The sequence below is a fragment of the Dipteris shenzhenensis genome, chromosome 25 (genome assembly GCF_047967505.1).
Source record: "Dipteris shenzhenensis isolate YYH24624 ecotype China chromosome 25, Dip_SZ_1.0, whole genome shotgun sequence".
Taxonomy (NCBI): domain Eukaryota; kingdom Viridiplantae; phylum Streptophyta; class Polypodiopsida; order Gleicheniales; family Dipteridaceae; genus Dipteris; species Dipteris shenzhenensis.
This window is the reverse complement of record NC_141620.1, coordinates 14,922,788-15,066,966: the sequence shown is the minus strand read 5'-3', so window position 1 is coordinate 15,066,966 and position 144,179 is coordinate 14,922,788. Positions and strand designations below refer to the sequence as shown.

Sequence of the window (144,179 nt, the reverse complement as noted above, 5' to 3'; positions counted from 1 at the left end):
TTCCAAGAGATAGATAGACAAGGAGATTGATGTAACACCTTTTATTTATTTATTTTGCCTCCCTCTCTTCCTTTTTTTAAGAGAGAGAGAGAGATACTACCATATGAGAAAGATATACTACCATAGGATCACATATATTTGCATATGACTGCATGAAGATGCTACAATTAGTTGGCCAAATCATGATGTTACGGTGCACTCTTTTGAAAAGAATTACAAAAGATAGATAGACAAGGAGATTGATGTAACACCTTTTATTTATTTATTTTGCCTCCCTCTCTTCCTTTTTTTAAGAGAGAGAGAGAGATACTACCATATGAGAAAGATATACTACCATAGGATCACATATATTTGCATATGACCGCATGAAGATGCTATAATTAGTTAGCCAATTCATGATGTTGCACTCTTGTCTTCCTTTGGTAGTCCCTAACTCTTGAATCTACCTTACACCACCATATTATCCCATGTTTATCATGGAGGTTTGCATAAATTTTTTGGATGATTGGTAACCAACCCCCCTCCCCCTCTCCCCAATACCCCTCCTTTTCTGCATTGAGATACTCGAGCTCACACACACAAGCAAAAAGGTGGCATAGTCGTATACTAGGCAAAGCCATAACATCCGGGGGAGGCCAGTTAGCAACTTAATGGGAGTAAGGTCGGCAACTTAACTACGTGATGATTTGTGGGGTCATTCTTGTCAAAAAGTAGTGTTTGGGAAGCAAGAAAAAGCTGGCTGTACACCGAACCACGATAATGCAACGAGCTAATGTTGTGGACAGTGAGAGTAGTGAGTAACAATCTAATTTGAAATGCGACACTGATATTTTGTAATGGGCTAATGGAAGGAGCTAATTTTTGTAATTTGAAATACGACACTGATATGTTTACAATAGGCAGCCTAGAAGGAAGTTTTCCTTTTCTAAGCCCTCGTTAAGCAATGTGACGTGATTATAGGCATTGATCTTTATGAAGATCCAAGGGTTTGAAAAGTGCTTTCTAGAAAAGCAACCTTTTGTGATTGATCTAAAGGACTAAAATACTCCTTCCAAATTTGACACAAAAGCATACTTTTTAATTCATTCTTTCCGCAAATCTATTATATAAGGAGGGAGATAATTGCATTTTTTCTTTCTTGCCATAACTTGATTGCGTAATTGTTGGACAAAGCTCACGACCTTGCTACTCAAACTCAAATTGGATAATAGTGAGTATTCAGGTTCAATTTGGAGTTAGAGCCATGACGGAAAGCCTGCCTAAGGCAATCTAGTTTAACGGGCTAAGTGGGGGGGCTAATGGAACGAGCTAATTTCGAAAATTGTACGTGGGTAGATGAGGCACGCTCCGTTGTGAGCCAATCTTTTGGTGAAAAAGTGGCCAAAGTGCATGAAAAAGAAGCTATGGTCAAAGTGCATGAAAAAGCAGCTGTGGCCAAAGTGCATGAAAAAGAAGCTATATTAAAGTAGACCCATTTTCTGCTTCACCACCTTCGTCTTCATCGCCATAGCCGCCACCTTCATTTCTTCATCGCCATAGCCGCCACCTTCGTTTCTTCATCGCCATAGCCGCCACCTCCCTTCCTTCATCGCCATAGCTACCACCTCCCTCCCAAGCTTCCATAGCCAGGCCGCCAGTTCTTCCTGGCGACCTCCCCCCCCCCTCCCACCACGGGTAACTCTCCTCTTAACCATGATCACCCTCCCTCCTTCGCAGCCTGTCGCCGTCTCCTTGGCTTCCTTGCCGGTATCCGATTCCTCCGTAGCTTGGTCTCCAACCGCCGTCGCCGCCTCGTCTTGGCTGGCTACGACCTCGACCTCTCTTACATCACCCCTCGTTTAGTCGCCATGTCGTTTCCTGCTCAGGACGTGCGCGCTGTGTACCGCAACCCCTTGTGGCAGGTTCGACGCGGCCTGGACGCTCGGCATGGATCTCATTACAAGGTGAGCAGCTGTGGCTTTCTGTTTCTCCTGCTTCACGCTTTTCTTCATGAAAGAGCGTATTTTGCGCGTCGAGTAGTCACGGATGTTGCTTGCACATCTTCATCAACGGGAGACGCCTTGCGGCTTGCGCAGATTTCGAGAGCGCGACTCAGTGTTCTGAATGCTCCCACCTAGTCTTTTTGAACTGTGTACTAGATATTAGCTCCATCTTCGTGAGCTTTGTCGTACCTCCCCTTTCGAACATGCCAGACACAGTCGAATTAAGGAAGACGGAGGTCTTAAACGTCTGTCCGGACTATGCATACGTCTCTTTAGGCGTGGCGTGGCGAGCAATTGCGCGATAACTGCAGCGTACTTCTATTGTGTACGAAGAGGCTGCCATTAAATACAGCTTGATTTGCAAACTATCGTAGCCGTACGTCTTCAAGAGCGCAGAGGGCTATCTACGCCTCAGTGGAACGAAAGCACAGACTCTACACTCAGCACTGAGACTTCTCTCCCTGAAGAAAAGAACACTAACTCACGCATGGTCGGGGATCTTGCGCGGTTGATGAAACATCTCCCGCGCCCAACTCGGCATCCTAGCTAAGCCGGATTGTTTTCTATTAATCCCTCCCGCAATCGGGTGAGGGGAGCCGGTTGGACAACTCCTATACAGGTTCGCAATTCACTGTGCCTATCACGGTGCAATTCCTTCGTGAAGAAATGGCCTAGCATGCAGCTCACTCTTGGGCAACATTGCAGCGAAAAAACATTGCAGCCCATTACGTTTGTGGAATCCTGCATTATGCACCTATGGTTGAAGCAACATTGAGTATCCTTAACTGTTTCACCAGATAGTTGAGCCAGATGTTTGCTGTGCTAAAGCGCCATGGAGCGTTGCTTTTCACAGCCCCAGTTGACCGCTTCTCCACCTAAAGTGAAAACATACCCTCATGAGGACTTCCGATCGTTCTCGTCTTCCCCCCTCCTCAATCCGTGTACCCTTACAGAAAATCGGGACTTGATAGATACTACATCTTGAAGTGGACTGTTCCTGTTAGGTAATGTAAGACACGCTTCGCAGCCTTCCAATGCGCTGCTCCAGGATTAGCTCAGTATTGACTGAGCGTGATCAGTGTCTCGTCGATGCAATACTAAGACGTAAGCATCACTGTTTCACTAACTGTGCCCGTATTAACTCCTGGGTGTGGAAGCGTGAATGCTAACTGATGAGAGAGAGAGAGAGAGAGAGAGAGAGAGATTACTATGGACAGGCATCAGATACATTACTACTATGTTATTCATGGCTGGGCCTGGTTGAGCTGGTTCATCTTGTTCGCAGAAGGAAGAAAGCAGATTAGAAGAGGAAGAGGGAAATGCATCAGATACATCTGGTTGAGCTGCTTCATCATGTTCGCAGAAGAAGAAAGCAGATTACAAGAGGAAGAGGGAAGGCAAGCCCAAGGAAGAGACCGAGTCCGAACCAGCCGATGTGACAACGGCGGGGTGTACTGACTAAAAATAAAGAAGGCTTGTATGTTGACAAAGGGGCGTCATGACACATGTCGAACAGGAAAAGCTGGTTCAAAGCAATGGAACTGGCATATCCGAAGTCAAAGGTTGACCATGGGAGATAACAGCACGTCATAACCGACTCGGGAATTGAGAAGGTAATCTAAATGTACTCTGTAAGGACTTGCTTTCTGTGAGTCGGATGACTAGGACAGGATTTAAGTGAAGTTCGACGAGTAGGAGGTCCTCGTCGAATCAAAGGAGTCTCTAGAGATCTTGGCATGAGTAGTCAAAGAAGATGGGTTGTACCGGATTAATTACGGTTCATGGGAGCACAAACAGCTCCAAACTATGGCATGAAAGATTTGAGCATGTCAACTATGATGCCTTGTCACAGATGCAAAAGATACGTATGGTGGATGGATTTCCACCAATAGAGTGCGGAAGGCTTTCATGGAGGGTAAGCAACACCAGGAATGATTCCCAAAGAAGGCCACATCCAAGGCCAAGGTTTTACTAGACATTTATCCCGACATTTGCGGACCGATATCTCTTTAATCATTCGCAGATCACAATACTTCCTTCCCTTCATCAACCACCTGATTTGAATTTATTGCCTGGCTAAGAAATCCCAAGCCTTTGACAAGTTCAAGGAATGGAGGGCCAAGGAAAGAGTTGACTTCGGAAGCTTTTGATGCTTTCGGTAGGAAGAATGGAATCAAGAGATAGTTGCAGCAAAGGTCGCAAATCCCAGCAAAATAGGGTTCCAAAAAGGAAGAACCGTGTGATAGTGGAGATGGAGCTAACTATGCTGAGGGGCAAGAACCTTCCCAAGGCCTATTGGGGTGAGGTGGTTCATGCAGCTGCACGCATCCTAAACAGGATGAAGACCACAGCAGTCAAAGATAAGACCTTGCATGAAGCCTATTATAGTAAGAAGCCTATCATTTCCCATTTGAAAGTTTTAGTTGTACCCCTATTTTCACCCAAAAAGGAAAGTAAAGGATTTGGAGTCAAGGAGTCAAAGCACTGGAATCACCATAGAAGACACCAACAAAGAAGCAAAGCTTTTAAGCTGACACTTGAAGACTCCGCAAGATTCTTGGCGGACTTGACATTCCAGACAAGTTCGAGGTGAGAAAATCTCATTAAATGTCGTAGAATCCCACCATGAACTACACTTTAGTGGCTCCGATTGTGACCACTAGCCTAGCTTTGTATTTGTTCACACTACCATCAGAATTTGCCTTATACACCCACTTAGTGCCAATCACTTTCCACTTGAGAAATCTATTACCAAGTCCCCAATGTGATTTTTCAAAATGGCATTCATCTCAACCTCCATGGGAGCTCGCCTTAGGTACATCTTTAAGACCTTGGCTCCTGACACCAGAGACAGCGACCATACAAACAATCATAGCCTGGGCTACCCATTTTGGATGGTCCATTTTCTAGATGGATGTCAAGGCTGCGTTTTCAAAATGGTAACCTAGAGGAAGAAGTTTATGTGAAGCGGCCGGAGAGATTTCACGTTCCAAGTACAGGGACACAGGTTTGCAGACTGAAGAAAGTTTTATACAATCTGAGACAGACCCCAAGGACGTGATACCAGTGCATTGATGAGTTCTTTAGTGAGATTGGATTATCTCGAAGTCCTTTAGATGTAAACATGTATCTATTTTTAGAAGGGAATAGGCAGATGAGCATGACTTGTAATCTTTATATTGATGATCTAATTCTTACAGGTGATCACAAGAAGAAGATTTTGTAGGTCAAGGGATTCTTGATAAAAGAGTTAGAGATGACTAGTTTAGGACTTCTCCACTATTTCCTTGGAATAGAAGTCCTGTAGAGAAAGCACATCATTTTTATTTCCCAAGAGAAGTATTGTGTGCTGAGGGAAGTCCAAAAGGAGGGTTGCAAAAAGGCGGCGACACTGATGGAGGTCAGGCTGAATCTGAGTAATGAAGATACTTCTCCGTTGATTGACGCCAGCAGGTATTAACAGTTGGTGGGCAGTTTGGTTTATCTGGCTAATACTCAATTGGATATTTATTTTACTGTTGGTTACTGGTGGTGTAATTTGGCATTTCTCTTCAAAACCCAGGGAGGATCATTGAAAAGAAGGATTATTGTGGGTGCTTAGATATTTGAGGGGTACGACCAGATATGGAATCACTTACAACACAGGTGTGGAGCCGGGTGGGTCTGGTGATTGGGACACCAAACACTCGACATCAGGGTATTGTTTCATCCTTGCATCAGGTGTCATTTCATGGCTTAGTAAGAAACATTCAACAGCTGCCCTTTCTTCAACGGCAGTGGAATACAAGGCAGCTTGTGTTGCAGCTTGCGACTAGTTGCGGCTCATTTGAATTTGGGAGGACATGGATGTTCTTCAGGAGGGTGCAAAACGGTGATTTTGTGCAACAATCAAAGTTGCATAGCTGTTGCCAAGAATCCTTTTATTTTGTGCACGGACAAAGCACATTGAGTTCCATTACCATTTTGTCTGGGAGCTCATCGATGAGATCGTGAAGCTGATGTATTTCCAACTTTGGACATCTAAGATGTGTTTGCAAAGTCTCTTCCCAGAGAGCAGATGGAGCACCTCATACAACACAAGGGTATAGCCCTATAGTGAGTTATTGAAGGGTGTTCGAGTAGTGCACTAACCCATCTGTGAGCGCCATGAGGAGGGCAGTCTTCACTGGACCTAGGAAGGGTAGGTACATACCTGGACTGTATGGGCTGCTTCCTGGTGTGCAGTATGGGCTGGAGCACTATGTGCAACATTGTACAGGTCTGGAAGAGTGAGGAGGTCAGCAGATTCTGTAACAGGTCTATTTATAGTCCTGCCAAGTACAAGCAGGTCTTGTGGAAGTGATGTGACAGACCCAAATCGACCTTGATCTGGTTGGGTCAGTTTACTGACCAGGTTGCCCTGGTCAGCATGTTGAGTGCCTATAAATGGAGCTATAGGGGACTTTCTATCCCACTGACCAAGGCATGCAGGAGCAGAACCTAGCCACCTTCCTTGTCTGCATACCTCAGATTTGTGCAGCCTTCTCTGGCTGTGCTTTTGCCCAGAAGTTTGCTGGACATTTGTAGCTACTACGTGGAGCGATTTGCCGCTCACTGGGGGTTGGTATAATCTGAGTATTCTTGGAGGCGTCTGTGATGTTCTATCTATCTCTTCTTTACAGTTTGTGGGTTCAGAATTCTTTGTGTATCTGTAAGTGTTTGGAAAGTGTCACCTAGATCAATCCGCTACATTGGAAGTTCAAGCATCAGGCCTTTCTAACAGCTTCTGCTGCAACTGCTGAGGTGGCTGGTGCTGGTGCTACTGGGATTCCTGGTACTGTGGATGATCCTGGAATGAGGGACTAGTGCCCCTTGATATGGGGTGAGCGGGGGATGCCCATGATAGGCAAGGGCATCATAAAGGTAGAATCTTAGGCCATGAAGACAGCTGTTGAGGTCTCTGAGGACAATGAGATTTGCATGAGATGATAGAAGTAGGTATACGAAATAAGAAAGGAATTTCCATAGATGATTCTGAGAATAAATGAGATTGCATGCGATGACAGACTTAGGTACATGAAATAAGAAAGGAATTCCATATACATCCTTTTGTTCATAATCTTCCCTCTCTCTCACGTGGTCAAGGGCATTGTTAGATGGTCTAGCATCCTGTTATCCACAAAAGGAGAGATAATAAGGTTGTGTTTTGATTTGAGAAGCACAACCTTACTATCTCTCCTTTGGTGGTTATGAATTGGGCATTTTCTTCATGCATTAAGATGCATTAAAAAGTGTGGAGAAGAACAAAGAGCAAAAGAGTTATGCAAGGAGCTACATCAATATTGATATGCTTGTGCTCTTGGAAACTATGAAGAAAAGGATGACTTTACCAACATTGAAGAAATACAAAGGTGCTGCAAAGACCTCTATCACGGAGGATTTCATTCAGGGGGGCATTGACTGTACCACCTAGTTTTATATTGTGTGTTTGAGTCAATAAGGTGCTCTGCCATGGATAGTCCATCCTAAAATAACATGGTATCAGAGCCAGGTTGACTGAGCCTTGACTTTTTGCCACGTGGTCATCCCTACCAAGCTTCTTTCTCTCTTCCATGGAGTTTTCCCCTTTGCCCACGTTTTTGTAAATGCGATTTCTCTTCATCCAACCAATGGATTCGAAAATCCTTTCAGCTGGAGACTCCCCATGCTAGGGCGATCCTTTGGACCGGAGGGATCCTCCAGATTTGTTGCCATATCGCCCTGCCACACCTATTTCTTCCCCACAAAGTTTCTGCAATGCTGAACACTGTGGTGCACCATTCCAAAATTGCTTCTAGCATACCTTGGGCGATGCTATGGGCTACTTGCTCATATGATCAGTATTTGGGCCACATTTGACATTTTTACAGTCAGACTTTGCCTCATAATGCCGCGTGATTCTTGACAACTTGGCGCAATTCCTCTTCGTGGCCACTTGCCCTGGGTATGAGCTTCAATTCAGTACCAAATGCCCTCTTTGATTCGCTCCTGATCGACTGAATTTTGGCCTGCAAGTTCACTGTTTCATGGTTGACTAATTTCGGGATGTTTGACTGTGTTTGACTGAGCTGACCAAGTCAAACTGTGAAATTTGTTGACGGTTTTTGTTCCCAGCATGCTCTTTGCCTTTGGAGAGCACTGGTTTGACTTCTTTGACTTAGTTTATCTTGAATGATTAAGACATTTACATTTGTTGGTCTACAAGGAAAGATAGTCAAAGTTTGAGAATATGTGTTGACTGAATCTCAGTCAAACTGATCTTTGACTGCCAGCATTGGATAAATTGATGTTTAGGGGACACACTTATGGACATGGTCATGTGGTGTGTGTGTGCCAGTGTGCTAGTGCTTGTGTAGGACATGGTGTGAGTGCTAGTGAGCACCATGGTAGGTGTGTCAGGTGACTCATCAGTTAGGTGTCACCCATCTAGGTGTGATTGATATAAGTTATGGACTTGGTGGCCAGTTTGATGGAGGACTTGGGGATGTTACTGATGGAGACAATCAGGGAGATAATCATGGATCTAGAGCCACCTACTCAGGGGCATTCCACTATATGTAACTCTACTCATGAATGAAATCACGACTTGTCATTGCTCTCATTTGCTCACTTGCTCTTGCTCATGTTCCATTTCTAACAGCCTTAGAGAAAAATATTGAATGTGTTTGAGGGACTTCAGTGTATCTGATGATGGTATGTTCCACATATTATTATCAACGAGTTAACATTTGGGCACATATAATTATAATCTTGAAAAATGTTTGGTCAAAGCTTGTGCAGTCATCTTTCTGATGTGGTATGGCTTAAGACCATAGAATGCCCCATCCTTTGGAAATTCCCGACAAATAAGGGAGCTGCAGAGGTAGTATTTGACGACCTTTCTGCAACATCTCAGAGGTCAATAAACATTGGACTTGGTCCTACTCTGATTTCTATGTGCCGGAGGATGGCTCTTGGGATGGTCCTGTTGTGGTATTTATTGCATTACATGTAGGATGATTTCGTCTGATTGTTTCCCATTTTTAATGTTACCTTTCTCTTGAATTATTTTTAACCAGTGCACAACACTGAAAGGAATCACATTTGATGAATTTCCACAAATAGTGGAGCCGTATATAAGTTATGGTGATGTAAGATTGCATGTCAATGTGGCTATATATTATTCCAGATATTTGATCTTTATTTAAAGTAAACAATAAGATGTTGATGAGGAAATTTGAAATGAAAGTTTCTTTTTATATGTTATGTCTGTTACGCCATGATTAAAGTAGCTAATTAAGGAAGGGGACGTTTTTAATCAAATTGTGAGACCTTGGAGTACGTCATCAGGTTGTCAATTACACTTTAAGAAAGTGGACAGCTCTTAAAAGTTGCAATTAGCAGTTTGCTTGCCAGCACACCATTTTGGCTGGTATAACATGAATATTGGGGGGAGGACGGTGTATTCTTATATCTTCTTGTTTTTTTCAAATCTCTTCTTCCCCTCTTCTGAGATCAAAGCTGATCAACATACAGGGGATTCCAGAATTTTCCCTCCTACTGGTAGGGACTGATTTGACCGTGTAATGAGATAGTCTATCACGTTTTCCTCTTGTTAATTTTACATGTGGTTGGTTCTACTGGTTTCTGGGAAGATAGTTGCCCCCTTACATACAGGTGAGCAAATGTTTTTCCATTGCTGTTAGTTCTCATTCATCCTCTGAGACCCTTATCCAAACTCCATGGATCTTCTTCATTTCTGTCCGTTTCCTTCATCCATAAAGGATTTTTACCTCCATTGTTATTGAACCTGGTCTACATCTCATGCAGGAATTAAGCTCACCAACTATTACAATGTTTCTCTTTTTATAAGTTCCTGAATGTCTTTTCCCAATTGCTAGAAGGGATCTGTTGTGAAAACATAAATTACTTGTCAATTTGGGATTTAAGAGGAGCAAAGTAGCATGCTGGTACGGAGCAACTTTGTCGCCATTGTGTGGTTTCCGATAATATAAAATTGGTGGTTCTGATCTATCTGTCTTCAGCACTTTAGCACTTCTTTTTGGAAGCTCTACTTATTTCTCTTTGGTAAATCTGTTGTATGGAATATGGATTTTCCAATTGGTATATTTTCAGTTATACTTGAGTCAAATGCTCTATGAGCTCGAGTCTTAGAATTTTGTGTACAAGTTGTAAAGTTTGTATCTCATATTTTTGGAATAAAGATGGGACGTCACACCCATCGGTCTCAGGTGTTCCTTGTTGTGGAGATTTCTATTTCATGCTTTTCATGGAATTATGAATATGTGGTCATGTCTATGATGGAAACCTGGTAAAGTTGATATTTTTTAAGTAAAATTTAATTGAGAATTGATTGGGCCTGCACGACTCTATCCAAACATTGTGTCCTGTCACCCTTTCTCCCAACCCAAATCCCACTGTGTCTCTTGCTCTTTTAAGCCCACTATTCACAGATTGAGAACTCGGTGTGCTTTATTTGGTCTTCTTTCCGTTTAGAGCTGGCATTTTCATCTTCTTATCTACCATCTCATTGAGTGATGACATTATATTAGAGGGCAAAGTGTTTGCACACTTGTGTATTGATGGCTTTTTCCGCTTTATCTTTTCCATCCTGCCTTTTATTCCTGCATGGTGTCCTAGTTCAACTTTCTCATGTGTATGACGTCTTCTTTCTTTGCACATCAGAGGGGGGGGGGATCCTCCCAGTTCGTATTTAAGGCATTCACTGCCTTTTTCGCTAAAGCATTGCTTTGGCAGAGCTCCCTCTTGTTATACACGTCTTATAGAGATAGCTGACTTCTTGTGTGCACAAGGCTTCCTTCAGAGAAATGCTATAAACTTAACATGTAGAGTCTAACTGTACGTGTATGAAATACTACAGTGGAAATTTATTTTATCCTGTATTTCAAGCTTAGTTATATTTCATACTTACAAAGAGGTGTGTATATGCATTCGTGCACATATAAGCGGCCTCCATGTGCACATTTTTGTGCTTGTGGTGTGTACCTACCTTTAGTATGTATGGCATAATCTGAGATGCCTAGGCATGCAAATTCCATGATTGGTTTCTGATTGGACTGTCATGCATAGAGTTCCTACAAGCTTAGCTCTGGGGTTAAAACTTCATTGAGGTATCACAAAGAGAAACCAATTCCCCCTCTCTTGCTCGTTGGATTTATGAAGGGCATAGCACAGCCAAAGTTTAACGAATTCACATGTAATTAAATATAGAAAATGCTTGGCAAGTTTGCATTGTACTGAATTCTTGTGGTATTGTCAAGCTTTGCAGTGAATCAGCATCCTTGTTTACAGTCCTTTCTGTTCTGCTGTCGTTGAAAATTTTCAGTTCATGAGAAAATCATCATTTGAGCAGATGTGTTTGGACTTGATTAATTGGGTTCTTTGCCAAATGTGTTCCAGGTATATAATTTATGTGCTGAAGCTTATTATGATCCGATGGTTTTTTATGGCCGCGTGGTGGCTTTTCCTTCTGATGATATGCAAGCCCCACCTTTTTCATTAATTAGACAGTTCTGTGAGAGTGTTCATGAATGGCTTGGCAAGGACCCAGACAATGTGGCAGTTGTCCATTGTATGGTAAGGCTTTTTTTCCCTTGGTTAACTAACAAAATCTTGTGGTATAATTTAGAGGTTCTTGCATGCTTTCTATACCATACAAGGGAAGTTTACTGTTTTCTTGACTCTTGGTTTAGACTCTCTTTTAGAGAGAGAGACTCGGGATATGATGCTTTATGTATGTCATGGGAGCAGGCAGGTAAAGGAAGGACCGGTTGTATGGTGTGCGCGTATCTCGTCTACCTGGGGATGCATGTCGATGATGCCTTGCAACTTTATGCAGACAGACGAACCTCTAATAATCGAGGAGTAGGTGCAAAACGATTTGTCGTCATTTTTTGTGAAAGTGCCTTCATCTCAATGTTTAGATACCTTATGCTTACTGGGTTTCAGGTGACAATACCAAGTCAAAAGCGTTATGTCAGGTATTGGAGTAAAGTGCTTGATTTTTCAAATGTGCACCAAAATGGGCGTCCTGAAGTGCATTTACCTCTTCCAAGAAGGAGAGAGCTCCGAAGAATACGCTTGTATGATACGCTTTTTGTAGATGGAGTGAAGTTTGTAATCTTTGAGCTGAAGGAGGTATTTCCAATGGGTCAGCTTTCCTGACGTGCTATTAGCTCATGCAACCATTACTGGTAGATTGTGTTTATTTTTTCTGAACCAGATATGGCTCTACAGATACCAGGGAAGCTGTATCAGCCACCTGTCCCAGTTGCAAATGGATGGTGCAAAAAAATGGAAAGGGGCTGTCAACGGGTTGTTAGTCCTCGATACTACCGCTCTGTTCTCACCACAGAGAGCAGCAATGATGAGATGCCACAGGCAGAAGAAGCACCACATTTTGTTGTGCAGATGGATACAGAAAGACCGGTCATTGACAACAAGACATGCCTTGATCATTATTTCAGCAAACCATTGATTGTATACCTGCTTTACTATCAGGCCTGAATTTGAATCTGTATTTTGTTCTGGGCATCACTGCAAGCTTAAAGTATGTTACTATATCAAAATCTTTGCTATGATGGGCAGGTTTCTGGTGATGCAAGGTTGGTTTTCTTTGACAAGAATGGTGGTCAGCTATTTTATACATGCTTCAATACGGCTTTCATTGCAAAAAGCATGTTGCAGGTGCATACACACAACAAACATGTATTCAGCTTTTGCATTGAGCAGGTTGAAAGTATTTTAACTCGTCGTGAAGTTAAATGAAAGCTTCTTTTCTGTATGAAATTGTTTTCTTGTTACTGTTATGTGCTACTATTTCTGTGCTCTATTTGATGATGTGTATGTGGTCTTGCAGTGTAGTCTACGTGATCTAGACAGAGTGACAGTCAGAGCAAAATCTATATGTGGTACAAGCTTTCTCCTGGAGCTTTTCTTCGGACCTGCTGACCCTTGCCTCATTGGGTAACACTGGCAATTCTTTCTGGTTGGGATTACCAGAAACAGGATTAAACAAACAAGACCACTATAGGCATAGGCAAGTTTGAGATTTATGGGGAAAGATATCAAACTAGCATGTAGAATAAACCTTGCACGCATAGGCTACTTAATACACCTAGTTAAAGGGTTTTCAAGGGGTCATCAGCGTTAGTACGAGAAGTCTATGGTCTATCTGCACCCTTCCGATATGTTATAATTTGAGCAAGTCTCAAAATAAAAACGAAATTTCATATGCATGCATCCTTTCAAACCTTCAGCATTAGTACAAAAAAGTCAAAGGTCTCGTATCAATTATTTGGTGCATATTTATATAATGAAGCGTCAAAATGAAAACTAATTTTTTATACGCATGCATTCTTGTCAAAATTATCCTGGCATATGCCTTCTATGAATTCCATGTTATACACGCTATATGTACATGTATAAAATGATACGATTTAAAATTAACTCGGGTGCTTGATATTTTGGATGTTTTAGGTTAACACAACTTGACGATGGATCAGGCGTCCCATGAATATTCTTTGCGCTGCATTTGAAGATTGGCATCAAGCTTTGCACTTGTTTGTGATCAATCTCGCTTTTGGTGTCCTTGAAACTGCTGTTTCAGGAGATGAGTTTTTTGTATACTTCTGACCCGTAAGTTTATGGAGGACCATAAGATTGTTTATTCTAGCAACAATTTCGATTATAAGCCGTTATCTCACCTCATAACAAACCTTTGCATGGGTAATCCCATAGGGATCACACATTACTGTTTCTCATCATACAGTCCTTGATAATATATCATCATCATCATCATTCTCTCTCTCTCTCTCTCTCTCTCTCTCTCTCTATCTATATGTGTACTTTCTAGGCCAAGGAATGGGGGAAGAAAGAAAGGAAGAAAGTCTATTAATGTCCAAGGGAGACTAACAGGTCTCTGCCAGGGCATGCACTTACGAGGATGGGTAAGCTCAGATCCGAGAAGCTAGTGTTCAATGAGTAGCAAGAGCAGGAGGATGGCAATCACCATCCAAAATCAAACCAAAAATTCCAAGGGGCTAAGGATAAAGACCCCCTTTAGATCTCCCTCCGCTTGTGCACCATGCATGGGTGCAACACAATACGAAGTCATTTCCATGCACCCTAAGCAAGACAGCTCAGTGATAGTCGAACCAATTCTCAACAAAATACATTCAGTACTGAGAACACATGAAAGAAGCCTTCCTCCTGCATTTTCACTAAGAATTGAATGAAGAGGATGCTCGGACCAATCTAAATAGCTTGAAGTAAAAGAGGAATGAGTCCATCCAAGACTTCGTCTTGACCCATCTCGATAGCCTCATGAGGGCCTTGCTACTAAGTGGGACAGAGGATCTTTGGTCAATGCAAATTTTGATGCTCGAGAGAGCAATTGCCCTACAAAAGAGCAACATGGCCAGGCCAAAGGCCAAGAAAAAGACACAGAAGAGCGACGAGAAGAGGAAGCCATCCCAGCTCCAAAAGCAAGAAAGGCCTTGACGGACTTAGCTTAAAGAAAGCTCTATATGAGCTTGGCATTTGAGGTAGACTTGGAGCCAACGAGAAGTGCCCTCGAGGAGTTGGGACTGTTGCACGAGCATGGACACAATAACTCCCAAGCGTTGGTACCAAAACAAGCACACTGCCAATGCAATGTCATATGGGGAGCAAGGCTGACCAAGTGCCGAGGAGCAGCACCAACCCAGAGACTGACTTGATCGAGCAAACTTCCAGAAAATCCAAATTAAAGTATATCTTCTACAAGCACTTGCTAACAAGAACTGATACTCAAATAATCAAAGGCACAACCTCGAGCTAAGGACATCAATTGGAAGGAGCAGATCATATCGAATTAGCTACACAAATAGCTAAAGAATTGAAGGGGAAGGCTCTAGTCCGCCGTCTCAAGAGAAGGGTGCAGCTCAAAGAGGTTCCACGAGCACAAAAGAAATAACCCATGACCCAAAAACTGAGTAGAGCTCACAAAACAGCTTGGCCCTAGGATCAAGCAAGCTACTAAGGAGTCGAGGAGAGATGATGAGCTGAGCAAAGATGATGCCACCAAAGTGTGGAAAGTCTTCCATGACTTCAACATTGAGCAATTGTTGTAGTTTAGCTCCATACTATTGTGGGTACTTTGCAAATCCATTTGCAGAGGCAGCCATACCAAGTATAAGCTCGATGAAGTCATTTGGCCACCATTCCAATCACCCCTCGGGGAATGCTCTCATATGTAATTATGGCTAACATTGTTGCCATCATACCAATTTCCAAGTCCTCAATGCCACCACTCTACATTTGAGCAATCCATTCCTAAGCTTTCTTGGATCCCCTTGCTCCAAGGTACATTTCTCTCCTCCCCAAGGTAGTTCTATGTGACCAAATGAGTACTTAAAGAAACATTTACAAGTTTATCTACAACAACTTATTTCAATGCATTGTGGCCACTAAAATCCTAATGTTTAGCCCACTACAAAATCGAATAGAAATCATAAGCATGCCATGTGCGTAGGTTTAGCAAAGTTTGACTTCCAGAGTGATGAAAGCGGTTGAAAAATGATATCATTAACCCAGTGTTTGCTCAATCAATGATATCAATAGTCAAGCCCTCCATAATGTTTAATAGTTAGACAATGGCTAGTATTTGCATGAACAAGCAAATGCTATATCATCAACCAACAAGTGCTTACTCAATATCATCAACCAAGCTTATATTCAATTCTTATTGATTGTCAAAGTACAAACACTGAATTTATCCTAAAAACTAGGGGTTAAGGCCAGGTACAACAAACTATGTCCGACCATATCATTGAATGTTGCCCATGATGGACATGTGTTCTCGAGTTTTGAGGTACTTATCTTGGTCCTAAACTTGGTGACTAGCTCCTAGCCTTTCATACAATGTTCATCCTACTTTGAGGATTGTGATATCAATTGCTTATGATATCCAAATGGACTTGTAGGCTTGGACAAATAAAAAAGAAGAAAGAAAGCGTTGCAATACCCTTAAGCTGGAGGGGAGGCTGGAAGGGTAGTGATTAGAAGAATGAGGGAGAAGAAATTGTTACATGAGGATGGAGGTGATGAGGAGTTGGTAGGCTCAAGAGAGTGGGCAATGGATGTTGAGGAGCCTGAGGAGGCTCTCATTGGACCATTGGATGTCACTAATTATAACCTAACATTATCTCAGTTCACACAAAAAAGCCCCTTGAAGCATAGAGCTCAGGGAAATGGTATGTCATTGAAGTGTAATGAACTTCCATGACATTGAATACATTGTATGTGAGTAGTTATTTGCAAGTTAGTTAGTTGAGCATCCCAACAATGTAGCTTGCAAGAGTTTTTTGCAATATAATGAAGATGTGCCATGCTTGTGATTCGTGAATCATGATCCACCATGTGTTCCATCCTCTCCATGTTTGTCTTGTTTGACGTGTTTCAATTATATTTAAGGCAAGTTATGTGTTGCTCGAAAATGCAATGTGCATGCAATTACTGTGCACAATGCAAATGATTTGAATGATGATTCACATGTAGTAAAAGATCATGCTGCAGAAAGATAAAAGCAAGGAAGGAAGCATACTATTAAACATGCTGGGGACACATACAATGATGTAGGGTATCCTAATGAGAAAAGGTCCTTGCAGGTTGAGAAGGAACAAGAAGGGTCTTTTGATTATGTGGAAACTTTAGGGCAGGTTAATGAGGTTGAAGAAGCACAGAATGAGAAGGACGAATCAATGATTGGTGCGGATTTGGATACATTAGCAAAGATATTATGTGATATAAAAGCATTCACTGTTGATGTTCAGAAGGATGCACAGGCTGATGCAAAAGCATACAGTTCTATTGTTGATATGGATGCACGGGCTGATGCATCGCCACACAATGCTCATGTTAAAGAGGATGCAAAGGCTGATGTAGAAGCTAAGGTTGATGTTCAAAAGGATGCACATACACAAAAGGTGGAGATCGTGTGAGAACAAGTCCTATGTTCAAGCTTGGGCATCGGGCATTCTTTCTCCAACTAATGAGGTATCAAGTGAAGAAAATATAGTTGAAGAACCTATTTATGAGGCCTGTGAGGACTTGCTAAGTGATCTACTTGTAGAGGGAGACAATTTTGCAATGAATGCTGAGGAGGGAAACGATGAGGGTGTGTACTTCTTCATTCTGAAATGTAGCCATGCAAAGCAAACAGCTGGGAAAGTTCTTATACACAAGTGGGGCACTAAGTGTGGTAGGGGCTCACACACTGTTACTGGATGGTACTATGAACAACGCAGTGACCATCAATATTATTTGCTCAAAAACAAGCCAATCGCCATTATCTTTTCTTGACATCTTGTTAGAGCCATGAAATTCGACATGGAATTGGTGGATCCCAAAAGTAACATATACTACCTATCCTTGTAAGTGCATGAATCGATCTACAATGCATTACCCTATGAGGCCTGATTCTGAGGCAAATGTGACCTGTGAACTCTAAAACATTTCATCACTTTTTTCAGTAACAACCAATCCAAATCTTTTTGTTGTGCATGGTTCATAGGGTTATGAAAAATACTATCAAAAGATGATCTATTGTGTTTTATTTTAGACCTATTTTGTTCTATTGTTATGTTCCATCTCTTCTACTCAATGCACAAATAGCCAAAAAAAATAACAGAGTCAATGTAAAAAAAACCAACAATATTGTCATCCTCCAATTCGATTGCTCTTCTTTTCTAAAGACAACCATCCACACAATAGTTGTGAACTTATCTTAGTCTACGTGATCATAAGGTCAATCAACATGAACATGAGCACTACTCCCAACATCTCTCATGAACAACTAGTAAAATAGCAGAGTCTACATCTTAGCACATGGATATTCTTAAATAAAAAATACCAACCAATCCCACTATTACAACCAAAATTTTTGGGCTTCTTATATTTGATTATGGATTCAACATGTTTGGACACAAAGGAAGAAAGTGTTTTAGTTGTGGTGCAACATAATCATTATATCAAATAGTCAAACAAGGCACAACCAATTTAGTGCTATATAGCACATATACTAACTGATTTCTTACTATATAGTTGATCTATTGACAAATAGTATCCAATTTTGTGCTATATGGCAGTGACAATAACCGATTCAATGTTATCTAGAAGATATACTAACTATTTTGGTGCCATATAGATGATCTATTGATAGACAGTAACCGATTTAGTGTTATATAGCACACAGAGTAACTTTTATCCATGTGAAAGAGAACTCATACAACTGCATCACATTAAGATAGAACTTGTGGATGTGTAACCTGCTTTACAGCATAGACAAACATCATAAGATAACAATTGAATATATGTTTAATTAAAAAAAATTATTTGGTAAGTACATTGGTCTTACAAAATCTCTAGCTCCTTCACAATATAGTTTTTTACATCATGTGAACCATAATATATTTACAAGACTAATGACGAGAGTGCCCCTCACATTGTGTACTCACAAAATGGTGGTAATATTGCTCTGTGGGCATGGATACCTCATCCTTTGGATTACTTAACTTGTTCATTTTACACAAGTTTCTGTAGTCATGTGCACTGTTCCACATAGCTAGCCAGTATATCAACATTTTTGTGAGATAAAAGGGATCCTGTTGATTGTCCTTGGGATCAAAACTCTCAGGACAAATGCATACATCAAGGTCATTTAGGATGGACTTGTACCACATGTCGTCAACAAGCAGTGTGTTTTCAAGGTTGAATTCAATATAGAACCTCCAAATGTATTCAAGATTCTTGAAGAAAATGGGTTTTTGCCAGTAACTTGTAGGAACCCTAGACACATCCACAAACTGAAATGGTGCCTCTATGCATTCATCTTAGCCCAGCTCTGCCAACCAAAAATTCCTTCTCCTACATAGGTTAGGAAACGCCTGTCGCATTGTATTTTCCATATTGCACTTACGAATGTGACTTATGGACCTTTGCATCTAAGGTTGTGACTGGCTTGAAAACCTTAAAGGTGCTTGGAACCCTAGGTCCTTGCAGATGCATATTTCATCTGTCAGTTGTATATTGATGAATGGGATCCGGAAGCACGATTCTACTCGTAATGGTTGCCTTTTCCATTTAATCCCTATGAATTTAGGTTCAGCAAATTATTTTCCAACATCTTGGGCTTGGGCTTGAACACGTGACTTGCAAGGGTTGGTGGGCCTAGAGCATAAGATCATGGGTCCCAACTACTCATGTGGTCTTAAATCCCATTTTGAAAGGTGTATGTCAACTCTCAAGATGCATGGCAATAGCAAGACAATTCCCTTCTCTTGAACTGTGTTGCATCATGTTTGCAAAATCCTTGAATGCTATGCAATCCTCGAGACCCCTCCACCCTTGCACAAACCCACGTCTTGGTTTTATCCACTTACACCCAACTGGATCTCCCAAAACACTCTTTTGGATGGTCCTTCCTTATGCTTGGAACTAGTAGATACAGTAGTACTCAATGAATTTGTTAAAAATTACACTATATCAGCTGCCTGCTTCAATACCACACCATCATTCTTGAGCTGCTCATGTGTAAGGGCCCTTTTAATCACTGCACCTACACCATCGTGTTCTCGTTTGCCATGGTCTGATCCAAAGAAGTTCCAAGTCATCTCAACATTGGTCAATGCAAAGAATCTAACTCTGAAGACGATCCCGAAGCTGATCCTTCCCGAGTGCCTTGGTGAAGATATCTGCTGCATTTTGCTCTATTGGACAGTAGACCAATTCCACTATCTCGCCCTCAATCAAATCACACACATAGTGATACTGAATCTCTATATGTTTTGTATGTGCATGAAACATTGGATTTTTAGCAATGTCCATGCAACTTTGATTGTTGCACCTCAGCACGGTTGCCTCATCCTCTTGCACTCCCATGTGCCATAAGATCCTCCTCAGCCACACTGCTTCACAAGCAGCAAAACATGCTGCCTTGTACTCAACCTCGGTAGAAGACAATGCCATTATTGGTTGTTTCTTACTGATCCAAGAGAAGATAGCTAAACCTAAAGAGAAACAATATCCAGAAACTGATTTCCTGGAATCAACATCTCTAGCCCACCAATCCTAGTCACAATGACTAGCCAAGGAAGTGCCCGTACCATAAGTGATGCCATAATCAAGAGTGCCCTTCACATACCTGAGCCATTAGGAAAAAAGGGAGCTCATTTTGGGGCCTTTTACGGTTTGGAAAAATAAGCTCTCAACCAATCAATAGAGGGCCAACGTAACGTTGGAAATTCACAAAAATAAGAGAAAATAGAAAAAAGAAACAATACTTTATGTAGGTACAAGCGTGCTACATTAATGTGGAGATTGGTTTTTTATTCTCACAAGATCTTTGGACAAGAAATAGAATCTAAACTGACATTTTATCTGACAAGGGCCTTCCCGCTTCCACCTTCCTTTGAACTTTGAAATGTTGTGCCGCCTTTCCTTCGAAAGGTCTACCATTCTACACCACTGCCTCATTGTGTAGCAACCTCTTCTTTTCCAAAACTGCTCCCTTGATCCTGTTTGGCGTAGAGTAAGATGTTTCTTGTCAACTGTCTGTCTGCCCACTTTCTCTTTCTTGAAACTTCAATTTGTTATCTTATTTACATTACTTTGCTATTGTTACAGATTTAGAAAATCTCCATGGTGAATAAAAACCATGGCCGTTCTTGTGGAAGATGCTCTGTGGATGATAATGCTATGAAGGCAGAATTATACCACACATCCTTACCCCGTCGACCTGCTTCTTCTATTTCTTCGGTAGAGAATTCAAGTACAGTCAAAACGGAAGGAACTTGGGAAAGGTTTAGTGTTTCAAAAGGAGCATGGGTGCTCATGCAACCTAGCAAAGGAAAAAGACCCCAGACGAAAAACATTTTCTTGGGGTCATGGAAGGGAAGAGTACGAGATTTTAAAATCACCAGAGGGAAGATATCGGTGAAAGAAGTTTTGATTCAGCATGTGTAGATGCATAAAGAATTTGTCTTGTGAGACTATCCAAAAGATCTTCCACAACACAGGCCTAATTGTATATTTTTCTATTGTGGTTTTTTTCTTTACGAGGTGTATGGATTTTTAAGATGAAGCTTTCTTTCTTTGCGTATTGACATTCTTGTGTTGTTTTATTTCAGATTTATATCCTTCATCGTATGAGACATGGCAAAACATCGATTGTATTCTGGGATTTATAGATGTTCTGCATGGATCGATAGGAGAACAACAATACCAAGGTCGATGTGCAACAGAGCTAGCTCAATCGGGTATATTTTTTACTGATCATTTTTATCAGTTGCTGGACAATGCTAACACACATGGTGTGTTAATAAAACAAGACCTTCTGGCATGGAATTCAGTGGATTGGCCTCACCCACATTCTAGTGTTACAGAGGCATATAGGGCCAAGCTTTTCAAAGAAGTACAGAAAGCTCTGAGGCCCAATATTGCCACAAGGATAATAAAAATTTCTTTATGCATGCCTCTCACAGTTTTTGTGGACTTGTTTAGTACCTTTCCAGTGAAGGTTTCAAAAACAATGTTCACAGTTAAAGCAACAAGTTTGGCATGCATGCCACAATTTTTGGATAAAGGTTGGGATAAGAAGACATGTAGTTCAGTGTTTTGTAAGGTTGTCCAACCTTCTATGCAACTGAAGTACATGGTTGCATCACAAAATTTTATTTTTTCTTTTTATTATAAGCGTAGTCGAATGCTAGGCACAAAACTAGTCCTAATGGATCAAGATGAAGATTCTTTTGGTGCAGAAAATAAACTTCTTGATATTGATGTTGTTGAGAATGGTGATGTGCTAGTCAATATCTCATTAAGAGAATGTTGCTCCCTAGCTCAATTACGTAATGACATTCTATTTGAGACAAAAGGTTCTATTTCAAACGACTTTTTATTTATCTACAACAATAAAAAGGTACACCATCTGATTTATCCTAGTCTCATTAAGCATTGCTATTAGTTTACTTTACCGCTCTGATTCATATTGCTTTTTTGCAGTTGCTCAAAAGAAGAGAGAGCTTAATAAAATGCAAAGACATTGAAAATTTGAAAATTGAGATAACACAGACTCCATAAACAAAGGTTTTGTATTCAATCAAGTAAAATTTTGTACAGAAGTGTTTAGTTGTACATGTAGAACATATTTCTGGCATCCATTTTCTATTTATGTACAGCTTGATCCAGAGGCTGCTCTACATGGTCCAAGATCTCCCTATCATCATTGTTTGGAGAATCTGTTTTCTGTTGCTCCATCCCGTCCTGTACACAGTATGTTGGTGCTACTCCATTGTCTCCTCTACTGCCCCATGAGCATCTGTTTGCCATCTTCTCCTCAACAACATCAGCAGCAGGTCCTTGCTCCTGTGGCTTCTCCTCCTCAGCACTAGGTGCTTGTTCCTGTGGCACCACATCAGCTTCATCTGTGGCATCAAGGTGTATGACACCTTCTTGTACTTTAGAGCTCTCACCCAACTCAACAGTAGCTGGTACAATAAGTTTGGGGGAGGCATAGCTCAAAAACCTCCAAATTGTATGAGCTCTAAAATTATATACATAGTTTGAGCTGAAGCTATCTTCTTTCATCTGCAATGGCATATGATGATTTAGAACACTTTGTATCATTATGAATTATCTTCAAGCTAAATGAAAATTATTTTTTTTTACAAGGTCTGGCTGTTCTTTCTCAAAATAGCTTGAAAGTAGATATTTGGCACTGATCACCACTCTCCATCTGCAGCTACTTAAATCATCTTGTTGTGGTGTCTGTACAGTTGGAAAGATATGTTAGAAACTGTTAACATCTGAACAAAACAAAATTATTCAATAAGTTCAAAGGCATAGCATGAAATAGACATCAGTAGAGGGAACGACTTTTTACCTCTAGATTTATTGGCTCTATTGAATCCAAAAGAGAAACATTAGGAGGACAGTGATCCAATGCATCTAGAAGCCTTCTAATACAACTGCAATATATATAATTTAGTTAGTATGATATCAAAATAATGAAGTTTTAAGTTCAAAAAGCACACACAGCACTTACAATTTCAGCTCTCTGTGTGTTTTTAAGAGAGTTGAATATAAAGCATTGCTTCTGCTGGATGTCAATAGAAACAAAACTCAAGTGGTCACTGCATAAGGAAAAAAGCATTAGGAAATCAAAGGCTACAAGAGTTCTAAATCTTAAAGAAGAATCTTAAAAGAAGTAGTCACCCTTATACCTGTTATGGTATGGAAGTAGCAAAACATCAATTACTTCAAAATTGCAGTGTCTGAACCAGTTGGAAATACTGATGGGAGTTTCCTTTGCATCTTTTAACTTAGAAGAAATGGCAGGATCAATAATATGGACTATATGCTGTACAGAGGGGTGAAGCCAGCTTCTCATCATGCTGCATAGGACCAAAAAATAATTAGGGTAGGGTTTAAAGGGGGTACAAGGAGGATTGTTTTGCAAAAAATGTAAAATAATAGACACTTACTAGAGCATTGCAAGAATGATAGTATCTGAGCAATACTCATTCTTATGAGCCAATGCTGCCAAGCATGGTTTTGTCAAGTCAAAATCATTCACTGAAAATTCATCCTCAATATGGACAACTATATTAGGGCCCAGCTCCTGCAACCTTCTATGTATCTGCAGCTCACTCTTTCCAGTCTCCACATCTATAACAGATTTTGTTTCTTTTATTTGCAGCTTCAGTGACTCCTCATAAGCAGTCTTCCCTCTGGTGTTCTTTGAGTGGGTTACTTCAACAACCTTAACCTTATCTACCTTCAACTTCCTTGTAGGTGGAATTAATAATATGTCTCTCATCTTTATGTCCTGCCATTCCACAGGATGAACAAGCTTGTCATACCTCCATCTCACTCTGGACAAAGTGTTGAAGTCTTTGGACATCAAAGTCACCCTGTGAGCATGGGCTGCTACCAGCATTGCATATTCAAAATATTTTTCCAAGTAATCCTCTACCATTTCCTGTAAGGAAAGAATGGCAGTTCTGTTCCACCTGAACCCAAGGTGCCAACTATCACATATTTCTCTCACCAGTCTTTGAAAAGGTGCCTTGGGGATTGCAAAGCCTATAACTTTCTGTTGCTTCCTGATCTCCCTTAGCACACCTACACCATGATTCAATCTCTTGGCCTTTTTCTTGAGCAGGCTCATTGGCTTACCCTTCCTGCCATGTGCAGCTCTTCCCTTTGGAGGCACACTAAATTTCTTGGTACCTGCCCTAGCTACTGTTGCTGCAAGCCCTGGCCCTTTGCCAGCTTTCCTTGCAGTTGACTTGGTTCTTGCCATCACTCTGACAAATTGCATACAAAGCAATGGAAAGAGATTATAGCCATGGAGAACATGTTTTGACACAAAAAGGCAATCACAAGGGTGGATCCTACAGAGGCCCTTACTTTTTGTGTCAAAGAGGCTGAAAAGTTCCAAGAGCCAGATGAAGCTACCTTCCAGCTCACACAGGAAGCTATGAATCTCTCAGCACTATACACAGAAAAGCTTAAAGAAGAGGCTGGACAAGAGGGGAGAGGAATAAATCTTTGGAAAGATGAACTGCTTGTTGCTAATGAAAATGAGAAGGTACTTCAAATCAAATACTTTGTCTTCTGCTTAGCTTTGTTTTGTAGGTTGTGTATTGTCTCACTCCAATCTTTTGATATGTGGCAGCTACAAATTGAGGATGACACATTCCTCCAGAGATCAAGTGGAAGTAGGCTGGTTGGGTTTCACAAAATGTCAGGCCTAGCTCATTATATTCATGATCTAGGCAGTGCTAAGATCTTGATTTACCATAGGCAATTGAGCCACAATGGAGAAGCCATTGTTTGTTTACTTCTTAAAATGTTTGTCCAGGGTTTTAGGTGGACATGCTCTTTCATGGCAAAAGGAAAAGATCATTTTGATAGAGAGGTTGTCTGCCATAGATATATTTGGAGATTATGAGAATAAGCAGGCCTCTAGGGCCGCTTACTTTTTGTCTTACACTTCTTATGCATTAGCATGTGGTGTTAAGGAGCCCAAATGTCTGGAGGGCTATGGAAAACACAAGATCATAAGGTTTCGAGAGCCACCCATGATTGCATCAAGCCACACAATCCAAGAAGAAGAACAGGTGGAGACAACTAAAGAAAAGGATACCCCTCCCAGACAAGCAACAGAGGCAAGCATTGATAAATAGACAGTCGACATCAAGCCAATAAAGAAGAAAAAGACTCCAATCAAGATCAAAAAGAGAGTTCTGATTGGCAGGCCCTGGGAGAAATAGGATTTAGTCATCAAATATAGCACAAACATTATATTGAAGTTGAACTGATTTGTACAAAGTCTTTGATGTCTGGTATGATCTTGTATAAATGAATTATAAGTTGAAGATGAAATGATTTGTACATTTAGATAGAGTGGTGTCGTTAAATATTAAACAAACAATATATTGAAATTGTGAACAAATTGTATTACGTTTAGATCATATGTTTCACAAAAGAAATACTATTGATGCATAACACCAAGAGTCACTTGTTCCACAAAAAAAAATTCTATTGATTGAGTTTGAAAACATGTGGACATAACACCAATAAGTTACAAATGAGTCCTATTCATGTTTACTTGTCCATTTATGGTTTCTAAATATCTTCGATTCCCTCCATTGTCTATGTCTCTCTGCTGCCATTGAATTGTCTAGAGTTTGTCTTCGTCTTTGCTTTTGAACTAGAAGAAAAGCAAGCTTGATTTTGGAGCTAGCAACTTTTCTTTTAGCATGCAGCCTCTGTAGTATGCCTCGGTAAAACCATTGGAAGACTTCCTTCAGACTATTTGCCTTCTCACCCTCCATAGTGTTGTGTGTGTCTGAAAAATGCATTACGTGCCATGTAGTGAGACTTCTCCATGCCTTGGGTAGACCAAATTGCTGGGCATCCATTCTTTTTGACAAAATAGGGAAGGTGGTTGTAGATGATATGCTGTAAGACATAAGAATGCATAGTAAGTAATAAAAAAAAGAGGATCACACTTAAGTAAAAGAAGAAGACAAAACCTTACCATGTAGTGAGTTATATTATAGGCTATCCACGCGTCTTTCATTGACTTCCCAAAATGTTTAATTGCCTCCTCAAAGTTCTTGTAATCACTCTTTGTCCATGTTACTTTGTCACAGAACATGAAGAGTTGATCAAGAGACCTCCACACCTCTACCTTCCTATTTCGTGCTTCCCCATCTGCCTCATGATCTTTCATAGCATTATGGACTTGCTTCCACAATCCATAATTAATCTTTGAAACTGTTCTACCTTGCCTTACTTGCTTACTGTGTTTGGGTCGAGACAAGAATCTTCTTGCCTTAACACCACCAATAGAGGGCTTGATTGGTACCTCCTTGCCATTGGTAGATTTTTAAAATCCTCTGTGATTTGAACATCTCCTCTATGCAGACCTATATCGGATAACACTTTTTCCAATGCCTAAAGAGCATCCTTTCTATTTTTTTCGGGACGGAGTTTCCAAGCAAATCCAATATATAAAAATACCAATTTCTCAATAATTCGACATAGACCATGCAATGTGTAGATGTGAACATTACATAGTGGAATGTCCAGAATGGCCTTGAAGTCAGGGTCAACTTTATCTCTATTAGGTGCTCTCTTCCACCATTTTGAATCCATTACTTGAGCTGATTCTTTGCAGTAAAGACAAGGAGACTTTGAGTTGCCTCCTTTACTAACGTTATACATGCACTTAAGTGTTTTAAGATCCCCGGCCATGTGCCACTCTACTTGAAAATCACCTTTTCCTGCAACATGGAGATTCTCGCCTTGCACTTGTCTTTTGATTATTCTTGGTATTTCCGTGTGGTGAAACACCCAATCTAGTGTTTCATGGTCTTCTGTCTTCACCTGCAGATTATAGAAAACAAAAGCCTTACTATAACACATTTGAAAACAATGACCAAAATCAAGTAAAAAACAAAAAATGATCATACCTGGAACGAGCCTAACCACCATATGTGTTTCTCGGATTGCACACTAAAATACTTCGAACTCGCTTCAGTCAATGATGTATCAATTGCTCCATTCATCAATGTAATAGTAACTCTTTCCATTTTCTTTTCCTTTACGACCTCACACTCATCCAGTTTGATAACAAATTTCAAAATGCCTTTGCACTCCTCAAATGTTATTCCATAAAACTTGACCATTCTTCTTTGAAGTTGTTGTAGATCTACAAATATATTGTTCCAAGGATCATACACAGTGGTTCCTTTACCAGCATGAAATATTTCTTCAATATGGATATATTGCCCAATAAATTCATCTATACTTTCATTCAAATGACCTCTTATCCTCCACATGGTTGCTGGGTTTGGCAGCAAAACTCGTTTAATCCTTTGATCTTTCAAAGTTGAGGATATCGCATGGAAAATCGAACTATATCCCTTCCTGCTAACTCCACTAACATCAAGAGCCTCTTGGATTATAGTGCCATCAACTTGATTATTGGATACAAAGTCCTCTACAACATTGCGTTTGACTGTTTTGTATTTTTTTTCCTCAATCAAACCTTTTGCTAACCACAAGAAAGCAATCCTTTAATTTGTTTAACAGGAAGAAGGTTCGGATCCATATTTTCTTTTGCAGGCTCCAATAATTTCCTATAGTAACAACACAATATGCCTATATCATTCAGCACCTCCATTCTTGTTTTGCAGTAAGGGACAAAATAGATATAGTCATTTGAGAGCCTTTTTGAGTATACAAAATGATAAATTTCAATCTAACCTTGCTTCCTAAATTCGTCGCTTGCATCCACCAGTCCCAGCCTTCAAATTTGCAATGTTTTTAATCTTCCTGCTACGTAGTCTATCTCCAAGCATGGTTCTCTTCTTTCTTGCTCTTGTCAATTCTTTTTTACTCTTTGAATGCTCCTCAATTTCATTCTGCAACTGCTGCTCCAATTTTGCACGAATGGCTATCTCTTGCATCTTGGCCCCCTTTTCTTGTAGGTACATCATTTTATACATTTCCGCAAATGCGGACTGCACTGAAATATAACCAAGAAGTCCATTTTGTCCATCGCCGGCAAACCTCAGTAATGTGGTGGGATTGACAAATGGAGGTGTAGAGTTTTTTACTTGAAATTTTGGATATATGCTTCCATCGCACCATAAGTCAATATGTTGAAGCCCTTCTCTTCTCATATTTTCCCGCTGTTGAGCATTCAGCACCGTATCCTTTTGTCTTTTTTGTGCTAGAGCATATTGTTGTTCTAAGTCGATGTGAAGATGGTGTAATCGCTTCTTCTGAGCTAGTGACTCACTAGTATCGGCCATTTTTTGTGCTTCTGAGGTTGCGAAGTTTGTTTGTCAATCTCATAGTCATTTTGTAACATGAATCGTGGAAGTGTGGCGGTATCCATGTGAATATTTTGAAAACGTGCAATCACCAAGTTCAGTGATGGATTCCTTATGAAAGGCCTGCACGTGTTGGCAAAAGAGATGCGGAATCTTTGGTAAACAAAAAAAAATCTAAGGAGATATTTAATGCAAAATCGTGTTAGTCAAACAAAAGATTATCTTATTTCTTTTTTAATTGAAAGTTCTGTAGTCCTTACTGACAGTTTTGAGCCACGTTTCCATATTTTACTATTTTTGAGGTCTTTTAGGAGAGAAATAAATCAAAAAATAGTGAATTTCTTACAGGGCCCCAAAATGAGTTCCCTTTTTCCCTAATGACCCGCATCCCTGCATTCCAATGATTCTCTTGGGGCTTATTGGAGAATCTGCTCAAAGTGCCAACAGCAAAACTGATGTTCGTCGGTCTGGTGTTGCACAGATAGATGAGACTGCCGACCAACTTCTTGTACCTCTCGATGTCTGCTGGTGGTGAGGCATCCTCCATAGAGAACCTTGCATTTAATACCATAGGTGTAGCTATCTCCTTGCACTTAGACATACCAAATGCCTTCAAGATCTCCCTTGCATATTTCTACTGAGAGATGAAGATCTTGCCTAGCTCTTGCTAGACTTTAATCCCCAAACAATAGCGCATCAAGCCTAAGTCTGTCATCTCAAACTCAGTGCTCAACGCCTTTCTTGTTTGCTGGATCATGGGTGTAACAATAGGTTGGTGACTTATACCTTCATCATCTAATATTTCCTCCTCCTTTATGGCTCCTGGGACAAGTCCATAGTGAATTACCTCTTCGCTTGATGATAAAGTGGAAGAGCTCTTCTCTACCTCCACTACATGTGGCTGCTCCTTGAATACCACATTGCGGCTCGCTATGATTTTCTTTGCCTCTTGGTCATACAACTTATAGGTTTTCTTCTCACCACAATAGGCTAAAAAGATACATTTGGTGCTTTTTGGTTGTAGCTTCTTTCTCTCTTTGTCTGGTACATGCACATAGCATTCACACCCAAACGTTCTGAAATGGGAGACAGATGGCTTCTTACCGTTGTAAGCCTCATGTGGTGTTTTACCTTTGAGTGCCTTTGTATAGCTACGATTAAGGATGTAAACTGCAGTATTGACAGCCTCAGCCTAAAAGTGGTTTGGCAGTCCAATACCTTTCAACATACACCTCCCCATCTCCACGGTGGTCTGCATTCGGTGTTCAACAACCGAATTTTGCTAAGGCATATGTGGTGTCATCATTTGTCGCTTGATCCCTTTGCTCTTGCAAAATCTCCAAACTCTGTAGAAACAAACTCACCACCACCATTCGATCTGATTCTTCACTTTTCTACTAAGACTTTTTGTGAAGAAAGTACACCCACATCTTCCTACTATAGTTGTCGACAATCAATAAAAAATAAGAAGATTCCCCCAAGGCCTGTGTAGGCAGCTTACTGTACAAGTCAACATGCACCAACTCTAGAGGAGCGTTTGCTCTATTCTTGCTTTCTTGTGGTAATGCCTTTCTCTGTTGCTTGCCCATCATGTAAGCTTCACACGGTTCTTTGATTTCTGTTACTGCAGGTAAGTGAGCAACCATACCTTGCTTCTGCATCTCCTTCAACACTACAAATCCGATGTGGCCAAATCTTTTGTGCCAAAGTCTGCTTGTGCCCACTCCAACGGTGGCTGTAAGAGCACTTAGCTCATACAGGTTGTTCCTCCTTACTCCTGTGCTAACAAGATTGCCAACAAATCTTTTTTTTCAAAGATGATTTTAAAAAATAGAATTTTAACATTTTCACATTTTGAATAAAAAATGTCATAATTCAAAAATTTTTTAAAAACTTTAAAATGCATTTCAAATTTAGAAATATTTTATAATTATTCCTGTGAACTAAAATTTAAACGTTTTTTTATTTAAATAAAAATAACTTTAATCTCTTTTTCTTCAAAGATGATTTTAAAAAACAAAATTTTTACATTTCACATTTTAAATAAAAAATGTCGTAATTTAAAATTTAAAAAAAAATTAAAATGCATTTGAAATTTAGAAATATTTTATAATTATTCCTATGACACGTTTTTTTATTTAATAAAAATAGCTCTAATTTAAAAAATAACTTTAATCTCTTTTTTTTCAAATATGATTTTAAAAAACAAAATTTTTACATTTTCACATTTTAAATAAAAAATGTCGTAATTCAAAAATTCCAAAAAAACTTTAAAATGCATTTGAAATTTAGAAATTTTTTATAATTATTCCTATAAACTAAAATTTAAATAAATTTTAGCAAAAGAAAAAAAGCTACATTAAAAAAACCCTACCTGGACTCTCCCGCTCCGTCCATCTCCGTCGCTATCCGTCGGTCGCTCTCCGTCGCTGGCGCAATTCCGTCAACGTCCCGCAAATCCGAAATCGGTCAATGAGGAGGAGCTCGATCGAGGTATGAAGAATGAGGGGGGTCGCTCTCCTTTTATAAGAAAATTTAGGGTTTCCCTACCTCAATCGAGGTATTTCACATGCACCATACATATCGCTCCATCATACCTCGATCGAGGTATAGACATGCCACGATACCTCGATCGAGGTATTTTGACATGCCCATACATCTCGGTACATCTACCTCGATCGAGGTATAGACATGCCACGATACCTCGATCGAGGTATGCAGCAGCTGGATGCCACATGTCTCGATTGACGTATTCGACATGCGGCCAAGTCATCGGTTCAGCATACCTCGATCGAGGTATGTCAGCTGCCCTGTCCGATGGCACATACCTCGATCGAGGTATAGCTGGACATGCCACACTACCTCGATCGAGGTGTAGCTGGATTGCCACCATACCTCGAATGAGGTATATGTGGCATGTATAGGTGGCATGCCAGCAAACCTCGATCGAGGTATAGGCTCGGTCCGGTGAAAAAAGCCTAGCACCTCAATCGAGGTATTGGCTTGGCTCGGTTGTCCTCGTGTGTAATTTTCATTGGAACATATACCTCGATCGAGGTATTGCAGAGACTGAAGCAAAACCTTGGTATTTTCACTTGAGCGGGTGCCACACTCACCCGAAAGTGGTCCGGAAGTGGACACCCTTAGCTTGCTACCACCCATCAACGATTGCGTTTTGTTTCGTGGACTACATAAGGATGCAAGAGAGTGCCCTACTTGTGGAGAGGCAAGATATAGAGCTCTAGCTCAAAACTTTGGATGTGGCTCGTAAGGTTTAAATTTGTGACATTTTCCCATAATCCCTCGCATCCAACATATGTTCAAGTGCAAATCCATTGCAAAGCTCATGTCATGGCATTCCTCCCATCGATCAACCGATGGCAAGTGGAGAACTCCTGCAGACTCTCCTGCGTGGAAGCATATTGAAAACACATGACCAAGCTTTAAGGAAGAACCTAGGAGCTTGAGACTTGGATTGGGTATGGACGGTGTGAACCCATTTGGTCTCAAAAGCACCTCTTACAGTGCATGGCCAGTGATATTGGTGAATTATAATCTTCCACCCTCTATGGCTATTAAGAAAGGACATGTTATGCTGTCCCTTCTAATTCCAGGGAAACATAAAGTCAAAAATCCTGATGTTTATTTGGAGCCTTTGATTGACGAGCTAGAGATACTTTGGAGAGGTATCGAGGTGCATGATGTGAGCAAGCCTCCCTCGTCATGAGACTTCAACTGCAAAGCAGCCTTGATGTGGATGATGCATGACTTCCCAGGCTATGGCGAGTGTTCAGGTAAGCATTCCACATCTAATTATGAATAGGCAAAGGATGTGGCACCCTAAACCCACCTTCAACTTTTAATTGCGTCCATTGGCACACATATGTCCCCTCTTCCTGTCTTCCAATCTAATAATAATCACAAATGCAAGAATGAAATCAAAAGTCTAAACACTAACACAAGACAATTTATTATTGTATAAAAATGATCCTAATACATCAATCATTTTTGTAAATAAATGCCTTGGAGTTGTCCTATATACCACTTTGTTGCAGCACCATTAATGAAAGGTTTGTCATATCCCAATTGCTGAGCAATATGCATGGCCTCCATGTCTTTTAAAGTAGACACACAAGTAATTCCTCTCAATTTTGACACTTCTAATGAACTTAAGAGAATAGGTGGATTTCGAAAAATACCTACAAATGTTGTTTATGTATTGGATGGGGCTTCAAAATTGTAAGTCACACCCTTTTCATGCTCATCACCTCTGAGAAATGTCCTACTCTCCCTCAGTATTGATTGTATTCCATTCAATAAATACATTCATACAATGGAGATACAAAGGGTGTCCAAATTCTACTGGTGATTGACCATATCTGTGAAAGTTTATCACTTCATGCACATCCTCCCATTGCTACAGATGAAACAAGAAGGGCAGTAGCTCATTAATCAAAATTGAATCCTTATGATCACAATTGAATGTTTTTGGAAAAATGTTGTCCCCTACGGGGCTAAGACACCCTTTGTATGGACTATCATCTATGAGTACGGTTCTATCGTGTTTGCAAAATATCAACCCATTGGTTCCAAACAAGTGTTAAAGGCTTGAACATTACTTCCACTCCCATCTTATTTGGTCTATATACTTTTTCCCCTAGATGTTCATAGCATTGTTCCTAGCTCCACACCATAGAAAAAGGTAATTTCTTCCCTACATGGCATTGTAGACACTCAAAGATTGCCATTATGTTCTTGTGCATAGCTGCTTACCAAATACCAACTTGAAAGTTCTCAAATAAAGCATCAAGAAACTGCATGCATCCTGGCCAAAGTACCAACCATTGTTTGCCCCATGCATACACTCTCACAATTTGTTGACTTCGAGAAGCAGTGTTGTAAAAGAAGCCCATTGAGATCCAATACAATATAAAATTTGGTCAAGTTTCTAATCAGTGATGTATTGGGTGCATGTACTTCTTCTATTTGATCTGTTACACACCCACATGTAGACATCTTTCAGTATGGATGTGTGTAAATCAAAAGAGAACCATTATTTTTCTTAAGCATAATCTAGATTTGAGTTGGAGAAGAGAGAGAGAGAGAGAGAGAGAGAGAGTTATATTCATGAAAACCTCTAAGGTTGAAATTTTCCATATAAAACATTGCAGAAAGATTAGGCCATGCGGTCAAATTATTTACTCCTACAACTTTATTTAGGAACACTGAATTTTAGAGGATATGCACCAGTCTTCTATTCTTGACTATCGGCTCAAGATAGCTAAGAAAACATGACAGTTCTATAAAATATTAAAGATAGAAAATACTAGACATCACTATAAAAGAATGTCATTTTGTATAGAAATCTTCATTTTGTATAGAAATCTTTCAACATCTTAGGGTACCTACCCAAAGCATGTCCTCACTTCTTTCCCATCTAAAAGATTTTGCCAAATGGTCAAACTTTATCTAGTCTTTGTGATTTTTTTAGATGTCATCATGCGAGGGATTGGGATAGAGAGAGAGAATGGAGGGAAAGAGAGAGAGGTAGGAAGAGAGAGAGGGGGGAGGGAAGGAAGGAGAGAGAGAGAGAGAAAGAGAGAGAGAGAAAGAAAGAAAGAAAGAAAGTTTATTAAAGTCTTCGGAAGACCGATTTGTCTATGAGACTGTGAAAATCCTGATACAACGAGCTATGGTAGTGGAGCTACTAAAAGAGCGTCCATACCAATGCAAAATGCAAAATGCCAAAAATGCAGAATGGTAGTACTAAGTCCTAAGTATAACATAGTGATGTCAGTGGTCGACTATATATCAATCTCAGCATCATCATCAATATCATCATCATCCCCAGCAACAGCAAGATATCAGGATGGATGAGGTAGTGGAGGCATGAAGTTGGCAATAGAGTGTTGTCGGCCACTCAGAGGTGCGGTCCTGGCACGTCTCTTGGTCGTAGCTCAACGTCTAACCAGGGCTATTGTGACCCTCGTCCGTTGGGCTCCAACTCTAAACAAGGAGGGGATGTCTCCAAGTGTGATCTCTGTGTCGACCCTCTGTCTAAGCTATCGGGTCACTGGTTCCTGGTCACGGTCATGTCAAGGCCTCGTCTCGTTGGGGTCCATGTGATCTAGCTGAAAGAACTCTGTGATAGAGCTCTGAGAGGGATCAACCAAGGAAGAAGTCCGCTCCTATCTCCATGCTCCGAGTATCCTCTCGCGGTGTCTAAGTGCCTCATGAATGAAACCTGCCAAACACCGCTGGTCTGGGTAGGAGAGAAAATGGGCTAAAATCCCATAACTATCTCTGAAGAGGCAGTGGAAACGTCCTCGGATCTCATAGTACATAGGATACCTGAAGATGAAATGCTCCTCTGTCTCAACCTCCTATATGTCACATAGTGTGCATATGCGCCGCTCCCTGGGTAGTCGCTCTGCTCTGCCGCTCTCGATGCGAAGTCTGTGTGAAGAGACCCGGAACTGCCCAAGAGAGATCCTCATCGAGTGGGGTAGGTAAATCTGTGTGTATCCTGGTGGGTCAATGAAACCCTCCGTTGTGATATGTAAGAAGTGATCTCTGTAGAAGCTAAGCTTCACTAGGAGTTCACTCGGTTCTAACCAAGTCCGAAAAGTGTGTAGCTGTAGTAGATCCTCACGGATAACCTAGTTGACCTCGTGTGATAAGAAGGGAGAGAACGGAGCATCCATGCTATACTGGAAGGGAGGTAGTCTATCCATGTGGAGCCCCAATTGCTCAAACCATCTCTCTATATGTGCATACCAGCACCTCTGATCTCCTCCTGCTGCAAGTGCCATAGAAGAGGATAAAGCTATCCATGGTAGCCTGCTACGCCCCGAGGTATAATCCCCATATTCCCTTACTCGGTACAGATATGTGATGACCTGAAATGCGGCATCTAGCTGTAAAGGGGGTGACCCAAACTCAGCCTGAATGATCTGGTGAGGAACGGATGACTACCACGAATCATCCGTGATAGCATGAGAACCTGTAGCCACTCCACATGGGCCCACTCTGTATCCAACAAGTCTGGCTCCCAACAAGGACTGCCGTACATCCCCGCTGGGCGAGCCAAGGAGTCAAAAATCAACCCCTTGGTGTGTGGATCCTAAAAGTGTGAGCGGAAGCACTGCCTCTCTAGCCTGGCCAATGAGGCATACCCTCTACTCAAGCATGCCTGCATTCGCGGGTCTCATCGAGAGAGAGAGAGAGAGAGAGTCAAATGTTGTTTCATGAAAACCTCTATAAAAAACATTGTAGAAAGTTTTGGCCATGTGGTCAAATTTCCATGCTATTACCATAAAAGATAAGTCATCTAAGGACACAAGAAAACACCAATATGTCATTTGTTGTATAGATAGTACAGATCTTCAAACGCCTTTATCTGTCTCTTTCATAATAAGCTCAGAGAAATTGTCTTCTGCTTCATTTTCATATATCGGTGCAGAACTTGGGCTTTGAGGAATATCAACAAGACCATGAACAGGCTCAGGCTTTGGGTGTGCAATTTCATGTGACCTCCAACAATGAGTTTCGACGCTCCTCTGGTCTCTTTGATTACATACAACTACAATAGTTTTTCTATTATTCTCTCTCCTTGTGGATGTCCTTGATCCACATCCTCACATCATGTAGTCCACATCCTAGTTTTATACATTCCTATACCATACCTTAGCCTCTAATTATGTGCACATGGCACCATATCTCAACACCTCCCCTTGGTGCCATGATCCTTTGGCTACTGCAAGGTGGTCAAATGTGAGTTACAAGATCAAATCCTCCCCTAGGTGCTTTCATAGCTACTCTCAGGTGGTCAGGTTTGATTTACAAATGTGTGGGCTAAAGGTGGCAAGGTTTTGATTCTCATTGCATGATGCTTTGTTCTTCCATGTGGCTTAATGCCATATGTGTGGATGCCATGTTCTGTGATATGGTCATCTCACGCATTTTGGCTTTCGGTATGCTTTTTGCATTCATGCGTTGCTTTACCGTTTGTTGTAAACATCTTACCATGAGTTTTGTATTGCTTCAATGGTAGACTCTAATTGCTAACAATGATTCTAACTTGACAGGCACTAGAGCTCAAAAAGATGATCACTTTTTCTTTTTTGAGCGTGTGCAAATTCTTCTTGGATTGCAAGTTATGGCTTGTCGAAGTAAGTAATGAAGAAGTGGGCCAATTGATGATGTGGCACAGGACAGGAATTCATATGCAACATTCCAAACTATGCTTAGTAAGGGCCTATGTGCTTATGTGGCACTATGCATTTAACTAACCCCTAACCATTGTTAATGTGGTTGACTTCACTAGACCTGGGTCCTGTCTACCACATGGCAAACTCTTAACTAACCACAGTTAACTTTACCACACCCAGCCTTATCTGCCACATGGTCCTTGAAGAATTCTGCAAAAAAACAAAGCTGAGAGGTGTTGGATCTTGTCGGTGCTCGCTATTGATGCAGGCATTCATCGCTACTGTCGGGGCGTCGCATAATATACATTACACGCTCCTCTCGCTTCTCTTCACTTGAATGTAGATTTTGCATGTGGAGCTCTCAGTCAACGCATCTTCATCTTCATCCTCCACAATTTCTTTCTTTCATCCCATCTATCTCCAACTTCCTCTCATCCTTCCTACCAGGCTTCTCTACGCTTTTGTCTCCCTACTGCAGCCGGATTTCAGAAGATGCAAATTACCACCGCATCGTTGCTGTCCAAACGCCACCGTCAAATTGTTGGATTTAAGTCCGCCGAACTTAGAGCTTAGAAGAAAATTTGTTTCAGACCCTCCCTCGTTGTAGCCTTTGTATCATTCATCCCATCCAGCAACGCCTCTCTATCTCATGCTAGGTACTCGAAGGCAGTAGCTCCGTGCTGCTGTCTGCAATAGCTTGTGCTCTATGCCCTGCTGCCGTAGAGCAACACCAGATTGAAAACACAGGCAAACTTTGAGATGGAACTGGATCACACAACATTGGAGAGGTTGGTCATTGTGGCGACTGAGCAGGAGACAGATGATGGAGCGCGTGCTAGAGAGGCATAGACGGGGGGTTGGAGCACTGGTAATAGGAGATGTGAGTGAGGCTCAAGAACCAAAGCCGCGTCGTTGGTGTGGAGTAGTAGGTGGTGCTGGCTATGTGTCGAGGGTGCCCGTGAGCTCCATGTATTCTGTAGGGTCTCTTGTTGAGGCCGAGTCTCTAGTCTGTTGAGGAAGGAGCTCGCTAAGTTGACACTGAGAGGGTCCTTGACGCGGTTGATGGCGGGAGGCAGCTGTTGTCATGGCTGAAAGCTTCAATTTCATCTTTTACAAATAGATCTCCTCTCTCTTGAAGAAGTCACTCAAATATCTATCTTTCCCTTACAAGAAGAACTCTCATACACAAGTATATAACAACGAAAATCTCTCTAGTCTCTTAAGGGAAAGTGAATGGCAAAGAGTGGATGAAATTTTCAAGAATATCACTCGAGAGAAAGCATGAGAAAACATGCCCATAACTAATCAAGGAGAGAGCCTAGACCTAAGCTCTGATACCATGTCAAAGAAGGTAAGATTGTGATGAGCCTAGTGCAACTAGATGAGCATAAGCTCTATGGAAGCTCAAAGCATAGAAGAAACTCCATGAAAGAGATGATGAGCAACTATGAATTAATCTATTTCAACTCTATGCTTTTGCAATACAAGAGATAGGCTTCTTATAGAGAGAGCCTTTTGAATAGTCAACACTTGTGGGATCCTCTAATCCACATCTGTCCTTATGGATGTCCTTGATCCACATCCTCACGTCATGTAGGCCACATCCTAGGGTGCTTCCTATAATACATTCTTATAAAATACCTCAACCTCTAATTATGTGCACATAGCACCATATCTCAATAGAGGTCACAACTCGAGCAAGCTTGGCATTACCAAAGAACAAGTATTATTTTGTTTAAGTGCTTGGGTAGAATGTGATTGTCAAGCCATGCCTTCCTTCTTTGTTGTATAACCTGTTGGGACCACGCTAATCAGATGTGATATCCAAGAAAGCAAGATGATGCAAGCTCCCCTTGAATGCCTTGATCTGCCCAAGTTGATCCTTGGTTGCTACTCAAAACTTAGGACTTGAAATTATAAGGGGACCACTATTCTAGACCAAAAGCCATGCAAAAAGGAGTGGGGTTTATAGAGTTACTTTATAGGTAGTACGATAAGCCCATAGTATCGCATGTAGTCTAGTGCCCCAATCTCAGCAATGAGCACTCACTATTTTGGTGAGGATGATTTGGCCATTACACCAAGGATAGTATGTTGTGGCTACCTAGTGTAAAATCATGTGATAATTTCAAAAACATCATTCATGAAATGTGTGCCTTGATCACTCACAATTTCTATTGGACACCCATATCTACAAATAATATTTTCACTTGTCTCTAAATGCCTTAGCTTTGGCCCATTTCAGTTGTCTCTAAGTGCCTTGGCAACAATATATTGTTGTGAGTATATTGTGCAAAAACCCAAGCCCCATCATTAAATGCTTCTCATGTTTGGCTTAGTTGAAGTGATATATGATGTTGAGGAAGTGCTTGTCTAGCATGTCCCTTGGTTGATATGATGGCTTGCTCATGTGGCAAGACCCATTTTTTTAAAATACATTAGCACCTGGGTGATATAATTGACCACCAATTAATGTGTATTTCCAAGCCTTCAAAGCCAACTTTTGGTGTTTATCCTTGGGAGTTTGTGCAAGGAATGTGCCTTGTGAGATGAATATATATTAAAGCATTTCATCATACTCGGTCTCATAAAAATCCACTACAAAAATATGTGCATTGAGCATCTTAGTTTTCACACCCAGGATTTTATATGAAATAGGTAACCAAGACAAAGAATCCACATCGCTATGGGCTTTTCTTGTTTCATGGATAATCTTGAACTTAAATTTTTGTAATAAAAACATCCATCTTACCAAGCTCCCTTGATTGACCATTTTATATACCAAATAAATAAGTAATTTGTAAACTTGCATAGTAAACGGGTCTCATATACCTTGAATTCTTTCCCTATTGCAAGAGTATAGCTCCAATAGAGAATCCATCTTTTCTCCAAGGCGTTGGTGATGTTAGAAAACTGTGTCAACTCAAAAAGAACGACACCTCTCCTATAAATGGTGATCTCTTAGAGTTTGGTCAGCCTAGCATGCCTAGATCCCATTCCAAACCTAGCTCCTCATGGTCATGAGACCTACAATCTAGTACATCAATGTTTTGTTCTACAAAGACTACAATTTGCACATGCTACTTGTTCTCCAAGGAGAGGGAAATCCAAGTGGACGTGGAAATTGATGAAGCCACCACAAGAACCCCTCTCACTAGACCAAGATGCCACCATTATCTATCTCACCACAAAAGATGGATTTCTACCATTCTCTACAACTTTCAAAAGAGAAATAGGAAGGAAACAAAAAAGGAAGATTCCACATCACTTCAAGGATTGTGGACCTTCTCCTTCAAAGACCTCAAAGCGAGATGCTCTACTTCATTGCTAGTTAACACATGAAGTTGCCCCATCGACTCTATGCAAAAGAGATGCATGGAATGTTCCAATTGGATTCACCTTATACCTTCTAAAAATCTAACTGTTAATGCCAAAAAAGGTGACATTAACATAAAAGACAAAGTGCCAAAGATTAGGAGAAAAGATGAAGAACAAAGGACAAAGATTTATTAACAAACAATTTAGTCAAATGTGAATAGGGCCAAGAAGACAAATGCATATTTTTTTATAATCCTATATGAGGGGTGGCGGAAAACAAGAAAATATGTATGCCCAACAATGCGAATGATATCCGATGGGCATGATACTTTACATGGGACTTATATGAAATAAGATTAAGGCATGTGCAAAGTATCCTATCTATCCAACAAAGGCACATGCGATAGGAGCACTGATGCGTCTTTTTTTATACTCAGGCATGATACAAGGTGTAAAATAATAAAATAGGCATGCCCAACAATTGTAAACAATATCGGATGGGCATGATACTTTGAACAATGCTTAAAGAGAATAATATAAATCCGTGCACAAAGTACCGTACCCATCTGACAAAGTCACTTGCGATAGGAGCACGCCAATGCATATTTTTTGATGCTCAGGTACGAGACATGGTGGAAACAAGAAAATATGCATGCCCAACCATGAAAATGGCATCGTATGGGCATGATACTTTGCATAGGACTTAAAGTAAATAATATAAAGGTGTGTACAAATTATCGTACCCATTTGAGAAAGATACATACAATGGGAGCACGCTACTATATATGTTTTGATACTCATGTATAAGATGTGGTGAAAAACAAGAAAATATGCATGCCCAATGATGCAAATGATGTTTGATGGGTATGATACTTTGTACGGGCCTTATAGTGAATATGATTAATGCATTTGCAAAGTATTGTACCCATCATACAAAGGCACATACGATAGGAGCAAGCAGATGCATATTTTTTTATACTCTTGTATGAGACGCAGTGGAAAATAAGAAAATATACATGCCCAACCATGCGAACAATATCGACTAGGAATGATACTTACACAATCATTAAAGTAATAAGGTTAAGGTGTGTGCAAGGTATCCTATCCATTTGACAAAGGCACATGCAATAGGAGCACGCCAGTGCATATTTTTTAATACTCAGGTATGAGATGGCATGGAAAACAAGAAATATGCATGTCCAACAATGCAAACACCATTAGATGGACATGATACTTTGCATGGGACTTGCATGTGCAAAGTATCATACCATTTGACAAAGTCACATGCAAGGGGGGTACACTAATGCCTATTTTTTGATACTCATGTATGAGACATCATGAAAAACAATAAAATATGCATGCCCAACTATGCAAACTCTATAAGATGGGAATGATACTTTGCACGGAGGCACATGCAATAGGAGCATGCCGATGCATATTTTTTTATACTCATGTATGAGATGGGGTGAAAAATAAGAAAACATGCATACCCAACCATGCAAATGGTAACAGATGGGCATGACACTTTGCATGGCACTTAAACTAAATAATATTGAGTCATGAACAATGTATTATAACCGTCAAACAAAGGAACATATGATGGGAGCATGACAATGTGCATGTTCTCATATTGATGTGTGAGACGCAGTGGAAAACAATAAAATATGCACGTCCAATGATGCAAACGGTATCAAATAGGCATGATACTTTGCGCATGTCTTCAAGTAGATAAGATTAAGTTGTGTGCAAAGTATTGTACCCATCCAACAAAGGTACATACAATGGGAGCATGTCCAATGATACCCATGAATGAGAAGTGTTGGAAAACAAGAAAATATGCATGCCCAATGATTCAAACGGTGTCCGATGGGTATGACTTTTCACGGGCCTTAATATGATCAAGATTAAGGTGTGTACGAAGGAATATAGCCATCAAACAAAGGCACATATGATAGGAGCAAGCAGATGCATATTTTTTTATACTCATGTATGAGATGTGCTAGAAAACAAGACTAATGTGCATCCCCAACCATGCGCACGATATCCACTAGGCATGATACTTTGCATGGGACTTAAAGTAAATAAGATGGTATGATACTTTGTACAGGCCGTAATGCAAATGATATCCACTGGGCATGATACTTTGCACGGTGTCCTATGGGTATGATACTTTGCACAGGCCTTAATGTGAATAAGATAAAGGCGTGTGCAAAGTATCCTATCCATTCGACAAAGGCACACACGATAGGATCACACTGATGTGTATTTCTCTATACTCAAGCATGGGATGGGATGGAAAACAAGAAAATGTGCATGCCCAATGATGCAAATAGTATCAAATGGGCATGAACCTTGGACAGGACTTAAATTGAATAAGATTGAGGCATGTATAACTTAAAAAATATAGATCACCATTCTATAACTTTAATCTCATGCACGCGCGTGTGTGTGTGTGATTAAAAATCTATAAAAAGACATCTATAGCTAGCCCTTCACAAAGAAAGATTAAGAAAACTTAAAATGCCACCCAATAAAATATCAAAACTAAGACAAAACTCAAGATTTCCCTAAAGCCTAACCCACTCTAACTCAGATGAGTCAAAACTTTAAATTTCATTACAAGCTTAACCCTTAGAACCAATTATGAATATAACCCTTAGTGTAGACCATCCAAACACAAGATCAAGGACCATAAAGGAGAAGAAATCAGACTAATAAGAAGGGCGAGTTTGAGCTATCAAGAGCCATTTATAAGACTGTATGAAGGGAGAGGAAAGTCTAAATATTGAAAGTACATCGTACACATTGCAACTAGTTTCCTAAATCTCTATGGGGAAATTCAACCTAGGCAGTCTATCAACAATGCCATAAGGTAGGCATTGACCATTGAAAGAATATTAGCCAGTCAATAAAATTATAGGGTTGTGAGCCATGGGATTATACTCATTCAAAGTATCCATGCACATGATGGTCTTTCAATCATTATCTAAGCACCATCATCTTATTTTTCTTCTCAGAGTTATGTGACCATTGCATTTGCACGTGTCTTAAAGGTCGCAATCAATCTCATGCACCTAGAATTAGGAATGGCCCTTGAAAAGCACAAAAGGAGAGGCTTTAAATGCGGCTCATTTTACCTCAACAATGTATTCCAGGTTGGAAAGAAACCTGTCAATATCTTGAAGTTTCTTTTAATTGATCATCCACTTGGATGGAGGAGCTTGAGTGATCATGCTACTCTTTGACACTATTTTGGGCCAATCCAAACATAACGAATGAGAGAGCCTTTTCTACAGAGTTGTTACAACCATGGTAAAGATCTTAGATTGAAAGAACTCTTAGGATTGATCTTGTATTATTGGGGATATCTCTAAACTTTGATATATCAAGAATTACCCATGAGCTTTTATATCTTCCTTCCAATTTCTTGGATATAATCTTCATAAAGGTCTTGGATTAAAAGCCATGGCTGAAGCGATTTCCCTAACACAGGCATTAAATCACAAGCTAATTAGGAAGTGAAGGATTAAAAAATTTGTGAATGGATTGATTAATTAGATAGATGGATGCTCGACCCTAGATCTAGGTTTGATCATGAGGACAATAATGGGCCATGAGCCATCATACCTTTCAATCAAATCAATTCAAACTTTTCCAATTATTGATATGTAGATTGCCCTCATTGTCGTGAGATCATCCTTGCTAGCTAAGATGGCTCTTTGACTCAAATCATGCCTGTTTTTATTGAAACTTGGTGGCTACATCAAGGCATTTTAGTAGCCTCTAGTATACTCTGCTGCTGTACTCTCTCATGTCAATGTGATGCACAATGCTCAACCAAGCAAGCAATCACTCTCTTGTCCGATTTGCACAAAACTCTCTCTCTCTCTCTCTCTCTCTCTCTCTCTCTCTCTCTCTCTCAACAAAGCAAGTAGCACTTGGTCAGTTTTGTCATTCTCCATCCATCAATCACAATTGCTTGCCCTTCTTTCCTCTTGATATTATGTCTTATTTTTATTGAAATCAAAGTTGCAAATCGAGATGATAGTCATATCTATGTGCAATTTGTACGACCTAGATTAATATCTAGAATGGATGGTTGTCATTAAGGGAAAAGGGAGCTCATTTTGGAGCCTTTTAGGGATTAGAAAAATAGGCTCTCGACCAATTAGAAGAGGGCCAACATAACATTGGAAAAATACCAAAAACCATGTAAAAAGATAAAATCAGTCATATTCAAAATCTTTTTCTTTTATTATGTCTGATATATGTGATCTTCAAAAGATGATTTTTTGTGCAGAATTTGACAATTTTGAGATCGCCAGCGCGTCCAAAGCGGGCCAAAACTCCCAAATCGACCCTAAAGACCAAAAACCGACGCCCAGAGCCCAAAAAAGGACAAAAATGCCGGAATGGGGGATTTGCACTAAAATGCGATTTGACCAGCTGGCCAACTGGCATTTTTGGCCAAATCGCATTTTAGTGCAAATCCCCCATTCCGAGCATTTTTGTCCTTTTTCAAGCGTCCCAGCGTCGATTTTCGATGTCTTTAGGGTCGATTTGGGAGCGTTGGCCCGCTCCGAACGCGCTGGCGATGTTAAAATCATCAAATTCTACACAAAAAATCAAGGATCTTATATATGCATTTAATGTGAAGCCTGAGTACTAAATTGACATTTTTGCAATAAGTATCCGTATTTTATGGCATTTTTCATATTTTGAGTGCAACAAAAATAAGTAAATAGTGAATTTCTTAGAGGGCCCCAAAATGAGTTCACTTCTTTCCTAATGTGTAACTCCTATGGTCAAGAAATAAATTAATCATCACACTAGATTGTTATAGAGCACCTTGTCAATGCTACCATCATGGGCGATCATGAAAAGCAGAGAGGAGAGAAAATTGGGATATGCAATGGGGGTTGCCAACCTAAACACAACACCCTAACTACCTCCCCCTCTTATGTCTTTCCAAGCATCCTTATATTAACATAACGGCTCTAGATCATAATGCTTGACAGAGTGTTGTGTGCATGCACACAAGGGGCTTTTGACCAATCTCTATATAGCAAAAAAGAAAAAGGATTTACTAGATTATTTCCTAGATAGAAATTCACATATCTAGTAAAAGTCCAAACTAGAGAAAATGAGAGTATCTCCATATAGTTTATCTAGAGAAAATTCCACTATATTGGGAAAAAAAATCGCTATATAAGGATCCCTTAAGAGAATGTTACTATATAGAGAAAATTACACTATATGAAAAAAATATCACTACATAGAGAGTAGTTAAGAGAATTTTACTATATAGATAGATATTTACTATAGAGAGAAATTTTTTCGTCATAGAATTTCACCATATAGGGGAAACTTTGACTGTATCATGAAAACATAGAATGAAATTTTCTTATAAGGATACTTAATAGCCAAAACATTTGAGTATACAGCAAATAAGATTCAATATGTAGTGAAATCATTCACTATCAAAAAATACAATTTCACGATACACACTAACGCAAAAAATACAATTTCAATATGTTTTTTTATTTTTTTTATTTTTAACTAAATTTCACCATATACTAACTCCAACAAGGAACCCAGTAAGAAAAGAATGGTTTATATTCCATTGTTATATTGGAAAGGTATATCAGAACAAAAATGAGGAATTCTATTCAACTCCTAAAATCCTTGTTGTCAAATCTTATTTACAACTACTTTTTGATTCTCCAAAAATCGAGAAAGTACATCTCTCATAAATATACTAAAAATTTTTCAAAAGACTTGCATTCTTTATGGCTTTCCTTGATTATTTTGAGCCTCAATGATTCTTGTATTAACTCTGTTTAGACTAGGCTTAGCACGATCCGGCCTTCTTAGCATAGCACATCACAAATGCACTTAATTTATCGATTTGGAAGCTCAATTGGTATGTCATCAATTAATTGGATGATTGTCACGTAGATGAACATCTAGAGCACCCATGACTAAATTACAATCACGTATGCAACACATGTTGAGATGCCCCTGAGACCATCATCCAAATGCCACAGGTAAATTTATTTGCTTCTAGAAAAGCTATGCATAGCCGAATATCCTTGAGATGTCTATGATATCAACATGTTCTATCTAGCCCTATTGCCATTACACAATACATCTTATGAGATGTTTCCACCCTGTATTGATCGTTTTGAAATATACTTTACTTCCATTGAATGTGCCTTGAACCCTCTATCTAGCCCTATTGCCATTACACAACACATCTTATGCGATGTTTCCACCCTGTATTGATCGTTTTGAAATATACTTTACTTTCATTAGATGTGCCTTTAACCCTTCATTGCCTCATCATGGGCTTGCTATGGCAATCTTTGACAATGTGCCCTACCCCACCATAGTCACACAACAAACTTCACCTTGCTCTTTGCATGTGATTTTTTGCTTGAGATAAGATTGATGTCGCTTCTAACTTGGATTGTTCTTGTTCAATCCAAGCTTGGATCAAGACCTCCGATTATGTGATGCATAGTTTTGAGCCTCCTTGCCTTTCAACTACGTGTTGCACGTTCTCCTCTGACTCCTTTGCATCAATTCTCCTCTTGGATCAATAGGCTTATTAGCTCATCTAGCTTTTATAGTTGCCTCTAGCTAGCACTACCACCTTGAGGCCTTCAAAGAATGGAGAGAAACTTTAAAGTACCCTTAAATTTCAATCAAGACACTTTTTATACCTAAGTCCAAAACCTTGCATATTACCAAATATCCTCACATGACTCAACATGGCAATTAAGCGTTTGACCTTCAGAAGGCTTTTATATGTGGTAGCTTGGAAAGAGAGAAACTTGCTAATAAGGCTCAAAAAAAATAATGAACTGGGCATAGCAAAAGGGTGGGCACTTGTGAACTCATAAGCCCTTGGGCATGATCATTTCCATCACCTACAAGACCTTAGCAATGAACTGCACACATAGTTGCAATGTTATCAATCTCAAAGATGCTAACTCCAAGATTCTTCTGAGACAATATCTAATTGGTTATACATGGTAGAGGGCATAGACCTTGGAGCACAACTCATGCAAGGTCTCATAAGAAAATATTAAGTGTATTTTGGTTTGAAACTACAAGCAAATACGTTTATAGAAAGCAAATTTGATGTACCACCAATGCATACCATTGAAATCAGTTAAAAAATGACGAAAAAAGACATCACACCATTGCATACTTGATAGCTAGCGAGAGGTTCGCTTTGCCTTTAGCTTTACCAAAAAAAATCGAATGGATGAAGATAGATGCGGATAGCTGCTATCAACACTCGAAAGGATCACACAATGGTGGTTTATTCCCTACCACCTTCAAAGAGAACAATCTGTGAGAAAACTGGCCGCTGATACGGCAAGAAGAATGTGTGCGCCGGTTGATTCCTCACAGAATATGCAGAGTAAGGACCTCTAACAAAGCCCAGCTAAGCCATGATTTGGGAATCATTCAGATAAAAAGAGCTCAAATTTTATCAACTACAAAGAGACTCATGACATGAAATGTGCCAGAACCTACTAAAGGGGGAACCCATTGGACTGAAGCCAATCACGAATGCCCCCAACAAATTATTACTCTTTTCATCTTGGAAAAAATTCCTCTGCAGGGTAGAAATGTGGCTGCTCATCCCCTAGAAATTCCCATGCATGTTTTTATCACAAAGCCACAAAGCTGGAAACGTTCTCAAAAATATGCAAAATTGATTTTGGAAAGACGCCTTCAAAGAAGTAAGGTAACTGGATCCTCAATGTATCCCTTGAAAGCACCAAGCCATCGAGCTCCAATAGCCCCTGATGCATACACCCATTTGATTCAGCCCTTAAATGGTGACTACAATTCAATAAATGCAGAAATCATGAAAATCAGAACAGGTCAATACAAAGACATTCAAAATAGACTTATCAGCTGATACTTACCATCAACAACTCGGTGATCACAGCTTAATGTGGCTGACATAAATGATGATGTCGTAAATCCACCGTCCATGTCGCTTACTACACGTTTCTCAGCTGCAAGATAAGAAGTGTGTAAAAAATATGCCAACCTACATATCTTTGCTAAAATAATATAGAGACCAAACTTATGAGCAACTGAAGACCTTACTTCTATCATGCCATTTCTTTCAATATAAGGAACATAAATGTTCAGAAGAAATTTCCGGTTTGTCTAATGAAGATTGTAAGGAAGCCACAATATGTGCTAGTGCAATTGAGGAAGCAACACCATGCACGATACTCTTTGCACTAACGAGTTCAACTTGTACACATAAGATTCCACTCAAATTGGAAAAGGCCCAAGAAAATCCGATAGACCAAAATATGACCCCGATTTATAGTAGTAGCAGTAGCAGTAGCAGTAGCACTAGGAGTAGCAGTAGCAGTAGCAGTAGGAGGAGCAGTAGCAGTAGTAGTAGCAGTAGCAGTAACAGCAGCAGCAGCAGGAGCAGCACTGGAAACTATATATACCTAGATGAATCCAGGAACATTCCCAAACTCATCCTCTAAAAACACAACATAGTACAGTTTCTGTTACGCTCAAGTTGAGGTAACATGACCTTGGAAGGGTCGGTCGACATTTTCCTTTAAAGGATCAATGTTTGTATTATATTTGTTGGGCTTTACGTTAATGATCAGAAAGGAATTAAAGTCAAGGTCCTTGGTGAGGGTGATATGGCACTAGACTAGGTGGGTCTAAGGCTAAAGGGTCTGAATGCATTAAAAGTGCCAAGGGGCAAATGATTCAATGATATCCAAAGAGGGGTAAATGATGCATTTAGGAGGTACCTTAGAATGAAGACATGTGGCATACTAGATCCATCTAGGGAATTGGGGCTCGTTGGGATTTGGCAAGCAGGAGCTTTCACGTAACGTAATCATCTTGAGAGCTTGCTACCATCGAGGTTGGCTGGGAGGATAATCTGTGTGCCTATGCCCGTGATTAATGTGAAATTTGAGGCCAATTTCGTTCAATGGCAGAATACACTGATAAGTTCAGAGAAAGTGTAATAAAAGTTTATGAACCTCTACCTCAGTCAATCCAGGTAAAAGATTTTATCTTTGGATTGAATGATCGGATCAAGATGGAAGTTCAGGCTAAGTATGCAAACACTCTAGATGAAGCAATTGCCATAGCCCTGAACTATGAGGATGCAAAAGGAAACAGACTAAGTGGCTTTGTGCAGGTTGGGACTCGATATGAGTACCCGAAGAAAACTGGGTTTAAGAAGAAGTGGATTAGCAAAGGGAGTGCCTCACAGCCTAGTGGTCAAGCCAAGCAGGCAAAACCAATTGAGACTCCTTAATCAAGTACCACCATTGGAATGAAAAGAAAAGTAACACCAATGGCAGCCCGGCCTTGGTCAAAGTCTTCTTTGAACCCAGAGCAAAGAGAAAAAGCGAGGAGAGAAGGCTTGTATTTTTGGATGCCTTCAGCCTCATCAGTGGAAAGATTGTCCACAAAACAAGGATCATCGGATGGCTGAGATAGTGATCTCAGAATGCGACGTGGAAATGGAGGGAAGTCCCAGAGCAAAACAAATGCAGATTCAGCTAGCGGGATCTTCTCAAAGGTCAATACCTATTTTGTTATGTGTGTCTGTTGCTAAGTTGTAACTAGTGCACCTGATAATGTCCTGTCAAAGCCCGCAGCAACGGGGTATATAGCCTTTAATGATACGGAGTTAATTAAGATGAAAGGACAAGTAGCTAATCATGATGTCATTGTGTAGTTTGACTCAACGTTAATGCACAATGTAATTAACTCCAAGCTTGTAAAGAGGCTGAAACTAAAGACTAGCCCATCTGACTATGCATATACAGTCAGAATGGCAGACGGAAGTTCAACTGAAGTATGGGACCAAAGGGTTACTCAGTTAGGACTTCGAATTCAGGACTATGCTGAGAAGCTTGATTTTGAAATGACAGAGCGACATAGCCCTGGGTAAGGCTTGGCATTCTAGGAAGAATCCAACCATAGATTGGAAAAAGCACATTTATTAATTCAAGATGAATGATGTGTTGTATGTCTTACAAGGTGAAAAAGATATACCTCAAGGACCGTCGGTTTCCGTAATGGAAGTTCGAAATGCTCAAGAAGAGTTTTTGTTTCTTTGTACAGCATCGGTAGAGCCGATTGATGGTCCTTTGGCTAGCACTGATGTTGTCTAAAATGGAGAGATGGCCAAGCTGACTGATCAAATAGCAGAGGAGTTCTCTGATTGTTTTAGGGATGAGTTACCTTGTGGGTTACCTCCAGAGCCGAATGTTCAGCATAAGATTGAACTAATCCCGAGGGCAGAACCTGTAAATAGGCCTCCCTATAGATTAAGTTTTACCAAAGAAGCAGAGGTACGAAGACAACTGGAAGAATACCTCAAGTTGGGGCAGAGTTTTACCGGAGAAGCGGAGGTACGAAGACAACTGAAAGAATACCTCAAGTTGGGACAGATTCAACCCAGTTTCTCATCTTTTGCTTCGCCAGTGATATTTTAAAAAAAAAGATGATACTTTTGCCTCTGTATAGATTATAGAGCATTGAATAATATCACTATTAAGCACAGGTATCCGATGGCTCGAATCGATGATTTGCTAGATGCGTTACATAGGGCCGTAATTTTCAGTAAGATAGATCCTAAATATGGCTACCATCAGATCCGTATTAGAGCCGAGGATGTGCATAAAACCGCTTTTAGAAGCACGTTTTGACATTATGAGTTTTTGATAATGCCGTTTAGACTTACCAATGCTCTCGTCATGCTTATGAACGATTTACTCCATTCGTATATTGGGAAGTTTGTAGTACATTTTATTGACGATATTCTTGTGTTTAGCAAAAGTATTGCTGAGCATCACGAACACTTAAGAAAAGTGTTCAATACTTTGAGAAAAGCCAGTCTTTATGTAAATAAAAAGAAAATTGTACTGTGTATGGTAAGACTTGAATATTTAGGATTCATTATTACTCCTGAGGGGGTAGAAATGGATCCAAAGAAAGTGGCTGCGATACTGACTTGGCCAATCCCTCAGAGTTTGACCGCTTTGCGATCATTCTTGGGATTTGTCCAATTTTATCGAAGGTATATCAAAGGATATTCCGAAATAGTAACGCCATTGACTGATCTGACCTCAGATAAAGTACCTTTTATATGGGGACAGAATCAACAGGAGAATTTTAACACCATAAAACAAGCTGTGGTCTCACGACCGGTGTTAAAAATAGTTGATCCCCAAAAACCGTTTTTCCTTAAAACCGATGCAAGTGGCATTGCGATAGGAGCAGTTCCCCTTAGAGGAAAGGCCAGTAGCCTTTGAAAGCAAGAAGGTTTCTCCCTCTCAACGAAATTAGCCAACTCATGAATTAGAGTTGTATGCTGTCGTCCATGCTCTGAAAACATGGAGACATTATTTGTATGGGTCAGAGTTTTATGTTGATGTTGATCATGATACTCTGAAACATTTTTATAAACAACCAAACTTGAGAGGCCGCCAAGCTAGGTGGGCAGAACTCATGCAGGAGTTTAACTTGACGATTCGGTACTGAAGAGGGAAGGATAATAAAGTTGCTAATGCGTCGTCGCGCATTATGAGTTTCACGGTATTAGAAAGTGCTCTAATGACCAAGATAAGAGAAACTCAAAAGGTAGACGAGTTCGTCCATAGCCTTTGGCCTAAGGCTCATGTATTCAAACCCAAGGAAAAGAGTGACCTGGCATCCAGAAAAGGCCAAACTTATGCAAGATATACCATAGAGATGGTATGCTGAAAAGAAATGGCAAGGTAGTAGTACCTAATCAGAATGATCTCAGGCAGAGAGTCATTCAACAATGCCATGATAGCCCATGTGCGAGACATCCAGGAGTCGAGAAGACATATGATCTCATGAAGCGAGATTTCTTTTGGCCAATGAATATAAGGCACGTTGTTTTTCGTGTCAGGTAAGTAAGGTAGAGCGGGTGAAGCCACCCGGACTTTTACAACCTTTGGAAATACCACTAGGTAAGTGGGAGAGAATTTCCATGGAATAAATCCCTCTTGTACAATGTATTGGCAGGGTGAACATGTACAAGAAAGTAGATCAATCACCTTAAGGACACAAGATGGATATGATTCTATCCTTGTGGTAGTTAATCATCTTTACCAAGATGGCTCACTTCATTCCAACTAGAGAGTCTGTTAATGCCCCGCAAATAGCGGACTTGTTTATTAAACATACATTTTGTTTGCGTGGATTACCCAAATCCATAGTATCAGACAGGGATGTCAAATTTACTAGTCATTTTTGGACTGCGGTGTTTGAGACACTAAGGACTGACTTGGGAATGAGTAGTGGGGATCATTCAGAAATGGATGGTCAGAAGGAAAGAATCAACCAAATTTTAGAGGATATGCTTAGAGCTTATGTGTCATTGAGGCAACATACATGGGACAAGTAGTTGCCATTGTTAGAATTTGCCTACAATGATAGAAAACATTCCTCTACAGGGTTCAGTCCGTTTGAGCTGAACTATGGTCATAGACCAACAAATCCAACTACAGTTGGAGTACCTCAGAAAGTGCCTAGTGCCGCGAACTTTGTAGTTCAGATGCAAGAGATGCTAGCACTTGCGAGAGCTAACATCCGCCAAGCTATGGATAGAGCTAAGGTGTATGCGGATGAAAATAGATCCGTTAGAGAATTTAAGGAGAAAAAGTTTTTCTCAAAGTTCCTTCGCACTCTAAGTCTTTGACTGCAAGAGAGTGTGCTAAGTTATCACCCCAATATTGTGGACCGTGGTTAATTCCAAAAAGAATAGGCAAGGTAGCCTATAAATTAGAATTACCACAAAGTTGTAAGGTGCACCCAGTGTTTCATGTTTCTCGTTTAAAGAAATTTTTGCATACAAGTGACTCACTAATCGAGGGTGTTGTTTTGTTTCAAGAGATAGAGGATAATGCAAGACGCAAACCAACAGGAATCCTGGACCAAGGAACAATGCAAGTACGCAATCGAAAGATACCCACGGTGTTGATTGCATGGCATGGGCTACCTCTATCAGAAGCTACCTGGTAATCCATATACCAGTTACGGAGAGTGTTCCCATACTTTATCATCGAGGACGCTGATGCCTAAAGAGGGAAGGAATATTACGCTCAAGTTGAGGTAACATGACCTCGGAACGGTCGATCGACATTTTCTTTAAAGGATCAATGTTTGTATTATATTTGTTGGGCTTTACGTAAATGATCAGAAAGAAATTAAAGTCAAGGTCCTTGGTGAGGGTGATATGGCACTAGACTAGGCTAAAGGGTCTAAATGCATTAAATGTGCCAAGGGACAAACGATTCAATGATATCCCAAGAGAGGGGTAAATGATGCATTTAGGAGGTACCTTAGAATGAAGACATGTGGCATACTAGATCCATCTAGGGAATTGGGGCTCGGTGGGATTTGGCAAGCAGGAACTTGTGGGGGTTAAAGGTCACTGTGCCTTTACCCCGGTTATGTACAATACTCAAACACATATATAAATGAATGAAAAAGAAGATTAGGGCGATTCTGCACCCACCAAAACTTGTGTGGTTCTCTGTCTGTCTCTCTCTCTCTCCTCTTCTTCCATTCTTGCTTCCGTTGAGAGCACTCTCAACTGGTATCAGAGCCCGGGTGATCTAGCTGAGCGTGCGTGAATGCTTGAAGCTCAGCAGCTCTGTGGGAGGAAGGAGAAGCTCTGTGGGAAGCTTTGTGGGTGACTTTACTTGCATTCGAGTGTGCAGAGACCTTGGAGGAACCTTTGGAAAAGTCACTTTGGTTTTGTGAAGTGGTTTTGAGAGCCTGTTAAGAGTTTTCAAAGAAAAAGTCGTTTTTTGAGCTTTTCCCTGTTCCGTTCGATGACAGAGACTCCGTATTGACTTGTAGAGGCATTTATTACTTGTTTTTTGTGTCCACTTCACTTCAGGATCTTGGAAACACCTTCATTCTTGAATCCGGAATCATTTCATTGGATTTCTAGCTCTCTGTGTCAGTTTCTGCGTTTTTTGCCTGGGTGTTGGAACTCAAGTTTGGAGCAACCATTTGCAGATCTGTCAGTTCCGGTGGACTTAGGAGGTCCTAAAACTTCTATGTTGCTCATCATTTGCACTCCGGTGGAGTTTACAAACAGCTCTGTTTCCAAAAACGTTTTTCAGTCCGTGTGTTAGACCCAGTGATTGAGACCACGGTTTCCAAAACCGTCTGTCCCATTGCGTTCCGGACGCCCAAAAATCCCTACCTGTCAGTTCTTGCGCGATTCGGTGGAGGATTTTCAGAGTTATAGATCTCTGTGTATTCGATTTCGTCTCTCTGTTATGCATTTTTCATTCTAAGGTTTTGAAACCTTAGATTTATGCCACATGGCAGTGGATAAGTGTTGACTCCCATTTCTCACTCATCGGTTGGGATTTTGAAGTTCTGGCAGAAGAGAGATATTTGCAGATTTTCTTGCTGAGTCCGATTATGCAATGGCGCCCATGTTTTGAGGCATCTCAGGTTCTATTTTCAGTAGCGGTCATTACCGTGGGACTATGATTTCTTGAGCATACCTTATGCAGATCGCTCTGGTTGCAGTTTGAGCAGTGTGCGCTCATTCGTGGTATGCATTGGGTTGCAGTGGATGATTTATAGGCCATTTGGATGCATTGCGGTCCTTATTGGATGCGCTGATAGGCCCAAATTGCCTTGTGGGATGCTATTTTTATGGACGCTTTGCACATGGATGCTATTTTATGCTGAGGGACAGCTTTGACACATTGCAGGTGATGCACTGATAGTGCTATGCTCTCTTGGATGAGATATTATTGATGCATATGCCAGTGGACGGTGTTTATGCTTGAGTCATTTGGCACTTATTGGCATTTTCTTTTGGGCCAGATTTGCTCATATGGATGCATAGTATATGCACATATGCACATGAGTCAGATGCTTTGAGCTTTGAGTTTTGGTGATATTTCAATCTATTGTGGCATACACATTTGGGTACACCTGGTATTTGGTGTGATTCTCTCTTGTATGCACTAGCATTTGGGATTTTGTTTTATTTGCATTATGGCATCCTCTTCCATGTCTAAAAAGGAGTTTTTCAACATTAAAAAGTTTGATGGGACAAACTTTTCTTTGTGGAAAGAACGGATAAGGGATGTGCTTATTCAAAAGAAGCAGATCAAACCCTTGGCAGGCATTGAAGCTAAGCCTGCAAATATGTCTGAGGATGATTGGAATGAGTTGGATGCATTAGCAAAGTCTACTATTAGACTTCATCTTGCAGAGTCAGTTTATTTCACACTAGTAAATTAGCAGACTACGAAAGATTTGTGGAAGAAATTGTGTGCCACTTATGAGAAGGAAACTGCCTCTAATAAAGTTTACCTCATGAAGAGCTTGTTTGAGCTGCAGATGAAGGAAGGGGTCTCCATTGCTTCTCACTTGAATGAATTTAATATTATTTTCAACCAGCGTCACGCTCACATAATGAATTTTGATGCGGCCATTCTCATGGGATACCTTCCGTACAGCTGTCAGTAACTCTGCACCTGGTGGAGTACCAAAATTTGATGATGTTGTGGGTAGCTTGTTGGCCGAGGAGATTAGACGAAAGTCTATGGATGGCAACAAGCAGGATGCAGCCTTAAATGTGCAAAGGGGCAGATCACAGTTCAGCGGGAAGTCCCAAGAAAGAGGGAAGTCTCGTAGCAAATCCAGGGCACAGAACATTGAGTGTTACCATTGTGGCAAGAAGGGCCGTATGAAAAAGGATTGCTACAAGCTGAAAAGAGAGCAAAGGGATAAGAAAAAGATGCATATTCCCAGGATTGGATTTTGGATTCTGGTGCTTCATTCCATGTTACTCCCCATAGGGAATGGTTCTCCACTTATGACAGTGGAAAGACAGGTTGTGTGCATCTTGGAAATGACTATGCATGTGACATAGTGGGAGTAGGTGACATAAAGTTTTCTTTTGCAAATGGGTCTGCATTTGTTTTGAAACATGTGAGACGTGTGCCTAAGCTGACCAAGAGTCTTATTTCAGTGGGTCAGCTAGATGATGCTGGTTTTCACACCACTTTTGGCTTTCAGAGTTGAAAAATTCAGAAGGGCTCTATGCTTTTGGCCAGGGGTGCCAAGTGTGGGACTTTGTATCCCTTACATGTATCAGGGGTATTTGATCATGTTGTTGCAATAACCGAGCAGCCAAGCACTTCTTTGTGACATTGCAGGTTGGGGCACATGAGCCAAAATGGAATGAAACTCTTATGCCGTTTGGGTTATGTACCGCATTTGAGTTTCTCTGATTTTGAATTTTGTGAGCATTGTCTCTATGGGAAGCAGACTAAATCAGCCCATAAAAGAAGGGGAAAGAAAGAGTTTGAAATGCTTGATTTGGTGCATTCAGACGTATGTGGTCCCATGCCTACACGGTCATTAGGCCGGGCTGAATACTATGTGACATTCATTGATGATGCAACTAGGAAAGTGTGGGCTTATGCTATAGCTCGGAAGAGTGATGTGTTCCAGGTATTTCAGAAATGGCTGGCCTTGGTTGAGAATCAGTCAGGTAGAACGCTTAAATGCCTACGGACTGACAATGGTGGAGAGTATCTCTCTCATGACTTTCAGCATTTCTGTGATACACGTGGGATTATAAGGGAGCTCACATCCCCTCGTACTCCAGAGCAAAATCCAGTTGCAGAAAAGATGAACCGTACCATTCAAGAAAGGTTACAATGCATGCTTTCCAATGCAAGTCTTTCTGGTGGTTTTTGGGCTGAGGCAATGAAGACTGCAGTGCATGTGATCAATAGATCACCTAGTAAGAGTTTGGATGGTGGTATTCCTGAAGAGGCATGGAGTGGCAAGAAGCCCTCTTACTCTCATTTGCGTATATTTGGCTGTGAGGCATATGCACATGTGCCAAAAGAGCTTCAAAAGAAGCTAGATCCTAAGTCTAGGAAATGCATCTTTCTGGGTTATGGTGAAAGTGGAGAGATGGGCTATCGTCTCTGGGATCCAGAAGCAAAGAAGATCATACGCAGCCATGATGTGGTCTTCAATGAGAAGAAGATGCATAAGGCACCCATGAGGGATGTGGAAATGAGGAGAATCACTTTCCAGGATGTGAATCCACCTGCATATGTTGATAGACAGCAAGCTGTCCATGCACCAAATGTGCAAGAAATGGTACCACCAAGTACTCCCACAGGTATACAATCAAGGGTAGATGATGGATCATCTATTGGTGAAAATTATGAGCCAAATGTGGCTGATATGCAGGTGGGACAGCAAGCTGAAATGCCCTTGAGAAGATCTTCTAGAGTGTCTAGGCCACCTGATAAGTTTGTTCCAGGGGTAGACTATGTGATGCTTACTGATTGCGGGGAGCCTTCTTGTTACAAACAGACTATGATACGCGAGGATCAATGCAAGTGGGAGTATGCTATGCAATCAGAGATGAGTTCACTTATGAAGAATAAGACTTGGGACTTGGTTTCTTTGCCACATGGAAAGAAAGCATTGCCATGTAAATGGGTCTACAAAATGAAGGTCACAGGTGATGATGTGCCTAGGTACAAGGCCCGTTTGGTTGCTAAAGGGTTCAAGCAAGAGAAGGGTGTGGACTTTGATGAGATATTCTCTCCGGTTGTGAAGATGACCACACTTAGATGCATGCTTGGACTAGTGGCATCAGAGGATATGGAGCTTATGCAGATGGATGTCAAGACAACTTTCTTGCATGGGGATTTGCATGAGGAAATTTACATGGTGTAACCGGAAGGCTTTGAAGAAAAGGGCAAAGAGCATTTAGTTTGCAAGCTAAAGAAGAGTCTCTATGGTCTTAAGCAAGCGCCTAGAGAATGGTATCAGAAGTTTGATGCTTTCATTCGGTCCCAGGGTTTTAGAAGGAGTGAAATTGATCACTGCCTCTACACTAAAAGGGCCAAGGATAATAGCCTGATAATCTTGGCACTGTATGTGGATGATATGCTATTGGCTAGCAAGAATACTTATGAGCTAGATGCATTAAAGGCCAAGTTGCATGAGGCCTTTGATATGAAGGATTTGGGACTTGCAGGTCATATTCTTGGTATGCGCATCACGCGTGATCGAAGTAGGAAACTCCTTTGGCTTTCACAAAAAGAGTATGTTACAAAAGTATTGCAGCGTTTCAATATGGAGGGGGGGAAGGCAGTGAGTACTCCATTGCCTCCATATGTGAAACTGAGTCACACAGATAGTCCTAAATCAGATGAGGAGAGGGCCATGATGGCCAAGGTTCCTTATGCATCAGCAGTTGGGAGTCTTATGTATGCTATGATAGCTACTAGACCAGACATTGCATTTGCAGTGGGAGTTGTTAGCCGGTTTATGGCTAATCCAGGAAAGAGACATTGGGAGGCAGTTAAGTGCATCATGAGGTACACGAAGGGTACCAAGGAGATGTGCATTTGCTTTGGTAGAGGAGACATGCCTGTACTTGGGTACACAGATTCAGACTATGCAGGGCATGTGGATAGTAGGAGATCCACTTCTGGTTATGTGTTCACCTTTGCAGGTGGTGCAGTGTCGTGGATGTCTCGCGCACAGAAGTGTGTTGCCTTGTCTACCACAGAGGCTGAGTATGTTGCAGCCACAGAGGGTTGCAAGGAGGCTATATGGCTTGATCGGCTAGTGGAAGATTTGGGGATTCATATAGGTGTACCGACATTGCATAGTGATTCCATGAGTGCTATTCAGCTAGCACGGAATCCGGTCTTTCATGGAAAGACCAAACACATTGAGGTCAGGTACCATTTCATCAGGGAGGTACTTGAGAACAAGCGCATAGAGCTTGTCAGGGTTCATACAGATGATAACCTTGCAGATATGCTGACGAAGAGTCTACCTAGTCAGCGGTTTGAGTATTGTCGTGTATTGATGGGCATTGGAGAGTATGCTCACTGGTTGTTCTCCCTTAAGGACACATTGTCTTTTAAGTGGGAGGTTGTGGGGGTTAAAGGTCACTGTGCCTTTACCCCGGTTATGTACAATACTCAAACACATATATAAATGAATGAAAAAGAAGATTAGGGCGGTTCTACACCCACCAAAACTTGTGTGGTTCTCTGTCTGTCTGTCTCTCTCTCTCCTTCTTCCGTTCTTGCTTCCGTTGGGAGCACTCTCAGAGCTTTCACGTAACGTAATCATCTTGAGAGCTTGCTACCATCGAGGTTGGCTGGGAGGATCATATGTGTGCCTATGCCCGTGATTGATGTGAAAATTGAGGCGTTAACAGTTTTGGACGTATCAGTTTCAATCTCACAATAGGCACTCATAAGATTGAAAACCATAAACTCCATCACAGATAGCAGGGACTAGCTACTACGACATCCCCACTGACGTCATCGGCGCCCAACAGTGGTTGTAGACCATAGTATAAATATATGCTCTCACACATATAAATCCACACACCCACACATACTTGAGCATCCATTTATACAAAGTCTTCGTACTGAGTTTCTATCGGCACTTCGGAGGTGAAGGGCAAACTCAGCCATGACAAAGGCTAGCACTAAAGAAGAAGGCTAATCAAAAAGTAGTCCAAAATCTCTTCATTCAAGATACAACTACTTGTGAAGTCTAAACAAATTCATTTTAGTCTCTCCCAATTGAGCATAGCTGATAGGGCAACGCACCATTTAAGATAGAAAGAATTGTTGCAATACCAACAGGCTGCAACATGGACGAAAACTTCACAACGTGAAATTTGCATGTCTGCTAATACAGCAAAGGTATATACCTAGATGAATCCAAAAACATTCCCACACTCATCGTCTAAAAACACAACATAGTGCAGTTTCAATCTCATGATAATCAATCATAAGATTGAAAACCATAAACTCCATCACACATAGCAGGGACTAGCTACTATGACATCCCCACTAACATCATCAGCGCCCAACAGTGGGTGTAGACCATAGTATAAAAATATGCTCTCACACATACAAATCCACACACCCACACATACTTGAGCATCCATTTATGCAAAGTCTTCATACTAAGTTTCTCTCAGCACTCTAGAGGTAAAGGGCAGACTCAGCCATGGCGAAGGCTAGCACTAAAGGAGAAGGCTAATCAAAAAGTAGTCCGAAATCTCATCATAAGACTAGAATACCTTCATATACCTTCATAAGACTAGAATATATTCAATCCTACAAATAGAAAGTTTTTATAGAACAAGCAAAAGAACAAAGGAAAAAAAATTTAAGGAACTAAGTAAATGAGAAAAATAAAAAGAACAAAAAGAATCTAGTAAGTAAAGCTACACTTATGTTCTCATCAGTACCCAAGCATAAGCTGCCATTTGGATTTTGAAAGATTCAAGAATCTCTTGGGTAAATCGAGTGCTCACTAAGCTTTGAAATTGCAACCAAACAACAAAAACTTTGAAGTAAAAAGGAAGAAACGAACAAAAAATTAGAAGAAGAAAAGTGGAGAGAGAGAGAGAGAGAGAGAGAATTCAATTAGGTTAAATCTCCATCACAACCCAACCCAACCCTGAACATTTTTAAATTGTAAAAGAAGCAAAAAGAAACAACAACTAATGTGCTAACATAAGGAAACCAAGATAAACCAACGTACACATAAGACAACAAAATAAACACCAACGCAAGCACAAGGAAACAATTATTGTCATTATTTTGTATTTAGTTGGTTTATTATTTGTTTATATCAAGTTATAATAATAATAGTTACACACACACACATATATATATGTATGTATCATTATTTTGTATTTAGTTGGTTTATTATTTATTTATATCAAAATTATAATAATATTAGTTTTATTTATTTAAAATAAGTGGGAGAAAAATATATTCAAAATAAAATTATATTTATATTTACACACATGTATATCGCAAAACTAAACTAAACAGATACCTAGAGTAAAATAATTCCAAAAATAGAACAAATCTAAGAATTAAAAAGAAAATGGGCTATAAAGCCCCCATTTTGTATTTTGATTCGACGTTCAAGGATCCTAAACGTAGCCAAAGCTGAAATTTCGATGATATAACATAAAGACTATAACGAAGGACAGAGCGGAGTTTCTTCATTAATTTTATTGTATTATAGCCTTTTCTAAGAAGTAATTTAATTAAATTCTCTAAATTGAGAGATGAATGGATTCTTACTTGAATAAAGATGAGAGAACCTATAAAATTAGGAAGTAATCACTCCATATTTAGCCATATCAGAGATGTTTGAGTCAAATGTGAGGCATTCGTATGATATTCAACATAGCATACTCAGGTTGTTCTTGTTTATCATAGATATCAACTTCCAATTCTAAGGAAGATTGAGTAATGATAAGTTCCAAGAAACTACAAAAGCTTTCACTAGTTGTACAATTAAGTACACAAAACTGTCGAGGATAAATGTCTCCACCAAAAGAGTTTTGATCTTTGTACATAAAATCCTTAAAATTTTGGAATTTTTGGGACAAATAAGTCATCGATGAATCTCCTAAGCTGATGAAGAGCAATTGGATGAGTCTCACAAGAGATCAAACGCTCCATAAACTCAAATTCGTAAGTACGAAGGTAGAAGTTTGCTAAGAAAACAGCACAATTAGTGCCCTTTGGAATACCAATGCTTTGTTAAAATAAAGAGTCTCCTAGAGTTATGAACAAATTATCTAGAATGAAGTTCAACCAACAAAGGACATCTTCAACAACAATAACTTTTGTGCACCTTTTCATTTTCAAATCCAATTCTTTTTTTTAAGATTTCATCCAACAATCAAAATGCAAGGTTGATTTTTCAACTCCTAAAACTTTGCATCTATCTTTTTATATCTATAGTTGAAAACTTGTGAAACAAGATTTCCTATTTGTGACTTCAAATCTTCCAAGTCTATCTTGGTATAGAGTGTAGTAAAATCAAATGATTCAAGCAAGATTGGAGTAAACTTCTCTTTTATACTCTGAGAGGAGTTAGAAAACTTTAGTGGTATAACTCCCACCGAATCATTCAAAATCCAACTTAAATCTACTGGAATGTCAGCTTCTGATTGAAATGCAAGTACCTCCCCTTGTGCCCATAGCAGGCGACCAGAAGGTATGTCCTGAAAGCAGTTTGCCAGACTTAGAGCAATCATTGGCATCCAGCTTGTGTTCCTGGATAAAAAGGATATCAATAGCACCTCCAGTGTTGCCTGGATGAAGCTGGTTTCAGATCCGCTGCCTACGGCGACGGTGTGAAACTCCGCCTAGGCCCTGTATGTTCGAGCTGACTATCCTCATCGACAGGAGGATGCTAAATGGAAAGGCTTACCCGACCTAGTAGAGGAGACCACCTTCCCTTGGGCCGAAACACTCCTGCTGAGGGCAGGAAACTCAACAGGTGAAAGGATCCCCACACCTGCTGAAAGGGAGGCCCTGTCAGAAGGAATCCCAATCACTGGGACCCCTAAGGTGGAGGGCACAAACTCCTCATCATCCATGAAAGTCGATGAATCTGCCAGTGCCGAAAAAGAATTCCTGATAAGCAAGTCTAACCGAGGAGTGCGAAGAAGACTTGCACTCGTGGAAGATGGAGAAGAAGGACCTGCCAGAACACGAGGCACCCCATCTGCACTGACTACCTCTGCTGAGGAAGAAGGCATGCCCAGAAGGGAGGGGATCTCAGTGACCACTCCGAATGTGGCTCCGATAGTGGCAAGCAGTCGATGGTAGACCTGAGGAAGACCAGGAAATCTAATGAACAGTGATGTGACCTACCTGTCCTCCTTGACCGGATCGAAGTCCAAGGTGTAGGGTAAAATAAAGATCCTCCTCGAACCCAAAGCCAGGGGATTAGCTTTGAGAACAAGGGCTGTGGACTCGTGGGAGTCGAAAACCACTTGGAAGAATCCACGTCCCAAAAGTCGAATATCCCTGAGGTGTGGGGCGAGGTCTCCTGGTAATGCCGCCAGCATCCAGTCTCTAGCCTGTGATCTGGAAGGATGTGACCCAAAGATGCGGGCGCAAAGTGATGTGGAGCCCTCTAATTCCACATCTTTCTTGAGCTGCTGCAACTCGTCTTCTGAAAAAATGATGGTTCTCGTGGCCGGTGGAGGTGGACGGAGATTGGCTGAATGGGGATCCATTCGCCAATCGATGTGAAAAGGCCGATTCCAACACTGAAAAAGCTCTGTCGGTGAAACTACTGCCCAGGACGCCCTGAACGCGGGCGTATGAAGAAGGAGAAAGAGAGGGTAGGAGAGGGGGAGGGAAGGAGAGGATAGACTGAAGGGGGAGACGGAGGTAGGCTGAGGGGGAGGCGTGGGGAGCTGAGTTAGGAAGGAAGGGGGTGGGGAGAGAGAGGGAGGAGGTTTTTTTTTTTTTAATAACTCTTTTTTTTTTTTTTTGGGAGGGGGGGGGGGGGAGGTCCTCCTTGGGGGGGAGAGCAGCGGGGGGGGGTGGGGGGAGAGGGAGGGGGAGTATTTGCGAATTTCTAGTGAGATTTGTGAAAGTCAGTTATGGAGGTTCAATAAACCTAGGTGACTTTTTACATTTTTTTTGTAATGTGACAGTAGATAATTTGAGGATGCCTCGACTAACTCTTTGGCTACTTAAGATGGGGAGATGGTCTTATTAGTTAGTTGGAACTCTAAAGCGTTGTCTAATTGTTTTAAGGATGGGTTATGTTCTGGGTTATGCCCACAAAGGAATGTTGAGGAAAAAATTGTACTTAACCATGGGGCAAAACATATGAATAAAGCTCCTTATAGGTCGAGTTTTACAAAAGATACTGAAGTGCAAAGGCAATTTGAAGAATACCTCAAGCTAGAGCAATTCAACCCAAAATTCCACCTTTTGCTTCTTTGGTGATATTAAAGAAAAATAAATATGGTTCCTTTTGATTATACCGAGGGTTAAATAATATCAGCATTAAACATAGAATAGATGATTTGGCAGATTTATTACATGGGGCCACAATCTTTAGTAAGATTGATCTCAAGCTGGTTACAAAGAGTGAGTACAAGATTGCTTTTGGAAGAAGATTTGGCCATTATGAATTTCTAGTATGCTGATGAACGATATACTATGACCAAATATCGGGAGCTGGGTCGGGGACAAGAGAAGGAAGCTCCTGATCAGCAGGTGGTGGAGCGTCAACTCTAACTGCAACCCAACAGGGGCAACAAGTGCAGGACACGCACCAATGGTGCTGGACGTGGAGATGTTAATGGAGCACTGTGAGGAGGGGCCATACTTGAAGACTTCTTGGACCTTTTCTTCTTCTTTGGGTAAGGTCTAGCAAAATGTCCAAAGGTCCTATAAATTTGACACTCGTCTTGTCTGACCAAAATTTCGACTCTCTATTACAAAAGAAAGCCATCCGGATGCTAGAGCATAATGTGGAGATGAAATGTCAGGTCAGATACAATTACCCTGACTTTGGGAATCCTGCTAGATTTGATCGCCTCCACTGTGGAGGAGGGTGAACTGGGGAGGGGGGGAGGAGGGGAATCTTTGGACCAGCCCAAACGAACTCCAATCGTGGCAAGGAGTCCATGATAAACCTAAGGAAGACCTAGGAACTTACATGTTCATAGTGGTGGAGAGGCTTGTGCGAGTGCGCCAAGGCTTGTTGTGCACGGTTGTGTCTCGGGAGTGGGGAGATTGGGATGATAGAGGCCAAGCAAAGTCTATCAAATTTTTCCGCATGATCATGGATGAGTCTTGGTGGAATCAGGCGGAGGCATTAATCAAATTGATTAATCCTATCTACACGGTGCTTCGCATCACGGACATGGAGGGAAGCACATTAGGGCTCTTGTACGAGTTTATGGACAAGATTGGAGAGGCCCTCAACAGAAACACTTCCCTATCGCCTGATAAGTAATACTTTTTACTTTTGTAATATGTATAATTATTGCAGTTACTAAATTGCAATTTGTTATCATGAGTCTGGAATTTTCAGATATATATTATGTGGAGCTCTTGAACTCCACATCCAAGATTGGTTGAATGGTGGCCGTTCGTCAATCAAAGGTGGAAGGCCGACTCAAATAATTTTAAGGGGAGGGGGGACGTGAGGGAGAGGGATGGGAGAGGCTGAGAGAAAGGGTTAGCCGAGGGGTAGGCAGGGGGTTAGGTAGAAATGGGGGGGGGAGAGGCAACGGGTCAGTTAGCAGCAGGGGGGCCAGTGTGTTAGCAGCAATGTGTTAGGGAGAGCAAGGTGGAGGGGTAACAAGGGGAAGAGGGAGAGTGAGGCTGGTGAGGCGTTAGCAGGCTGCAGGTTAGGGAGAGCAGGATGGAGAGGTTAGGGAGAGTAGGGCGGAGAGGTTGCAAGCAGGGGGACAAGTCAGAGAAGGTAGGAAGCGGGGTGAGGGGTAGGGAGTCGAGGGAGAGGCGGATGGGTGGGGGAGGCTGCAAGGAGCGCAGGGTGCAGGGGTACAGCAAGGAGAGAGATGATGCGACGCAGAGGAGTCGGGCCTCTTGGTTTTGAAGTAAAAGGGTCATAAAATAAGGTATACTGGTTGCATGAAGCATTATATGGCCTGAAGCAAGCACCCCGAGCATGGTATGTCAAAAGCCATACACATCTAACCAGCCTTGATTTTTAGAACAAATCAATCTCCATGTCCGCAAGCGTGGTGCTGACTTGCCATTCGGATTTTATATGTGGATGATATGCTCTTGACCGGACTTTCCACTCAGCATATTACAGCCTTTAAGGCTGATCTGCAGCCGTCATTTGCGATGACAGCTTTGGGCCAGCTACATTAATATCTTGGCATAGGGTTTGCTCATGTTGAGGGGGGTATTATGATGAATCAGTCCAAGTACATTGGATAAACCCTACAGAGATTTCAATTTGAGGAATGCAAACTAGTTTCCACACCTGTTGAGACTGGTTTCCATTTCCCCATGGATGATTTTGTTGAGCCATTTGATGTCACTCTCTATCCAGCAAGCTGTTGAATGCCTGATATATTTGTGTCACACACAACCAGGTTTTCAGTATGCTGTTTCTTGTTGAGCAGATTCATGCATAGTCCCAGTACACAGCTTTGGCAGGTTGTGGAGTGGGTCTTCCGATACTAGAAAGAAACTCAGGGTTTGGTCCTTCTCTAGGGCTATTATTCTTCACTTACCTTGCATGCTTTCACAGACATTGACTGGGCTGGATGCTATGACACTAGATTGTTACATAGTGGCAATTGTTTTATGGTTGGAGCTTCATGCATTTCTTGGCTCAGCAAAAATTACCCAAGAGTTACTATTTCTAGCTGTGACGCTGAGTACAGGGCAGGTTTTACAGCCATGGTAGAATGTATTTGGCTATGGAAATACTTGTAGATCTTGATGTTGGTCAGCCATCTCCCACCACTATTATTCAGATAGCTAGAGTGCGCTAGCCATTGCACAGAACCCAATCTTCCATTCGCATACTGTGCATATTGAGTTTTATTATAACTAAACCGGAGAGAATCTCAACAAGGGATATTCACTTTTCTTGTGTTCCGTCGAAGACAATGTGACATATATCTTCACCAAGGTGCTTCCATGACCCAAGTTTGAGGCTTTTCAACAAGCTTAACACTTGATTTTCTTTGTTATGTGATTTTGCCATCCTTGTACCTCCATAGGTTGCGATATCCTTGGGATGAACATGTGTGACCATGGCTTAATTCCAGGTATCTCTGAGGCGTTTCCAGAGTACTCTTTTTTTGTTCTATTTTTAGAATTCTTGTACTCTTAGGTACGTGTTTAGTTTAGTTTTACAATATATGTGTGTAAATATAAATATAATTTTGTTTTTTATATCTTTTCTCCTACTTCTTATTTTATATATATACATATTTTTATTATTATTATAAATTTGATATGAACAAATTAAAAACCAACTAATTACAAAATAACGATAATAATCATTTCCTTATGCTTGCATTCGTGTATCTTGCTTTCCTTGTGTTAGCACATTAGTGGTTCTTCTTTTACAGTTAAAAAATTTTCAGGGTTGGGTTGGAGATTTAACCTAATCTCTCTCTCTCTCTCTCTCTCTCTCTCTCTCTCTCTCTCTCCCCCCGCTTTTCTTCTTCTAATTTTCTATTCGTTTCTTGCTTTTTGCTTTCAAAGTTTTTGAAAGCAAAATTCTTTTCTAGCACCTTAGCGGACATGCAAATTCTTTGAATTTTCGTCCAAGTGGTTATCAGATGTTCAACTACATTGATTTATCTTACGTGGGTGTAGAAGCCCCAACAGCTAAAATTCTTCTCTTTTGGTCTTCAGAACAACAAAAAATCTAAATTTGTATGATTGGACTTATTCTAGTCTTATAAAGGTATATTTTTCTATCACCTTAGCGGACATGCAGATTCTTTGAATTTTCGTCCAAGTGGTGATCAGCTGTTCAACTACATTGATTTATCTAACGCAGGTGTAGAAGCCCCAACAGCTGAAATTCTTCTCTTTTGGTCTTTAGAACAACAAAAAATCTAAATTTGTATGATTGGACTTGTTCTAGTCTTACAAAGGTATATTCAAAGTTTTTGTTGTTTGGTTGCGATTTTAAAGCTTAGTAAGCACTGGGTTTAACCAAGAGATTATCTAAATTTGTATGATTGGACTTGTTCTAGTCTTACAAAGGTATATTCAAAGTTTTTGTTGTTTGGTTGCGATTTTAAAGCTTAGTAGGCACTGGGTTTAACCAAGAGATTCCAAAATCTTTTGAAACCCAGATGGTAGCTAATGCTTGGATATTGTTGAGAACATAAGTGTAGCTTTGCTCACTAAGTTCTTTTCTTCTTTTTTATTTTTCTCATGTACTTATTTTATTAAAAAATTTCCCCTTCGTTCTATAAAAAGTAAAAATTTGTAAGATTGGATATATTCTAGTCTTATGAAGCTATATTCTCCTGTTACCTTAACGGACATGCAAGGCTGCAAGCTACATAAGAACTTTTGTCCAAGTGGTGGTCAACTGCTGTGCTTCAATGGTTTATCTTTTGAGGGTGCATATGCCCCAACAGCTACTTTATCAAATGTGTCTGTGAGTTCTTGATTGTGTTGAGTGACCATGCTTGCCGAGTCTCTTTTTTCCTTTGTTTGCTTTAGCTTTAACTTCTTCAATGATGTTTACCCTTTTGTTATGATCTTATCCTCCTTTTGTCTAGTTAGTTGATACTTTCTTTAGTTTGACTTGTGTTTGCTAAACTTTTCTTGTTTGCTTCTTCCTCTTCATTTCCTTCTTTTTGCCCTATCTCTTGTTGTTACTTCGTTGTGGTTATTTGGGTCCTTTTTGGACCGACCAAGGGCTTCTTGTGCAGTTTCTTGAAACGTTCTTGGTGTGAGGAGGAACTAAGTAGGAATTCTAGCAAGAAGCCACAGGCACTTGACTGTTCGCTATTGTCAATGAGCTCTCAAGTGTATTGAGCAACCTCTTTAGGGCCCCGCTTTTGGTGGCAGTTCCGCTAAAAAAGAGGGGAATGTGGTCAGTACCACCATTTCCGACCTCGGATTATTCGCCCTCAGGCGGGCCTAGTCTTAAACTCCATCTTGACTACTGAAAATTTGAACATACCTTTAACAAATTGCGACTCTCATGAGGTATCTTCCTTCCACACTTCTAGCCATTGTTTGGCTTCTAAGCATGTTAGAAACTCGTATAGAGGTAGATTTGATTTCTTAGCTAGATCGAATCTGAATAAACTTCCCCATTTTGGGGAAGGTTCTATTAGATGGTCTAGTTTTAAGTCAACTTTGGTTAGTACACATTATACAAATAATAATATAAGGATTCTCAATAAATTAAGACGTTTAGAAGTAAACATCTTTGCAGCCCTAAACCTCCTATTCATACCTCCCAAGTAATCTATGTTATCTACAATATTCATAGTAGCATCATGTTTATGTAGGTCAAACTTATCGTACTGCCTTCGTCTATTTTCAAGAGCAAGTTAGGGAAGCTAGGAAAGTTTAATTTAGAAGGAAAGTTAGCTCATCACAAGAGTAAAAAGGCTAGTCAAAAGAATCCTTACTAATGATTCTCATGATTCTCCTTACTTCTCAAAGTGGAGAATTTTCCCCTGTGGAGACTATAAGAGAAGGTTATAGAACTTGGATCGATTTATGCTTTTGGGTAAATTTTCTATGAAGTTTTTTGAGCGATATAATATTAAGTTCTCTGTAAACTTCTTTATCTTTAAAAACTTCTCTTGTCAAGATAGTGATTTGAGAAATCAACATTGCTTTTAGTTGAAAGCATTACTAGAGAAGTTTCTCAAGTCTCAAATTCTTGGCCTTAAAAGCACTCCCACTTTAAGAAAAGAGCTTATGATTACTATATTTACTTCTCCCAGTCTTGATAAGGTAGGTTTAAGTTCATATTAAAGTCACCTCAAGTTATGAGTGCTCTTCCTCATTAGTTTGGAAGCAACCTATGATTGCTTGGAAATACGTGAGAAATACGTGAAAACTTTAGGACAAAAGGCCTTCAATTATGCAAACATTGGTAGAAACCTTACAATGCATGGAAAATAGCCATTCTTAGTAGTCCTTGTTGTTGTACTCGTATAAAGTTTGCGCCCGCCATTGATAGTTCTTTAGGACATGTTATTGCTGATGCTTTTGTCCTTCTTACTACTTTTCTAAGGGATCCTTTCTTAAAGGCATAAAATTTCGACTTTCTTTCTCTAAGGATTCATGCCTGTTAAAAGCCATAGAGAAAGGAGTCTCCAATTTTGCTATTGAAGTAGAAGAATCTTTTGGCGTCCCAGGTCTCTTATCTTATTGTAAATCTACAGTTTTGAATCTAGTTGCTTCAAAACTGAGAATTTCCTTTGGTTCGCAGCCTTGATAATTGTAGCTCTCTCTCTTTAGTGGATGAGATATCCTTGCATAAATTCCAGCAAAAGTTTGTGATTTCTTATGTAGACAAATGCTCAAATAATTTTGTCTTCACCTGTAAATTTTTTTCTTTGCAATCTCTACTAGAAGTTAACTCTGCAATATAGACGTATACTAGTTGCTCTATACCTCAAAGGATTTGATTTTGAAACATCAAAACTTTTGTAAGTCTTTTGGGTTCTTTTGCAACCCAAGTCTTCTTAATCTTTGTGCAACCTGGAAGATTCATAAAAAATCTAAGAGACCTAGATTCATTGGAGTGGCTTCGAAGACTTCTCTAACGGATGTCTCAAAGTGGTTTGAGTTATTGCTTCAAGGCCATGTTACCAACTCTCCACGAACTTTGGAGAAACTCTTTCTATTCTCCCCTTGGTTGCTGGTCATGGTATTATCTCCCCTTCTAGTTTGGAAGGAGTTACTCTCTTGGGCCCCCATTGCAGATTCTTGGATCATTGGTGGCGACTTCAACATGGTTGAGTTGCCTTCAGACAAAAAGGGAGGCAGACAGGGTGGAATTCATTCTTTGGAGAGGGCAGCCTGGGATGCCTTCCTCTTTCAGTTTAGTGGCAGGGACACTTGGTTGGATGATGCCTTTCATATTATGCCACAGTCACTCATGTACTCTTGGTCGAACAGGAGAATACACATGCCCATTCATGCACGGATTGACAGATTTTATGTAGACGATTGGGCACTTGACAGAGGAGGATCTGTATGCATTTCTACTGGGGTTTCCACCTCATATCATTTTCCAGTGGTGTTGCAGATTCTTGAGCCTCATCGAAGAGGACGCTCTGCCAGTGTCAGGATTCCAGATGCTTTTTATGCAAAGGAGAGCCTCACGGAGGATATTTTACAGATTTGGGTTTCTCAAATACAGGGTGGAGCTGTCCACCCATCTTAGGTAGCTGCAGCCTTATCCGGAATTAGTAACTATTATCATACAGTTGCTGATTCTAGGAGACGTGAGATTCTCAGATGTGAGATTGGTATACGCCAGCAGTTAGCGTCCCTTCAGAGGGAAGAGCAGAAGAGGCCCACAGATGCTTGGATTCAGGAGCGCCTTGCTGCAGCAAGGGCTCATTTGCAGACATTGTTGGATCAGAGAGCAGAATATGCCTTTCATGCACGAGAATCCTTTTGGATTCAGATGGGTGGCTAGGTCAACAAACACTTTTTCTCTACTCATGGGCCCAGACTAGTAGAGATAGTGTTTCGCAGCTTGTTGACTCAGACGGGGTGTTACAGTCAAATCCTAATGCTGTCATGCGTGTAGCTTTAGATTTTTTTGCATCCCTTCTTACTGCAGATCCAGGCACATAGGCCATTGATGATGCCAGAGAGGTTATTTGGCAGTGTATCCCTGTATTGGTGAAGGATGAGATGTATGTTTCTCTGGATGCACCTTTCACCAATGCAGAATTCAAGACTGCATTACTTGCCCTTCACAAGGGCAAGTGCCCAGGTTCAGATGGACTTACCCCCTCCTTTTTTATTACTTTTTGGGAGCAGATTGGTGATCACATTACATCAGCCCTGCAGGGCGTGTGGAACTCTGGTGAGATGCCAGACTCACTTACAGATGGTCTCATTCATCTCATCCCAAAGGGGGGTAATAGGAATCTTGTGTCTCAATGGAGACCCATCACTCTATTGGGCACTTTTTACAAGATTCTGGCGAAAGCCATTAGTCTACGGCTACAGGTTTTTCTTCCAGATTTGATTCATGACACGCAGACAGGGTTTGTGCATGGCAGAAGTATTTTTGATAATATTTTCTCATTTTGGGAGGCCTCAGAATGGGCCATGCAAAGCCGCCAGAGATTGGCCATTCTACTCTTGGACTTTGAGAAAGCTTACGACAGAGTAGACTAGGATTTTTTAGAGGGTACTCTATCTCGCTTTGGTTTTTCAGATGCATGGATTAGAGGAGTATCCTCTCTCTGGGGGTAAGAGGGGACAAGTTTCAAATTTCCAGATCCGTCCGCCAAGGATGTCCTCTTGCCCCGTTTCTTTATCAGTTTGTGGCGGAAGCTATGAGTATCTACATTAGATCTCAAGCTGATATTTATGGGCTGAGGCTTCCTATCCGCCGGAAAGAAGAGCTCCTGGATAGTGAGTTGGCAGATGACACGGCTGTTTTTTTGGATACCTCCCCCAGGACACTCACTTCCTTCCGGACAGCCTTGGATTTGTTTTACACAGCTGCAGGTGCACACATTAATTGGCATAAATCCAGTGGTTTTTGGATTTGCAAGGATGACACTGCGGATTGGGGTAATGATATTGGCTTCACTTGGGTACAGAGGGGCGTCTCCGTCAGATATTTGGGCTGCGAGGTTGGGGTGGGCATCCCTCCTTCACAACAGTTTGCTCCGGTGTTGGAAAGCATCAGAAGAAAGCTCCTTTTCTTGAGCTCAGCCAAACTTGACTTGGCCTCCAAGGTGGTGGTGGTTAACCAGGTTCTTCTAGCCACAGCATGGTTTGTATGCTCTTGTTGGTGCCACTCTAGGGATTGTATCACTTAGCTTAAGAGGCCTATACGAAACTTTTTATGGAGTGGTCTAGATGGCACAACTGATGTTACAGCCAGGGTGGCTTGGGAGACCTTGATTCCTCCTACAAGAGAAGGGGATTTGAATATCATCGAGCCAGATCTACAGTGCAGAGCTTTACTCTGCAAGTTCGTTGTGAGAGGGCTTATGCCAGGGCAAGAGCCTTGGAAGGATTTTTTTATCAGATGCATACGGTCTCGCACGCCCACTTCAGGAGAGGATTAGACACACACTACTAGATGGGTTTTCACCACAGCCCACCTCAGGTCTCCCTCTTCCCCTCTTATGGTTGCTATCCTGAAAGCATGGGCCAGCTTCAGGAGTACTCTTCGCAGGATTCCCCCATCCACCCGTGAAGAGATTGAAAGGCAACCTATCATGTGGAATGACAGGATTTTGGATGAGCTTGGCAGACCACTTGGAGCTTCTCCTTACATGCAATGGCCAAGATGGGAGAGGGGCCCTGCATCTACAGTGGGAGCATGGAAAGCCTTCAGGAAGCTTCCTGCAGACCAAAAGGCCCAGATGGTTCTTAATCTCAGAGGGAGTGCAGGGAGAGTCCAACAGATTGATACAGCCTTGCCCTTGGATTGGGCGGACACAGATGACATGCCTATTACTTGCTCCACCTAGATGGAGGCATTTTCCAGATTGGGAGTTCCTTTACAGGTGATTGCTTTTCTTGACCCACATGAGGATGCCTTAGTATTTGATGTTTCTTCGGGGGGCAGGCTGTCCAGATCCACAGACGATATCTTGTTGGAGGTACCGTTTCAGCCAGTCAGGATAGTGGGCTTCATGGAGCATGGCTCTCTTTCACAGTGATACTTGGATCCTGACCCTCTATGGAGGTGTCCCAATTAAGTTTTTGCAGTGGGACCCTAGGGAATGGGAATGGATAGATGAAAGGCACCGAGAGAAGGGCATCCCCTTCTTTCATTACACGGTCAGTAATGCCAGGAAATTCCAGCTCAGTTGTAGGGGTTGGAGGCCCACCAGAGCTCATCATTGGGAGAACTTTCAGATTCCTGCTGACTTGCAGAAATTTTTTTGGCAGAGACTCTGGAAATCCCACCGGAAGAGAAAAATCACTCTCTTCTTTTGGCTTTCTATTCATGGTGGGATAGCAGTAAACCATTGGAGGTCCAAGTTCGGAGTTGACCCTTCTTGCCCTCGTTGCCTTTCTGCTTTGGAGACAATACAGCACTGCCTTTGGGATTGCAGACAGGCAAGAATCATATGGAAGGGGATTGCAAGACTTTTCAGCACTTTTGTTCGCCTACCTTTCTATGACCTGGGGATCAGTGGCTTGGCTTACTCTTCCAGGGCCCCAGGTATCTTTTGAGAGACTTGATTCCTCTTGGGCTCTTCACATCCGACGACACCTTATGGAGTCGTGCTCTCTAGAGGATGTTCCGGCCACTCTTTTTAGGGCTGCTCACTCCTCGGTCGACTCTCCATGGGAGATCCTAGCTAGCATTGCAGCATGGCACATTTGGAGAGCCAGATGCACTGAGGCTTTGGAGGGTTCTCAGGTTCACCCTTCTCAGATCTTGGCCAGTACTTGGACAGATACGATACGCACTCTGATGGCCATTTGGGCGACCATGCAGGAATCATCTCGCGCAGCCTCCTCCAGGAGAGTTACTTTTCTCAGAGATTGGAGAGACTCTTCCTTCTTTGCTGAGACTTCTACAGGGTTGAGATGGCATTTTCAGCCTCAGCCTTGGTTTCTTTCTGCCTCATTCCTCTGAGGTGTTTTTTATTACATACTTAGCATGGTGTATTTCCGCACAAAGCTTGCTCTAGCGGGTTTCTTTCTTACTTAATAGAAGTCTCTTTTTTTTTTTTTTTAAAGTGTCATGAGAAAACATCTGGCATCAACTCTAAGCAACTTTTCCTCCTCTTTAATGTCCACATAGGAAGCAAGGAAAATTTTAAGAACATTTGTCAACAAAGGTGTTATGGACAGGGCACTTCCTCTCTGTCTGGACTCTGCCGACAAAGGAATTTTTACCCGACCCCCCAAAGAAATAAAAAATACAAAACACGAATCGCCCATGCATGGGCACCACTTACTTGTGCCCACTGCAAGAATGCAAGCCTGAGGAGGGTTGATGATGGCACAAAATTGTTTGACTCCAAATGGACCTCCCAAATTTGAAACTGTAAAAGTTCCTCCCTGGGATATGCAGAACAAAGAAAGCTTTAAGAACGTGACTTTTTTTTTAAAAAGTGTATGATACTTAAAAAAGAATGTGATTTGACTTGCCTCATAGTCAGCAGGCTTCAAGCTGTTCTTTTTAGCTTTATCTGCTAAAATCTTGACGTCCTCCGCAATTGTAGCCAGCCCCTTCTTGTCAGCATTCTGGAGCAGAGGAACCAGCAATTACAAAAGGCAAAGAAAGTATATGGGATACGTTTCTGCGCCTGTGGAAATCAATATCGAGAGAAAAGTAGATTAAGATAAGATTGGCATTATTTACACTGCTACTAAGTGCCTTACCTGCACAACTGGCACGAGCAAACCAAAATCTGTCTGCACAGCAACACTGATGTTTATGTTATGGTACCTGACCACATACAGGAAAGCACATTCATTTGCTTTCAAACATAGAAAAGACATTTACTATAATTGGGAATGTCTTTTTGAGATCACTTATAAAACTCTCTCTCTCTCTCTCTCTCTCTCTCTCTCTCTATATATATATATATATATATATATATATGCACATGTAAACAGGAAAATGAACCCTACTGTCGAATAAAATCATCTGTCCAAGAACTGTTGCACTCTGGAACCTTTTTTAAGGCCATTGCTGCAGCCTGCACAAATGTAAACCATGTGGCATCAGCAAGATCATGCATTCCCAAAAAATCATATTAACATGTTACGTTACCAAGAAAGAGTGAAGAGCATCAATAAATTCAAAAAGCACCAGCGTTCAGGTTCATTCGAGCGCAGCCTAAATTTTGTGCAAACAACTCATTCTTTTTCTTTGTTCTTTTTCTTGCAAAAGACGGACGAAAAAGAGACCATTTTAAACTTATCATATGAGCCAAATTTTGATGTGCTCTTTTTAGATCGATCACATTTATATTTTTCTTCCTCATGGAGTCAACTGAGATGTAGGAAACTGACCTTCAGCACGAAATCGTTAATTGAGATCCTTTTGCCTCCTGATGCTTCCTGCAGATTGTTTAGCTTACTCCTCAAACTGGGATCAGGTAAGGACCATATGTAAGGATTGTCTAGCATTATTTGATGGAATTCACTACTATATCAAGTGAAGAAGTCAGAACATATATGAGGTTGTGCTTACCATAGCAGGTTATCCACACGTGTATCTACTGTCAAATAGTAATGAGGAATGGTCTGCTTTGATAGGAGCAATCTTTGAGCAGTAATCTGCAACAGTACATTGACGCCCACAAGAAATCACAATCACAAAGTGCTTTTAGGCATGATGAAATAAGCAAATTGATGCAGAGAAGTGAAACTTAATTGTCCTTTTGTACGATGTGTTAAATCCCAGATATTGTCATTCACAACAAAATTATCACAATATTCTAAATGCGTTGAATGTGTTGAATCTCAAATACCATGCAGGGTCATTCACAAGGAAATTATAACCAAAAAAACATGGGAAAAGCTTTTACGAACAGGACTAGAAATTAAATTGTAAAATGTTTGTTAGGATTTCAACAATTCCTTAATATGAAAGCTTACTCTTCGTATTTGAGTGTGCGGAATGTCTATGTAGTCCAAAGTCTCAAGCAGCTTCTCAGATGGTTTCCTTTGAACCGGAGCAGCAGAAGCTACACCAGCAAAAAAATGAGGAAATCTTAACAAATATATAAATTGAGCACACACAAGCCCAAATGCATGAAGACAATGAAATGATGTGAGGATCCCATGAAAAACAGGTTCCTGACCTATAAACTCTTCAACATCAGCCTTGACAATGCGCCCATTGGGACCAGTACCTTTTAAGTCTGTCAGGGGTACCTGGCGTGTGTTCATGCGATAGGTTAGACTTCAACTTTTTTACATCTGCCATTCTCAATTGAGAACTGCCATAACTGAGACTCTAAAACTAAAGCATAAATAGAACAAAGATTCTTACTTTTTTTTCTTCAGCTATCTTCCGTGCCAGAGGACTTGCAAATACCCGATCATCTGGATGTGGAGTTCCGCTTGGTTTAGCAGCCTCCATTTTGGGAGGTGCAGCACTGCTTGGTTTGGGTGCCTCTTCTTTAGGAGGCTCTTGTTTAGGTGCCTCTGCCTTGGGAGCGTCTTCTTTCTTAGGGGGCGGTGAAGAGGGTTTTGAAGATGCATCATTAGGAGGTTTATAGTCACTAAACTTAGCAACCTCGTCCTCAGATTCAACAACAATTGCTATAGCCTGTTAGCCAGCACCCAAAGTTTATTCACACACCACACAAAGCCTGTTTTATGAAAGTAGATTTTTGCATCCAAAAACATCACAGTAGCACTTATATGTGTTAGCGAATTAAAACAACTTCATAATAAAGGGTAGCTTCATTGTGCCATGTCATAGAGCAGAATGCAGGAATAATATGCATCCAAGAAAAAATGAAAAAACCAACTGGGAGGTCCTATGAAGTAGCTTTACCAGAGCTCCATCTTTCTCCCATTAAATGGCCCTTTGGATCTCATAAAACGCCGAGGTTAAACCACAAAAGGATAATGAAAGAGTGGGGTGCGATGAACATATAAAGTTGAGAGACTTAGAACTGTCTTGTTGTGGACTAAAGACATATTGACAAAGTCTAGGCAATCATAAAAGATCTGAGAGAACAACAGAACCAAACAGCTTCTCATAACTGTAATATCTAGTTCAAAAAGTGGTATTCTCCACGTCACCACCTGCAATGCAGAACTGATGACAACATGAATACTTGTTCTCAGTAGTAATCATAGTAAGTCCTCAAGTATGCATCCATTGTGATCCATCCTTTTACTTGACAAACAGTATGGTGGCTCCATATAGGTTGGGCCATCTTTGGTACTGAAACAACTCTATGGCTTTTCCATGGCTCATTATCTAAGGTGTCCTAACCACAGGTAAGTCTATCCATATGTCACAGTTCAATTCTGCTACGCACATACCTGTACAGGGGGAGACCCTTAGGCACCTTGTCAACCATAGCATCTTGCTATTTTCCCCACAGTGGTTCCTACATAGCATGCTGCTCCAAGCCCCATTCCTTGCACATGGTCTCATCAACCATAATACAATTTTGGCTCTCTGCTTTATGCCACTTAAGTCGCTGACAATTTTCCATTACGTACCAAGACCATCAATGCTGACTCATTGTTTGAAAAGCCCAGTGAGGTGGAGCCTTAAGCAATAGGTCCGGCACTCATGTGTGTCCCTCAAGGAGGGTGCTGTAATCATCCCTGACGTGTGCATACAAGGGGCAAACCATAACTAGATGTTCCTTTGTCTCCGAATGGAGAGCATAAGAACATCCCCTTACCCAAATTTTCCTTTGCAGCGGGACGTGTGTGATGGAGATCCCGACTTACACGCAGAGAGTGATGACCACGCTTGGATATCTTCTTGAACAAGATTTCATGTTCTCCAGCTACCCCAAGATCTATTGCATCTACCAAGGAGAAGCATAGGGAAAGACAACTCATGATTGTAATCAGAGAGGTTTCATAGACCACCATCACCCTTCAGTCCATGAAAGAGAGCGTACTGAGTTTCTGTCGGCACTCCGGAGGTGAAGGGCAAACTCAGCCATGATGAAGGCTAGCACTAAGGGAGAAGGCTAATCAAAAGGTAGTCCAAAATCTCTTCATTCAAGCTACAACTGCTTGTGAAGTCTAAACATTTTCATTTTAGTCTCTCCCCAACGAGCATCTAAATCTAAATCTAGCTAATAGGGCAACGCACCATTTAAGATAGAAAGAATTATCACAATACCAGCAGGCCGCAACTTGGACGAAAACTTCACAATGTGAAATTTGCATGTCCGCTAATACGGCTGAAGCATGTACCTAGATGAATCCAAGAACATTCCCAAACTCATCCTCTAAAAACACAACATAGTGCAGTTTCAATCTCATTATAGTCACTCACAAGGTTGAAAACCATAAACTCCTGCCAAATGATGACAAGGAGTTTAGGGTGTAGATGATATCCTGCCAAATGTTGACAAGGAGAGCTATACAACCAATAGATTCCTTGATCCATGAGAGTGTAAAAACGCCTGCAAGCCATGACTTAGATAAATGCTCCCACCTTTTGGCAGTCTTCTTATACCCCTCCGTGCCTTGCTCTCAAGGAGTCCTAAGTGACAAGCAGAGTTTAGTATGTAGATGATATCATGCCAAATGTTGACGAGGGTGGCTGCATGCCAAGTCTGCTGCCCCCCATCACTAAACTACATATCACGGTACCCACATATTCCAGGCTATGCTGCTAGCCACTGTCTCCCACATCATCCTCCAGAGAGAACTAAGATCTCTGGTGGGAGAGACCCAAGCAAGTGACACCCAGTCCATCTATCATGTAAGCTGGAGAGACCACCTCCATGGTGTTGTCATGCCCCAGGTAGGTACGACTCATCCAAGCCATCATCCTAAAAAACCAAAACGGTTGAGCTGCTGGACAGCTCCACAAGCATTGAGCTATTGTCTCAAGGTCACCCATGTCACAGAAGTGGCAAACCCCATCCACCCTCATGTACTCCAACCAAGGTCCTATGGGAAAACCTCCATGATATCTATTCGAGCAGAGGCTAGTCTAGAGGCGGGAGCAAAACCTATATTAAGAACCTCATGTGGCACTTGTTGCTCCAAAAAAATGTTGCTCCCGTGAGGGGATTCACGCTATCGTGTCCAACTGAAGCCATCTACCAATGCATGTGGTGTAGGAGAAGGGTACCTCTACCACTTGATCTAAGTACCCTACCCTGGCCGAACCCTCGCCTAGCTCCCACTGCACCTCATGCAAGGGTCTTGCCTCCCATTACCATAACTGGAAGGGCTTGGGGTCAATGGTCCAACTCCATCCAAGCCATCCAACTACTCTAATCCTCTGTCACACTATCAATTCTAAGGCCCCATCAGGTCTATGTCCCCTTGCTCCAACTCCATTTGGAGTAAGCCAATCAAACTTACAAGAAGAAGACCACGTAGGGCTCGTCATGGACTTGCTGCAAGTAGAAGACTCTAAGAGAAGCTCATGTTCTGGAGAACTACCTAAAGTAGCATCTACAAGGCTGCCTCTTCCTCAAAGATCTATCGGTAAGATCCAGTACTTATCTTAAGGATGTCATGTGGATCCAAGTGCATCTTGCCTCCTTCATCCCTCAACCAATTTAGTTACACCAATGGCAAAGAGAACCATCCTTAAAACTAGAAGAGGCATATGCGTTGGATATAGAAGATAACCTAGTTGCACTTAGTATTGTGCCAATAGCCAACATTGACACAATGAAGAGTAGCGACTAAAATTCCGACAGGTAACGAATAGCCAAAGATGGCCTTTAAGAGGGACATAAGGTAGTCCACGAATAGTTAGCGTATCGCATCAATCGAATCAGCGGCAGTGGCCAAAATTCCTAGAGCGGGTCCAAGAACCTAAGTACAAAGATTATTTGCATGGGAATACATAGACTTAAAGGGGATACCACCAAATTTCTCTAATTCCAGATGCAAATCCAATTCGGCAGCAAAGGTATCAAATGAATCCCAAATATGCCAAGTTAGTGAAAGCCGAAATAGATCACCTACTAAAGCCAAGATTTGATGAGGTGGATAGATGCAATTGGTTGTTTCCAATAATAACTATGCCAAAGAAGAATGGTAAGTTGAGAGTCTATGTAGACTACAGGAAGCTCAACGAACAAACATCAAAAACCCATTCGTACTGCCATTCATGGATACCATTCTAGACAAAGTGGAAGGGCACGAGATGAATTCATTCCTTCACCGACGGATATATTGGGTACAGCCTCACACTAGTTGATAAGGACTGAGAAAAGACCACCTTCATCACCAAATGGGGAGCATACTCGAGCAAGGTGATGCCATTCAGGCTTAAGAATGCACTTGCCATGTTCCAACACTTCATTGTGAAAACATTCCAAGGATATAAAAACGAATTGTTACCAATCCTCCTCGATGAAGCAAACAACACATGAATCAAAAAAGCAACTTTCATCACAAACTAGTCCACTTGGTGGCCTAAAGCAAAATGCTTTGCAATTGCATTTCCATATTAATTGTGGACTCAAACTCTTCCTTACAAAACCAATCTGCAATTTTTAGAAGCCATACCCCCTAATTTCAAATGCAAACCTTCCTAGCCTCATTTATGATGCTTGACGAATTCACAACATATTGAAGACTTACCTTGCCACACTTTGCAACCAGACTAAGAAATCGAATTCGACAGCAACAAAAACATCCCAGATGATCCAAATAACTTCCACATACAATCCTACATACCATTGACTTCTAATTCACTTTCCATCTTTGAGCCATTGGCAAGATTCACATTGAACCGCGCACATACAAAGGGTTCATAGCTTTGCCTATTACGATAACATCCCCTAAAAGCCACAAGCAAAGCCTCATGGCCTACCCTATTACTGCAGCTAGTCTGTTTCTATACAATCACCCACAATGAAGCCAGGACATTTTGAACCTAGGAGCAGTAGTTCAAGCAATAATAATTAGACATGATCTGCTCTAATGGCAAGTATTAATTTTTTAACATAAAGAAAGTAATCCATGATACAAAATACAAAAAGGGTGGGGTTTTTCTTTTATTAATGAACGGTTTGACTCTCTTTCATCCATTAAAGTTGCATTTTGTGATAAACTTTCCACTAAAAGAAAAGTTACAACTTGGGAAACTTTGTATGCAAAAATGTTTGTGTATTACCAAAATCAATTCACAAAGCCGCCTTGATAAAGCATAGAAGATACCTGGCCAACGGGAATGTCCTTAGACCCATCTCCACAAAGGATTTTTGCTAGATATCCTTCCTCCATAACCTCCATTTCCAAAGTTGCCTTGTCCTAAAATGGAAACGCACAGCATAAGAAAAGCAACAGCATGTATGATAATATGAATACAAGAAATAATGTCAATAAAGTCCTCATTGGAAAGTCAAGCTATATCAAAAGGGTATGGAACATGTACGATTCAGACAAACAACTACCAAATCTTCTCATGTGCTCAATGTGCAACTTCTGATGGGCTGATGCAATGTATGGCATTGAGAGCTGCCCTTGTTTACTCCTGTATACTGTCATGATTATTTGGTACACCTCTATGCCGACATGGCTGCAACATGGATTGGATCTAAACAGCCCTTGAGGCTATTTTGCAATAAGATAGATGGCCACGAGGCGCATGAAACCGGCCTTCAATAAATTGAAGGGCAGTAAAACTAACAAGTAACCTGTCAACACTGTTACATTAACAATACAGCAAGAGTATTACCAGCAGATTGGGAGCTAGAGTGCCCCTGCACCAAGACAAAGACACAGATTGGCCCCAAACCTTCACGCCCCTTTCGGTATTTCTTTAATTAAGTGAGAGGCCCTGAAATCCAGGCTACATAAAGGATACACTCCTTACAACTGGGGCATTCCACATCCCATTGAGCAACTACATAGCCTTTACTGTTGACTGCTCTCACCACTCATGGCAATAGGTCTCCATCCCTAGTCCATGAAGCTTGCACACAGCTCGGAACTGTCACTAGTGCACTCAGCTTAGGCCTGTTCCTAGCAACCAATACCTCTTAACCATTCGCCTGCACAGGACCAGGATAATAAAGCAAGGATACACAGCTAGCATCCATTGGCAAGGCTTCACACTCTGGTAGGCATCAATGCCCCATGCTTACACCTTGTTATGCAATGCTCTCTCCAAGCTTCATAGTAAGCATTCAATGCTGATCCAACAAAAAAGGCACACAGCCCAAGACTGTTTTCTCATAGCCTTGCCAGGCCACACAGTCCACAATAACTAATACTAGGGCCCGCATGGCCATTTACCAGCTCACGGGGTAAAGATAAAGCATGCACACACAGCTAACATTAGATGAAGCCTTGGACTAAAGCAGTCGCTCAAAAGTAACCCATGGTGAGCACACATCCCAAGATAAGCACTAGCCTTATCTGCTTTGTATTTGAACGCTGCCCAAGGCAACAACCACCTTGCACATGGAAGCATCTGTACAACAACGTTCAACAATGAGTGCATCTGAATGGTGATGTACAACAGCCTGTACCCTGGCATAAGCTACCGTGCATAGTCCATACAGATCCTGTACCAGCGCACATGAGCATAACTCTCTGATTATCCGTACACAAAGGCTGTACCTAGCCCGTTGGCAGCCCATACCAAGGCCCCCTTAGCCTATCAGCAGCCCCTTCCAAATTGGTATGTCTATACGGTAACAACAGTCTGTACGTGCATAATCCCGTACACCATCACGAGGTGCAGGCTCCCACCGTACGCAATCATAGCTCGCACCACAGCTCCCGTAACAGAAATGCCTCTGCCAAGCGTAGTCAGCCGTACTAGTTCATGCACTACCTACAGTCAGAGCGACATACAGCTCCGTGCATGTGCTCCAGGCCAAGGACTTTTGTATGTGTATATGCTTTAGCCCACTCCATAGCCTCCTCTTTCCTTCGTCGTTCTTCCTGGAACTTCCATGGGTAACCTTACCAAAACATCTAGGCATGGGGAAATGCCACATGGCATTCCCCCTTCATTTGCCCCTAGACCCCTCTAGTGGGGCTCTTTTCGGAAGCCTACCAATGGCCTACCTTTTGGAAGCCTACTAAGGGCATTTTGTCCCCTTCTTGTTCCAAACCACAAAATTTCACCCCCAAGGCACAATTGCTAGGGGTTCTAGCACATCACGCAACCCATGACCTCACTCTATGTTTTCCCGAGGTCCTGCCCACATGCAGGCCAAATGCATGTGCCAAAAAACACGCCCTCGTGACACGCTATATGCCCGTGACATTTACAACGTCCACGAGTGACACCAAGGAAGCAAACCAAAGGGCAATAGAGGCAAATCTAGGACATGTTTCAGAGAGATCAGGGCTCCAAAGATTCTATCCTAGTTCGCACAAAGTCCATGAAATCCCACCTAATCCCCTCTCTCTCTCTCTCTCTCTCTTTCTTTTATATTGGCAATTTGTTGGTGCACACCACCATAGACTGCAGTTCTGCACCTCATAATTGAGTTTGGACTAAAATAAAAGAGTTGGTATTTTTTAATCTCATTGTCCTCTTTGCATCACCAGTGAACTTTTCACATGGATTAGGTACTATTGGAGAGGTATTATTTGTATTTGCACATTTATTGATCTAAGGTATGGATGTGGGCTCTCCATTCTGGATGTTCACAAGTTGTATTTTGCAGAAACATTAGGTCTTGAAAAGACATGCATGTATTCTCCCTTTCTTCATTTGTTTTTTGTGGTTTCACCAAGCAATGAACATGATCATGAAAAATGTGAGTATGAACCACCAGCACTGTGAAAGATTGCCCTCAAATGAAGAGGTATGAGTAACTCTTCACCGTTTCAATTTCACAAAGCACATCGCCTGGTGCAACCTGATCACCCTCTTTCTTACGCCACTTTGCAATGTTTCCCTGAGAAAGAAAGAAAAACTACCCTTGATAAGCAAGCCATGCTTTTGAGCAACACACAACATTTTCAATTAGCTAAACTTCACATGACAAATGCAAAGAAAGACTGGGATATAATAAAAAGACAGAATATAATGGCCTTGAAAGAAATTGACCTGTGTCATAGTAGGTGACAATGAAGGCATGCCAATCTCTTGATGTTGAGTCACTGCAAGAGTTTTTTTAAATAATCAACAGTAATAGCAACCTCTTCAAATTTTTGTGGCCTACTGCACCAATAATATGCGATATGTAACAACAACAAAACTTGAAGGACAACCAGTAAGCATTGGTTGGGACAATAAAACCAGCTTACAGTACTCTGTATTTGCTAGCAAAGAATATCCATGCAGCCTCAACTATATAAAGGCTTATGTTCAACAACACACTATCTAGGCATGACATAAGTGAAACATGCTTCTTTGATTTCTTTTCAGCTGTTTCAAATTTTTTGCAACATGCAAATGTGAACATTGATGTGCAAATCCTAGTTTCATAGCCCCACATACCATCCCATGCAGAGAATGTCAATATGACTGAAAGTCGATTCACATTTCGTGAAATCAATCCCCATGTCCAAGCCTAACAGGTCCCATGAAGTTTTTGGCTTGTAACCGACAAAGGGCAAGTACAAATATAGAATTTTTGCTCCAAGACCTTTCTACAAACATGAAGGCATACCGTGTTCTACACTTTCTAGACTCCACAAACCTGTATGCTGCACTATAATCTCAGCTCTAATGTATGCTATTTCAAACCAACCCACATGTTCAAGGCAACAAAGGCATAACTGGTGCATATATAAGAGTCTGAAGTGTTAAGGGTTGTATAATATGTATTCAGATAATGTTTCAACACAAGAAAATGCCAAAATTTACTAATGTAAATGCAAAACAAGAAGTGCAGTTTCTAAGTTCACAGTATTCAACCACAATGTTACTGACCATCAGTTATATCATGCAGAGCCAGGACTAGTTACTTTGACATCGAAGCCAAATGGTTCATATTTGATCAGTACAAATGTGTGCTCTCACATAAGTACACATACCACATATACACATTAAAAGGATAGCATATGCATTTAATAGCTAGTATTCTCAAGGTCTGGTAGCAGATATCCTGATTCTCAATGAGCACAGCTATTAGACTACAGCTTTGCTTTGGCTCTCGTGCCTCCGGTACTAAAAAATCGGGATTGAAAGATCACTCATTTATTCAATGTGACATCCACATTAATTACCGGAACCTCATGATCATCACATGAAATGTAGTATAATATTGATGAGTTGAAAATTCTGCTCAGACCTGTGGTGGTAGAGATCTGCCGCAAGCCATCTGAACGGCCACAAGAGTGAGTCAAATTTGATATTTGCACGTCTGCATGAAAACATAAGCAAGACCATGTGAAATCAGGCCAAAAAGCATGGCAATACTGTAAACTACAATACATGAAATCACAGTTCCACAATTTAAAAGTATTAATGGTAGATTACAGATAAACCAAAGAGACAGCTTCACCAACAGGGCTTAAACAAACCCAGCATGACTCTCTCTCCCGACCATACATTCTTTGCAAAAAAAGGAGAACCAGATTGTACTGAGATGGGGAGTTGATAGTAGGTCCAGGGAGCTTCCCACAGTGCTTAAAGAGAACATATCCACCGCAACTCTTTTTTGCCTTGATTATGTATTTTGAGGCATTTTTCCACTCTTGCAATACTACTTTTTGGAAAGTTCAAGTAGCCCTAATTAATCTCATCACTGTTCTGTGGAAGAGCCTTATCTACTCTAGCAAAGTTTACGAGATCTAACTAACTGATCAAAAGCTCAGGTTTATAGTCAACTTCAAGTCCACACCAACTAAATGCAGGTTATGTATAATCATTCTCCTTGCCACGAATCAGACACTTGTCATCCTCTTCTAGTGAATGAGGAAAGATGACCAGAAAACCTCTTCTAGTGAATGAGGAAACTAAAAGCAAATTCTTCATCATCCCTAGCACATGCAAAGCATCATGGATGCAGAGATCAGAGCCATCAACGGCTGTCAGCAAAATCTCACAAATCCCTCTAACTGGATAAGAAGAGCAGTTGGCACAAGATACCTTATTGCCAACAGAAGCACATGACAGCATATCAAAAAAGTCCTTCCTATACATGATCTGTCTGGGTGCACCACTATCAAAATACACACTTCTCTACAGTTTCACTGACACTGAATGTGCGTGAATCCCAAAAGGCATCATAATTGCATGTGAAGAAGGCCCAATTATGCTCCACAAGACTTGTTGAATCATCCTTTCCTGCATTTGTGGCTGGAGAGTGTGCAACTGCCATACCAGACTCTTTCTGCTACCTTTTCGCAATCCTCTTTTGGCATTCATGAATGAAACGACTTGGCTTTTTACAGTAGCAACATGTGCCTTTCCTCTTAGGCTTTTTAACATACTTTCTGTCCTCACCAAAAGTATGGCCTACATGATGTTTGAGCTGATATTTGCTCTTCTGCAGTAAAAGCTTGCTCTCCGCCGTGTGCACCAACATGTTCTTTGTAGTATGCTGTTCTTGCAACAAAAGTCCCACCAACACATGAAAGGAGAGAGGGTTGTGATTTCCCCTCATGGACAAATTTGAGCGACGTATGAAAAGAAAGATAAGATTTTGGTAGGGAGTTCAGTGTAGGAGAGACAAGTTGTGCATCTGGTATGACTTTGTCAATATTCAAAAGTCACTCATGCAAGTCCTGAATCTTGATGACATGGTCTACCATTGATGCTTCTAAAGTGTCCCAAGCATCTTTCAAAGTCCGACAGGACCGAATGTGAGGTATAATTGACATTTTCAATAAAAGTGAAATCAAAGACAAAGCCTGTGCATCGGCTGCATCCCATCTTCTCTGCTCCAGAGTGACACCAACAGGTGCTTGTGCTTATGGTGGAGCTTGTTGCCCACATCTTGTGCCAACCCCCCCCCTCTGCGGAGGAGTGCCGAGGACAATAGCAACAGGATAGACACCATCACCAATGACAAAATCCCAAAGTCCCTTGGCAACCATTAAGCTCCATAGTTTGTGCCATTTAACTTATCCTCCTGGGCAAGCACACCAAAAACATGTCCTGGATTTTGGGCCATCCCTGACAAAAGCACACAAAAAATTGTCCACAATCCCCTTACTGGGAAGTGTATTGCACACTAAGATTCTCTATCCCAAACAAGCCAATGCCCTCGTGTACCAGCCGACAGGGGGGTGGCGAGCCTATATATAGACCACTCCTCGCTTGTTGTTTTCATCTCACGGGAGATTTGAAACAAAACTCCAAATGCATGGTAAAGCATGACTGAAATATTACCAGGTATTAATCTCTAATCTAGAGCACCAAAAGCATCTTGAAAACAGTCCAAACATGGGACTGGTTTTTGCCAAAATGGAGCTTAGCTCACCCACTCCATTAGAACTTTGCAGCCCAGGCAGAACAGGGAATATTCAACCTCTGTAAGGGCTGGAACAGGAAAAACAGAACTGTATTCGAGCTGAATACACTCTAAGGCAAAACGGAGCTAGTGCAATTCTAAACAGCAAGAAAATGACCCCACAACAGAGCCGACGTTGCTACAGCAGAGAAAAAACTCCAGAGCAAGTCAAAATAGTGCTGGACAGCAGTCGAAAACATCTCTAAAAGTGGCAAAAATTACTGTTTAAGGGCAAGTTGTGTATACAAATAGGCTCCAAACAGTCACAAAAAGAGTGACCACAGCAGAACCTTCTCCGAAATCAAGGCACCACTGCTTCAGAACAGCATTAGGGAGCTGTAGCAGGTCAAAATCAAAAGAAATTCCTTCACAAATGGTCACCCAGGTAGGAAACAGCTGTATCACTGCTCCAAAAGTGGCAACTAAGGCTGTAGACGTGATGGCTCACAGAACCCAGCTAAACAAGCTCAAAATCAGCTCCAAAATCACCCTAAAATGAGGCGATCAGCTGTATGAAGGCTCCAAGAGCACTCCAAGTGACAAAAAACAGCATGGATCACAAAAGAGCTGTACAGAAGTAGTTGTCACAACAAAAATCGTCCCCAAGGGTGCGGGAGCTGAGGGGAGGTACGTGGGAGCAAGAGGCAGCCTGCTATGTTACCAAATGTGGGAGTTTGGATATGGAGAGAGATCAAAAGCGCGGAGCTCAGATGAAATGAGATTGCAAGAATGAAGTACAAGAGGGCTGTCAACATGACAAAACCCTAAATAGAGTGAGCCTAGGGTGAGTCAAAACTGACTGCACCACTAACTCAACCACTAACAATGGTTAGGAAGAAAAAACCGTATAAAGGGAAATGTGCCCCTAGCCCTAATTACATTGGCCACTACCTTACAGATTAACATTTCTAACAAGATGGGAGGGAGTTGTCAACATCATGTACTTGTATTCTGCGTGCAGTAGTTTGCTCTACATATTGTTGCCTATCACAGGCAAAAGTTCAACTCTTGTGGTCTATTGAAGAAGAGAGCCCCTTAGCATGAGAAAAGAAGAGATTGTTTTCATTCTTGTAGCAATCTATTTTATGTAGCTTGGCAAGGTAGCTCTGAGGCATGGGTGCAAAACCAGTTACAGGTAAGACCCATCGCTACCACGAAAGATTGGATCAAGCCTACTGTTATGCACTACATCTATTTCCTACTGCAGATCACGGGAGCAGCACCAATTCTTTCCTCCCAGCCAACCTTGCTGAAGCATACAAGCTGAAAGAGAATTATGAATCAAAAACATACGTGAATCCCACATTCTCTTCTCACTCTAGCTTCAACAAGCCCCATCTCCCTAGATGGATCTAGATGCCACATGTCATCATCACAGGGCCTTCCTAATGCAACATTTCACCCCTCTCTTGGGATGCATTAATATCCTTTGCCCCTAGGCACATTCCTTGCATTAGGCCCTTAGCCTTAGGTCCACCTAGTCTGGTGCTATCAACCCTCACCTAGGACCTTGACATTAATTCCCTCCCGATCATTTACATGAAGCGCAAACAAATAATTACAAACATAGATCCTTTAAGGGAAATGTCGACTGATTCCTCCGAGGTCATGCTACCTCGGCTAAAACGTAACATTCCTTCCCTCTTCAGACATCAGCGTCCTCGATGATAAAATCTGGAAACACTCTCCGCAATGGTATACTGATTCCCAGGTAGCTTCGGATAGAGGCTGACCATGCCATGCAACCAACACCGTGGGTATCTTCCGAATTCGTATTTGCATTGTTCCTCGGTCCAGGATTCTTGTTGGTTTGCGCCTTGCATTATCCTCTATATCCTGAAATAAAACCACACCTTCGATTAGTGAGTCACCTGTATGTAAAAATTTCTTTAAGCGCGAAACATGAAAAACCGGGTGCATCTTACACCCCTGTGGCAATTCTAATTTATAGGCTACCTTGCCTATTCTCTTTAGAATTAACCACGGCCCACAGTATCGAAATCACGGACCAATCATCATGAGTAGTCCAATAGATCGATGGGAACGAGTTAGGAAGCCAATTTAGCTCGACCACCTAAGAGCGTCTTAGCATATAGGGATTGAATGTGAGTTGTAATGCGCTCTTTCCCATAGTAGTTCTACTCTTGTTGTGTAGAGGCTAGTAGGATTGAGTCAAAGCTGCTGTTGCTCATGGAGTCTTGTGTCTTAAGCTAAATCGATGGGAGAAAGGGGAGTAGTCCATCATTTCCCAAATCGGTTGGCCGATGACCAGGGACTTCCTTTCGTTGTCCTTTACATTTGGGTTTTCTACCTCTCACCAGCAATAGTGTGATGTATCTCATACAATGGGGTAGAAGGGACCATTGTTGTTACGTGCAAGCTGGATATACGTAGTGATTGGCATTATGGATAACCTCATGTGATCTTGGGGTGTTTTTTGTTCATGATACAAGGAGCGACAGCCGCCTATCACATCGAAGGCAAGTTATATGCATGCTGGTTGACAACCACAAAAAACTGTGGTAAGTGTCGTCTTCCACGTAGCTATTTGCTGAACCTTGTGTATGCATGGCTTGTTATTGAACTGGGGAGACAAGAAAAGGAGGAGATTGAGGAGACAAGGAGAAAGAGAAGGAAGAGAAATATAGAAAAGAGGTGAGTCTTCTTTCTTTCCTGAAATCTCATTTTTTGTTTCAATCCTTTGAAAACAAGCATGAAAACTAGTTTACAGGTTTAGCAATACAAGGAGAAGCACTCACAAAACTAAAGCTAACAAACAAATAACCTACATTGTTGAAACAAACTCACCTCTTGAAGAAGACACCAACCCTAATGGCCCCTGTTGGAATGGTCACCTCCCCATTTGTAAGCCCCCATATGAGGAGAGCATGGGGGAGGTAGACCAAGGCATGATTAGGCTGCTACATGGGCAGCACAAAGGAGACCTTGTGCAGGAGAGATGGCGGGGGCATGGAGCCTTGGATCTGGCCTGGCAAGACGGAACTTCAGAGCAGGCGTACGGCCTGCAACAGGGCCCTGTGAAGGACGCGATGACATCAGCAGAGTACCGCCCCACTGTACGGGGCTGTACGGAGGCTTAGTGGATGGAGGACAGGGCTGCTGGTGTCCTCGCTGAAGGGGATCTGCAGTGGGGAAAGGCGTCTGCATGGCAGGGCCTTTGGGCCTTGTATGGAGCCTACGACAGGTCTGGAACAGGGCCAGCAGGTGGGCAGAGTGTCTGGGACCATGGCGGGCTGCCACGTGGCCAGGTGGGTCTAAAGAACAGCCCCCAACCAGGTCAGTTTACAGACTGGGGGGGGGGGGCAGACTGGTCGGCCCAAACAAACCCTAAAAGTCGGCCCTACCAGGTCGGTTGGTTCAAGGGCCTTCTGCCCTATAAAAGGAGAGGCCCTTTGGCCTCATTTTATATCTTCTGGAGCAGCAAAAGACCAGCAGTCAGGAGCAGCAGGAGACCTACTCTTGGAGCCTATTCCCGGAGGACCACGAGAGAAGGAAGAGCTGCAGACTGGGCTTGGAGGGCTGTCTACCTAGGCTGACACTCAGGGCAGCAAGGTTGAGAAGAACACTCTGGACGGCGAGTCTACATACGCTCGAGGTGGAGCACACGGGTGACATCTAGTAGGAGAACCTTTTGGTCTTGTATTCTGTCCTACTCTTTGGACAGACAGAAAGATAAAGTGTTGCTTCTATATTTGTCTCTGAGCATTGTCTATTTATTGGCTTGCACATCTATGCACATTAAGTAAAGAAGTTTGTGATTCCTCACCCCACACCACAGTGTGTGAGCTCCTCAGCCATACTATCAGTCTTCTGCTGTGCGTACCCTCTGTTGGGTAATTTCTAACAGCCCCACCCCTTAGCTTTCATTGTATCTAGTATTTCTTAGACTCATAGACCCTTGGTCTTTCGTAAATGTTAATAAACTCCCTCCCTCCCTCACTCCCTCCCTCCCTCTCTCTCTCTCTCTCTCTCTCTCTCACGTTGCATTATATTGCGTAGCACTTAGATGATATTCGACGATGCCTCTTCTTTGGGGCACGTTGATTTTGTGCTATCTTGTATGCAGAGTTCTTGATGTCCCATGGGCCCATTTTGGCCTCTAGTGGACAATAATACACTTTCTTTCTTTCTTTCTTTCTTTCTCTCTCTCTCTCTCTCTCTCTCTCTCTCTCTCGGTTCTCATGTTATCACAGAGATTCGTAGTAAGCCGTCGGTTCCTCACAAGACCATCCAGGCTGAGCTTGGGTCATCTCCATTGCAACTCGATGCAGCATTTCAAGTCATCGCCTACCAGGGCGTAGAGGGATTGCAGTTCTGGGCGTGGCTAGCATTGTCCTCTTCTATGGCACTATCAACTGCAGGTGACCAAAGATGCTAGTTTGCACACACACACACAGAGGTGGTTTGAGCCATTGGGGCTCCACATGGATAGGCTTCCTCCCCTTAAGTACAGCATTGACGCGTCATTCTGCCCAATCCTGTATCATGAAGTCAACCAAGTCGTACGTGAGGATCTTTTGCAGCTATACACAGTCCAGACCTAGTTGGAACCGAGTGAGCTCCCAGTGAAGCTCAGCTTCTATAGAAATCATTGCCTACGTATCTCAAAGGAGGGTTTTATTGACCTACAAGGATATACGTGGACTCACCTATCCCATTCACAGAGGATCTCTGTTGGGCAATTTCGGATCTCTTCACATGGATTTCGCATAGAGAGTGGCAAGCCAAACGGCTTACCCAGAGAGAGGTGCATATGCACCTTGTGTGACCTATAGGAGAATGAGCAAAGGAGCATTTCATTTTCAGATGCCCAGTGTACTATGAGATTCGAGGGCGCTTCTATTATCTCTTCAGAGACAACTCCACGTTGTTATCCCACTTCCTCTCTTTTCGAGACCAGGGATGCTTGGCCGCCTTCATTCACAAGACAGTCAAACACTGCGAGCACCTACTTAGATACACAGACAAGAGCAGTGCACCTTGGTAGACTCTTCTCAGAGCATGATCACTGAGTTTTTCCAGCCGGACCATACAGACTCCCACCCCATGGGCCTCCGACACGATCGTGACCCAGAGCACAACCGACAAGGGTCACTATAGCCCTTGTTAGACGTAGAGCCATGACCATGAGACGGCATCAGACCACGCGCACAGAAACCCGACAGCATTCTTTCTAATTTCATGCTCCAGCCCCCTCATCACCCTTGACAAAGGGTGATAGAGGGGACCTTAGCTGTCATATTTGGAGCATATTTCACTTGTATTCTAATGATCGCCAATCTGATGAGGATGATAGTGATGATGTAGCTGATTATTCTGGTATGACTATGAAGCATTTTGCATGGGTGTTGATACTCGTTTAGTAGCTCCACCCTTTCAGCTTGCTTGTATCAGGTTTCTCACAGTCTCATAGACCCATCGGTCTTCCGAAGACACTAATAAATTCTCTCTCTCTCTCTCTCTCTCTCTCTCTCTCTCTCTCTCTCTCTCTCTCTCTCCCCCCACACACACACACATGTAAATGTATATGTTTATGTATATGTATGATACATACACACATACATGCACGCACGGGCACGCGCACACACAGATATAGCATGTCTGTGTGTGTGCGCACGCGCGCGTGCGTCTCTGTGTGTGTGTGTGTGTGCACACACGTGTGTGCATGCGTGCGTGCATACGTGTCTGACTATATATATGTATCTCTATCTATATATCTATGTGTGTCACTGTGTGGACTATACTCTTAGCTACATATGTCTATATGAAATCTTAGGATTTATTTTAAACTTACCATCATAAACTTAAGAATTTGAATGCAGCTGTTATTTCGTTCTAAAAGTGCATTTACATCGTTTTGTGCCATTAAATAGTCACATGCGACACAACCTACATGCCATGTATTCCTAGTTAAGTTATCATGTACACATTTTGCAAAGTTGACATGCTAGTTTGTATGATTTGCATTTTGAGTAACCATATATTTGCTGAAGTACCCTCACTATGTGTGTGTGTCTGTGCACGCATCCCTGTTTTGTAATGGCAAGTTCTCTCTTTGGGAAATACTTCTTGTAATATAAAGAAATATAGATTTCACCCAAAAAAAAGTGTGTGTGTTCATGTGTGCGTGTGTGTGTGTGTGCGCGCGCGCGCCTAGCTGCCCTTTTGTCTCCCGCTTGCTTCAATCTTTCAGCCTCCCTTGGCTTTACAAGAACCTCGACGTTCCTACTTTGTCTCGTTTAAAGGCATCACCTCGATTGCTGATGTTATAGATGATGCTGGTACTGTGCTCCCCTTTTCTCTAGCAACCACTACATATGGATTGGGCTCTCATTATCGTCCTTTGTGGCAACAAATTACTTCTATGCTTTCGCCTTTTGTTCTGATTCCTCCTTTGGAACTCCAAGACCGGCTGGAAGATTGGACTTTGACTTCTCCAAGGTCCTCTTCTCGTCCTTTGAGGCTATCTCAGATTACTGTACCTGCATTGTATAAAATCCTTTTGCCTCAACCTTGGGTTTCAAAGGGAGGTGATTCTGTCTAGCGAATGCATCACCCAGCCAAGTGGTGGAGGAAAAGATTACAACAACTTTGGGCCTATAAAGTTGTTAGAATTTACCCAACAGAGAGTACACGCAGCGGAAGACTTATAGCAATGCCCAAGAGCTCACACAATGTGCATGTAGGTTGTGGAATCACAAACTTCTTTACTTAATGTGCGTCACATAGATGTGCAAACTCATCAATAGACAATGAACCAGCTAGATAGAGAAACCACCAAAATATATATTTCCGTCCAAAACTATAGACACAATACAAAAGAGATAGATCCAGAGTCCCACCAATGGTGTGGTCCTCTGATCTTACCACAAGGTCCTTCTCCTACTTGCCGGCTATCTCTAGACTCCAGCCCGCGTGCTCCATCTCGAGCTTCTGTAGACTTTCCGTCCAGTGTGTTCTTCTCCACCTTACTAGGTGGGCAGCCCCTGCCAAGCTTTGTCTGCAGCACACAAGTCCCTGTTCCACTGCTCCAACCTGCTTGTGAATGGCTGCTCCAGAAGGTATGATGATCTCAGCACCTTGCTGCCCTAGAAGACAGCCAAGGTCCAGCCTCTCCCTAGAGCTAAGTCTGCAGCACCTGTTGCACTCTCTCACCTCTTGTAGATAGGCCCAAAGAGTAGGCTTCCTGCTGCTCCTTTCTGCCCTGGAACTGCTGGCTGCTGGATAATGAAATGAGGCCAAGAGCCTCTCCTTATATAGGCCCCAAGGGCCCCTTGAAATAACCGACCAGTCTGTCCCCAATCTGGGCCGACTGGACAGACCAGGTTGGCTGACCCAACCGACCTGGTTGGCTCAGCCCAACCAGCCCTTTAAGGGCTCACAAAACTAGGCCTTTATGGCCCACACTCTTAGGGCTTGTGGCACTCCAATCAAGGCAAGGGCCCAGCCCCTAGGTCAGCCCTATATAAGGCCTGGTTGGCTGCCTCAAAGCAGCCCAACCAGCCTCTCTCCTGGCCAACCCATGTGCTGGTCTGTCCCGCCTTTGCTGCGCCACTCGTATGCAGTGCCGTACTGTTCCGTACATTGCTGATGTCATCGTGCCTTTCATAGGGTCCTGCTGCAGTCCACTAAGTGCCTCATGCCAGGCCTGATCCAAGACACTGTGTCCCCGCCATCTTCCTGCACATGAGCTGCTCCTGATGCAGCCTTTCATCCTTGGGATACCCCACCAACCATGAATGCTCCAAATCTGTCCCAGATCCACACATTCAGGTAATCTCTCTTTGGGCACATCCTGCCCTAGGTCTCCCTCCCCCACGCTCTCCTCATTTGGGGGCTTACAGATGGGGAGGTGACCTTTCCAACACCCCCTCTCACCGACACATCTTGGCCCAATGCCAACACATCGATGAAGATGCTCCAGTAACTCCCTAGTAGTAGTCCTCTGGAACTTTTCGATGTCAAAATCTTTTCCTGGCTTTTCATCCACTGGCTCCTGCTCCACCAGGTCCGGTTCCGCTTCCGCACACCATCCTGGTACACAGGTCCATCTTTGGTAGCACCTCCTGGCACCACCTCCTTCAACCACGTTCCCGTCTCTGAACTCGAGCAATCCAGCCATCACGATCTTCCAATCGTCCCCCTCATAATGAGTAAACAACCTGGAGTGTTCCAGGCACCATGCTCTGAGGGTCTATTTCACCCCGTCCTTCCTTTGGCAAGGTCTGCGACAAAAGTACATCTCCAGATAACCTGGACTACAAACTTTAAATGAACCTGACTGAACCTGAGTCACCCTCCTTCTCGCAAGGGCACAATCCTCCAATCGTGGAAGTCGATTCCCAAGAGCTTCTGAATCAGGGTCGTCCTTCAGCAAGGTCCCTGCCTTTAGGCTCCCACACCTGTGAGCCTCCTAGTTGGGCTCTGATACCATGTTAGAAAATACCCAACAGAGGGTACACACAGCGGAAGACTGATAGTAATGCCTAGAAGCTCACACAGTGTGCGGTGTGGGTGTGGAATCACAAACTTCTTTACTTAATGTGCGTCACATAGATGTGCAGACTCATCAATAGACAATGAACCAGCCAGATAGAGAAACCACCAAAATATATATTTTCGTCCAAAACTATGGACACAATACAAAAGAGATAGATCCAGAGTCCCACCAATGGTGTGGTCCTCTGATCTTACCACAAGGTCCTTCTCCTACTTGCCGGCTATCTCTAGACTCGAGCCCGCGTGCTCCACCTCGAGCTTCTATAGACTTTCCGTCCAGTGTGTTCTTCTCCACCTTACTGCCTGTGAATCAACCTAGGTGGGCAACCCCTGCCAAGCTTTGTCTGCAGCACACAAGTCCCTGTTCCACTGCTCCAACCTGCTTGTGAATGGCTGCTCCAGAAGGTATGATGATCTCAGCACCTTGCTAGAAGACAGCCAAGGTCCAGCCTCTCCCTAGAGCTAAGCCTGCAGCACCTATTGCACTCTCTCACCTCCTATAGATAGGCCCAAAGAGTAGGCTTCCTGCTGCTCCTTTCTGCCCTGGAACTGCTGGCTGCTGGATAATGAAATGAGGCCAAGAGCCTCTCCTTATATAGGTCCCAAGGGCCCCTTGAAATAACCGACCAGTCTGTCCCCAATCTGGGCCGACTGGACAAACCAGGTTGGCTGACCCAACCGACCTGGTTGGCTCAGCCCAACCAGCCCTTTAAGGGCTCACAAAACTAGGCCTTTATGGCCCACACTCTTAGGGCTTGTGGCCCTCCAATCAAGGCAAGGGCCCAGCCCCTAGGTCAGCCCTATATAAGGCCTGGTTGGCTGTCTCAAAGCAGCCCAACCAGCCTCTCTCCTGGCTGACCCATGTGCTGGTCTGTCCCGCCTCTGCCGCGCCACTCGTATGCAGCGCCGTACTGTTCTGTACATTGCTGATGTCATCACACCTTTCATAGGGTCCTGCTGCAGTCCACTAAGTGCCTCATGCCAGGCCTGATCCAAGACACTGTGTCCCCGCCATCTTCCTGCACATGAGCTGCTCCTGATGCAGCCTTTCATCCTTGGGATACCCCACCAACCATGAATGCTCCAGATCTGTCCCAGATCCACACATTCAGGTAATCTCTCTTTGGGCACATTCTGCCCTAGGTCTCCCTCCCCCACGCTCTCCTCATTTGGGGGCTTACAGATGGGGAGGTGACCTTTCCAACAAAAGTACCGCTTCGGCAATAGGTTTTCTTTTGGCGAGTTCTTTTGAGAGTGTTTCCATCTGGACATCTATTAGCTCATCGATACATTGCTCCTGCACTTTGCCACAGATGTTCTGCTTCTTCGGAGACTGTGCCTCACTTGTTTTGGCATTGTCCGTGCTCTCGTGAGTTTTTTAATTTGCTTCGACAGCGCCTGCGAGCGAGATTCCCATATGTTCTGTTTGGGAAGTTCTTCTAGCTATTTGGGTTTCATCCATCCACACTGGAGTTTCATCTTTTCTTCGTTTGGGTTCGCTACTTGGCACTATGGACTTTATGGACATATAGGAATTGTAAAGTCTTTGGTGATCCTACTTTCTCTTTGTTTGGCTTTTGTAGGCGTTCTCTGCAGCAATCTTTATTTGATTGCTTGCAAACCCGCTGCATAGATCATGAGGTCTTTTTAGCATATACTGAAATTTTCAGTTGATGTAATTGTAGCACCTTGTTTTGAGGTTGCTACTCATATAATATAATCAATCAAAGATTTCACCCCAAAAAAAAGCATGTATGTATGTATTCATTTATTCACTTGTTCATTCATTCATCTATGGCTTTCGAGACAAAGGACAGAATTGGCCATGATGAAGGCTAAGCAACAAGGAAGCATCAAACTTGAGATTTCTAATGGATGAGACAATAGGTTATATTTAATGATATAAAGCCATATCCTTTAAACTCAAACCTCTGCAGCTCAAATGAAAAGCTTCAATCACAAACCCTATCATGTGTTCTGTGCACTTGACACAACATGCTATCACATCCCTAGTCAACTCCATTGGTGATTATAAGTAGGTAGAGGTAACATGTATTACATTATCTTGCAAAGTAAAAAAAGTAAACAGCAATAAACACTCCCTTCTGTTCAAATAGTTGCACAAACCTGCACTTGGCAAAAGAAGTGCTCCATTGTGCCTACTAGCAAGGGCTTTTTTTGATCCTATTGGCACACCATCAAGCGGAGCTGACACAACATAGCTTCTAACCACAGTTGATGTATTAGAAGCCCTTCCCTCTGCAGCAAGTGCACAAATTTTAAAACGGAAACTTTAAAAACACTTGGACTATGCTGAATGATAGGGCTTTACTAATACAACTGAAATTTTGGATTTTAGTGCAGTTAACATCCTTGTATATCGTCCAAATCATGAAACACATGGGACCAGGTTTTATTAACTACTGAAAAAGAACGTTTTAAAGATGTGCAACACAAACAATCAAAATTGACGTGCTTATATTGTAAACTACTCGGTGCTTTCTATCAATTCAAACAACGGATTTTGCAGAGGCATTTGAATGAGATGATTGCGAGTTGCCAAACACATATACTTGAACTTAAGAGTTTGCAATTAAGCTGGAATTAAGACTTATATAGCTTAAACACAAAGTGACATCATTGAAAAATGCAATATGATTGAGGGGCCAAGACCCCCCCCCCCCCCTTATCCAGGCTCACTTTATTCTTGAAAATGGAGATACAAGACCAAGGTGCAATGCACCTTCCAAACTGATGAACTCAGTGAAAACCTAGGACCTAGATACAAGACTCAAGAGCATATGTACAAGGTAGACAACAAAAAGGAGGACTTCAAGCTCTTGTTTCAACTCTTGGCTTGCCCAATCCACAAGGAAGAAGCCTGCAACAATCACCACTTACATCCAACATTAGAGACAAGCACTAGTTCTAGAAAGATAGTAGAAACAACATGAAATAGTGCTGTAAATGAGATAAACTTGACAATACAGGCTCCCTTCGTGACTTGACCCTTTTGTAGATGAAGTCCTTGATGCCTCTGAAGCTACCTTGGGTGAGGAGAGTGTGGAAAAGGGGCTGGAATGAGAACAGCTTAGAAAAACCAGCCTGGAGCTAGAGAGAGAAAGCTTTTATGGAGTGATAGCTGTAGAGAGAGAGTGCCAATGCTGATCCCAAGGGAGGAGATGTAAGAGAGGAGCTGCTGCTGTTCCAGAAGTGCACAGAAAGGCAGATTTCTGCAAGGGAAATGGGCTGGAACAGTAGAGAGAGAAATTCTGCAGTAGAGAGAGAAAGACTGCAGCAGGAGAGAGAAAGGGGATGTGGCTGCTCCAGGCTAGGAGAAGGAGAGAGGATGCTGCTGCTGTTCCAGAAGAGCTGAGAGGGGGCAGATTTCTGGAGAGGAGGGGCTGGAACTGTAGAGAGAGAATGTGCTGTTGTAGAGAGAGAAAGTGCTGCTGAGGTGAGAGAATGGCCTAGGGAGAAGCTGGCTGCACCCAAGGAGCTGGAGAGGTTTTGCTGCATCAACCAAAAGGAGAGAGAAGAAAAGTGACGAATTTTTCATGTGAGGAATGAAGGGGAGAGGCCTTCTTTTATAGGCTCAGCCCCCCCCCTAGGCCTAGAGTGGAAGGTGGACACTTGTCCCAGATTTTTGGTGGGCTGCAGTCCCAAAGAGGACAGCCCACAACCTGCCCCAAATCTACCAGATTTGGGGCCAAACACTTGGCCTGCATGCCCTGCCACTTGCCATGCATGCTGCCACATGTGTGGGACAGGTGGACTGACCTGCCAGCTCAGATTCCATGTGGCAGTCTGCCACGTGTCAATTGCCACGTCACTCCCAAAAACCCTAAAATTTCAAAGTTATCAGAATTCAATTCTGATCGCACCCACGGGTTCCTAATAGCTTAGACTATCTATTGACGTACTCTAAGGTCATAATTGAGCCATACTGAGTTCATTTGTTTGTCATCTTATCTTGTATCTCCATTACTCTTGGCATGCTGCCAGGCCCACACCCAAAGCTCAGGGAACATTCTCTTGAATGGTTCCTAGGTCGGTATGCAATCTGTGCATTTGATTGGTCCCATGTTTGGGTACTCAGGTGGGGTGTGGTTTCCAGATGTCCCTCTCAAAGAGAGGCCATCACTCTTGTGGGTCACTAATGCCCATAACCCCAAGCAAGGGGGTCCACCCTCAAATGCTAGACCTAGTCCCCATTGTCCGTAACTGAACAATAGGAAAACATTTCATTTCTTAATAAGCATACTATTAAAAAACAAAAAGAAATAGTACCAAGCAAGTGGATACATGTTGAAGCAGGATGACATATATAATCTTGACAATGTTCGGAGGAGACACCTAGATAATGTAATTTGTAACTAAGACATTTCAAACAATGTTTTCAATCCAGTCAAACATAGTGCCATCTATTTGGAAAGCTATCAATGCACATTTCCCTTAACAGATCTGAACACAACAAAAAACCCAGAATTTTAATGATCTAAGCAGATGGCACCAAAAGGAAAGCCATCTCTTTCAGCAGACCCAGCAACATGCCTTGTTACTGGCGGAGGGAAATTTTACATTCATTAAGGCAGACTATCATCTACCATCTGCTATCTACAGATGCAAATACCTCCACAAGACTAATATATATCCAGCCTTACTATCACCTGAAAGACAAAAATGAATGCATGTGTGCGACTACACATGTGAGAAAGAGAGAGAAGGAAATTTGAGAGAGAGAGAAAGCCAACGGTAGGGAGGGCTGTGTTAGAAGAGACCTTGAAAAAAAGTTAAAAGTTAAAAACAAAACGACTTACTAAACAAAACTATGGTTATGTTTGCAACAATACCTAGGTCCTAAACATAAGTTACCATCTAGGTTTATAAATATATTAAGATCTTCTGCGTAGAGAATTGCTTGCATTGTTCTAAACATTCTCCATATGTTTTCTTTCTTTTCGAATGCATATGATCAATCTATTGAGTAATGAAGTTTGTGGCTATGTGTTTAATGATCAAAGAGCCAAGCTTTTAAGCATTCTTCAGTATTGAGTCATGATATTATCTATTTAGAGATCATGGACAAGGTACAATGGTATGCTAGCAAATCTCCAACAGCTTCTTAAAATATCTAGAAGTAACATTAAAATTGCAATTGGAAAATGTGGCATCAACCTTAAAGATATAGCAGGCATTCCAGTAAGATATGATACAGTGAACACTCAAGTTAGATATGAACTAATAAGTCAAAATTCCTCAATGGTAATTTAGCACAACAATATAATAGAAAGGTGTATGCTTGTAACCATGGTTCTTTCTTCTGGCCACATTTTTTATTTTTCATTATTGAGATCTCTTATTTCTAATCACACGTGTGTATTCTTCTATGTGAGTTTTGACTCCAGGATTCACATCCTGGCCGAGCATCTTCTGCTACCATGTGCACATACTCTCTTGCAGCTTAAGAGTACTCTCTTTTCATGGCTGGTCACCATGCACGCTATCTTCAATATAGCACTTGTCAACTTCAATGTGACCTTTTTCCAGACTTTAGAGCTCTTATCGCCTTCAGTGCGATCTGTCGCCTTCAGCACGACCAATCATCCTCAGTGTGATGCACCATCTTCAATACGGTTCTCTACCATCCAACATGGCCATGGATCTTCAATATCCATCAGTCGCATTCAGTGACAGGATGTCGAAAGCTAGTGCATGGGGTGCACTTCACACCAGTGAAGTTACGAGTCAATTGACTACCTTACCGGATAACCATCAACCTGGTATTAAATTACCAACACACCATATGAGACTGATGACGCTTCGCACATCCACAAGGATTCTCTATACCCGACCATTCCTCCCTGACACCTTCAACGCCACTGAGGGTGAGCCTTGGTGTGTTGGGCTATGATGCTTAGTCAATGAGGACAGATCTAGATCGCATAGCTTAGTGAGTTGGGAGCGATTTCAACACCCAGTCCTTGAGTATCTAGTTTCGAGAGCCTTTCGAGAGCTAAACGATGGTCTCAATTTGGTAGAATTCAGTGTTGTCTAGAGTTAGATACAAGTTGTCTAGGTTCTAGGGTTGATTGAGTCCTAGGCCTCTAGATTAATTAACCTTCGTGAAGGGTAAAATAATAATAATAATAATAACCATAGTCATAAAGTTATTGAAGCATTAAATTATCAAAAGTTGATGCTTTTCTAAAAAGCTAGTTTAGCTTTTCTGCTTTTTTATTTTCTAAAAAGCTGGTTTAGCTTTTATGCTTTTTGCTTCTCTAAAAAGCTAGTTTAGCTTTTCAGCTTTTTGCTTTTCCAAAAAGCTAGTTTAGCTTTTCTACTTTTTGCTTTTCCAAAAAGCTACTTTAGCTTTTCTGCTTTTTGCTTTTCCAAAGAGCGAGTTTAGTTTTTCTACTTTTAGCTTTTTTGCTTTTAGCTTTCTTATTTTTAGAAAAACTACCCTAGCTCTCCTATAAAATAGTGGCCTAGCCTACCCACAAAGATTCATTCAGTGAATCATCCACAGCTAGGCCATCTCCTCTTCCTCTTGCTGCGCAACAGCTTCCACCTTGCTGCCATAGCCTTCCGAGCTGCTGCTACTGCTCCAGTTAGCTGCCATCTCCTCTCTCTCTTGCTGGGCACCTTATCCCAGCCTACTGCCAGGGCTCTTCTACATTGCTACACTGCTGAAAGTGCTGCCCTAGCTCTCTACCTTTGCTGCCCTGTCCACCCTTCTGGTTTTCCTATTGATTGCTCTTTCGCATGCGCCTTTCTACTCTTCATCCACCTAGCTTGGTGCTGCTCCAACCTATCTTCTTGCTGCTCTACATCTGTTCTGGGCAATCTCGTTGCTCCTTTGATCTACCAGGCCGAGGGTGAGAGACCGACCAGTTTTTCTCTCTCATCTTCTTGACTGTTTGTACAATCAGCCTGCTGTAAGAATCTCCTTTTCTGACCACCTAGCTGTTTTAGAGGGCTGCCAGTTAACTCAGCTTACCTTATTTAGGGTTTTGACTTATTCATGCTAACCCTAATGGGTAATATCTGTTTTGATTGTGTTCCAGGGACAAAAGAGAAGGCTGAAGCTGTTCATGTGGCTATCTTCACCTGGAACTTTCCAGGGACTGCCAGTGGTTGCTTTCTTGGATTAGTCTTAGTCATATGTATATTTGGGATGCATCTTTGGCAAAAGCATCTTTGTAGAAGTCTTATATTTGAGTCTTGGTCTGAAACTCAGGGATTACCAGAGTGGGTTTTGCCTAAAGATCCGTATTACCATTGCAGTGAGGCTAAGCATCATTGAAAAATAAAATACAACTAGGTTTTACCCAATTGGGGGGGAGCAGCCTCATTCTCACCCAATCGGGTGTCGGAGCACTTGTCTCCATCTCTTATTTTATGTTGATATGTGGATGAATATGGTGTGAATGCATTTTAAGTTGTGCTATTAAGAAAATTTTAAAAATTCTATGTTTATTAAGTTATTCAACTGGAAATCACGCGTCTGAGTAAGCACGACCACCTTGAATGGGATAACTTCAGACGAGAGTCTACACTGATAGGTTTTGGACGTAGTTAATAAAAGTGCAAACAATCGAGAAGAAGATGCCAGAGGGACAAGCACGGAAATATCTCAATGGCCTAAATGGAACACTCCGCCGTGACGAAGTAAAGTGTTTTGATCCGAAGATTTTAAAAGGAATAATTCCCTTAGCAAAGAGGATCGAGGAAAAGAGGAAGAATTAAGGAAGATTTGGTACAAGAAGAGATAGACCCGAGTCTAGGAGGAAAAGAGACCATTGGAACCGACCAGGATTCTATTCCAGCAAGAACTTTGGATCAAATCAATCTAGCAAGAAGCAGCTAGATCAGGAGACTATTGACAAGTTCACGAAAGAGGGCTTTTAAATCAGATGTGATGGGGCTCATAAATTCTTAGAATGCCCCTTACGAAAGGGAAAACACTAGAAACCGGGATAGCCTACAAGAGGTAAAGGGCCAGCAAAAGTAAAGGCTGTTTTGGAAGAGATTGAAGATGATGAGAGAGCCCAAATTTCTGAAGGCTTGGGGTGACAAACTTGCCCTATTTCTTTTTTATCCAGGTTCCACTCATAACATCATTTCTTCAGAGTTAGCTTCTTCCTTGGGGATTGTTTCGACTACTATGCAAGGGAAGAGAGCTTCAGGGGCTTTCCGAGACAACCCGATAAACGTACTCACACTAGTGAGTACTCTTCTGCGGGTTCATCTACAAGGTTATCTTGACCACTTGGATTTCCAAGTGGGAAACATAGCAGACATCGACGTGATTCTAGGTCAACCTTGGCACTACAAGATGCAGCCCAGCCTCGATTTTCGGAAGAAGACAATGAAAGTGGTGCAAGGGGGGACATGAAATCGCTATTCTTGCAAGAGTCTCTCGCAGCCTCATTCCCATGGTCAATCATATCCAAGCAAAGAAGATATTTAAGAAATCTATTTTCTCTTATTTGATTTTCGTTCGGATAAAATTGGGAACGAAGATAAGCTTACCGTTGAAAGGAGAGCTTTCTTAGAGGAGGTTTAAGGACAATTTTCTTCACAATTTACCTAATTCCTTACCTCCGAAAAGGCCAGAGGACCTAACTTCCGGGAAGTTCCTACCTAACAAGCCATCCCATAGGGTCAACAAGACACAACAAGAAGAGATTCAAAGACAGGTTCAAGAACTACTTGAACATGGTCTAATCAAGCCTAGCAATGCTCCTTTTTGTTCCCCAACTTGGAGGATGTGTGTTCATTACAGGGCCTTAAACAAGATGACAACCAAAAATCGCTTTCCCATTCCAATGGTTGATGACATCTTGGACAGCCTTAGGGGAGCAAGATGTTCAGCAGGATCGATCTCAAAAGCGGGTATCACCAAGTATGAATTGCCCCACAGGATGTTCATAAAACTGCCTTACGGACAGCACAAGGCTCATGTGATTATTTGGTAGTTCCCTTTGGATGAAGTAACGCTCCAGCCATTTTCAATCAAATGATGAATCGAATTTTTCAGAAGTACAAGTCTTTTGTAGGTACATTTTTCAATCATATTATAGTATTCAGCAAAGATGAAGAAGAGCACAGGGAGCATTTAAAAATCGTGTTTGAACCCTTACGGGAACACCAGTTATATATAAATGCAAAGAAGAGTGAATTCTTCCTTCATGAGATAAGATTCTTGGGGCATATTGTAACTGATGGTGAAATACAGATGAATTCTGACAAATTGAAAGTGATTCAAGAATGGCCTGATCTGAAAACAGTGCATGAAGTGCGGTCTTTCCTGAGGTTATGCTCCTCCTACAGGAGGTTCATCCATCATTTTGCTCATAAGGCTTTCCTACTACATGATCTGACAAGAAAGAATACAGCTTTCACATGGGGAGACAAAGAGAAATCAGTTTTTCAACTGCTTAAAGATGCTCTAACTTCAGCTCCAGTTTTGGTGATGCCAGTGATGCTTGCATTGGAGCAAATCTTTTGCAAGAAGGACATGCAGTTGCCTATGAGAGCAGGAGACTTAGGCATGCTGAGCTGAATTATGATATTTACGAGAAAGAGCTGCTTGCAGTCATCTATGCTCTGAAAATTTGGAAGCATTATCTCTTGGGCGTTGATTTCTTGATCCAGACCAACCACCAGAGTGTCCGGTAATTTCTTACTCAACCCCTAGTACGTGAGAAGCACATGAGATGGGCCAACTTCCTGGCTGCATTTGATTTTTCAGATTCAGCATACTCCAGGGAAAGACAACCTGGTTGCCCATGCATTATCACGAAGGCCACATGTAAATTCAATTACAACAGCCTATCATGAAAAACTTGCAGTTATGAAAGATCGGTACAAGGATGACCCATTTCTCCAATGTATGGACACAGCTCAGCCAAGGCAGCGGCCATAAGAATTATTATCTTAGGGATGGATATTTATGGAACCAGAACCGGATCTGTGTAATAAGGGACCTCAGGTTGAAGAATGCCATAGTCCTCCCTTTGCTGGCCATATAGGACTGTCTCCGACCCTCGGACAACTTGAAAGGTATTTCTATTGGCCTCAAATGAGAAAGGATGTCTTTCAGTATGTTACATATTGTCTAATTTGTCAAAAAGCTAAGTATGATCGGCAAAAGCCCCAAGGTTTGATTCAGCCCTTACGTGTTCTTGAAGCACCATGGCAACATATTTCTGTGGATTTCATTAACGGATTCCCTAACTCACCACAAGGACACGATATGATATGGACAGTAGTTGATCGATTTAGCAAGCAAGCTCATTTCATTCCTTGCAAGAAGACTCTTAAAGCAACAGAAGCAGCTGCACTTTTTATCAAACATATTTTCGTCCATCACGGGATTCCTCAGTCAGGAACAAAGCTAGAATTCTCATCATCTTACCATCCAGAGTCTGATGGACAAAGCGAGGCAGCAAACAAAGTGTTGCTGGAATTGTTGAGATGCTATGCCCATGATCACCCACTATGGGAGAGGTACCTTCCAGTGGAGTTCGCTTTACAACAATACTGTTCACTCATCTACAGGTCAAGCTCCTGCTGAGATTGTTTATGGAAAGCCATCACCATTACCTGTGTTGCGCACCAAAGATGAAGTCTTTGCAGAAGATCAGTTTATTGAGGACCAGAAATCGGCTTAGGATTATGTCCACACACACATACTACAAGCTCAAGAGCGTCAAAGGAACTCAACAAATCAGCGACGGAGGGCCGCTGAGTTCAAAGAAGGTGAATGGGTTCTGTTAAGATTCAACAAAGCAAGATTCAAATCCAAAGTTGGGAGGAGAGTTGTTTATGTTAAGCTTGTGCTGCGATACTACGGTCCTTTTCAAATCTCAAAGAAGATAAATGATGTATCATTCACGCTGCATCTTCCATCACATTGGAAGATCCATAATGCTTTCCATGTCAGCTGACTTGAGCATTATCAAGGACCTACTCCGTCTACTCCTACAGTTGAGCCTCAACCCGAAGTTGAGGATGAAGATGAAATTGTGGTTCCTGAACAAATTACTTATCATCAGGACAAGCGCATTCGCGGAGGCTGCGCTAAACACAAATATCTTCTCAAGTTCTTGAAGTATCTCACCATAAATGCCAAATGGGTGGATCGTCATTATCTTGCTGATTATCCTCATCTTATCCAGCTATATGAGGAAGCTTTGCAATTGAGTACCCCCACCTAGGTTGTTGTCACTTGAGGACAACTGTTTTAGCAACCAAGAGATGGTTCTTTCTTCTAGACAAAAAAAAATTTCCCATTATTGAGATCTCTTATTACTAATCACACGTGTGTAATCTTCTATGTAAGTTATGATTGCAAGATTCACATCTTGGCCGGGCATCTTCTGCTACCATATGCACATGCTCCCTTGCAGCTTAGAGTACTCTCTTTTCATGGCTGATCACCATGCATGCTATCTTCAATATAGCACTTGTCACATTCAGAGTGACCTTTTTCCGGACTTCAGAGCTCTTATCGCCTTCAGTGCGATCTGTCGCCTTCAGCACGACCAATCACCTTCAGTGTGACGCACCATCTTCAGAATGGTTCTCTGCCATCTTCAGCATGGCCATGCTTCAGTATCCATCAGTCACATTCAGTGACAGGATGTCGGCAGCTAGTGCATGGGGTGGACTCACACCAGTGAAGTTATAAGCCGATTGACTACCTTACTGGATCGCCCTCCACCTGGTATTAAATTACCAACATGCCGTACGAGACTTATGAGGGTTTGCACATCCACAAGGATTCTCTGTACCCGACCATTCCTCCTTGGCACCTTCAACGGCCTTGGGAATGAGCCTTGGTGTGTTGGGCTATGATGCTTAGTTAATGAGGACGGATCTAGATCGCACAGCTTAGTGAGCTGGAGCGATCTCAAAACCTAGTCCTTGAGTATCTAGTTTCGAGAGCCTTTCGAGAGCTAAAAGATGGTCTCAGTTTGGTAGAATTCAGAGTTGTCTAGAGTTAGATACAAGTTGTCTAGGTTCTAGGGTTGATTGAGTCCCAGGCCTCTAGATTAATTAATCCTCATGAAGCATAAAACAATAATAATAATAATAATAACCATATTCATAAAGTTATTGAAGTATTAAGTTATTAAAAGTTGATGCTTTTCTAAAAAGCTAGATTAGCTTTTCTGCTGTTTGCTTTTCTGGAAAGCTAGTTTAGCTTTTCTGTTTTTTGCTTTTACAAAAAGCTAGTTTAGCTTTTCTGCTTTTGCTTTTCCAAAAAGCTAGTTTAGTTTTCCTGCTTTTAGCATTCTTATTTTTAGAAAAACTACTCTATTTTTAGCACTAGCTCTCCTATAAAATAGTGGCCCAGCCTACCTACACAGATTCATTCAGTGAATCCTCCACAACTCGGCCATCTCCTTCCTCTTGCTGCGCAACAGCTTCCACCTTGCCGCCATAGCCTTCCAAGCTGCTGCTACTGCTCCAGTTCGCTGCCATCTCCTCTCTCTCTTGCTGGGCACCTTATCCCAGCCTGCCGCCAGGGCTCTTCCATGTTGCTACGCTGCTGAAGGTGCTGCCCTGGCACTCTACCTTCGCTGCCCTGACCACCCTTCTGGTTTTCCGTTTGATTCTTCTCTCGCATGCCTAACTCCTAGCGTTTCTACTCTTCATCCACCTAGCCTGGTGCTGCTCCAGCCTATCTTCTTGCTGCTCCACATCCGTTCTGGGTGATCTCATCGCTCCTTTTATCTTCCAGGCCGAGGGTGAGAGACCAACCAGTTTTTCTCTCTCATCGTCTTGACTGTTTGTACAATCACCCTGATGTACGAATCTCGTTTTCTGACCACCTAGCTGTTTTAGAGGGTTGCCAGTTAACTCAGCTTACCTTATTTAGGGTTTTTACTTATTCATGCTAGCCCTAATGGGTAATATCTGTTTTGCTTGTGCTCCAAGGATAAAAGGCTGGAGCTGTTCATGTGGCTATCTTCACCTGGAATATTCCACGGACTGCCAGTGGTTGCTTTCTTGGATTAGTCTCAGTCATATGTATATTTGGGCTCCATCTTTGGCAGAAGCATCTTTGTAGAAGTCTTATACTTGAGTCTTTGTCTGGAACTCTGGGATTACCAGAGTGGGTTTTGCTTAAAGATCCGTATTACCATTGTAGTGAGGCTAAACATCATTGAAATATAAAATACAACTGCGTTTACCCAATTTGGGGGGCAACAACTAGGAGGATGGGAGACACAGAGAGTGGAAGAACTACTCCACACCTCTTCCCTAGGACTGCTCCTGAGGTGCTCACTGGGCTGCCTCTGCTGCTCCACCAGGCACCGCAATGCACTGCTGAAAACACATGTGGGGGAGGGCCTATATATAGCCCCCCAACCTCCTTGTCAGCCAGCAAGGGTAGGGCCAACCAGCCTGCTAATGTGGGCCAACCCCTACAACCCTCTATATGAGGCTGCACAAGCCCCAAAGCAGGGGCCTGACAGCCGATAGCCAGGGCTCTAGGGCCGACTGCCCCTAGCCCTCCACAAGGTGCTGCCTTAGACTATAAGAGGGGGTGTACCCTCTGCCCTCCAGCCGACCTGCACAAGAGGATGGGCCGACCCACCTCTGCCCTCCATAATGGCTGAACTATTGCGCCTCAAGGGCCAACTGCCCCCTGCCTCCTAGTCGGCCAGCAAGGGCAGGGCCGACCAGCCTGCTGATGTGGGCCGACCCCTACAGCCCTTTATATGAGGTTGTACAAGGCCCCAAAGCAAGGACCTGACAGCCAACAGCCAGGGCTGTAGGGCCGAGTGCCCCTAGCCCTCCACACAATGCTGCCTCAGCCCATAAGAGGGGTTGTACCCTCTGCCTCCAGCTGACCTGCACATGGCCTCCATAAGGGCTGAACTATTGTGCCTCAAGGGCCAACTGACATGCCACCCTCCAGCCTCTAGGCCTCCCCAATGTGCAGCAAGATATGCCTACACAAGGGCAGCCATGGAAGGGCATGTGAACCAGCATGGGGCCTAGGAGGACCACACAGTACCTACTCTAGTCTATCCTCACGGGTGTGGGCACACCCACAGGCCCTCATTCTCTACGCTACCCTCACTCACTGGGCGGGCACACCCACAAGCAAGGCCCTCTCTCTAGGTTACATCAGGAGATGTTGACCTCTAACACCCCCTCTCAACTCCTAGATGAAACAAAGACGCCAAGGAGCAGGGTGTGTCGCTTGAACAATTGGAGGAATCCATCGTGTGATACTCCACCGCTGAACCACCACACGTACTATCGAAGAAGCCCCCCTCGTGGCACGAACCACCTTAGCACGATCACTGGAAACCTGGAACTATTGCTCCCAAGCCACAGGGGCTAGGTACACTCCTTTGGTCTCATACTGGTACACTCAGTCATCGGGTACAACAATCCAACTGCTGGTCCTCGTGCATGACTCCAACAGAGGACCTTGGAACAATAATCCAACTAATACTACCACCGGTGCAAGGTCTGCTTCCCTGCATGGGCACTTGTATCACAAAGCTAGATAGCCCCCTCTGAAGCCCCCTCTCAAGTCCAAACTGGTACACTGTCGCCAGATCAATGAACTTCAGTGCTCCAATGACAACGGGCATATCACAGCTCACAAGGATGAATCAACTGTGTTTCGCTTCCCGCACTGGCAATCTGCTATCCCATCCGGATCTCCAGCAACATTAGACACTAGCTACAGAACACTAGGAGACCCCCTCTGGATCTACAAGGTCATCACGTCCAACGAAAGACAAACTGGTAGATACTGCCACCTGAGAAAGCGGGAACAACTCCTCGTGGCTCGAGGTCCTGCTTGAAAGCTTGCCTCGATAAATGACTCCCTGCTTGGTGCACCTAATCGGCAGGTCCTACTCCCACAAACAAGCAAGCAATCCTCCATCTAGATCCGAAAAGCCTATTGGCAGCGCCTGCTAAGTGCAACTAAAAGGTTGGAGTATACTATTGGCCAATTGGTTACTGGACCCCTCAACGTTCCTTTGGGAACATTGACGCCAATAATAACTTTTCTGGCCACATCGGTTACATGTACGGGATGCCTTGAAAGTTCTCGTTCCTCAACTGTCAATTGCTTTCTGCCTTTTTTATCAGCTGTCAAGGCCTCAAGCTGATTGTCATAGGTACGATCGACAAAGCGCTCCTCCTGGTCAAGCACCATGGGAACCAATTTCTCCCAGGTCAACTCATTCGCCTTACCACTGTTGATCAAGGATGAAGAGAGGGCCCTGTACTGAGAGGATAATGTTGGAAATAGAGGATAGAATCACTCACACCTCACTCCCGATCTAGCTCATACAACACACATACAAAAACTCAGATATTCCTCCAGCAAACAAAAGCTCAAAAGATGAGCATGTACAACAGCCAATAGAAGCTGTACAAGATGCTGAGCCTACTCCTCTCCCTGCACGCTTGCATGTGCAAGGCTTTCTGTGCAGGTGATAAGAAATGAGGGTGGGAGAGGGGACCTTTTATAGGCCCATTGCTGGGCTGAAGAAAACCGACCAGCAGGGGGCTGACCCCCTGCTTGCAGCACCGACTCCATGAGCCCCTCCACCGACCAGGATGATCCGCCTTTAGAGGCTATTCTGGGCGGAGGCCTATAAATAGGCCCATGTGCCCTGAACATGGGCTGCTGATGCAGTCCGTAGGCCCCGCCTATACCTACTCATGAGTCGCCTAGAAAGCCGTGCCACTCGCCCTTGCTGCGCGGGTTCCAACCAGATGGGTTCTCTACTCTTTTCTTCCCCTACCCCCCTATAGTCTCCTGCCCCCTTGTCCCCTCAAAACGGGGGCTCACAGGTGGGGCAGTGACTTTTCTAACAGATAACTGGGACATAAGAGTTATGGCCATGTCATCTAATGAGATCTGCTTCCCTGCCTGGAGGATCTCCTGCTGAAGTTATTGTAACTTGTTGATGTGCTCCCGCATTGATGAAGACTTCTTGGGATCCAACAGCCACATCTGGACCTCCAGTGAAACCCTCTTCATGAGAGAGGTTCGCTTATATACATGGATGCCAAATGCTCCCATATACTTTTGACCACTGTCATGTGCTTCACGTGATTAATCACCTAAGGAGTACAGTTAAGAAATATAAATGATCTTACCTTGGCATTTACACGGTCCCAGAGCTGAGACAGGGTATCGGTCTCCTCCTGCTCCAGGATGCCAAGGTCCTTCAACAGGGGATCTAGTCGGGCAACACCTATCAAGATGAAATCTGCCAGCTCATATGACTGTAGCACAGACTCCATCATCACCCGCCAGACACTGTAATTGAGCCCATCCAACTACCGGTCAACCGGGAACGTGGGCAACACTAGAATTCTAGTCTTGTTCTTTGCCATCTCGGTCAAAGTTGCCATGTCGGAGTGAAGAGGACGATGAATTGAAAGAGAAGGTGGATGGGATAGAAGGGGACTGAGGGTTGAAGAAAGGAGAAGGCTTTAGAAGAGAATGAAGGGGCTGACAACCCAATGTACCTTCACACCTCCCTCTCCGTCCCTTGGGAACACCTCCTCTCCGATCTGAAAACACCCTTCAATGTCACCAAAGACACCTACGAACAGCACCCTAATCGTCCTCTTTGTGTGTTGGCTCAACACTCCCTCCGCTCCTTCGGGTCTCAAGCCAACCGTGGCTCTGATACCATGTGAGAAGTGCAGCGGAAATGAACAGGAGAGAGCACGCCTCACACACGCACCACACTAAGAAGGAGAGAGAGGAGAGAGAGGCACAAGAACTGCAAGTGATCTCTGGAGAAAACCCCGCTACAACTGGGGGAAAACCTGGGAAACAACAGGCTGCTCGAAAACCTCTGCCCTAGGACTGCTCCTGAGGTGCTCACTGAGCTGGCTCTGCTGCTCCACCAGGCGCCGCCATGAACTGCTGAAAGCACGTGGGGTGGGGGGGCTATATATAGCCCCCCAGCCTCCTAGTCGGCCAGCAAGGGCGGGGCCGACCAACCTGCTGATGTGGGCCAACCCCTACAGCCCTCTATATGAGGCTACACAAGGCCCCAAAGCAAAGGCCTGACAGCCGACAGCCAGGGCTCTAGGGCCAACTGCCCCTAGCCATCCACACGGTGCTGCCTCAGCGTATAAGAGGGGCTGTACCCTCTGCCCTCCAGCCAACCTGCACAAGACCCACCTCTGCCCTCCATAAGGGCTGAACTACTATGCCTCAAGGGCCAACTGACATGCCACCCTCCAGCCTCTAGGCCTCCCCAATGTGCAGCAAGATATGCCTACACAAGGGCGGCCATGAAAGGGCATGTGAACCAGCATGGGGCCCAGGAGGACCACGCAGTACCTACCCTAGTCTATCCTCACAGGGGTGGGCACACCCATAACACAGGCCCGCAGTACCTACCCTAGTCTATCCTCACAGGAGTGGGCACACCCATAACACAGGCCCTCACTCTCTACGCTACCCTCACTCACTGGGCAGGCACACCTACAAGCAAGGCCCTCTCTCTAAGTGACATCAGGAGATGTGGACCTCTAGCAATTCTCACCTAGTCACACCATGAAAAACTCACTCTACAATCTTGGATCTGCCAAATTCACAGCTTTGCTTCCCCACCACTCTTAAAGGCTGATGGTGTCCCCTGCCAACTTTCTTCCATGCTTACACTAATCTCTACTGTTCCAATACAGATCACCGTATTGGAGTCAAGCAGAAGCAGATGAACAAGAATACTCGAATGTGAGCAAAGTATGAGAGAGAGTGAAAGAAAGAAAAATAGAAAGATTTAACTGAAATACATCATGTTCATTCCCGCATGTAGGGGAGTTAGAGGTGTCTAGCACCCCTCTATAGCATGCACAAAAAATAAACTATGAAAACGAAAATTAGAACAATGATACATTTCAGAGAAGGGGAATGTAATTGAAGACGGGTCAAAGAAGGACCAAAAAGTGAACTGCTTCTACTGTCAGAAGCTTGGGCAATATGCCAAGGATCGTTAGCAAATGCAGGCAAACAATGGAAAGAAGTCTTGGTCTACTTCAGTAAAACCAAAGGAAGAGTCAAACGAACGTCACTAAGGGCAAGCTATTCTTCATAGAAGTCTGTGAGGTGGCAACTTGTTTACTTCGGAGGACCCATGGTACATTGATAGTAGAGCCACTCAGCAGATGACCAAGCACAAAGGAGTGGTTCTCACAGATTGTAACTTGTACCTTGAGAGTTGGCGGTCACCATCAGTGATGATTCAAAGTGTCCAGTAAAAGGGAGAGGTTTCATTCCTTTTTCTACTCATGATGGTGTGCGCAAACCTTTATCTGATATTTTGTTTGTGCCAACTCTTGCAAAGAATTCTGCTTTCAGTCTCTCCCATGACCAAGAACAACATGAAGGTGGAGTTCCGTGACAAGCAAGTTTCGGTGAGAAATCGCCAGAACAATGAGATTGTGGCTTGTGGGATCGAGGAAGGCGGTCTTGACCAGATAATGCTCGTGATCAAGATTGGGCGGGCATGCTATCTCACAGGCACTTCATGCACATACCACTCGCTAGTTTGGCAAAAATGCATGACAAGAATATGATGATGAGACTTCCAAGCTTCACCCACATTCTTCTTTATGCACAACTTGCCTTGAGGGAAAGCAACATTGGCAATCCTTTCCACATAGCAAGAAGAGGAGCACCGCGTGCACTTGGAACTGGTGCACTCTGACTTGTGTGGGCACATATCCACAAGATCCTTTGGTGGCTGTCTATATTTTCTCACAATTTTAAACGATTACAGCCGAAAGGTGTGGGTGTACTGCCTAAAAAAGAAGTTTTGGGAAGTTCAAAGAATGGCTAGTTGGGGTGGAACAGGCAAACGGTCACCGATTGAAAACTCATCGCACTGATAGAGGTGGCGGATAACGCTTTCCTTGCATTCCTTACACAGAGGGGTATGAAGAGACAAACGACAGTTGCTCTCACTCCCCAACAAAATCATGTGGCGGAGCACAAGAATCGAGTCATTATGGAAATGGCAAGAGTATGATGGAGGCAAAGAACCCAACAAGAGTTTACTGGTCTGAGGCCCTTCAGACATCGGTCCATATCATCAAGAGAACAAAGACGAGAGCACTTATGGAGTTACACCACAGAAGCTTCTTCAGGTAAAAAGCCTTCAGTTGAGCATTTTCTTGTTTTCAGCTCTCAAGCCCATGTTCATATTCCAGGTCAGAAGAGAAAGCAGCTGGATTCAAAGTTCGAAGAACGTACACAGCATGGATGCAAAGGGGTACAAGTTATGTGATCCAACCACGAGGATGGTCATGATTAGTAGAGATGTCGTCTTCGAGGTGGAAGAGGACACAATAACACTCGAGTTCCCTGATAGTCCAGAACCTAAATCGAAAGACAAAGGCAAGACTGTCCAACCACCCTTCTCTCCACAAATAGATGGGGAATTCACAAGATGGGGGAGGACGATCCTCCAACTCTTTTTGTTGCGCCTTCCCAACAAGGCTGCCTGAGTGGTACATCCAGACAATGCAACAATCCAAAGTCACAAACAATCCTGAGGCCAGCAATCAAGGAACAATGCGCTCTCAACAGATCCAGGATCGAGTCCAAGCACATGTTGGATACACTGCCTTGGTATCACATGTTAATGTCATGTGCATGGATTAGTATCTGACGTGTACTGGGTACACAAGACTAGCTCAGGTAACATGGGGAGGGTTAGAGCTAGGCAGGCTTGATTCTCGGGTTGAGTGGCAAGGGTACGAACTATTTATAGGTCTTCGCTATTTTTGGCACTCGAGGCCCGAGTCTATAAAAGGGGCCCAGGGGGATCAGTTCTCAGGGTGCCGATGGGAGCAAGTTTCGTTCCCAGGTGCTAGGTCTGATCCTGGATTGAGTCGCGGACGCGCGCCTGCATCTTAGCGTAGCCCAAGACCCAGTGGCAGATCCCAGGCTTCACAGCGCCACCTGGTGGTATGGGACACCAGGCTGGTTTGGATCTGATTGGGAGTTCATGCCAGTAGCTCAGCTCGTGGCTCGGAGGGGACATCTCCTAATTCGGGATCACATCCCGTAGATGTCATGGTTGGGTGGTGAGCAGCCTGCTCAGTTCTCACGTTGTGTGTATTTGTTTTGCAGATCAGAGGTTTCAGGAGTGCGGGGATGTGTCAGTTGGTATCAGAGCCAGCTCCTGAGGTAGGAATTTCTGATGCGAGTACTTTGGACGATTTCTTCCTCCAGGTATACCCTAAAATTCGAAATTTGCTGCTGCAAATTCTGCTTGGTTCATGGGTTATCAAGGGTGGTCAGGATGTAGGAAAATGGTAGGAGGAAGAAGGAGAGTGTTTCAAATTTACTGAAGGGTTTAGGAGAGAGAAGGATGAGCGTAGCTGGGAGAGAGCGGAGGTGCAGGAAGGAGAGGCGATAGAGTAGCTGAGTGCAGGCGTGCAGATCGAGGCCGATCGGGCCTGCGTGGGAGAACGCCGAGGCGTGAGGCTGTGTTGGTGCGCCATGGCTGGAAGGAGTTTCGGCCAGGGCAGGGAGATGCGCAAGGGGCTGGAACAGGGTGCGGCCACCCTGTGGGAGGTGTTGCTTTTTTTGAAAAAGCACCACCCTCCAAAGTTGGGAGGGTGAGCCTTTCTGGGAAGCAGGGCTTCCTAATTTGACTGCCCTATTCCCTATATAGCTTGGCAAAGTTCCAAGCTCAGCCATAGCCTTGTGCAAGCAGCCCTCCCCGCCATCGTCGTTGATTGCGCCATCAGGATTCGGGACAGCCAGCGTCATCTGCCGTACTCCCGCGCCAGCTTCCGTACATCTGCATCACCAACTGTACGGACTGCGTCAGCATCCGTACAGCTTGCATCAGCAACCGTACGGACTGCGTCAGCATCTGTACAGATCACGTCAGCAACCGTACGGATCGCGTCAGCAATCGTACAGCCACGTCAGCCATCCGTACTGTTGCATCACCTGTACGGTCAGCAGGAGGATACCGTACAGTACGGTTTGCTGCAGAATTCCGTACACTGCAGCCTGCAGCGAATTCAGCAAGAGGAAGACTCCGGGTTTATTGCGCCCGCGGTTCGCCAGTTTTCAGCATCCTCTTCCGTCAGCATCTCTTGGGACGGTTTTTCTCTGCTCCACTCTCCTTTCAGCTTCGATTCCCTCAGTTATTTCTCTCAGTTTATATTCGTTCAAATCAGATTTCAGATATGTCTGATCCTGCAAATCCCGAGTTCACTATGGGAGATCAGGATTTGGATTACACTCCTGTGGGAGAGGAAGACCAAGGTCTGTATGACGATCTGATTACGAAGAAGGCTTTCAGTGAATTCACCACTGCTCTGGATGGAAAATTCGAGCAAGTTAATGCGAATCAAACGGGGTTGACGCAGCAACTCCAAGGGATTCAAGCGACTCTCACTCTAATGGCTAGCACTGTGCAGGCACTCACGCATGTGGATGCCATGGCTTCAGTGCTAGGTCCGAACATAACTCCAAATCCTTTTCCGGGAGATCAAAAGTCTTGAACTAAGGAGGTGGTTGACACTTGGTTACACAAGTAGCAGGTACACTTCTAGTTCCACCCGTACCCAGATGAGAAGAAAATCCAGCTTGCAGCCAGTTTCATGTCAGGTAAAGCGTTGCTATGGTGGAAGGAACTCCAACCTAAGCCGGATACATGGATAGATTTTGAAGGGGTCTTCAGGAAGGAATTCCTGAAGAAGGAGGACGATTATGATATCGTTGGCAAGCTTAAAGCCCTCGATATGTCAAAGCTGAACTTGTCATTTGAAGTTTATCTTCAAAGGTTTCAAGATCTGCAGACCAGGGCCACAAAGATGGATCCAGTGACCTTGTTAGGTTTCTTTGTGGATGGTTTGCCAGATTCGTACAAGTTGCAAATTAAGAACAACAAATGTACAACGTTGCAAGAGGCCATGAATTACGCGCGTATTTATGATGATACCATGGCCGGTGCAAAAGCAACTACAGTTTCCGACACGAGTGGAAAGAACAAACGCAAGTTCTTTCAGCCTACGACTGGTACCGGGGAGACGAAGTCTACAGACCACGCCTCCAAGAAAAACTTGACTCGGGCAAAGAATGGTCGAGCCCGTTTCCTTCGCACATTGAAGCTAAAGAAGGAAGGACGTTGCTTCTATTGCGAGGAGCGGGGCCACACCAAGAATGAATGTCCAAAGCGCAAGAATCAAAAGTTAATGCTTGGACCGAAGCTCCAGGCGGGTCCGAGTACCAAAGCCAAGGGAGCGAACCAAGTTTCGATGACAGGTATTTCTGTAAATGTCATTACCTGGCCACTTTATTGTAATTGCACTTTCAATACTTCGTTGTTTGGTTCCCATGATCTTTTCCGCGTTTATGGAGAAGTTATGGACCAGCAAGTTCACATTCTCTTTGATCCGGGCAGCTCTCACAACTTTGTTAATTACAAATTTGTGCAGAAGATGGGGCTGTCCACAGTAACTAGCGATCACACCTATGAGGTGCAACTTCCAACTGGGAAGCAGTTTTGGGATCGCAAGGTTGAAGCGCTTCCTATCCGGATTCAATCTTACACAGGGGCTCTTACGTGTTATGTTATGCACCTGGAGCATGTAGACTTGTTAATCGGAATAGAGTGGTTTAAAACCCACAATATTCAGATTGGATGGACGGAGCATACCCTTTCTTTTGTAGATAAGGACACCCAATTTTGTATTCAGTGTGATAAAATTCCCTCTTCTCAGGGACCTATTGTATCTGCGATGCAGCTTCGGAATATATTAAACACTTCTCATTATGATGTCTATCAGTGTGTTTTGATTCCGCTTTCTTCATTTGTTGTCTCTGTAATAAACAAAAATGATTTAAGTGTGTTACCGTGAATTGAGAATGTTATTAGATAGTTTTCAGGATGTATTCCCTGCTCAACTGCCGGAAGGTTTACCTCCAGAACGGGCAGTAGATCATCGCATAGGCTTAGTCCCAGGGGCTCAACCTATTAGTGTACCACCTTATAGGATCAGCCAGGTAGAGGAGGATGAGTTAGCTACCTACCTATAGGATTACCTGAATATGGGCTATATACGCCCAAGTAAATCACCTTGGGGTGCACCTGTCCTCTTAAGAAAGAAGAAAGATTCTACCTGGAGAATGTGTATAGATTATAAACGATTAAATAAAGTGACAATTAAGAATCGATATCCTCTACCTCGTTCCGATGATTTTGATAGACCGTTTGGCCGGAGCGAAGTATTTCACTAAGATTGATTTGCGTACGGGTTATCACCAAATCCGTATCTATGCTAAACACATAGATAGAACCGCATTCCGAACTAGGTATGGTCATTACGAGTTTCTTGTATTACCTTTTGGTTTGACCAATGCTCCTGCTACTTTTCAGCAGATGATGAACGATTTGTTCATGGATTTTCTGGGCAAATTTGTTGTAGTGTTCTTAGATGACATCTTGGTATATAGTCGAACGCTTGAGGATCACATAGGACACCTCCGAATTGTCTTAGCTATTCTAAGACAGCATAAGCTCTATGCCAAGATGAGTAAATGTGACTTCTTTATGAAGGAGATCATTTACTTAGGACACAAGATTTCTTCTGAAGGTATTAGCATTGATTTGGATCGTATCCAAAAGGTTTTAGAATGGCCTATTCCTCAGACTGTGACACAACTTCGTTCTTTCCTAGGATTTACGGTATTTCTGCGGAAGTCTGTGCGTGATTATTCACATATCACGGCACCCCTGACAAACATATTGAAAGGTCGTGGACGCAGGTCTACCCAGCCAATCTCTTGGAATGATGCAATGAACAAGGCTTTTGAAACCTTGAAGTTTTGCCTATTCCTCAGACTGTGACACAACTTCGTTCTTTCCTAGGATTTACGGTATTTCTGCGGAAGTCTATGCGTGATTATTCACATATCACGGCACCCCTGACAAACATATTGAAAGGTCGTGGACGCAGGTCTACCCAGCCAATCTCTTGGAATGATGCAATGAACAAGGCTTTTGAAACCTTGAAGTTTTCTATCAAGGAAGCACCTGTTCTTGCATTACCCGATCCTACCCGGCCTTATGTTTTAGAGGCCGATGCGAGTGATTATGCGATTGGGGCAGCTCTATTCCAAGAGGGCAGACCTGTAGCTTTCAAGAGTAAGAAGCTAGACGACACCCAATATCGTTGGCCCACACTAGAAAAGGAACTTTATGCTGTAGTGCATGCTCTTAAGGTTTGGAGACACTACTTGTATGGTTCAAAGTTCCTTGTACTAACTGATCATCAGTCAATTAAGTATGTGTGTGATGGATCTGAATTGAGGGGACGGAAAGCTCGATGGGCAGAATTTATGCAAGATTTTGATTTTGAAATACGTTATCGTAAGGGTTCGTTGAATAGTGTGGCGAATGCCTTAAGTCGAGTTAAGTTTGTAAATGCTCTGTCATTTACGGAAATATCCTCAGACCTATTTCAATCCTTGAGAGGGCTATATGCAACTGATAATCATTTCAGTTCTTATTGGCAGAGAGTCCAGGATGGGAGCTCCATGGTTGACCAGGACTCAGGGATTGTGCCACCTACGGTACAGGCGGCGGGAGGTCAGTGGATGATTAGGAACGGCTTGCTGTTCCGGAATGAAAAGATTTGTGTGCCAGATGTTCTGGACCTTAAATCCAAGATTCTCTGGGAGTGTCATGATGCTCCTAGTGCTGGACATCCAGGTATACATCGGACTCTGTCTCTTGTGAAGCATACCTTTTATTGGCCTAAGATGCGTGCATTTATTGAGAACTATGTAGTAGGTTGCCGTGTTTGTCAGGTTACTAAGGCAGAACGCGTTAGAAGCGCGGGCTTATTACAGCCATTACAGATTCCAGGTAATAAATGGGAAAGTATTTCCATGGATTTTATGACTGGTTTGCCTCGTACGCGCAAGGGTCATGACTCCATTTGGGTCATAGTCGACCGTTTGACAAAAATGGCTAGATTCTTACCTACTAGAACAACTATTTCAGCTGTTCAGCTGGCTCACGAGTTTGTGGACCACTTGTTTAAGCTGTATGGTTTGCCATCTGACATAGTCAGTGACAGGGACTCAAAGTTTACAAGTAACTTTTGGACACTTGTTTTTGAAAAGTTAGAAACTACTCTAAGTATGAGTTCCTCAGATCATGCACAATCCGATGGCAGTACAGAGAACATGCTTCGGGCATATGTATCTAAGAGACAGTCTTCATGGGAGGATTATCTACCTATGATCGAATTTGCTTACAACAGTGCAAAGCATTCTAGTACTGGTTACAGTCCTTTTATGCTTATGTACGGGTTTCAACCTAAGTCACCAGTTATGGTTGGATTAAAAGGAATTCAAAATGATGCTGCTAAGAACTTCTTGCAAGACATGCAAGAAATGTTGCAGTTTGCCAAGGAGTCTATTAGAAGTGCCCAAGATCGGGACAGATTTTATGCTAATAGACATCGTTCACCTAGAGAATTCTCTGAAGGAACGATGGTATATTTGCGAATTCCCAAGGAATCCAAGAGCCTAAGTACTGGTTTGGTTCCGAAATTATCCCCCAGATACTGTGGTCCATTCAAGGTCATTAAAAGAATTGGACCAGTTGCATATCGACTAGAATTGCCTCCTGATGTTAAAGTCCATCCAGTCTTTCATGTCAGTAGACTGAAAGAAGTCTTGGGTGCGGATGATCAACTTGTTTCTCCTCACGAGATAATAGAAATTACAAATTTGACTTTTATTCCACACGAACCTGAGTGTATTCTTGAATTTCGTGACAGACAGATTCGTAATCGATCTATCACGGAATACAAGGATCGTGTTGAGGAGGATGCAACATGGGAGACATTACAAAACCTCCAGAGAACATTTCCGGGTTTTTTAGCGAACTCAGGAGTGAGTTCTTAGAGGAGGGGGAGTATGTCATGTGCACGGATTAGTATCTGACGTGTACTGGGTACACAAGACTAGCTCAGGTAACCTGGGGAGGCTTAGAGCTAGGCAGGCTTGATTCTCGGGTTGAGTGGCAAGGGTATGAACTATTTATAGGTCTTCGCTATTTTTGGCGCTCGGGGCCCGAGTCTATAAAAGGGGCCCAGGGGGTTCAGTTCTCAGGGTGCCAATGGGAGCAAGTTTCGTTCCCAGGTGCTAGGTCTGATCCTGGATTGAGTCGCGGACGTGCGCCTGCATCTTAGCGTAGCCCAAGACCCAGTGGCAGATCCCAAGCTTCACAGCGCCACCTGGTGGTATGGGACACCAGGCTGGTTTGGATCTGATTGGGAGTTCGTGCCAGTAGCTCAGCTCGTGGCTCGGAGGGGACATCTCCTGATTCGGGATCACATCCTGTAGATGTCATGGTTGGGTGGTGAGCAGCCTGCTCAGTTCTCACGTTGTGTGTGTTTGTTTTGCAGATCAGAGGTTTCAGGAGTGCGGGGATGTGTCAATTAAGGAGGCAGCTGAGCATCCGGCCTGATGGCAGCCATGGAGTCAAAGATCATAAGACTTGGGACCTTGTTCCACAACTATCGAAGTGCAAGATCATAAGAACCAATTGGATATTCAAGGCCAAGTACAAATCCGATGGCACTCTGGACAAGTACAAGACCAGGTTATTGGCAAAGGGTTATGCCTAAGCTGAGGGGCTAGGTCTAAGACAAGACTTTTGATCCTACAGCCTGCACAACAACAATTCGGACGGCATTGTCTTTAGCAGCCCATCATGGTTGGCGTAAAGGGGAAGTAGGTGGTCTGAAAGTTGAAAAAGGCATTGTACGGGCCAAAACAGGCCACAAGAGCTTGTTAGCAAAGGATTTGATCAGTTCTTCACCCCACTCAGAGTTCATCAGACACCAACCTCTACACGTGCACAAGGTGATCTTGGCTAGCTCGTTTTGGTATATGTTGATGACCTTATCCTCTCTGGAAAAATTCAGAGAATGATAGGATATATATATATATATATATATATTATCAGAGAATGATAGGAGTTTCTAGAGAGATTCCAGATGGCGGATTGCCATCCAGCAGTTACTCCTATGGATCCAGAGAGTAAGCTTTCCAGATATGACTCTTCTTCTGTGATGGATGGCACATAATATCATCAGTTGGTTGGATGTCTCCTCTATCTCACCAACACGCTTACACATAACTTTTCAGTGTGTTGAGCAGGTTCTCACAATCACTGCACCAGACACATTGGTTTGCAGGTTTGAGAGTTCTCTGACAGTCTACTACACTTATTGCTTCTTGCTTGGATTAGGACTCATTTCCTGGTCACGTAATGGTGGCACTCTCATCGACAGAAGCAGACCACCAAGCTGCGGGAGATTGGCATCGTGCGAAGCTGTCTCGCTCAGACAAGCAAAGCAGCACTTATGTCTGCCAGACCTAGATTGTTCCAGTTGCCCAGCCAACCAAGCTGGTCAGCTGACTGTCCTCCCCACAGACGGCCAAGTCGGCCAGTCCAGGGGCTGCAGCGACAGTGCCCTACATAAACCCCTCCCCCTATTCAGTTCTACACAGAGCAGTCCTCTCTTTCACAGCTTCTCCTTCAATTGTGTTCCGGCCTCTCCTGCCTACCTAAGCCTCTCATACAGGCATGTAGAACAGAGTTCTGGTGCAGCCACAAGTTCCTTCATTCAGTTGGAACCCTACAGTGCATCCTTATTCACAGATTCACCATTCTGGTGCTGCAATAAATCTACAATTCTGTACACTCTGTTTATTCTGAGTTATTTGTGAGTTGAATTTGTAGTTACATGGTTAGTAGTGTGAACTGTTTCCTGGGCAAGTCTTTCTCTTTTATTTTCTATACATAATGGCCTCAGCTGCAATATCCGCCGAGCTTTTTAACCCCCTGAGCTGGGCTGGGGGATCAGCCCAGAGGAGAAAACTAATCGAGGGGCTGAGGGTGAGCTGGGAAGGGCTAGGGGGTACTCGCACCGGCAGGGGGAGGGCTGGAGAGGCTGCCAGACTGAGGGGGAGGGACTGTCGGTAGTCGCACCTAAGGGGAAGGGGCTGGAGAGAGAGAGAGAGAGAGAGACTTTGAGGCAAAGCCCTTGAAAACATGTTTGGAAATGTTTCTTCCAAAATGTTTCTGGTGACTCTGACCAGGATCAAATTCTAGAGAGGGCCAATTCAGTGAGTTGCACAGACCATTGTGGACACCTAACCTAATCTTTCAATTAATTCACTCTGAATTTGGTAGACCCAGCTTGTGATGGGGCGACTTTCCCTCTACTTTACAAGAAAAAATGTGGTTCACTCTGTGATTTGCATCACGTCCTCAGCCCTCCTCACAACCCTCTACCTCATATACAAAAGATACATGAGATATGAGGCACCTTGCCTCCTCTGAGGGTCTACCATGTAGGCCGCCAAAAAATAGGCTCAACTCTGAGGCCACAGGGACAGTAAATGTAAGAAATCCTAGATTTACTATATTTAGAACTGTGCTAAGGAACAGAAAAGAGACTGAGATAGCAGAGAGCAAGGAATAATTATATTGCTTGAATGTCTGTAGGGTGGATGTGATTGTGTCATCCATACAATTGGGCCTCTCTTATATAGAGAGTGAAGAGTCACACATGAAAAGGTGTATACTCCAAAGGGTATGTGCATGAAGAGGTGTGTACCCCTTGTGAAGGGTGTGACCCTTGATGAGAGGGTACATTACAATAGGAATGTCTCTTCATTAGAATGTCTCTTGTAAAGGGTTGTGCCTCATTAGGAAGTGTCCCGTTGAAAGGGCAAGTGTCCCGTCGAAAGGTCATACCCTTCCACAAGTGTCCATTCATTAAACCATCCATAAGTCTAGAAAGAGAAAGGAATATGTCACAGATCGTGACATCCCCTCCCACTCAAAAGAAGACTGATGTAGAAAATATCACGGTAGATTCTGAAAATACTGCTGTAAAAGATCAGGGTACTGCTGTAAGTCTTCATCAGACTGCCAAGTAGCGTCGGAGTCGTCCAGATCTCGCCAAAGAACAAGGAATTCCGTGATAAGTCGATGTCGAGTCTCTCGCTGTCGATGGTCCAGAATACGCTCAGGAATAAGGAGAACATAATCGTCTTCGATTTCTGGGACATAATCACCTGCAGGAGGAACTGCTTCATCGCCTGGAATGTACGTCTTTAGCCAAGAAATATGAAATGTTGGATGGATTTTACCCCATGATGATGGTAATTCCAATTTATAACTTAAAGGTGAATTTTTCTTGACGATCCGGAAAGGTCCATAGTATCTTGGTCGCAACTTAGGAAACACAGACTTAACCGTCTTATAGCGATGTGGGGCTACAAATAATAGCACCATGTCACCAGTGTTAAATTCCAGGTGACGTCTATGTTTGTTGGCAGACCGTTGATACCGCTCTTGCGCTTTTCGCATATGATCCCTGACTTGCAGTAGAATGTCTTGCATTTCTTGAACCAATTGATCAGCTAGGGCCACTCGATGTTGAAGTACAAAATTTGTTGGTACAATCGGAATGTGTCCATAAGCTGCTTGGAATGGAGTCATGCTGATGGCACTATGGAAAGAGTTATTATAAGCAAACTCAAGGAGTGGTAGATACTCTTTCCAGGCTGCGAGGCGTGACTGAACATAATGTCGAAGCATTTCTTCCAGAACTTGGTTGACTCTTTCAGTCTGGCCATCTGATTCTGGGTGGTAAGCTGAACTGAACAGTAGAGTAGTACCCAAAGATTCGAACAGTGAAATCCAAAAGTGACTGGTAAACTTAGGATCTCTGTCGGATATGATATTCTTGGGTAATCCATGGTGTCGGAAGATGTGTTGTATAAAGAGTTTGGCTATGTCCGGGGCCTGTGCACTGCTTTTGCAAGCAACAAAGTGTGCCATTTTGGACAAGCGATCAACAATTACCATAATCTAAGTGTTACCTCGGGAAGATCGTGGTAGTGTTGTAATGAAATCCATGGAAATACTTTCCCACCTTTCAGTTGGAACTGGAAGAGGCTGAAGAAGTCCTGTTGGAAGTCGTCGACTTGCTTTCATTTGTTGACATGATAAGCAAGATGTAACCATGTTGATGACATCTCTTTTCATCTGAGGCCAGTAGTATGTTGCACTGAGTAACCGATAAGTCTTATTGATGCCTGGATGGGCAGCATAAGGAACTACATGATGCTCTTTTAACAAAAGACGCCGAACATCCTTGTCATGTGATACACAGACGCGATCTTGATAATACAGAAGGTCGTCCGTATAAGAATAGGATGAGAAAATCTTCTGTTCGGAAGTCGAAGGTTCATCTTTGGAAAGAACCTGTACTGCGGTGCCGAAGTCTTTATCATTGAAATACTTTCCTTTGAATGAATTCGGAACATCCACAGATAATGTAGAGATTACCATGGCTGATGCTAGAGGTAACCTGCTGAGAGCATCTGCAACTACATTGCGTAGTCCTGGTATGTACTCAATGGTCATGTGAAAGTTGGCCAAAAACTCAACCCAGCGTGCTTGTCGAGCGTTCATGACTGGCTGAGTAAAGATGTACTTTAAAGAGTGATGGTCTGTTTTGACCACAGAGTCGGCACCCATGAGATAATGTTTCCAAGAGCGATAAGCATGTACAACAGCAAGAAACTCCTTATCATATACCGGATATCGGGTTTGGATATCAGAATGTTTATGGCTGTCAAAAGCAATAACTCTGCCTTCTTGCATCAAGACTGCTCCTGTAGCGATGTCGGAAGCGTCGGTCATGACCTCAAATGGAAGGTTGGGGTCAGCAATAGCCATAACTGGTGTGGTAGTGAGTGCTTGCTTGAGTTGTTGGAAACTATACTCTGTTTCGGGAAGCCACTGAAAAATTGATGTGCTTTTCAATAATTCGGACATAGGAGCTGCGATTTCGGAAAACTGATAGACCTTTGTATGGTAAAAGTTTGCCAATCCGAGAAAAGAGAGGACATCATGAACATTCTTAGGAGTAGGCCAGCTTCGGATTACCTCGACCTTCTTGGGATCCACAAAGATACCTTGAGCAGAAATAACATGTCCCAAATATTCAAGTTGGGTCTTGAAGAACTCACTCTTCTCAATGTTGATGTAGAGAGAATTTGCGCGGAGAACTTCAAAAACTTGGTGAAGATGTTGTTTGTGCTCATGTAGGGATCTGCTGAAAACGAGGATGTCATCGAGGTAAACGATGACGAACTTATCGAGGAAAGGCCTGAAGATGTCGTTCATTAATGTCATGAATGTGGCCGGGGCATTGTTTAACCCAAAAGGCATGACCAAACATTCATAGTGTCCATACTTTGTTCGAAAAGCTGTCTTGTACTCATCGCCTTCTCGTATACGAATTTGATGATAACCTGAACGAAGATCAATCTTTGAGAATTGTGTTGCATGTAGAAGTTGATCGAAGAGGTCATCAATGCGAGGCAATGGATACTTGTTTTTTATAGTGAGCTTGTTGAGGGCTCGGTAGTCGATGCAGAGGCGCATAGACTTATTCTTTTTTTCCACAAATAGTACAGGAGATCCGAAAGGGCTGCGACTGGGCCGAATGTGACCTTTGTCGAGTAGCTCGGTGACCTGTCTTTGGATTTCTTCATTTTGAGTGTGAGAAACCCGATAAGGAGATTTCGACGGTGGATTACTGCCGGGAATAAGCTCGATTGGGTGGTCCACTGGTCGTCGAGGTGGTAACTGCTTTGGCAATTCCTGTGGAAAAAGATCTAGGTAAGGCTGGAAAAAAGGTTGGTTGAGGTATTCAGGAGGATCCTTTGTTGGTGTCTCCTCTACTGCCGTAACCAACAGAAGTGAAGTCTTTGCTTGGCGTTTACGAACCCACTTCTTTACTTGTAGGGCAGAGGCAACTGGGGTTGAAGGAGAATCCCTAGAACCAGTTAGCTCAATAAGTTTTCCCTGGTGGACAAACTGGATAGTATGGCTACAAAAACTGATTGATGGATCATAGTCGTAGAGCCACTGTTGTCCGAGTATGACATCGTACCGAGAAAGAGGCATAATGTCGAAGTTCAACTTGTCCGTATAATGTTGGATGCGAAAAGACAAGTTTTTGATCTTGGTGTTGCACAAGAAAGTAGTTCCATTTGCGAGTTCAATCTGATAGTCCATTAGACTAGGACTAGTGGTCAACCGAAGTTTATCGACCACAGAACTGGCTAGGAAATTATGAGAACAGCCACTGTCGATGAGGATGGTGACCGTTGTTCCACGAATCGATCCTTGAACACAAAGTACTTGAGTGGCCAGGGAAGGTTCGGGGTTGCTGGCAAGGCTCAGGTGGATGGTATTCGCCATTCGAACAGCTTTGCCTTTCTTGTCTTGTGCTGAGGTAGCATCTTCTTTTTGGGAAGTGCTAGGTTCCATATTAGAATTTTGCTTTGGTCGCTTGGGACAATCGAACCATCTATGGTCGCCTGTACAGATGGTACAAAGTCCTTTTGTGCTGGAGCTGTTCTTCTTGTCAGTGGCCGCACCTTTATGTTGGGGATGTCGGTAATGACTTTGTGAAGAAGAAGAAACACGATCCTTGGGGAAGTGCTTCTGTTGGAATCCAGCAAATGATTTATGAGGCTTCTGGGGATCTTGAGACTGTCGCTGACCTTGATTATCGAAGTTTTTTCGAAACCTGGTGTTATCTTGAGGGCGAGCACCTTTGGCCATAGGAGAGTTCTGTGTGCGATTAGCACTCTGCTTCCCTGTGTTTAGGAAATCTGTAATGCGCTCTGCGTAAGCAATAGCGCCATCTGTGGTGGTGATGTTTGCTTTAAGAACATCAATGCGTAACGAAGGATTTAGGTCTGAGATGAAAGCATGAAGGCGATCATCCTCAGTTAAACCATCAATCTCTAGCATCAATGTGGTGAACTGAGAGATATAGGAAGACAGGGAACCCGTTTGCTCCAACTGTCGAAGTTTTGATCGTGCTTGGAAGTCCGCATTGGCAGGTACAAACTGCTTACGGAGCACGTGTTCAAAACGTTCCCAAGTTAACACACTTTTTCCGTCCTTTAAGCGTCTTTGCCACCATAGAAATGCTGTATCCTTCAGGAGGGAGGCTGCCAAGGCGATCTTTTTGCCTTCCGTGAGGTCAACAGTGTCAAAATACATGCGCATTTTAGCGAGCCATTGGTCAACAGTTCGGCGATTACGTTGACCAATGTAGGCTTCCGGAAGTTTGACGTCAAGTCGTTTTGTTTTGGAAGCTTGAAGTAATCGGTAGAGAGCACGCAGTTCAGTGTTTTCTACCTCTGGTGGGACAGAGTCCGCATCGTCGTCGGGTTGCGTCACGTCATCCTCTGTATGTGCTGGACTTCGAGAATCTTGGAGTTGTTGAACTTTTTGAACCAAGTCGGAGATGCTGTCCTGAAGCTGAGATATTTGAAGTTGTAATAGAGATTCACTTTGGACGTTGCCTTCAGGGGTCTTTTTGGGACTTGATTCTTTAATCTCTGAAGAGGCTTCACGCGAGCGGTGCGACATGTCGGAAATCCCTGTGAGAAAAGCGCGAACTTGCGCTCTAGTTTGTACCATTCCTGAAAGAGGATTCGGGCTGCTCCTTGAGGTTGCTCATATTGGAGGGGGCAGGCAAGGCAGGATGGAACCACCCGTGGAAATCTGGTAAGGGAGGTCCTGTCGGAGGTAACACTGGAGATTCTGAAAAAGGTGTTACTGCTCGTGATAAGACAGGGGTAGGTAGCAGAGTCCACGGATCTGAAAAAGGGTAAGGAGCTACTGTCGGAAGAGGAGGATATCCAGGAGAGGGAGTGCCTTCAGAATGTAAATACTGACTTGGAGAAGGTACAACCTGTAGAGGAGGATATCTGGGAGCTGAAGGAGGTGGAGAGTACCCTGGAGATGCCGAAGGTGAAGGGTAAAATTCTCTCCAAAAATGAACAGCAAACTCCTGAGGAATATCGTGTTCCGGATATCTTCGTGTCTCGTGGAACACAACCTGTACTATGCTGAGGAAATAATGTAACTGAGGTGCCTCACGCAGAAGGTAGAGGATGTGATCCAAGTCACTCGGAGGGCACGTGACACAGAAGACCCAAGATGCAAAGGCTCCAAAATGGGCTGGCTGTGCAATTTGAACACGATATTGTGTAGTAGCAGGTGCCTGAGGTGTCCTTGAAAGGCCGGGTGAATTACCAGGGGTTTCCATGCTTTAATGTGGATTCTTTCATTTGCTGTAATTTGTTAAAGAGAATCCTTAAAAAGCAGATTGGAAAGACTCCACCTGGCAATACTTTAATCTGCCAAGTGATTGCGTAGAAGAAGGCTGCAAATCGTTGTCCGGAGGTCCATGTTGCAGTGTTTTGCGAGGAGTGCTCGAGGCTTGTCTGGTCCGGGCTGTCAACGGGCTGTCTTCATCGCGAGAATAGTTGCAACTGGTGCTGAAATGGCGAAACAAGGAGAGGGCAGCAGGTTGTCAGGAAAAGTGGTATCCAGGGCTGCAAATAGTGAGTGGACTGTCAGCGAAGATGGCGAGGCAAGGGCTGGCAGTAATAGGGACTGGCAGCGCAGGGAACAGGGACTGGCAGCGCAGGCTGATGAAGAGCGGTGCTGACCGTACGGCTGTACGGTACAGGCTGTACGGTACAGGCTGGCGGCCTGTACGGCAGACTGGCGGGAGTACCGTACGGACTGTAGGGTCGAAATTTCGCAGGCTGGTGGCGAGTAATGGCGCAAGTACCGTACGGACTGTACGGCGAGGAATGGCGTAGGCTGGTGGCTGGCCGTACGGCTGGTTGTACGGTTGGCTTGTACGGCTGGCTGCGCAGGAAAGGTACGGAAAGATGGCGCAGGGCTGTACGGTTGGCTACGCAGGCTGTACGGCTGGCGCAGAAGGTACGGAAGTCCGTACAGTTTTTTTTTGTTGAAGGAGAGGCTGCGACTTTTCGCTAGGGCTGCCTAATGGGTTAGTTGCCCCAAAATCAAATGGCCTAACCCTAGGTAGCTAGGGTAAACCTAGGGGTAGGGGATGGGTTTAATTTTTGTCCCTTTTTACCCCTCTAGGTATCCTTTTGTAGGTACTTGGGCTTAGGAGGTGTGCCTATTCGAAGGGGTGTGACCCTTGGAATAGGTGCACCTGTTCGTGAGGGGATGTGTCCCTATTGTTAAAAAGGGTGTGACCCTGCATGAATAGGTATGTCCATTTGCCCACGATGGGGTATGTCCCATGAGTGAGGAGTCGAGACTCGTCACCAAAAGGTGTGTCCCATGGTGGAAAAGGTGCGTCCCTTGGTTTTGGGACAGCCCAAGCACCTGAAAGGACACGATTTTGGTCGTGTCCATTCACATCAACTTGTGATGTGAGGGAGATGGAGAGGCTAGGATGACTTTAGGCCGGGTAGGCGTTCAAAAATTTTACGCTCATCCTCTCCATCTCTTCCATGCACAATGTGCACGGATGTCCTAGCGGCAAAAATGTATCAGATCAGCGCTAGAAGGTGGGGGGCATTTCCTACAGGCAGGAGCGAATTTTGCTCTGATACCACTGTAAGAAATCCTAGATTTACTATATTTAGAATTGTGCTAAGGAACAGAAAAGAGACTGAGATAGCAGAGAGCAAGGAATAATTATATTGCTTGAATGTCTGTAGGGTGGATGTGATTGTGTCATCCATACAATTGGGCCTCTCTTATATAGAGAGTGAAGAGTCACACATGAAAAGGTGTGTACTCCAAAGGGTATGTGCATGAAGAGGTGTGTACCCCTTGTGAAGGGTGTGACCCTTGATGAGAGGGTACATTACAATAGGAATGTCTCTTCATTAGAATGTCTCTTGTGAAGGGTTGTGCCTCATTAGGAAGTGTCCCGTCGAAAGGGCAAGTGTCCCGTCGAAAGGTCATACCCTTCCACAAGTGTCCATTCATTAAACCATCCATAAGTCTAGAAAGAGAAAGGAATACGTCACAGATCGTGACAGTAAAGGCAGCGCAGCCTTTGCTAGGGCCACATCTAGGCAGTTGAAGCAAACATTAGCTTCCAACACCGTTAAAGCAAACAATAGCTTGCAACTATCCTGACACAGCAACTTTGAGGTCAACGACTGACAAAGAATCCTCAAAACAAGGATCCCAAACTGCAAGATGTCAAGAAAATGCTGAAAGGCCCACTGTTTCTTACCAACCAGATATGCACCACACTTTGCACATCTCACAATAAGCCAAACTAAGGGCAAAGAGGAAGGCATTCCTTTGATATCTCCAAGCACACAATGATTCCAAGACAGTTTCAAGGCAAAGCCAGCACGCTGTAACTGCATAGAAACATTACTCCACAAATATCAGGTGTAAGGGCAGGCCACAATTACAGAGCCATCTGTACATTTTAATATTAATACAGAAGAAGGGAATCTGGTTGAAGAGGCAAATCTAAGACCATCAGATCCTCCGTATTGAGGCATCCTGGGAGGAGGAAGGAGGCAGTTATGGTTGCCCCAGTCTGACAACAAAGAATATGGGGGCTTGGGCCTAGCACACCTAAAGCTGAAAGGCTGTGCTCCTGTCAAAGTGGCGCTGCAGCTGAAGGGGTTTCAGTATCCCTGGGTTAAACCAACACAGTTCTTCATTCTCAAGGCACCAGTGGAGGAGTGGGCCACTGTGCGTTTCCCATTTTCCTGTAAATATAAGCCTCTTTCAACTGCTTTTTCAATACTATAGCCATTTGTACCGGTATTAGTGAACTTCTCTCTTTTTCTACAATCTTTTTTATTTACGACTCTCCACCAAAACTCATTGGACCTGCACTTTACCAATTGCTTCGTTCATGCGGATCCTGAACCATTATGCTTTATTCAGCTGTTTATAAACAAAGAGTCCTTTCTGAATGCAAGTTCTAAATTAAGCATATTCACACAAAACGTTAATGGCAGACCTCTTAGAAGGACAAGATGGATAACCAGTGTGATTCATGCAGTAGCTTATCCTTCTGTTTTTATCATCATTCATGATACAAGAGATCACTTGTTCCTGTGGATCTGTATCTTCACAGATCGCATTTCTAAGCCCATATGGTGATCTGCTCAGCTATTTCTAAACACAGAGACCTGTCTAAATTGGCACTCCTGGGCCGTGAAAAATGACTTTTGCCATACAAGGTTATCATGCAGCTTATTCGGAGACTGTGCTGACCTCCAAGCTTTTGCTGGACTATCCCGCTTTTGTTGCAAGTGGCATTCACCTTATGCCAGGTTGTATACGGCATGTTTCTGGCATAGAAGTAGCCCGAGATGGGCTCGTCACGTTTTTGAGATCAAAGATGCTCCTGTTAATTTTAATTTCGCACCTTCAAAGACTGAGAATGGGTATTTGGGAAGTTGCGACACGAATCATAGGTATCGTCCAGCAGCGCCTACGTGGTAACACTTCGATCTAGTACTTCCGACCAAAGCCCAGTTCAACTGTAAAACCTTTGTCTATGTCTACCTTGTAAAATGAACGGGATAGGACAAAGTATGATGGATTTGACTTGTCCAACGCGAACAGTATTACTAAAATCTTGAATAGAACCATGCCTTTCAAAATGAACCCTCCACCATATTATACAAGTAACTACAGCGAAGAGCATGCATTCACGCATAAGATTTCCTAAATTGAAAAATTTGCGAATCGAGTGCAATTGGGTGGCTTGCACCCAACGGAAGGGGGTGGATTTGGAGCCCAAAAGCGGAGGGGGGAAAATGAAAGGCAGGGGAAGCTGTGAGAGCAAACTTACGTGGAAGGGGAGAGGGGAAGGCCCTGGATCGGAGGATGCGGGATGCAGAGGAAGCGATTCTGGATTTCATGGCGATGGAGAGCCCAAATGCAGGGAACTGATGCTAATGATGATGAAGTTGATGGTGGTGCTGCTGCTGCTCTTCAACGAAGAGCGCGCGGTTGGCGTTGAAGAAGAAAGAATGGCCAACGTGAAAAATGGCACATGTCTAAACCATGAAAACGGGCCTTCGATGAACCATTTTGAACTCGTGTGCCACCTCACCCTTTGCTTTGCTGACTTTGCTGACTCGTCCCCTCTTACGTCGCTGCACACGTGTCGCTTGCACACCTTTCTCCTTGCTACTTATGCTTATAGGATGGCTGTCATCGTGCCATGCTCAGTCTCGAAAGATGTTGCCAGAGGATGATCATTTGTCCTATAGCTGACAGCCAAATTTTGACTCGTCTGACACAGGTGCTTGGGTCCTTGGGATGGTGTGGACGGGGTTCTCCCTCGAACCCTCTTACTACAAATCACTCCACACCCCCTTTTGCAGTGCATTGTCTAAACCCGCCCTATGCAGAGACCCACCATCCCCTAGCGATCACATAGCAATGCCCACACCATGCCACCTCGATTGCAAGTTTCAGTGCTTGCAGTATCGAAGTTGCAACACATCCTACGTAGCCACATGTTGCCTGCCACTTGCTAGCAATGATGGGGGTGAGAGAGTTTTTAGTTACAAGATCCCTTCAAGGAGTGGGTCCAAGGTTTAAGAATAATGCAAAGAAGAGAAATTAAATTTTGTACGATGATGAATAAATGCATCATAGCCATAGCATAGACAATGCCAATGCTAAGCCACCTTAATCATGAGTTCCGTACTGGTAGTACCTACTTTGCAAAGCATGCTATGTAGCCAAATGGTGCTAGCCAATTGCCAACAATGATGGCGTGAGTGAGTGTTAAGGTACAAAAAGGGTGATTCAATTAAATGCAAAGAAGAGACCTTAAAGTTTGCAACATGCAAGAATAAATGCATCATAGCCTGCCACCTCCATCATGAGTTTGGTACTCGTGATACCTGTGTTGCAAAGCATGCAAAGTAGCCACATGGTGCTAACCAATTGCTGACAATGATGGGGTGAGTGAGTTTTAGGTACAAAAAGTGTAATCCAGTTAAGGAATGGGTCTAAGGTTTTACTAAGAGAACTTAAAGTTTGCAACATTTATGAATAAATGCATCATAATACATTGAAGGACATCTTTGTTGTTAGCCAGTGTTTTTTATTGATGTTGGAGTTCATTCTAAGTTGCATCATTATGGATTATAAATAGTGTATCTTAACCCAAGGTCAACTTAACCTAACCATGTATAACACTCGCCTTGCTCACAATAATTAGGGTTTCCCTCATTGAGAGTTTCTATACATATTATCAACATAATACAAGAAGTTGTATATTCTAGGTTACTCTCTCACATGTGCTACTCACTCACTCTCTTGCTCTCTCTCACCCTTACCTCCAGTTCTTAACATGTATCAAAGTTTCTAAGCGTAAGAGTTCGAGTTTGAAATATTGCCATTCTTGCTTAGAGGACTATCATAGTTCATACATACTTGTGTTAATATCCCTTCCATAATTTGAGGTGAAAGATCACAAGCTAGAAGCTTCTGGCATGAAAGAATCTGATGCAACTTTCCCTTGTTCCCTTGCCTCCCTATCAAATTTTTGAAGTGAAACTAAACTTGCAAACTGAATCTCAACCAAACTTGAATGAAATCTCTTGAAACCAAACCATGCCATCCAACTACTACCTTCCTCCCATCTCTCATGTTTTCTCCCTCAGTTTTGGGTGCCCTTTCATGTCCTCCTCCCCAAAACCTTAATTTTGAATCTCTCCTTTCTTTTGAGTGAGAACCTCCTTACTCACCTCTAAGTGGACTTCCTCATCATGATCTCGCCATTCTTCATATTTGCTATGAGTTCCCTCCCTCACCAACTTCATTCTTTTCAAAAACTTAAATAATTTTTAGCAAGATGTGAGTCACTTTCATTTTATGTACATATATATGCACATTCTCACTTCATGGATCCATTGGCCATAGATAGAGAAAACTCCGAATTCACAAGGCCAACTCCAAACATATAATCTACATCTCTAATCATTTAAGTCAACTGTCAGAATATGTTTGAGGGTCTTCCTTTGAGTTTGTTGCACAATCAATATGACTAGAGACACTTGAACGCGATCTTTTGAAAGAAGATGGAAAGAGTATGCTAGAGCATGAAAATATATCTTCATTTCATCCATCTCTCAATCTTCATAGATATTTGGATCGATTTCGTGCTTCTTGTCTTCAATTTAGTATGAGCCCCCATTTTATTTCAAACATGTTTTGGTGGATTTTGCCTACCTACAAGCTTGATTCGTGGAGAATAAGATACTATAGTCTTTTCACTAGTAAAGTATAGTCAGCTTTAGGAGCTTTGGAGTGAATAAGATACCACTGTCTTTTCACTAGTAAAGTATAGTTAGACTTAGAATAAGATACTATAGTCTTTTCACTAGTAAAGTATAGTTAGATTTAGGAGCTTTGGACTAATCCTCATTTGTTTTGCTTATTTGTATGAACGATATGGTCTCTTTTTAGTTTCATAGAGAGGGGATTGAGATTTGGATGGATTTTAAACATATGTCCCCTTACTCTCTATTATTTTCTATGAGAACTTATTCGAAATAGACTTTAAAATGAAGCGTCTAGTAAACCCTTATAGGACTACTTCAGACCTTGTCTATGTCCATGATGAAGGTTCTCGTGTTGTGGGAAAAGAATTCTTGAATGTTCAAAAAAATTTCTTGAAGCTGCTATAGATGATCCTGAATTTGATTTGGTCAGATCAAATATAACTTTTGAGTCAATGCATAAAGTTGTGGAACAACTCACTATTGCACAAGAACGTGTGTCACTATAGGCATAAGAAATGAGGGCACACTAGCTCATATTTAAGAATTTAAAACAACATGCCTTCCAATTGGGTTAAAAGTAAAGGCCCATTATGAAAGCAAACAAATGTTGATAAAGCTTGCCATACTTATAGTTTGGGAGTACTTGAACGAGTTGGTGAGTCTCAACATGTTTGTAGTACAATATTTGTGAAATTGCATGATGGAAAGATGAAGTTTGTGAGAGTGCTCTCAACGGAAGCAAGAACGGAAGAAGGAGAGAGAGAGAAACAGAGAGCCACACAAGTTTTGGTGGGTGCAGAACCACCCTAATCTTCTTTTTCATTCATTTATATATGTGTTTGAGTATTGTACATAATCGGGGTAAAGGCACAGTGACCTTTAACCCCCACAAACTCCCACTTAAAGGACAATGTGCCTTTAAGGGAGAACAACCAATGAGCATACTATCCAATGCCCATCAATACACGACAATACTCAAACCGCTGACTAGGTAGACTCTTCGTCAGCATATCTGCAGGGTTATCATCTGTATGAACCTTGACAAGCTCTATGCGCTTGTCCTCAAGTACCTCCCTGATGAAATGGTACCTGACCTCAATGTGTTTGGTCTTTGCATGAAAGACCGGATTCCGTGCTAGCTAAATAGCACTCATGGAATCACTATGTAATGTCGGTACACCTGTATGAATCCCCAAATCTCCCACTAGCCGATCAAGCCATATAGCCTCCTTACAACCCTCTGTGGCTGCAACATACTCAGCCTCTGTGGTAGACAAAGTAACACACTTCTGTGTGCAAGACATCCACGACACTACACCACCTGCAAAGGTGAACACATAACCAGAAGTGGATCTCCTACTATCCACATGCCCTGCATAGTCTGAATCTGTGTACCCAAGTACACGCATGTCTCCTCTACCAAAGCAGATGCACATCTCCTTGGTACCCTTCATGTACCTCATGATGCACTTAACTGCCTCCCAATGCCTCTTTCCTGGATTAGCCATATACCGGCTAACAACTCCCACTGCAAATGCAATGTCTGGTCTAGTAGCTATCATAGCATACATAAGACTCCCAACCGCTGATGCATAAGGAACCTTGGCCATCATGGCCCTCTCCTCATCTGATTTGGGACTATCTGTATGACTCAGTTTCACATATGGAGGCAATGGAGTACTCACTGCCTTCCCCCCCTCCATATTGAAATGCTGCAATACTTTTGTAACATACTCTTTTTGTGAAAGCCAAAGAAGTTTCCTACTCCGATCATGCGTGATGCGCATACCAAGAATATGACCTGCAAGTCCCAAATCCTTCATATCAAAGGCCTCATGCAACTTGGCCTTTAATGCATCTAGCTCATAAGTATTCTTGCTAGCCAATAGCATATCATCCACATATAGTGCCAAGATTATCACGCTATTATCCTTAGCCCTTTTAGTGTAGAGGCAGTGATCAATTTCACTCCTTCTAAAATCCTGGGATCGAATGAAAGCATCAAACTTCTGATACCATTCTCTAGGTGCTTGCTTAAGACCATAGAGACTCTTCTTCAGCTTGCAAACTAAATGCTCTTTGCCCTTTTCTTCAAAGCCTTCCGGCTGCACCATGTAAATTTCCTCATGCAAATCCCCATGCAAGAAAGCTGTCTTGACATCCATTTGCATAAGCTCTGTATCCTCTGATGCCACTAGTCCAAGCATGCATCTAAGTGTGGTCATCTTCACAACCGGAGAGAATATCTCATCAAAGTCCACACCCTTCTCTTGCTTGAACCCTTTCGCAACCAAACGGGCCTTGTACCTAGGCACATCATCACCTGTGACCTTCATTTTGTAGACCCATTTACATGGCAAGGCTTTCTTTCCATGTGGCAAAGAAACCAAGTCCCAAGTCTTATTCTTCATAAGTGAACTCATCTCTGATTGCATAGCATACTCCCACTTGCGTTGATCCTCACGCATCATAGCCTCTCTGTAACAAGAAGGCTCCCCGCAATCAGTAAGCATCACATAATCTACCCCTGGAACAAACCTATCAGGTGGTCTAGACACTCTAGATGATCTTCTCAAGGGCATTTCAGCTTGCTGTTCCACCTGCATATCAGCCACATTTGGCTCATCATTTCCACTTATAGATGATCCATCATCTACCCTTGATTGTATACCTGTGGGAGTACTTGGTGGTACCATTTCTTGCACATTTGGTGCATGGACAGCTTGCTGTCTATCATTATATGCAGGTGGATTCACAGCAAATATAGTTTTTCAAAAAGGCAATGGAGTCATGGAAAGGAAAGGAACCACAAGATTATTAGCTATTGTTTTACAAAGTTGTTCTTTGTGAGCACAAACTGTGGGGGTTAAAGGTCACTGTGCCTTTACCCCAGTTATGAACAATACTCAAACACATATATAAATGAATGAAAAAGAAGATTAGGGTGGTTCTGCACCCACCAAAACTTGTGTGGCTCTCTGTTTCTCTCTCTCTCCTTCTTCCGTTCTTGCTTCCGTTGAGAGCACTCTCAACTGGTATCAGAGCTCGGGTGATCTAGCTGAGCGTGCGTGAATGCTTGAAGCTCGGCAGCTCTGTGGGAAGAAGGAGAAGCTCTGTGGGAAGCTTTGTGGGTGACTTTACTTGCATCCGAGTGTGCAGAAACCTTGGAGGAACCTTTGGAAAAGTCACTTTGGCTTTGCGAAGTGGTTTTGAGAGCCTGTTAAGTGGTTTGAAAGAAAAAGTCGTTTTTTGAGCTTTTTCCCTGTTCCATTCGATGACAGAGACTCTGTATTGACTTGTAGAGGCAACTATTGCTTGCTTTTGGTGTCCACATTACTTCAGGAGCTTGGAAACACCTTCATTCTTCAATCTGGGATCATTCCATTGGATTTCTGACTCACTATGTCAGTTTCTGCGTTTTTTGCCCGGGTGTTGGAAGTCAAGTTTGGAGCAACCATTTGCAGATCTGTCAGTTCTGGTGGACTCAGGAGGTTCTAAAACTTCTATGTTGCTCATCATTCGCACTCCGGTGGAGTTTACAAACAGCTCTGTTTCCAAAAACGTTTTTTCAGTCCGTGTGTTGGACCTAGTGATTGAGACCACGGTTTCCAAAACTGTCTGTCCCATTGTGTTCCGGACACCCAAAAACCCCTACCTGTCAGTTCTTGCACGATTCGGTGGAGTATTTTCAGAGTTATAGATCTCTGTGTATTCGATTTCGTCTCTCTGTTATGCATTTTTCATTCTAAGGTTTTGAAACCTTAGATTTATTCCACATGGCAGTGGATAAGTGTTGACTCCCATTTCTCACTCATCGGTTGGGATTTTGGAGTTCTAGCAGAAGAGAGATATTTGCAGATTTTCTTGCTGAGTCCGATTATGCAATGGCGCCCATGTTTTGAGGCATCTCAGGTTCTATTTTCAGTAGCTCTCATTACCGTGGGACTATGATTTCTTGAGCATACCTTATGCAGATCACTCTGATTGCAGGTTTGAGCAGTGTGTGCTCATTTGTGGTATGCATTGGGTTGCAGTGGATGATTTATAGGCCATTTGGATGCATTGCGGTCCTTATTGGATGCGCTGATAGGCCCAAATTGCCTTGTGGGATGCTATTTTTTATGGACGCTTTGCACATGGATGCTATGTTATGCTAAGGGATAGCTTTGACACATTGCAGGTGATGCACTGATAGTGCTATGCTCTCTTGGATGAGATATTATTGATGCATATGCCAGTGGACGGTGTTTATGTTGAGTCATTTGGCACTTATTGGCATTTTCTTTTGGGCCAGATTTGCTCATATGGATGCATAGTATATGCACATGAGTCAGATGCATCTTTTGATGCTTTGAGCTTTGAGTTTTGGTGATATTTCACTCTACTGTGGCATACACATTTGGGTGCACCTGGTATTTGGTGTGATTCTCTCTTGTATGCACTAGCATTTGGGATTTTGTTTTATTTGCATTATGGCATCCTCTTCCATGTCTGAAAAGGAGTTTTTCAGCATTAAAAAGTTTGATGGGACAAACTTTTCTTTGTGGAAAGAACAAATAAGGGATGTGCTTATTCAAAAGAAGCAGATTAAACCCTTGGAAGGGATTGAAGCTAAGCCTGCAAATATGTCTGAGGATGATTGGAATAAGTTGGATGCATTAGCAAAGTCTACTATTAGACCTCATCTTGCAGAGTCAGTTTATTTCACAGTAGTAAAATGAGCAGACTACGGAAGGTTTGTGGAAGAAACTATGTGCCACTTATGAGAAGGAAACTGCCTCTAATAAAGTTTACCTCATGAAGAGGTTGTTTGAGCTGCAGATGAAGGAAGGGGTCTCCATTGCTTCTCACTTGAATGAATTCAATATTATTTTCAGCCAGCTTCAGGCTCAAAAAATGAATTTTGATGCGGAGACTAAGGCAATATTTCTCTTATGTTCATTGCCATCCTCATGGGATACCTTCCATACAGCTGTCAGTAACTTTGCACCTGGTGGAGTACTGAAATTTGATGATGTTGTGGGTAGCTTGTTGGCCGAGCAGATTAGACGGAAGTCTATGGATGGCAATAAGCAGGATGCAGCCTTAAATATGCAAAGGGGCAGATCATAGTTCAGGGGGAAGTCCCAAGAAAGAGGGAAGTCTCGTAGCAAATCCAGGGCACGGAACATTAAGTGTTACCACTGCGGCAAGAAGGGCCATATGAAAAAGGATTGCTACAAGCTAAAAAGAGAGCAAAAGGATAAGAAAAAGAATGCAAATTAGGGTGCAAATCAAAAGGAAGAGAGTCCAAGGGAGGACAAAGGAAAAGTGAAGATCGAGGAGATCAATGCAGTCACACATGATAGTGACAATGACGTTCTCTTCATGTCTAGTTTATCTACAGAGTTGCTTGCCACTTCAGATGATGCATATTCCCAGGATTGGATTTTGGATTCTGGTGCTTCATTCCATGTTACTCCCCATAGGGAATGGTTCTCTACTTATGACAGTGGAAAGACAGGTTGTGTGCATCTTGGAAATGACTATGCATGTGACATAGTGGGAGTAGGTGACATAAAGTTTTCTTTTGCAAATGGGTCTGCATTTGTTTTGAAACATGTGAGACATGTGCCTAAGCTGACCAAGAGTCTTATTTCAGTGGGTCAGCTAGATGATGCTGGTTTTCACACCACTTTTGGCTTTCAGAGTTGGAAAATTCAGAAGGGCTCTATGCTTTTGGCTAGGGGTGCCAAGTGTGGGACTTTGTATCCCTTACATGTATCAGGGGTATTTGATCATGTTGTTGCAATAACCGAGCAGCCAAGCACTTCTTTGTGGCATTGCAGGTTGGGGCACATGAGCCAGAATGGAATGAAACTCTTATGCTGTTTGGGTTATGTACCGCATTTGAGTTTCTCTGATTTTGAATTTTGTGAGCATTGTCTCTATGGGAAGCAGACTAAATCAGCCCATAAAAGAAGGGGAAAGAAAGAGTTTGAAAAGCTTGATTTGGTGCATTCAGACGTATGTGGTCCCATGCCTACACGGTCATTAGGTGGGGCTGAATACTATGTGACATTCATTGATGATGCAACTAGGAAAGTGTGGGCTTATGCTATAGCTTGCAAGAGTGATGTGTTCCAGGTATTTTAGAAATGGCTGGCCTTGGTTGAGAATTAGTCAGGTAGAACACTTAAATGCCTACGGACTGACAATGGTGGAGAGTATCTCTCTCATGACTTTCAGCATTTCTGTGATACACGTGGGATTAAGAGGGAGCTCACATCCCCTCATACTCCAGAGCAAAATCCAGTTGCAAAAAAGATGAACCACATAAAGGTTGCAATGCATGCTTTCCAATGCAAGTCTTTCTGGTGGTTTTTGGGCTGAGGCAATGAAGACTGTAGTGCATGTGATCAATAGATCACCTAGTAAGAGTTTGGATGGTGGTATTCCTGAAGAGGCATGGAGTGGCAAGAAGCCCTCTTACTCTCATTTGCGTATATTTGGGTGTGAGGCATATGCACATGTGCCAAAAGAGCTTCGAAAGAAGCTAGATCCTAAGTCTAGGAAATGCATCTTTCTGGGTTATGGTGAAAGTGGAGAGATGGGCTATCATCTCTGGGATCCAGAAGCAAAGAAGATCATACGCAGCCATGATGTGGTCTTTAATGAGAAGAAGATGCATAAGGCACCCATGAGGGATGTGGAAATGAGGAGAATCACTTTCCATCCATTGAAACCCTTATTAGGGTTTTGATGGATTTAAAATTTTTAAATGAATTATAGTTTTATTCCACTCACAGGGTATATAATGATGCACAAACATTAATTGTAATTTTCTTTTATTATGGTGTGTCTAGAGGCCAAGTTTTGCAAAAGTAGTCTCCAAATGCACTGTAATGAATGAGTGGTTCATAGACCTTTTGTTCACCAATTTTGATCAACTGTTTTCTTTGATATTCATGACTCCATTGCTCAAAATATAATCAAAAAATTAAAATGATATGCATCCATTAAAACCCTAATTAAAATTTTGATCCATTCAACTTTTGTTTAAATTTTTAGTTTTGTTCACCGCAAGGCCCATGATGATGCACTAACATGGATTGTGAAGCTTCATGCAAAAAACTTGCATTAGGACCCCTCCTCCCTTACAATGCATATGGAGGCCACTTTTGACAAAAGTAGCTTCTAGATGCATTGTAGTGGATGGGGGGTTTGGAGGCCTTTTTTTGAAAAAAATTAATGGAGGTGCATATTGGCACCCCCCGTGCTGAGTCCTAAGTCTAATCATACATAGTCAAATACATATGGGTGTGACAATGAAAAGCAAAAAGGAAAAATACTGGAGCGCAGCTGAATCCTCCATATGTCATGTCGCCCTGGCTGGTGCGTAGCTGGTTCAAAAATGAGTTATGGCACTTCCTAGAAGTGCATACTAGCCTTGGAACAGTCAAAACAGTGTTAAAACGGCTGAATTAGTCTTGAAACAACTCAAACAGCTCAAAAATTGCACAAGGACAACTGAAAACGTCCTACACCTCTGGGAGAGTGCTTCAATTATCAAAACGTGAGAAGGACCTACCAGTTGAATACCAGAGCCCACAATTACATATATTTTGTTTGCATGGATTAAGCGAGCTCGTGGCTTTCTGACTAATTGGGACGGAAGAGACCTGCAAGCGTGATAAATGATCTCGCTCTTCTTTGTTCGGCAAGAGAATATCGAGGTTATAACTTAGCACACTCTCCTGCAGTCAAAGACTTAGAGTGCGAAGGAACTCTGAGAAAAACACTTGAGCGCCATTAAAAGGTAGAGGATGTTAAAATTTACTTTTTTTTTTTACTGAAATA

The 144,179-nt window shown here is 42.7% G+C and overlaps 3 protein-coding genes and 2 pseudogenes across 3 annotated transcripts; 2 read left to right on the top strand and 3 right to left on the bottom strand.

Annotated features, from left to right (window-relative positions):
• Positions 1-1,750: 1,750 nt before the first annotated feature.
• On the top strand, positions 1,751-13,191 carry LOC147885497 (phosphatidylinositol 3,4,5-trisphosphate 3-phosphatase and protein-tyrosine-phosphatase PTEN1-like). Its single transcript, XM_087396925.1, has 7 exons — positions 1,751-1,943; positions 11,421-11,597; positions 11,772-11,885; positions 11,970-12,158; positions 12,258-12,500; positions 12,609-12,707; positions 12,880-13,191. Exons 1-7 carry the CDS (start codon positions 1,848-1,850, stop codon positions 12,988-12,990), a joined length of 1,029 nt encoding a protein of 342 aa, XP_087253051.1. The 5' UTR covers positions 1,751-1,847; the 3' UTR covers positions 12,991-13,191.
• A 7,508-nt stretch (positions 13,192-20,699) lies between these two features.
• On the top strand, positions 20,700-22,105 carry LOC147885496 (uncharacterized). Its single transcript, XM_087396045.1, is given in 3 exon segments — positions 20,700-21,084; positions 21,188-21,316; positions 22,062-22,105. Coding segments are annotated over 3 exon segments (558 nt in total).
• A 118-nt stretch (positions 22,106-22,223) lies between these two features.
• LOC147885495 (uncharacterized) lies at positions 22,224-23,211 on the bottom strand (annotated as a pseudogene).
• Positions 23,212-47,169: 23,958 nt separating this feature from the next.
• LOC147885493 (dihydrolipoyllysine-residue acetyltransferase component 3 of pyruvate dehydrogenase complex, mitochondrial-like) lies at positions 47,170-134,108 on the bottom strand. The gene is made up of 17 exons (XM_087396068.1): positions 133,889-134,108; positions 98,234-98,365; positions 85,421-85,492; positions 84,232-84,284; positions 84,005-84,079; positions 81,378-81,470; positions 76,534-76,812; positions 76,343-76,415; positions 76,137-76,225; positions 75,730-75,815; positions 75,549-75,624; positions 75,165-75,232; positions 74,913-74,979; positions 74,675-74,774; positions 74,486-74,584; positions 47,886-47,978; positions 47,170-47,759 (listed from the first exon to the last, which is right to left on the bottom strand). The coding sequence occupies exons 1-17, from the start codon at positions 133,956-133,958 to the stop codon at positions 47,689-47,691; spliced, it is 1,596 nt and encodes a 531-aa protein (XP_087252194.1). The 5' UTR covers positions 133,959-134,108; the 3' UTR covers positions 47,170-47,688.
• On the bottom strand, positions 60,948-66,268 carry LOC147885494 (uncharacterized; annotated as a pseudogene).
• Positions 134,109-144,179: the final 10,071 nt, after the last annotated feature.

What these genes read in the sequence shown, in the direction of transcription:
- LOC147885493 (XM_087396068.1), bottom strand. Translation starts at nt 133,958, where the DNA reads ATGAAATCCAGAATCGCTTCCTCTGCATCCCGCATCCTCCGATCCAGG. An exon ending in GCAGATCTCTACCACCACAG is followed by an intron (nt 84,285 to 85,420) that starts GTCTGAGCAGAA and finishes AAACTCTTGCAG; the next exon opens with TGACTCAACATCAAGAGATT. An exon ending in TGCTCGTGCCAGTTGTGCAG is followed by an intron (nt 74,775 to 74,912) that starts GTAAGGCACTTA and finishes CCTCTGCTCCAG; the next exon opens with AATGCTGACAAGAAGGGGCT.
- LOC147885497 (XM_087396925.1), top strand. Translation starts at nt 1,848, where the DNA reads ATGTCGTTTCCTGCTCAGGACGTGCGCGCTGTGTACCGCAACCCCTTG. An exon ending in ATTTCAGCAAACCATTGATT is followed by an intron (nt 12,501 to 12,608) that starts GTATACCTGCTT and finishes TATGATGGGCAG; the next exon opens with GTTTCTGGTGATGCAAGGTT. An exon ending in TTGCAAAAAGCATGTTGCAG is followed by an intron (nt 12,708 to 12,879) that starts GTGCATACACAC and finishes GTGGTCTTGCAG; the next exon opens with TGTAGTCTACGTGATCTAGA.